Source organism: Alosa alosa, chromosome 14 (genome assembly GCF_017589495.1).
Source record: "Alosa alosa isolate M-15738 ecotype Scorff River chromosome 14, AALO_Geno_1.1, whole genome shotgun sequence".
Lineage (NCBI taxonomy): Eukaryota > Metazoa > Chordata > Actinopteri > Clupeiformes > Clupeidae > Alosa > Alosa alosa.
This window is the reverse complement of record NC_063202.1, coordinates 25,880,452-26,022,995: the sequence shown is the minus strand read 5'-3', so window position 1 is coordinate 26,022,995 and position 142,544 is coordinate 25,880,452. Positions and strand designations below refer to the sequence as shown.

The 142,544-nt window shown below is 41.9% G+C and overlaps 8 protein-coding genes across 22 annotated transcripts; 7 read left to right on the top strand and 1 right to left on the bottom strand.

Moving 5' to 3' along the window:
- The first annotated feature begins 3,925 nt into the window (after positions 1-3,925).
- Positions 3,926-48,793, top strand: nedd4a (NEDD4 E3 ubiquitin protein ligase a). 5 transcript variants are annotated; one of them, XM_048262784.1, is made up of 28 exons: positions 3,926-4,474; positions 5,396-5,469; positions 17,108-17,186; positions 17,306-17,344; positions 20,537-20,590; positions 32,842-32,892; positions 33,261-33,322; positions 33,531-33,633; positions 34,324-34,487; positions 35,814-36,165; positions 38,800-38,871; positions 39,556-39,675; positions 39,935-40,267; positions 40,808-40,885; positions 41,110-41,164; positions 41,257-41,315; positions 43,703-43,768; positions 44,235-44,464; positions 44,964-45,085; positions 45,251-45,321; positions 45,418-45,513; positions 45,625-45,698; positions 45,856-45,916; positions 46,063-46,122; positions 46,213-46,320; positions 46,539-46,635; positions 46,915-46,987; positions 47,121-48,793. In XM_048262784.1, the coding sequence occupies exons 1-28, from the start codon at positions 4,424-4,426 to the stop codon at positions 47,221-47,223; spliced, it is 2,907 nt and encodes a 968-aa protein (XP_048118741.1). In that variant the 5' UTR covers positions 3,926-4,423; the 3' UTR covers positions 47,224-48,793. The 5 variants fall into 5 exon arrangements, with proteins under 5 accessions (XP_048118741.1, XP_048118743.1, XP_048118740.1 ...); XM_048262786.1 differs by lacking the exons at positions 3,926-4,474; positions 5,396-5,469; positions 17,108-17,186; positions 17,306-17,344; positions 20,537-20,590 and adding an exon at positions 22,823-23,292; XM_048262783.1 differs by lacking the exons at positions 3,926-4,474; positions 5,396-5,469; positions 17,108-17,186; positions 17,306-17,344; positions 20,537-20,590 and adding an exon at positions 23,311-24,844 and having other exon boundaries at positions 39,938-40,267.
- A 2,734-nt stretch (positions 48,794-51,527) lies between these two features.
- prtga (protogenin homolog a (Gallus gallus)) lies at positions 51,528-86,758 on the top strand. The gene is made up of 19 exons (XM_048262152.1): positions 51,528-51,644; positions 53,141-53,443; positions 65,380-65,524; positions 65,631-65,764; positions 66,036-66,332; positions 66,496-66,655; positions 67,140-67,387; positions 69,203-69,367; positions 70,509-70,814; positions 72,321-72,509; positions 79,097-79,192; positions 79,374-79,560; positions 79,816-79,943; positions 80,564-80,734; positions 81,902-82,084; positions 82,399-82,522; positions 82,664-82,799; positions 82,887-82,994; positions 83,088-86,758. The coding sequence occupies exons 1-19, from the start codon at positions 51,578-51,580 to the stop codon at positions 83,472-83,474; spliced, it is 3,534 nt and encodes a 1,177-aa protein (XP_048118109.1). The 5' UTR covers positions 51,528-51,577; the 3' UTR covers positions 83,475-86,758.
- Positions 86,759-87,656: 898 nt separating this feature from the next.
- pygo1 (pygopus family PHD finger 1) lies at positions 87,657-91,448 on the top strand. Its single transcript, XM_048263025.1, has 3 exons — positions 87,657-87,810; positions 88,539-88,621; positions 88,739-91,448. The coding sequence occupies exons 1-3, from the start codon at positions 87,762-87,764 to the stop codon at positions 89,936-89,938; spliced, it is 1,332 nt and encodes a 443-aa protein (XP_048118982.1). The 5' UTR covers positions 87,657-87,761; the 3' UTR covers positions 89,939-91,448.
- Positions 91,449-92,028: 580 nt separating this feature from the next.
- dnaaf4 (dynein axonemal assembly factor 4) lies at positions 92,029-97,191 on the top strand. Its single transcript, XM_048263084.1, has 9 exons — positions 92,029-92,230; positions 92,461-92,608; positions 93,217-93,350; positions 93,463-93,688; positions 93,799-93,932; positions 94,668-94,777; positions 94,867-95,020; positions 95,413-95,518; positions 96,217-97,191. The coding sequence occupies exons 1-9, from the start codon at positions 92,108-92,110 to the stop codon at positions 96,318-96,320; spliced, it is 1,239 nt and encodes a 412-aa protein (XP_048119041.1). The 5' UTR covers positions 92,029-92,107; the 3' UTR covers positions 96,321-97,191.
- A 377-nt stretch (positions 97,192-97,568) lies between these two features.
- ccpg1 (cell cycle progression 1) lies at positions 97,569-106,641 on the top strand. 8 transcript variants are annotated; one of them, XM_048262462.1, is made up of 12 exons: positions 97,569-97,728; positions 98,561-98,631; positions 99,111-99,225; positions 99,447-99,532; positions 99,633-99,870; positions 100,236-100,331; positions 101,072-101,368; positions 101,669-101,680; positions 102,278-102,390; positions 103,571-103,696; positions 103,954-105,299; positions 105,417-105,654. In XM_048262462.1, the coding sequence occupies exons 2-12, from the start codon at positions 98,572-98,574 to the stop codon at positions 105,430-105,432; spliced, it is 2,505 nt and encodes an 834-aa protein (XP_048118419.1). In that variant the 5' UTR covers positions 97,569-97,728; positions 98,561-98,571; the 3' UTR covers positions 105,433-105,654. The 8 variants fall into 8 exon arrangements, with proteins under 8 accessions (XP_048118419.1, XP_048118417.1, XP_048118413.1 ...); XM_048262456.1 differs by having other exon boundaries at positions 97,573-97,728; positions 100,239-100,331; positions 105,513-106,641; XM_048262455.1 differs by having other exon boundaries at positions 97,573-97,728; positions 105,513-106,641.
- Positions 106,642-107,041: 400 nt separating this feature from the next.
- On the bottom strand, positions 107,042-111,623 carry pigb (phosphatidylinositol glycan anchor biosynthesis, class B). Of its 2 annotated transcripts, none has more exons than XM_048262453.1 (12): positions 111,390-111,623; positions 110,612-110,741; positions 110,411-110,513; positions 109,501-109,605; positions 108,968-109,098; positions 108,731-108,871; positions 108,596-108,647; positions 108,279-108,490; positions 108,109-108,173; positions 107,812-108,025; positions 107,531-107,711; positions 107,042-107,306 (listed from the first exon to the last, which is right to left on the bottom strand). In XM_048262453.1, the coding sequence occupies exons 1-12, from the start codon at positions 111,499-111,501 to the stop codon at positions 107,190-107,192; spliced, it is 1,563 nt and encodes a 520-aa protein (XP_048118410.1). In that variant the 5' UTR covers positions 111,502-111,623; the 3' UTR covers positions 107,042-107,189. The 2 variants fall into 2 exon arrangements, with proteins under 2 accessions (XP_048118410.1, XP_048118409.1); XM_048262452.1 differs by having other exon boundaries at positions 110,411-110,528; positions 111,390-111,621.
- Positions 111,624-111,740: 117 nt separating this feature from the next.
- On the top strand, positions 111,741-112,541 carry LOC125306878 (protein PIGBOS1). The gene is made up of 2 exons (XM_048262454.1): positions 111,741-111,846; positions 112,172-112,541. Exon 2 carries the CDS (start codon positions 112,260-112,262, stop codon positions 112,449-112,451), a length of 192 nt encoding a protein of 63 aa, XP_048118411.1. The 5' UTR covers positions 111,741-111,846; positions 112,172-112,259; the 3' UTR covers positions 112,452-112,541.
- A 298-nt stretch (positions 112,542-112,839) lies between these two features.
- Positions 112,840-122,321, top strand: rab27a (RAB27A, member RAS oncogene family). Of its 3 annotated transcripts, XM_048262449.1 has the most exons (7): positions 112,847-112,935; positions 113,020-113,294; positions 118,814-118,986; positions 119,800-119,885; positions 120,038-120,141; positions 120,297-120,420; positions 121,429-122,321. In XM_048262449.1, the coding sequence occupies exons 3-7, from the start codon at positions 118,834-118,836 to the stop codon at positions 121,628-121,630; spliced, it is 669 nt and encodes a 222-aa protein (XP_048118406.1). In that variant the 5' UTR covers positions 112,847-112,935; positions 113,020-113,294; positions 118,814-118,833; the 3' UTR covers positions 121,631-122,321. The 3 variants fall into 3 exon arrangements, with proteins under 3 accessions (XP_048118405.1, XP_048118406.1, XP_048118407.1); XM_048262448.1 differs by having other exon boundaries at positions 112,840-113,294; XM_048262450.1 differs by lacking the exons at positions 112,847-112,935; positions 113,020-113,294 and adding an exon at positions 115,108-115,255.
- Positions 122,322-142,544: the final 20,223 nt, after the last annotated feature.

The window sequence follows — 142,544 nt, the reverse complement described above, 5'->3', positions numbered from 1 at the left end:
GACTGGAATATCTACATCACACCTTTTGTTATGACACTTGCCATTGAGCTCTGGTGCATCCTACTTCTATCAATGGTCCTTGAGATGCTTCTACAGCTTAATTGGAGTCCACATGTGCCTAAATGAATTCACTGGACATTATTAGGAGAAGCACACATCTCTTTATATAAGGTCTTACAGCTGATGGTGTATGTCAGAGTGAAAACCAAGCCACAAGGTCGAGAAAATTGTCCGTAGACCTGCGAGACAGGGTTGTGTGAAGACACAGATCTGTGTATAAGTATAAAGTATATATACTCTTTTGATCCCGTGAGGGAAATTTGGTCTCTGCATTTATCCCAATCCGTGAATTAGTGAAACACACAGTGAGGTGAAGCACACACTAATCCCGGCGCAGCTGCCTGCATCAACAGCGGCGCTCGGGGAGCAGTGAGGGGTTAGGTGCCTTGCTCAAGGGCACTTCAGCCATGCCTACTGGTCGGGGTTCGAAACGGCAACCCTCCGGTTACAGGTCCAAAGTGCTAACCAGTAGGCCACGGCTGCCCGACTATGGAAGGGTGCAAGAAAATTTCTGCAGCATTGGAAGTTCCCAAGAGCACGGCCTCAATCATTCTCAAATGGTAAAGTTCCCAGATAGCAAACATACACTGGGACGGAACTGGGCCACACCTACCACAACGTCCGGCACGGATCTGCATAATGGACCTGATCCGGCGTCCAAACGCACATCGGTCCAAAATTGGTCTGGATACGTTTGACGGATCTGGTACCAACAAGGGCTAAGACTGGCCCAGTTCCGTATGGTAGTCTGTGTTACTGACGTGTTCCAGATCTGTTTATCATGCAATACGGGTCCGCTTATTGTGTGTGGTACGGACCCGTTTATCAGACATCAGCCGGCTTTATTTGACATGTGAAATGTGATTGGTAATTATTTTGGAACAACCAAGTCTTCCTAGATCTGGCCGCTCAGCCTAACTGAGTAATCCGGGACGAAAGGCCTTAGTCAGACAGGTAACCAAGAACCCAATGGTCACTATGAATGAGATCTAGAGTTCCTTTGAAGATGAGAGAAGCGTAAAGAAGGACAAACATCAGTGCAGCTCAGTGCCGGGTTGCATTGGGATTTGTGGCCAAATAGTTCAGTCTTTGTCTTTTTTTTGGGGGGGGGGATACCGGTAGGCCTATGTGTGTGTGCCACTGTGGGAGTGTGCCCTTCTGTGGGAGTGTGTGTGTGTGTTTGGTTTGCCTGTCCACATATCAAATTCTCACCATCCCTTACCTGCAACCCTTCACTCAACTCTACCATCTACAGGCCGATGGGTGTACGGTCACTAAATGTGCACATACAAATTATTTTATTGTTTGGCCTCCCATTAGTCCTTGAGCCAGAGGGGTTGGTTGGTACCTGAGGGGAATAAGTGTCATAGTGGCAAGGTATACCACCCTATTAGAAAATAAGTAATAGCATTGCATTGGTAGTAGCTTTTTGTATGTCATCACCCCGTTTATGTCTATTATATGCTTTTGAGGGGATAAATTACAGGTGAATAGGCTAAAAATCTTATAAATAGATAATATAGATATCTAATAGATATCCCCACAAAACTTCCAGAGCTGATTGTTCCACATAGTTGTGCATCTGATCTGAATACTGAATACAAAGAATAGGGTTGGCATTTATTCTGCTCTTCCAAGCAATTCAATTCATGAAAACATGGTTGTAGCTTTCCAGACCGGTTTTAAATACCGTATCACATCCAACCAGGCTGTTATATTGTTAATCCATAGCAATACAATGTTACAGTGGTGTAAAGAATTGTATCATCTGTGTATGTACTTTTGCTGGATCTAAACCCATACCAATATTATTTATATAAATAGTGAATAAAATAGGTCCTAAAATTGATCCTTGAGGGACACCCGTTTTGACGGAGAGTGAGGCAGAGTTGCAATTCTATACCAGCTAAATTATCAAAAAAAACATTCAACACATCTGTGCCGCTGAGTGAGACCTAGCCTATACTTTGCAGTCTGCAATAGAAAATGATGATGATCTAGGCTACTGTAGGCTATCAAATGCTTTAGGTAGGTCAATGAATAGTACAGCACAAGACTTTTTGTTGTTTAAGAATCAGCTTTATTGGCCAAGTTGTGTACAACAAGGAATTTGACTCTGGTTAACCTTTGCTCTCAGTGTACATACAAAAAGAATTTAAGAGTAAAGAAAATAGACTAAAAGAAAATATCAAATTTTAAAAATAAAAGGAATTAAACTTTTAAATATAAGGCAGGGTTTTTAGTTCAAATAAGAACATAAATAACAATGAATATGTAGTGGGTCTTGGTTTCCCCCATGCTCTGAAGTGTACTGTCATCACCACCGTCTTCTGTAGGTTTAGCTGGCTCTGACTGCACCATTTGACCAGTGGTTCCACCTCCCATCAGTAAGAAGACTCGTCATCGTCTTGGATCAAACCAATGACGGTGGTGTCGTCTGCAAACTTCAGGAGTTTCACAGAAGGGTCCCCCGAGATGCAGTCGTTGGTGTAGTAGAGGGAGAAGAGCAGCGGGGAGAGGACACCCTGTGGGGCGCCAGTACTGATGTGGGGGCAGCCGTGGCCTACTGGTTAGGGCTTCAGGCTTGTAACCGAAGGGTTGCCAGTGTTCGTTCCCTGACTAGTAGGAAAAATGTGGGTGGGGGAAGTGGTTGAGCACTGCTCTCCCATGCCCACATCCACGGCTGAAGTGCCCTTGAGCAAGGCACCTAACCCCTCACTGCTCCCCGAGCACCGCTGAAGCAGGCAGCTCACTGCTCCTGGTTAGTGTGTGCTTCAACTCACTGTGTGTTCACTGTGTGCTGTTTGTGTTTCACTAAATCACGGATTGGAATAAATGCAGAGAAAAAATGTTTCCCTCACAGGATCAAAAGAGTACGTATAGGCTACTGATAGACCTTGTTTAGGATATAACGCTATCCAGTCTGTTGGTCACATAGGGCATGCAGTGAGAGTTCGGACGGGCTGCTCAATGATTTTTGAGCAGACCTTTTCCCCATTCTTAATCTTTATCCAGCGAGTCAATCCCCAGCTCAGTAGAAATCTGCATTTTTCCTTCCACTATATTGAATGGTGGTGGACCCTCTGTTTAGGATAACCATCACCCCATTTCCAGATTGTCTTGGATATTTGAATATCTTGTTAACTAAGGATGGACTGCACTACAAGGATGGGACTACACTACATCCTGCACCACTTCTACTCCCCATGAACATACGCCAGGGGCCTGATTGTGGACTTCAGCTCGGCGTTCAACACAATCATCCCAGAACTCATCTATCAGAAGCTCACCCAGCACAGTGCCTGCCTCCACCTGTCAGTGGATCAGCTTCCTGATAGACAGGCAGCATTAAGGTAGCACGCAGGATTATTCAGGACCCTTCACATCCTGTTTCCTGCGTTTGAGTGGCTCCCCTCGGGACGCAGACTCCGCTGTCCGCTTCGCCGGACACAGAGAAGGAAGGCAACCTTCATCCCGAGGGCTGTCCAGCTTATGAATGAGAACTGACGGACATGATTGTAATAGCCTCTATATGCACTTTTTTTAATTGTAGCACTAAGGAAGCACTTGAAGAACTTTTAACATTTTTTACAACTACTACTTGTGATTAATGATGGCATGTGGTGTGTATTGACTGCCCAGTGTGCCGGTGAAATATGTGTGTTGCTTGATCGTACAAGCGTGCTGGTCACGTGGTTGATTGTGTCCCTTGTTCCTTGAATCACTGAATAAGCTACTGTAATGCGCCCTTTTAAATTGCCCCTTGGGAACAAATAAAGTGCTTTGAATTGAATTGAAATGAATATAGGCCTGCACCCATAAGTAAAACAAATAAAAGTGACGTGTTGACGATATAATTTATAGTAAATAAAGTTTTAAGTAATTTATTAGCAGTAGGCCTACAGTAGCCTACGTGATGTCTTTGCTGTCTTTAGCTGATAGCCTAAATCATGCAGTCTGCATCCGGTTCGTGTTATTCTCTGAATGCCATTCCGAATGCCAAAAAAGGTGCGAAGATATATCCTGGAAAATATAGTATGTTAGTCATCTCTTTCTCCTCTCTCTCTTAACCTCTCTCTCTCACACACACACACACACACACACGAATTTCGATTTCAATCAGCGCGGTACGCAACTAGGGCGTGGAGGCGTGGCAAGCGGAAGGAAACTGGAGCCAGGATGAAGCTTGTTTGCCTTAAAACCACGACACATTTGCCAATATATCTATTCTCAAGTTACATCTTGAGTACACTATCTTCACAAGGCTTGGGGGAGAGGCAGCACATCCATTAATACATTCATTACTTGTTACCTTCCTCGCCAAACTCGTTATCGTTACTGAAGACATCTGAATCCCAGGAATATGAATATGGCTGGAATTCCTCCCGAGGTTCGAGGTCTTCAAACAGATGAGGTACCGTAAGTAAACTAGCTAGCGATAGCTAGCTAGCTTGTTTACATTATTCGTTTTCAAGTGAGCTAATTACATTTATAACATTAAAGTTAAAGTCATCATGGAGACTTGATGCTGTCGTTATCTGTTCGTTGAATATGAGAGGCTAACTTGCCAGCTAACAATAAACGACGTTAGGTTGATAAGTTGAATTCTCTCAGCCTGACTAACTTCGATAATACTAGTCAGACCACGATTTTATGTGAGCAGCGAGCGTTGACTTTTTATTACACTCGGAAGCCAGCAGATCAGCATCCACAGTATTGTACAATTTTTTGAAACAACGCGAACCTACGTTTCCGTCAGGAATGTATTATGTTGAAAATGTTCAGCGTTGTTATCGGTTTTAGCTGACAACCTAACACGACCCATTTACGTCAATTAAGGCATAGTATGTCGGTGTAGGGTCACGGTTGCCAAAATTGTATGTCTAGGTTGATTCCTGAGTAATCTAGATAACGTTAGCTACCATTAACGTTAGGCCTAGCTGCTACCTTTTGTCATGTGGATGTGGACATGGTAGAGTTAAATTGTACTAGCTAAAAGGACGTTAAATTTGTGTGGTTCCTTAACCAAAAATGACAGTAGCATATAGTCTACTTTTCCCATCTGTAGCCTGTCAGTCATGTGATGATTACCCATGGCACGTACAGTAGTAGGCTATAAAGTGGTGAGTCAGTAGTGTTGCGCCACTACACTTCAAGCAAGGCTTTAGAATTTCAATAATAAACGTGCGTGTTGGCATGTTTATGGGATGTGGCTTGGTGAACTCTACCATCAATAGTGCTTGACATTACAGACCTTTTTGAATTATTTTTAATTATACTGTCCAAGTACTCATATGTTGTTTAAAGGCAAACCCCATTCCCTGTACTTTAACAGGATGAAGCAAGGATTATCAGAGTCAAAGTCATTGCTGGTATTGGACTGGCCAAGAAGGACATTCTAGGTGCAAGGTGAGTGTCAAGTCAAGTAGCCTAAACTGTGTGTTCCTCATTAGAAAGTCTCTGGCTAAATGGTGGTTTGCTGGACTTCCTTGAATTTCCTCTTGGGGATCAATAAAGTATATATATATATATATATATATATATATATATATATATATATATATATCTCTTCCAGGCTAGGGGAGCATGGTACAGTTCTAATCTGGGTGGAACAAAAACCTTAAATATCAGGTCACCCACATAATTACTGCTTCCATAATCGGTGTCACAATATTTTGGAAACATTTGATACTTCTCAAATATCTGTCAGGGCAAACTGTGGGAGTTTTTTGTTTTGTCAACATATGTTATTTAGGAAATAGTCTAAGTGTCAAGTTGTGGTGTATGTTAAGGTGTATTGAAGTTTGCTCTGTTGTGTGCTGGTCTTGAGAATGTTGAATTGACCTTCTTTTAATTGTAGCTATATCTGTAGCTGGAATGGCAGTAGCTAACAACCTGTCCCTTGGCCTTGGGTGGACAGTACAGGCCAGTGCACTACACCTCTCTTACTAGACTAGGTACTCTTGGCTAGACTATTAGCTAGGGTTGGGTACCTATCACATTTGAACCAACATCGGTGCCGGTGCCTGAGGTTCGGTGTCAGTATTCAACAATGCTTTTTTCGGTACCTTAGCCTTACCGAATCCTTAACACCTTGTTTGTAACAACTACAACATTTAATTAAAGTAGCAAAAAACTCAATTTATACATTGAAAACGTTTTTAACACAATACAAACCCCTCTCCATTCCTAAAGTATGATATGAACAGTGGATAGTAAACTTTTTTTTTAAACAGACTCAATCAAACTCAAACTTAGAACAAATAATTAGTCCATTAGGGTTATGTGATGATAAGGCTATTTTAGGCCATGTTCATGAAAAAGGCAATCCATCCACTTTTGTATGTATTTTATGCGATTTAATAGTAGGTTATTATCCCCTCCTTCCCAGTTCTATCTTTGTTTAAGTTACTTTGTTTCAGTCAGTCTCTAACAGGCGTGCGTAGTATGCTAGTTTAAGTGAGTTTGGTTTTTCGGTTATTCTTTGGCAAATAAAACATTCCATGCCAACGTGAATTTGAACTTAGCTCGTTTTAAAGCAAAACATTGTCCCACCTTGAAACGCTATGCATAGCCTATCAAGTTATCTGTATGTGTAGGCTAACCAGCAAACTATCCTACAAAATGAACGGATTCTGTTTTCAGGTCAACTTGTATTTAATAATGAAATTGTAGCATTACATCGGGGAAGCAAAGACGCGTGTCTCACACAGTCGATGCGTGAGACTTGAGAGCCATTAGTGCCATTGACTTTGATGCTGGCTGCAGGTGTTCTGCTAATTACTGCTCCGTTTCAACCATCTCAGGTGAAATGTCACCAATTTTAGACTCTGATACCATCTTAGCAACATCCTGGATACCAGCCTAGCCACATCCTGGATGTACTTGAACTCGTAGGCAACGACAAAACAGACCAAATGTTTTACATCCTTATTATTTACTTTCATTATTGACAAGGGGTTACAATCCCAAATATAGCCTGAAAACCCTTGGCAGTAAAATGATTGTGTAAGATAGGGACAAGACAAGTGCATCACACTTGGCGTAACGATGTGCCGGGTTAAGGTAGGGATCATAATGTTGATTCAGAATCTCATGTGCCTACAATACCAGTCCGTAACAGAACAAATTACCGATATCTCAATGAACCACCATGACATGATGATCTCAAATATCACCAGAGCTGTTTGTAGGATCTTCATTCAAAATTGTTACACATACTCACAATAAGAGCCTGATGAACTGATTAGTTACTCAAGGTTATGGAGTCAAAGGTCAAGGTTGCATGGGGTCATGCACAGAAATGGAAATGCAGAGTGTGCATATCTCTGAAGAAGTTTGAAGGATCTTCAAACTTAGCACAGTTAATCCCCAAAATAGGCCATGGGCCAGAAGGGACTACTAATTAATGGTCAAGGCCATATAGTTGGTTTACCTATATACAATAGAGAACTTTGTGCATGGTATGGAGGTAGATGGGGCATATTTTAACTCGCGTCTAGAAGATATAGTAGACTTTAAGAAAATGTTCAGTTGGTTTTCCCTTATTATTACAGGCCAAAATATATCAGCTGTATACTTGGCTCACCTATACAATATAGGACTATGTATTGTGAATGGTATGGAGGAAGGGATGTAGTCAACTATTGTTAATGCGCATACAGCGGGTCTATAGGCTGACGAGCGAGACCCACATCAAGAGGGCCGGGGGACTCACCGTTTGCAGTGCTCAGTCCGAGGGGCGGGATAATCGGCTGTCTTTCAAATTCCCTCTGCACGCAATAGGATAGCGCTACAACTCATGAGTCCCATGCGTTTTCCCACCAGCTGAGCTAGTTGGCTAGTCCAAACTTTTGCCAATTTAAAATTCAAGGATTAAAGTTCTCCGTCATAGGACGGATTTCCGTCAATTTTTGATTTTAGAAATGTCATATTTGAGATCGATGCAGATCCGATAAGAAAAAAAATAGGAGGGATTATCACCTTTGCTTTTCCAAAGAACACGTATGGAGGAATAGATAGATAGATAGATAGATAGATAGATAGATAGATAGATAGATACTTTATTGATCCCCGAGGGGAAATTCAGGACTATAACGGTCTAAAAGTTGGATTATAGTGACACATTAGATACAGCTGATGAGGTTGGCCAATCCGTTTAACTTTTTTGGATATGATATTGTGAGCTCTATGTGCGAATTCGGAGAAGCGTGCGGTGACCATACATTTTGGTAGGGCAGAAAGTCTGACTTTTTTTTAATAGCCTATCATTTTGAGCTACATTAAAATTACATATTTTACAGGACTTTGCTGTATGCTTAAATCATGTCAGTCAGAATTGTAGATCAGTAACACATCAGTTAAGTTTGCACCGTTCTCATCACGTTAAACCAGCGAAGCATAACAAAACTTTTTTTGTTTTGTTCTGTCTGGCCTGCTGCTAACTATCTAATATTTTTAAGTAGTTGGGTTTTATAACTGCAACTCAAGACAGTTGGGTGTTATGGATAATTGTCTGACCACTCGCTGTAGAAACTAGGCTATATTATAGGATATACCTCATTCTCTGCAGCAACCTATGCCATACCTTTGAACACCGTTGCCTTCTCGTTTTTGCGCTGTCAAAAGATGCTATTAAATCCACTAGAAGCTAAACTAAGGAAGACACCAGGGTTAGCTAACGTATCTTCTAATTTAAACCTAATTTAACAGAAACTCAACATGGTTAACAGGTGCAACACTACTCGCCATTTCTGCATCTTGAAATGAAACGATAGGCCTAATTTATAACTGGCGGAATAATTTGAGTAGTTCTAGAATATGACCATGGGGCAGACTACTTTACGACCATACAGGCGTCTTTTAGCGCGGATTGCAATCCTCTTTAAAGCCGCCAGGGTTATGCAATAAATTATTGAGGAATGTGATCGTCGAGGTGCCCTGCCCCAACATTGCATGACACATTACACTCAACGAGAATCGCCATCATCATCCAAAAGTTGATGTCAATAGACCAAAAATAGTTGGAAAGCCTACAGAAACTATAGATAATTCATGTGACAATCACATTATTAAAAGTAGACTTGGAGCAATGATTTGACAGACAGCCTTTTAGCCTATTTTGCTTAGGCCTCACTTTTAACGACAGTAGGTTGTGAGTGTATGTTGACAAAAAATAACCATACAATTAAAATAGTCAACTTAAAACTTTGCTATAAAATATTATTAATTTATAGCACAAAACCATAACCAATAGGCCTACCAGAACCTCGCATATTAGCGTCATGATTTGTGTGCGTCTATTTGGCAAGGCCACTAGCTGTCATGGATGCGTTGTCGCTAAAGGAAGGCAGGTGTCAAAAGTTAAAAAATAAATGGAGATGGGCAGCTGTTGGAAACGGGGGAGAACTAACAAGCCATGGTGTAAAGAAATTAAAGTGCCAGGGGTTTGCTTTTGCGCGGTTCGCTGCAAGAAAATTGTTTATGGATGCAATAGGAAAACGTTTTAGCACGCCACCAATCAGAAGACCGCCGTAAGGTTAACGTTTGTGCACTTCAGGACATCTTACCTACCTGGTGCAACTAGCCACCACGACAGAGGAAGGCTACGTTTATCTATGGCTGACCGTTTTTACGTTTAGAAAGTAGGCTACGCATGTTCTTTCATAGCGCAACACGACCTGTCCCTCACCATATCGCAACCTCTTGTCAACCTTATACAATCTGTTGCTGAAGATAAAAGCACCGTCTCCAGATTGTCGTTATCTTGGAAAACTGAGTTGTCAAAAACTGAGTTGTCAAAATTACCATGTTTTCATTAAATGCGGATGAGGCAACAAATGGAAATATGAACAATATCTAGAATGTTCTGGTTCGTTACTTTGATGAGGAAATGGGAAGTCTTGCAAACTTGATTTTATAGATTTTACTTGGTGTTGAATTGCATATTAACAAGAAAAAAATCTCCCCTTTAAACACTTTTGGCCTGAAGTAATTAAATAAGAGTGCGTTAAAGCCTTTCTACAATATTGCTGCAGTAGAAAAGAACAGCAATGGCTAATTAGCAATGGTCAGGGATGGTACTAAAATATATTTTTGTTCATCAGGAAAACTCTATCTCAATCAAGAACACTCTCAATTTGCCTTATTCACATGGCTGCCACACATGCTAAAACGAGGCTACAGGGTACACAAACCATAGGATTGTTATGTTCTATGCATTCACCTGTAGGTGGCATTAATTATATAGTAAGTGTACCCTGTAGCCTTGTTTTGGTTTAAACAATGGCCGCCGTGTGAATAAGGCGAATACTCCCTTTACTTTGCTGTTTGCATCTTTTTGTACATTAAAAACCAATAGGTCGCGATCGCAAAAGGGGTGCTATCTCTATAGGTAGATAAGAACAACGTATGACTTATGGCCTGAAAAAAGTTCAGTCAAACGATTTTTTTTCACTTTAATCCCTGCTTAAAAGCTTAACTCGTGTCACACTGTTCGGCAACAGCAACATCCATCATCTTTGTTTTCAAGTAGCAGGGAACTCACGCCAAACCGTTGCAACTATGCCATCAATCATTATGTTAAGCCCACCTGCTGATTGACCTTATTGAAGTTTAATTTTTCCAGCTCGCAAGCAAACAGAGAGTTGCTAGAGACTATCCTGGCATCAAATTACATTTGCCGCTAGGGTGCGTCTAGATTTCTAGGCTAGCGGGTTTAGGCTTTTAAAGGATATATAGTGTAGGTGGTTGAATGACCTTTCCCTTAAAGGAAAATTCCGTTATTTAGCACTTGGAGTCCCTTTTCTGGTTTGTTTTGGATGAACTAGAGTGGTGGACACAGAAAAGTCGAGACGGGACCAATCGCCTTTGACTACTCGGAGTAGCTGCCTAGTAGAGGACGCTGGCAACAACAGACTGGTAGAACATCCTGTGGAGCTTGCTGCACACATTGAAGGACCGCAGCCTCCTTCAATGTGTACAGTACATCCTGCTCTGCAGTTTCTTGTAGAGTGCGTCAGTGTTGGCTGACCAGTCCAGTTTATTGTCCAGGTGGAGACCCAGATACTTGTAGGTGCTTACCACCTCCACATTGACCCCATCAATGGGGACTGGTAGCAGAGTGGGCTTAGACCTGCGGAAATCTCCTTGGTCTTTGAAGATGATTGAGTTTGCACCATTGCACACCAGGCTCCTGTACTCCTCCTCCTGCCCGTTCTTGATACACCCCACAATTGCAGTATCGTCAGAAAACTTCTGCATGTGGCATGACTCGGTGTTGTAGCAGAAGTCAGATGTATACAGGGTGAACTGTATATAAGGGGAGGGGGAGGGGTGCATTTGGGATCTGTGTGTCTGATGGCTGTTGACTGAGGTCGTTGTCGCCATGTGGGGGAGTGGTGCAATATCCAGTGATGGTGGGGGTACGATAGCCTGTGATGATGGAGGTGAGTGTTGTACTGGTATTGAGGGGGTGGGGGCTGGGGGATGGTGGACAGACCACCGCCATTGGAGCTGGAGCAGGGCAGTCAAACCTGTTGTAGAAGTGGTTCAACTGGCAACTGCAGCACTTCAAAGACCACTGGACCAAATGCTTCAGACATGAAAGAAATAAGCATTATTTTATCAACAAGGCTATCATGATTTAAGAACTGTTACAGTCATGACGCTTATGCTAATGTTACAACGGGAGGCTACCGCACGTTTTAATGGCTGCGTCAGGTTGTAACAAAGGTAGGTCCGAGGCTAGCCTGTCGATGTCACTGTTAAGTGGGGGGGAGGGGTGCATCTGGGATCTGTGTGTCTGATGGCTGTTGACTGAGGTCGTTGTCACCTCATTGTTCGTGATCGCCATGGTGAGTGTTGCACTGGTATTGAGGGGGTGTGGGAGTGGGGGCTGGGGGTGGTGGACAGACCACCGCCATTGGAGCTGGAGCAGGGCAGTCAAACCTGTTGTAGAAGTGGTTCAACTGGTTCGCCCTGTCCAGGTCCCCCTCCACAGAGCTGCTGCTCTTCTTTAGGCAAGTGATAATCTTCATGCCGTCCCATGCCTCCTTCAAGTTGTTTTCCTGCAACTTCTGTTCCACCTTCCTTCTGTAGTCCTCCTTAGCCTCCTTCAGCTTGACTTTGAGTTCCCCTTGCACGCGCCTCAGCTCTGCCATGTCCCCCTCTCTGAACGCCATCTTTTTCCTGTTAAGAAGGGTCTTGACATTGCTGGTTATCCAAGGCTTGTTGTTGGGAAAGCAGCGTACAGTTCTGGTGGGAACAACAATGTCCATACAGAAGTTCAGGTAGTCAGTAGTGCACTGTGTGACCTCCTCTAAGTCCTCTCCATTCTGTAACACACTCCAGTCAGTGCACTCGAAGCAGTCTCGCAGAGCCCAATTTCTGAAGGTGCGTGTGGCAACTGGTAGCCTCTGTACTTTGGGCTTGTACTCTCGCATACTAAAACAAATGGAATGTTGGAACATCGCGCTCCCCAACACGAGAAAGGTCGGGTTTGCTTCATTTTTTGATGATACGTTTTGAAGTTTTGTGTGAAAACGGAGGGTAGCCTACTTAACATAACTGTGGTTCTCTGAGTATCAATGTCATAAGATGGTTCATCACATTACACATCATGACATTACATAGGCCTACGTGTACACATGTGCAGGCCAATTATAGTGGGATTCAACTTCATGTAGCCTAGGCTAGCCACTTGCAGACGTCTAAGCTGACTGCATAACTCCGTTTTCAAACCGGAATTGTGCATATGTCATGGTTGAAAACGTCGAAGTCCAATCACCCAAATGTTTAACAGATATTTTTTGACGGTGATGACTGTGACGAGCTCAGACCCGCGGTAGGGGTCACGTGACCGCGGTATTGCGGTAATGCGGTTAGAAGTAGAAGCATCGATGTAGCGGTGGTTATCAACTCTCTGCTAACCCCATAGAACTCCCATTCATTTTGGATTTTTCGGAACTCTCATAACTTCATATAACATATACGATGTGCCGATATTTTAGCTTCTGTGTTATCTACATAAACAATAAAAGGCAAAACAAGACTCGACTACCTCGTACGTAACGTTAGGTTCCCGTAAGAAGAATGTTTAGCATGTCCGGTTGAAGGGAAGCTAACGCACTGAAGGGAGAACCATATTGTTTGGATAAGAAGTGTAGTCCAGCCAGCATGGAAACTTGTGAACAAAGCTATGTAGCCTACAATAGCATTGTATGTTAAGGGGACACCAGGCAACGTTTTCGTGTTAATTAATCATCTTCGTAAGTCGGTATATGGTTAAATGACTCATTGCGGGGCGAATGAAGGCTCTCTCGCCCGCCCCAACTGCCTGTAGGAAGAATATCCCACTTGCAAGTTCGGTGTATCCTACCCGCCGACCGAAGCAGGATCAGTTTACAGCACAGAGGCAGGCTAACGAAACGCTAGAGATTGTTGCAAACGTGTGTATAATGGCAGAGCCGGCGAAGAAGCAGCGAAAACCCTGGACGGAAGACGCAAGGAAAAGAGCTTCAGACCAAACGAGGGGGAGATTCGTAGAGAAAACGCACCAGGCTTGCCTGGTGTCCCTTTAAAGTAAAGCATAGAGGCAAGTAAACCCAATGAAAAACAGTAGTTTTACCGTTAGGTAGTCTAACGATAATCATTTCAGAGGTTTTCGATGGATTGACCGTAGGTCAGAAAAGTGGAAAGAAGATTAGCTTCAAGGCTATAACTTTTTTTTTTTTTTTGTTTTGTTTTACCATGACTGTTTTTGAAGATGATCATCATACCTGTCAACACTCCCGTTTTTCCCGGGTTTCTCCCGTATTTCAAGGTCATCTCCCGTTTTGTTATTTCTCCCGGAAAACTCCCGTAATTTGCATGGCCATCAAACTTCATTAAAATCATTGATCCATTCAGGTTGCCAGATTGTGTATGAAATACACACTACACACGATCACTTAGTTTCAATTTCAACCGTTTTGTCATAGGCCAAAACCTGGCAACCCAAAACCCAAATAAGGAAGCGGGTGCCGACTGCGCAGCCTGAGTCTCGTCGTAAGCAAGCGGGCTAGTTGAATGGCCTACTCCAGAACTAGCTGTTAGTTGAAATTAGCTGAAATAGTTGGGAATTTAATTGATTAACACATCACATAAACTGTTATTGAGTGTTGTTGATACACTGAACTTGTGCCCTCGGAACCAAATCTGACAGCAAGCAGCTTTGGAGTTTTGGAAGTAGGCTGCAGGCAGGCAGCTGGTGGATACATAACTGGTATGCGTAAGGTAATGGTAGCCTAAGGTAAAAGCAACAACCGAAATGCAGTGTTGAAACACGTGTATGAAACGTATTAAATATGCAAACACAGATCCCGTTTTTGGAAAGCTAAATGTTGACAGGTATGATGATGATCATGTGTGGTAGTTTCAACATTAACACGACTTGATATCACTTGTGAGGATGATGATGATGATAATAATAATACGTAAATAAATGTTTAACTTTGATGACTTTGAAGGCGAAGGAAGTGTGAGAAGAATTTCTGTGTATCTATCATATGAGTTACAAGATTCAGGTCGATGGCTAACGTCACGAAGTTAAGTGCGAGTCTGCGCACAGGGCTTAAATTTCACTGCGGGATTGCGGGTATTGCGCATAATTTGTTCAAGTCCCGCAACTCTAGCCATCATAATGCGAGAAATTCCCGCATACACTTTTACAGCCTGTCTGATGACGTTAATATAGCCTAATCATTAAGTGGCGTGAATGCGGTGCTATTGACCGGACTGATCAACTACCGAAGTTGAATTGAACATAGCCTCATGCAGACGACACACACACACGGGAGAGAGAGAGAGAGAGAACCACTTTGCGCCACGCAAATAGGCTACGCTTACCATGGCAAACTTTTACATCTGGAAAGAGCTCCTTGGTAACTATCCTGCTAGCTCAGGTCACGCCAACACTTGATCCCAGAAAGATTGTCTTCCCACATGTTAGTTTTTTGAACATTTATTGTATCTAATGACATAGAAAACATAATGATTTGCATACACATACCGCACTATGCACAACTTTTTATTCACTAGCTTAATTACAGCCTAAAACCATCAGGTTGAAGGGGCTAATTAATCCATAGAATTACTCTCAGGTATTTTCTTAAAGTGACAGGCACTCAATTACACCTACTATCACCAATGTGCACTCAATTGGACCTACACACCACATTAAAGATATGCCTAAGTGTTATAGGTTAAACGTCAATATGAGGCATTCAAATTACTAAATATGTTTAGCTAGTAGTAATTACTAGTAAAATGCTATACTTTAAAAAAATGCATTATTAAATAAATACACTCTATGAATTCAAAAATATATGATAGAAACATATCACATAAGTTATCATTTTCAGTGTGTGTTTGTGTGTGTGTGGAGAGTCAAGCAGAATCTAGGATGTCCACTGTTGTGAATGATCCCACTACAGTATATATTACTGATGACGCCAGGGGTGGTGGGGCCCCTAAAATCAAACACTTTTTAAAAAAAAAAAAGTATCGGCATTGAAATCGCAATTTTGACTTGGTATCAGAATCGACCCCCCCCCTCCCCCAAATTGTGTAAATCCCCCTACATGAATAACCTAAGGGGGAATTTCCCCATTTTGAAAAAATGAATTTTCCCCTGAAAGTACTGGGGACCAACTGAAAAATGACTCCGTGCCCTCCCATTGAGAACGACTGAGTCTGTTCGTCCATTTCTTTTACTGTCTATGGCTGCGAGCGAGGAGGAATCTGACCGGCGCTCACTCGAAAATCACTCAGATCTCTCAAAGTTGATTTCTCCTCTCTGTCTATGGTCCCAGCCCTACTAATAACTCCACATCCTTACAGCATACAGTCTCCTTCACTGTAACATGTCCGGGGTTGCACCATCTATTGTTAATGTACTATTGTTATGGTAATGTAAATTACCATAACCTTTACCATTATAATGTGAACTTGAACCCCAACCTCTTTATTCACCCCAGTAATAGACTCAGCATCCCGGAAAACTTATGATTCGATATATACACCATAAAAATTGACCCATTAGGTGTGGAGATATGCTATTCTTATATTCCACTGTTTTGGTGACCATTTTGGAAATATGGCAAAAAAAAAATTGCCACAGCCTAAATTTAATGTTATCATCCAGAAATGTTCACAAGATCTCCTAAGGACACCAGAAATGCAAAACCTCAATAACTTATTTTTTTAAGAGGTCCAATCTAATTTTGCAAGTTTTCCCTCTGACTAAAATGGGTCCATTCACACTATTTTTGTTGACCACTTCAGGTGTTACTTTAGTTGCACAGTGCTTACTTCTACATCCTCACCTGAGCTACTCCACAAGAGTGCTGAACAGAAGGAAATTGAATTTCAACTGAAGGTCTCCAGGCTATGATCTGTGAAAACTAGCCTTGTGAGATGCAGGGTACATTGGTAGCACCAGGTCATTGTAGTTTAGCACAAAACACTGACATTGACCTCTGACAGAAAGTACATGCTAGGGTTCATTAACAGGCATGCATCCATTATTTTGGATATGCAGGACAGGTACTTTAGTGTGGTAGTGGGTAAAATACAGTGAATGTCAATGTAAATTTCAAGGTGTGTGTACAAAACATGTACATCTCTGTCGGAGTGCAATGTGCAAGGAGGGGTTTCTCTACTATCGTAACATTTTTTTTTTTTTTTTGTTTTTATATGAATGCGTTTATCTGAATAAGGTTAGAAGAATAAAGCCAGTATAGCATTTTCATCTAGTGACTGTCAGAAACAAACAAAAAAATGGTGCTGTTAAAAACCTTTTCCCTTGCAAATATTACAAGTGTGCATTCTATTTTGGCCCAATTAGCTCTGCTCTTCAGCCTAAGGGGAAGGTGAAAAATTGTTTGGTTTATCACTGTTTTGGAATAACATCTTCTAAAGTCATTATCCTGTGACACTTAATGATATGATGATGCAAGATGTGATTTAGATGTTATTAAAACCCTTTTTTCCATTGTATTTCATCCAGTGATCCATATACAAGGGTCTCACTCTATGATGCCATCAATGGTGAACTGACAAGTGTTCAGACCAAGACAATTAAAAAGGTCAGTTGGCTGTCATAACTTTGCAACTTGACATTAAGATGGCTGTTTACATAGCTGATAACTTTAGCAGAAAATAATAAATAAATGCAGCTATCTTTTTCTCTTTCCTCACCTATTAGACATTGGACCCAAAATGGAATGAAGAATTCTTTTTCAGGGTAAGTAAACTATTAGCCTAGGTTTGATGTGTATTGTGTTGTGATGTCATGGAAAAAGGCACTGAATGGAAACAATTTACCTTTCCTCAGTATCTCAGCATGCTATCTCTATTCTTAACCCCTAACTGGCCTCACTTAAGTCTTGTTTACCCTCTATACTCCCTTATGCTGTTCATTGTGTTTTCTTGTTTGTATTAAGCATTATCCATTTTAGAGCTTATAACAACACTTAAATGTATCCATCCACCATGCCTAGTAGTAGCAATAGTGTGCTTTTAAGACAACATCTTAAAGGCACATTATGCAGGTTTTTTAGCTTAATATGCAAGTTTTTTCGATTCATTTAACCTCTTCAGAGTCATTGGAATGGTTATATGACTTTTTTTCGGGTTGAATGGTGGCCGTCTCGCTTCCCCCTAGCGCCTGTGAGCGGAAAAACCACCCTTGCAACTGTGGGCCGGTGGGCCGACGGCCTCAGTGTCAGGAAGTATAACGAGTGTAACAAATTGCTTTACTGCATTTAAATACACATACACCATAGGTTCTCAAAGTGCGGCCCGGGGGCCAATGGCGGCCCGCGGAAACATTTTTGGCGGCCCGCGATAACATCTGATAACATCTGTAAAAATGTTAAAACTGTACTGTATGCTTTGAAAAGAATGAATCTCCGTTTAGTGGTGTTTAAATTGGTCATCAGGTTTTCCAGTGGTGCTTTGGTAGCTGGAATTGGCCCAGAATAAGGCCTATACTGATAGGAAACAAGGCACACTGAGACTGTTTGTTCTGAATAAGTTTGTACTTGAAATGGACTGCAACCAGAACTGTTATATCCCAAATTTGTCTGTTGAGGGTAGAGAACCCCAGGGATTGTGTGTGCATTGTTTTGCCAGGTTTAGCCTCAGTTATGAATGAAAATACGTTTAATGCAATAAATATAAACGGTAGAGATGCAACCTGCTCATTAAAATGATTACAAATGGGATTTTTTTCCAGTTTTTTTTTTTCTCTCCCCCCGCCCCTTTGGCGGCCCTCCGTTCAATGTTGGGTTCCTGAATTGGCCCTCACCAATCAAAACTTTGAGAATCCCTGACATAGACGCTAGGCACCGGCTAGAAAAAGGTAGTGATGGAGTTTCTCAGACATTCGTCATGACAAAGCCAGCAAAAAAGAAGCAAAAACCGAGAAAAACAGTAAGGAAATTGCCAATACTACATAGTTTACCTTTAATGCCTCTGTCTCTTATGAGCACCACTAGAGGGCTTCATCTGAACAGTGCTTAGTTTGTTGTTTTGACCTCTGCTTTTGATGCTTACCACTTGTGAGCATATGGCTGTGTAAACATACTAGCTGGTTAAATATTAAAGTATATGCCTTTGTGAAGTTGTGGGAAACACAGAATTCAGTGGTGCATAGGTGCCATTGGACATTATGCTGTTAGAGTACTCTGTTAACTTGTTTGGATTATTAAACTAATGGGGATTTCTTTCTTCTGTGGTTGACCCCATTACCAAACTCCGAGAGGTGTCAGCTGGCCACTGGTATAATCATAATGTAATGGTAGTGTATTTACACTAGTTTTACCAATATAAGCGAATTTAAGGAAAACATCCCTAAAGTCAGCGATTCTGATCTCTGTAGGCAATGCAAGTGTCCTATATCCCAGTAAAGGAATCCTTACAGGGATTTCCAAATGTTTTGGCAGTGTCATTCTTGTTATAAACACAAGTTAAACTGTTTTCTTTTTTCCTGACCTTCACCAGGAAGTATTTATGTAGTGTCACACACCCCATCAAATATTCAGAGTGGTTCCACCTCAACTCGCTACCATGTTTATTTTACTTTGTAACCAAAGTAGCATACCTCATGAGAGTTGTCTACTTCCAAAGCTATCAGCTATTTTTTTCTAATTAAAACAGGCAAAAGAAAGCTTCTACATATGCACATCTGGTCTAGGTCTGGTCTTTGCAATCTTAGCTTTTGCATGACACTACAGTAACCAAATGGAGGTTTCTGCTGCAAATGTGGATAATGTAGTGTCAGTGGCGGATCGGATTATTTGTTCGCTTTCATTTGCGCCAATCGGTTTTCTATCGCTCATTTGCACGAGGGATAAACATATTTGTTGAAGTTAAACATATTTGTACTACATAGGAATACAGCTGAAGCATCCAATTAGCTAGCATGCAATACAGGGTCAGAGGAATATGTCACTAGAGGGCAAGCGGATGCACACACACACACACAATGGTCTGTGTGTGTGTGTGGCTTGTGTAAGGTTTAAAATAATTATTTATTTATTGTTATTAGATTATTTTGTTTTATTATTTCTTTACTGGATTGAGCTAAATGATGAGAAGAATACAACCAACATTGTTTGGTTGGCTAGTGTCTCTCTCTCTATCATTAGCATATTTGTTGCATACTTATCAGGTGTTTCCAATTACCCTGACAACCTTACCCTTTGATCCCAGATCTTTTGATCAGGAGAGCGTAGTTTTTTTATTTCACACAACACAGCTGATGGAAATGTCCACATATTTTGTGTAGCCAAAAATTAATGAATGTGTATAAAAAAAAATGTCAATGACGTGGATGGAAACCCAACCATGGCCTACGTTGTCTCTGCACATGGTGTGTTAGCCTAGAATAAAATGACAGTAGCATCTACTGCAGGTCTATCTTTGTTCATGACTGTGCTTTGATTGCATGCTGCTGCACGCTGACATGAGTCACCAGCCATTTGTGGGTTATGAGAGCCCCCCAGAATGAAATCAGAAGCTGGGCATCAGCCTGAGTTTACGCATGAGGGGCACCTCTAGTGTTTAAAAGGTGCTCTGAATCAGTGGTGTTAGCACTCTTGCTAAAACCTGATTATGACTTAACTCACAAACTCTGACCTTATTTACTGGCCAGACTGCTTGGGATACCTTTGACTGGTGCTAATGTTATCCTTGCATATCAGTTGTTTATAGCAAGGCACCGTATAGTTATGTTTGGTCTGAATCATGCTGTGTCCTCACCAGATCACCTTATTTGGCACTTTGTGTAGGAATTGTATTAGAATGAATCCTTACTACACTGTTTCATGACAATGTCACAATCACATTTTTATACTGAATAATCAGTATAATAGCTTGCTACATTAAATCAGTCGATGCATGTTGAAGTTGATAGCCTTTTCATTCTGTTTAGGTTCATCCCAGAAAACATCGACTGCTTTTGGAAGTGTTTGATGAGAATCGTCTGGTGAGTGTTTTTTTATGATACAAGTAGCCTCTGTCTCACGCACATCACCCTCATAATCTTGAACATCCATCACACACGAAAACACGTTAAAACACACAAAATACAGAATAATTTCTGAATAAATTGCACAAATATTTGAACCATAACCCAACCCATACTCAATCAACCAACCCATTCATCGTTTCAGCGCACATGCAAAACTCCAAAGTGGTCCTTTACAGATTATAAGACTACATTAAGCTTGACATTGTCCTTTTTTATTTATTTTTGTATACTTGTAGAGCTCTATATTGGTTTAAGTGAAAATGTAATTTTTCCCTCTACAATTTCAGTATGCTACTTTTCACATATAATGACTCAAACTGAGTTCAAGCAAAATACCTATTTGAAGCTGTTGGTATTGGAACTATACACAAGCTATATGCCCACCCCACTCTATAGAAATGTTTACAACATGAATTAGTAAGTTCACCTCCATGCAAGTATTGGAACTATACACAAGCTATATGCCCACTCTTGTGAAATGTTTGTACAACATAAGTAAGCTTACCACCGTGCAGGTGTTAACTTAAAAATATTTAAGAAAAGGGTTTTTGCATACCTCGAATACCTTCACCTTGAGACTGCCGCTATGCCCAAGTGAATAAACTTGAGAATTATTCATCTGGCTTTATTTGGACATTTCTTTATGGATTTACAGTAGCCTGTAGTCACCTAACCATACTCCTTATCAGTTCTCATCTTTGCTGAAATGAGCCAACATAAAGATTACAAAAACTTGTGTTGCTACACTGTACAGCCGCCTCATCCACAAACTTTAGTTTAATTTTAGATTTTTACTAGATGGAATAAAATATTGCTATATAGAATATGCTGTTTTGTGATGGCGTGTATAGAAGATTGTGTCCCATTGAGTATTTGGAAAGACCAATTAACTTTTCATTTCATTAACTTCTATAAAATTGGATTTGGTAGTCAAAGTCAACAAACATTTTTGTTGTCTTTGGCCATGGAAGGGGAAAAAAAATCAAGACAGGAATCTAAGAGAAATAATAGCAGCTGCATTATAGAGGGAGTCTATGTAAAGAAAATGCTTAAAGAAAACACTGTCTGCATAGAGAAACATCTGCCTGCTACAACTGGCATTTTGTCTTTCTCAGGTTTCAAACATGTTGCATTCCATGTGCCACTTACGATAGCCTCACTGTATTTCACAGCATAGTAATACTCAGGGCTGCCGGCATCAATGTTGTAGCATAGGATTCAGTTGCACAGGGGTTATTCGGTTGCTTTTATACCCAGTAATCACATCACACTGTGCCACATAATCTGCCATGATTAATTTGATTAATTTAAAAAATTAAATGCTTTTTGGTGGACATGGCACACATGCCTTTCCAGTTAGGAACTGAACTGTATTGATTTGGTACTTGGTCATATAACATGCTTGGGTATCTTGGTAAGCCATTCAGATTATTTTAACTGTCTCTGAAAGGGGTCACTAAATACCCTACCCTTTTATTAAATATTAAATAAAATATTCTCTTTAAAATTATTTTTTTTATGGAGAAAAGTCCAGTCATGACTTGATATGTGCATGTTTGTCGGCCATTCTAAACAATTAGTTAAGTCTACCTTCCTTTGCACCTTGGTCCCCCAGAATAGCTTAGCTGAGACCAGTTTTTTCTGATTGATGGCATGGAATGTTAATGACAGAGAAGCTGGCACCATAACCAGCATTTGATGCAACATAAGGTGTCAAATAGCATGTGATGTAGCACTATCGTTGTGAGCATGGGATACCTGAAAGCTGGTCAAATGAAAAGTAGTTTGTTGGTGCGCACATCCAAGGCAGGTGCTGGACAAAAAGTGCCTTCATCAGACTGAGAGCGTATAAGCTCGAAACGTTACACACGGGTGAATTAGTCAATAAAAATTCCTGATGGGAGCAAGTGTGCGGACAATCCACCTTTTTTCCTTTTGATACCTGAAAGCTGGAAAATCACTTGTTGATTATAAATGAAATCTTTCTACTGCTACATATTCATTAGGACTGTTTTACTCTGTGTGACTGGGTGACTCATTCTTTATGGTTTACATCTGTGGCTAAATGTTGATGCTGATGTTAGCAGGTCCTACTGACTAATGATGGTGTCATACATTCTGCCAAAAAATCCTTGTTTTCCAGGTTTCAAAGTGTACATGTGATTTGAAAAATCAATCTGTTTGATATAGAATTATGCTGAAACTCTTTCTGTTTGATTTCCTGTAATTCTATCCCAGTGGATAAAAATATGAGCAGGGGTGTCGCGCAGGAGAAACCGTAGAAGCGTAGCCGCTGTTGGAAGTGCCACTGAAGTCTTCAAGTGAGCAAGTGCCAGACCGAGAGGCAGGAAAATAGTGTTCAGACGGGGAGGAATTTGCCACACTGGTAGAATTGCCACACTCTGTGGTTTTGGTGTTGGAGTAGATTTTGTGGTGGGCTAGAAGAGCGTGTGTGTGTGTGTGTGTGTGTGTGTGTGTGTTTGTGTGCTCTCTTTTCAGTGGCTGCCTCAGTGCCGTGCTAGGTTGCTGAATATACCCCCTGCTCCTTAAAGAGGCAGACCACAGGGGACTGTGCACTTCTGAGGAGTCTCAGCTTTTCCTTCAGAGTACATCTGACCTCCCCTGGCCATTAGCCACCCAGCAGACACGTCAGGAATGTAGGTTGTCACAGGAGCTATTTTGACTATGTGTTGCCGCTAATGATTCTAATCACCGTGCTGGACCCATAGCAGTTGCTTTGCTTCTGCTTCTGCTGCTGCTTTTTTTTTTACACAAGCAGATTTTGCAATGTCTTCCTATCTACTCGGTCTCTGGGATTAGAGAGTCAGACGCATGGCTCGCCGGCTCCGCTTGCATTTTGCGTCGAGAAGGAGCAACACTGACCCTTTGTCAGAGAGCTGTAGTGGTCATGACGAGGAGAGCGGTCTGGGAGCTTTTCCCCGCAGTCCTTCTGAGAGTCTGGCGCACAGCTCGGTCCACATGAAGGTGACTCCAGGGCAGCTGGCCCTGGCTTTGCCTCCACTGTCACCGGAGTACAGTAATTTACAGCGCTACTCGTCCGTATTTATACCCAAGGTTAACGGCTCGACGAACAAGAAGAGCATTCTACAGATCTCCCTGCAGCCCAGCCGGTTGGGTGGAGAGTTGGAGGGGAGTGCAGGCGATGATGGGGAGAAGGCTGACTGCGAGGGTGGCGTGGGGAGTAACTCAGACGGGGGGTCGTGTAGCAGTAGCACGATCAGCGACGCTGGCTACTGCAGTAGCAGCAGCATATTTGAACCTGATCTGCCTGAGAGGAAGGCGGTGACGGGCACTGGGGCACAAGCCAGTGAACGGAGTGCACCCCGGCGGAAGACCCGGGTGCCCCTGCGGCGTTGCTCCTCGCTGGTGATCTTCCCACGGAGCCCCTGTAACACGCCGCCAGCCTCCCCCGTCAGCCCGGTAGCCCTGCCCGTGGTGCCCCCAGCACGAGGCTCCTACCAAACCTCTCACCAACTCCAGCTGTCTTCCAGCGACATCGCACAAGATGACCCGCAAGCGACCTCCAAAGGATCTGTCGCCACGGCACTCAGCGGCCTGAGGCTGTCCAAGAGCAGCTGTGCGTCAGCTGAGCTCAGAGACGCTAGGCCCATTGTACATTTCAGCATCCCTCAGCTGGAGAGGCCAGAAGAACGGAATGACTGCGGCAAGACGGAGGATAAATCCACACACATGGAGCGGACAGAGAGGCACTCTAGTGTACTTCTGCACTTTGCCAACCAGTGGGCAGCACCTTTGACAAAAGAGAATCCAATCGAGGCAATGGTGAATGTTGATTCAGGCAACACCCATTATGAGGCTTTGAAGCCCATTGATAAACCTGAGTCCGGGACCGTGAAACTTTATCGAAGTACTTCTGCTTGCTTGTTGCCAACATCCAAACTAGCAGAGAAGACAAATAATGTGTGGGTAAATACTGGTGAAATAATTGAAGAAAAGGGAGGGCATCATGCGTTTCAGCGGAGCATTTCTCTGGAAGTGCCCTTGGTACACAGAGGGATTTCATGCCATTTTTCCAAACCAGCGTACAGTAGCCTCAAGAACGGCTCTCCCCAGGTTCACATACATGTGTCCCATGGAACAAGGGTAGGAAACACTGGATCCTCAATGGATATGAAATCTAATGAAAAAAGGGATCACTCTCAGACCAACGCTGGAGGAAACACATTAGTAAGCCTTTTTTCGTCTGTTATGTATTAAATTAGAACTCTGTGATTTGCACTGCCAGCATGTTGGTCATTATCCTTTGGAAGCAAATTTTATAAATAGACTTTAGAATATTGAATATTGTCTATTTCATGTTAAACTTTAAGGACTTCAATATCCATTTCGAAGAACGTGATGAGGGTCAGATTTCAAAATAGAGAAGCTACCAGCTGTTGACAGTGATCAGCATTGGGCCTGTCCATAGCACAGACAAAATACAATGCCAGATAAACTGAAATAAATGTGAAACTGGTCTTTAGGGTTTCCATACCTTGCTTTACAAGGGTTTCTAGACAAAACATATCAATGTCTAAATAGCCCAATTAGCCAATTGGTTTAGATTACATAAAGGAGAGTTCTTGAAGGCTATGGCTTCCATTTTAAGTTGTATTAAAGTTTTATTTGGTGTTGAAACATTACCAATTAATTTTCCCCTCGTTCTTTTAGAACAGAAAGTCTGTAGTTCAATCCCTGAAACGATTATTAATAAAGGTATGCTTAAAGACTATTCAGAAACGTGTTGTTGAGTAAAAGAAGGCCTTAGCTTGCAAGGCCTTAGCAACACTGTGAGCCATATGATAATGCCATCTCCCTCTGTCACAACCTCTGCTTTGCGGATGTAACTGTGTTTACCATAAGACTCAACTCTGCAAGCAAGAGCTAAATTCAGTAACTGAGAAGGTTGTAGCAGCCAAGTCATGTAATTAACAAGCCCAATGTGGACAAACATTCAGAGGTATTCAGTTGCATTACAGTAATGCATCAAGGTGCTGGCGTCGATGCAAAAAGTTGAAAGAGCAAAGAACACCAAATGAAGGTGATGTAGAGGGAATCTTTCTACATCACTGACATTTTTTAATTCGATTGTACTCATTTCAACTCGATTGGATTTATTTTTTTATAATTCTGTTAACACTTTCACTAATGGCTTTAAGTATTTACCAAACACTAATTATAACAGCTCAAGTTGGCAGGGGTGGGGGGGCTCCTCTGACTAAAAATAAAGCACCTCGAAAATATTCCCTCCGACTCCAGATAGTCTGGCCTGTCGCAGCACTGCTCAGAGCTGCGGATTGAAGTTCAACAACATGATACAAGCGCAGCGCTCAGCCATGCCAGTCATCTGCGTGCCCTGGCAGTCATGGGGGAGGGGGGAATGTTTGGGAGCCTTGGAGCCTTTTGCAGTAAAATGGTGGTGTGTTCCCCTTGCTGGTGGGTCCCCCAGCCTGGCCATGTTTGTAAAGCATCAGGTGTCAGGAACCATTCCCTTAGCCTCATGCTCCCCCTTTTGTTGTTTATCAGCTTGTCAAGAATGGCTTACAGCAGCAGTTAGCCCATGCTGTTTCCTTCGTTACCACTAAATTTTTGCCAGTGCGTCTCAGCTTCTACCACCTAATTGTACTATAGAAGATTGAACAACAACAAAAACACTTTACTTAAATCCAGCATCCATAAACCATTATAAACAATGCAAAAGGCCTAAATCTTTACAAATTGTTCATAATACATTACATGCTACTGACAAATCTATATAACAGCTGGACCCCGATATGGTCCTATAAAGAACAATTGGTGAATAAGCATGTTGAATACTGGGTTTTAAATAGTCATCAAGCAGACTGTTGCAATATCAATTGGTCTTCATTGTGTGCAATGCACTGTATAGAGATTTAGGAAAGCTCATTCACTTTGTCCCTCTGTGTCTGCCTGCTTTCCACAATAAGAGATGGTATTCAAAATTCTTTTTGTTAGTGTTACCTTGTAGTGAAATGACCTACCTCACTCTATTCGATCAAGTAACTGCCATGGTATATTCTTGAGATGGCATGATGCCACTTTTTCATGTACAATACCAAAGCCACAAACTTGAGGATCTATCAATACCAATCCAATGCCGTTTTTTCCTTCTCTTGCTTTCAGTAGTACTGCAACCAATTCAGTCCAGTATTCACAATAAATAATGGCTTGGCCACAATAGTTAATTCCTGCAAAAGTGCCTTATTATTTCCATGTGGTACAGTGCGACAACCAAGATGCAAAATGTCCACAAATAACCACAAATAATAGGACCGTGAAGAAGATTGACAGGAAGCAAGTGGGAGAGAGAGCGATGCTATCTGATGCGATCTGGTGAAAGTCTTGTAGGCAGAAGTGTTATCGCCCATTAATATATTTTTTTTTTATGAACTCTGAGTGTGTGGCACCTTCTTTCTCTTTCATTGGATTTACACACCGGCAGCCAGCACCTCATCTTGGTGTGCGTTACACCTATCCTCCATATGGATTTGGGAAATGACTTAGGTCCCCGTGGGCACTTGAACATGGTACTACTGTAGGTCCTAGTGAACAAAGCTTATTCAGCCTCCTTTCAACCCGGAAACCATGCCAGTGGGGATATTGGGCAATCCATGTATGTATGCAAAGCGTGGGCTAAGAACTCTGATATGATATTTATCTATGAACCATTTCTGCATCATTTTTTATCAAGATAATAGATCTTATGAGTTAAGAGGATTCCATGATTTTCTTGTTTATAAATTTAGAGCCAACATGCGGATAAATCATTCCATACTCTTGCGTAGTCTGTGTCCGGATGCAGGTTTTATGGACGTGGCCATAGAGTTAATCATGCCCATCTGCCAGCATATTTGACCCTTAGCTCCGATCATTTTTTTCCAATAGGTCATGTGATATTGGTATGTGTACATACCAAACACCAGAAATCTCCATCAAACCTTGTTGTGGATTTGAGTTTTAGGTCCATGTGTCTTGGTTGAATAGGCTGAACATGCTAAATATAGGCACACTGCTGCTTATCAAGGTTACACAAAAATACTTGGCCCAGGTTGTGGAGCACCCATATGCTCTCTTATGATGCCAACACAAGCATGGAGCGTAACTGCAGATTTTAGAGGAAAGGGTTTCAAATAGCATGATATCCGGAACTGCTTTTCGTTGCAGCACTCTAACGTGTTTACACATTAGAAGGTGCCAGTGCCTAGGCTGTTAACTAGTTAATTTTTAACTATATTTTCCATGATAACACAGAATATAGGCTGCCGGAGCTGCTGTTTATGTGCATCTGTTTTGTTCATCGCACAAAAGTCTGGCAACTTCTTGCTTATCACTTGAATTGTTTTGTATTTGAAAAGTTGGGCCTAAATCACTTCTAATTTCTAAACTTTCTGGTCACTTATCTGTTCTAAATAGGCCTACATTTTCTTATCGGTTAACGGTTAATTAAGTGTGCTTGCAAAGCAGCACACTTATTGTTCTTAAGTTTTATTATTATTCCCGTCTCCGTAATTTTTGGCCAGCTCCTGCGCCTAGGCCCTTTGAGACAGAGACACCGCAGTGGTCGTTCCATACGTATTAATATGAATAGGTGTTTCTGTAAACCTAGGGACAATAAACAGCTATCTCTGTTAAAAAAACGAGCTGGTAATCGCTCATTGAAGAGGGAACTATGATAAAAAGATTGTCAACTCCATGCTTTGAGGAAAACAAAGAACAAGCAGGAAATATCACGTTAATGTTAAATACATCTGAACGCTAGGTGGCAACATTGTACATTTCACTAAATACGGTGGAATTAGTGTGAGCTTCACAAGTAAGGAAGGTGCAAATAATTTCGTTTATTTGGTGTTGCCTAGCAACCCTGGGACCAGCCTTCAGAGCAAAGATTCTAGAACAGAGCTTCAGAGAGACACGTTTTGAGTTTGTGGCCAAGTGCCTAAAATATCGGTTTCTATGTGTATGTGCTGGATGGTGTGCGTCCTTTATGAAAGTAAGTGTTTTATAGAGTTACAGACATAATGAGTCATGTTGTAGTGATCAACATAAATGTGCCCCTTCTGTTATTAGAATGCTAAGCGGAGACTTAACATGCTAAGCAGAGATTTAACATCATTCATTTCTTGTGTTGCTAGAAGCTAGCTATGTCATAGGGAGGAGATATGGGATTTATGTTGCTTAGCGTAATGCCATGGTCATTTGATATGAGATGCTTGCACTCGTAACTTCGTCACTCGAAACTTTAGGACTCCTATTTTTTTTTACTAAGAGTAATTCAGGAAGCATTTTAGCCCTAAAAGTAGCGCCTGAGTCTGTGACCGCTTAAAAGAAGTCGCTAGGACTCCTAACTCACTAAGACCGATTCACAAACAATTTTTTGTGGTGGCATTTCACATCGCGATGTTTTGAAATGCGTCTACAGGAGCTTCCAATCGCGAGGGAACAATTTTGCATTGTATGCATAACTAAGGGATGCAGTAACACCACCAACAACAACCAAAACTAGCCTACTCATTGTCAACATGTACTTTAAATGTAACGTTTCATTGTGAATCAAATGTTCTCCTCTTTGCAAACGTAGGCCACTTCTTAATGGGACTCACTGTATGGAATTTAGTAAAATAGAGATGTTTCAAATAAGATAAGGTTAGGATATGCCCGCTTGACAATGGCAGAGATAGAACTGGCCTTTGGCCATAGCAACATCCATTTAGAACGACTGGCCTTCATAGCAACCAAAGATCTTAGCTCTGATTCATGTACAGTATGCATGCAATGTGATGCAAAGTATAGAAAGGTGATGAAATATACAGAGACGGGTCAAGAAATATAGTGCAATGTAGACAGTAGTATACAGTTGATTTACAGAATATGAATTAAATATAAATATGTGCAGTGTATTAGCAGTTATCTCATACAATACATACAAGTAGAATAATGTATGTAGATGTAGCAGTAACATTATAATAGTAGAAATAATAATATAGATATATATAGTTTATTAACAGAATTTAATAAAACCGAATAAATATGGATATTCAATATGACAAATATATAACGTATATATACATAACATGCAGCTATGTGCAGTGTGGAAACAGTGTCATTGTAGTGCAGAAACAACATTATAAGAGTAGTAAGAATAAGTCTATGTGCAGGATGAATAGTATGAAGATCATTAGAATAACTATGTATAAATGTCATTACAGTAGGCCTATGTACATTTGTAAATAAATAGAAAACTATGGGTGAGAGGGATAAATTAATTGTATTTAATTGTAAAAGTAAATTGCATTAAATTAAATTGCAATTAAAAATCTTTCCAGTAGGCTTTAATGTAATGCAAAAAGTGGCTATTAGAAAAATGCGTTCATGAGTATCCAGCTACATTTAATAAGTTAAGTAAAATACATTTACACACACAAAAAAAGACATCACTAATGTTGTGGACATTCCTTTATTCTGAGATACATCAATAGGCTCTCAAAACAATCCCAAACAGACATAAGGTCTTTATAGAGCAAATCCATATAGATTATTTGTCAAATAAACCAGTAAAACAGAATTAGGGCATGGAATATATAACATTCACACTCATAGCTCATGTTTTTAAAATAAATCAGTAAAAAAGTATCCTGACAAACAATTAGCATTTTAATGCCTTTGTCATATTTCATAATTTAAATTCTTCTGTAGGTTACCTGATAGCCCAGTTTGAGAGGCACAAGATGCGTGACATTATTTATTTTTGCAGCCAATCACTGCTGTCGATTTATTTTATTGATTTGATTTTAGTCATAGAAGCTAAATTCGAAGGCAGGCCACAGGTAAAATCCAACGAACCACATTCACCCCGCAAGCCAATAGTTGAATAGCCCTCTCCTAGAGCTTTTGAGATATTGCCACTGCTCCAACACTGAAAGGCACTGTTAGAAGGCTTGGATCAAGCCAAGTTCAGCAAAGCGTATGCCACTGTCTGCTCACGTTGCTGACCGGACCAGGGCAAGCACACTTTCGCACTTCCCGCCGGAAATGCAGTCTAGTTAAGGAGTGTCAACTATCCGTGAGGATGAATATCCGTAATGGTTTACATCTCTAATGGTTTAATTTTGGAGACCGCGAGTTTCCAGCATTTGCTTTTTCTTACAAAATGTTTCTCTTAACAATTCAGATTGTTGTCCTTACATTTTACTTGACGTCTATGGGTATTCAGAAGGAAGATACAGTATGATATTTCTGTGGTGGGTAAATATGGAGTTACATGGTTTTATACTCAAAATACTGAAATATTTCAGCATGCCAGGAAACATTTGTATTATATTTGAGCATCAGTCTGTGCTCATGGATTTTTATTGTGGTTTGACCTCAATTTCTCAGATGAATGACTGTCCTTCTGGGGAGTCTTGAGGACTAAGAACACTTGATTGCACTTTTGTTTGAAAATCTGTGGAATTTCCTTTCAATGTAGATTTTGAAAAAGGGAAAAACCCAACTTGGATTGTCACAAGAAGGGAGCAGTGGGGAAGTGGGCACATTCTCTGGCTGAGCTTATTTTGGGAGCACTATTTTTGCTGAATGAAGTTTTTGTTAAATAAGGGGGGGATAATGGCCGCTAATTGGAAGCTTTTGCTTACTGAGAGAGGGCAGTCAGGCGCTTTGGAGAGAAACCCGAATGGCAGCTACTGAAATGAATGGCACCAGCTGGAAACTGTTTAAAACCCATTTTCCTCCAAATGCCACTGACTTGGCCTGTTTTCCCCTCTAGCGTCTCTGCTGTTAGGGAAACTCCAGTCCTATAACATTGTTATGTGTAATGTGTTCATTTCTGTTTAAATTAATTGTGATGGTTTTCTGTTTTGATGTGATTCTCTTTTTTTTATATGCTTGTCATGTCTTATCTGCTTGTAAGAGGCATTATTTTGTTTGGGGAATTTGTAATTAGTGTTCATCTGGCAACATAACAGAGTTATATCAGAGAGGTGTAAGTGGGAGTTATGTAATTCCTGTAACTATGAAGTAAAAATAGTCACAATCATAGTGACCACTCTCAAAGCAGGTATTTCACAGACCCTCAATTTCATCTGTACAAAGCTGTCTATGTTTGATCTAGCCAGTTGGGTGAAATGAAACATGAAACCAGACTATCAATAATCTAACTGTGTCTCTCATAATGACTGTGTCTCCTCGAATGATACTGTTTTACCTCTATATATGTCATACCCACCAATTGACCAGCTGAGTTTGGCAGCTTGTGATGAATCCGCTCTTGCTTGGTCAGAAAGCCTCAGGTGCCCGCTTTGAATGTGTTTAGAGCATGAAGATATGTTGACTCACCCTGTATTTAGGGGTACAGTGTTGAGACTGTAAATGGGGGTAGCTGGTGCTGTGTGGAATATGAACAGGGTTTCGTCTGGCAGAGGAAAGGTTTCGTCAGGCAGGTTTGTGTTAGTTTAATGTGGTGTGTGTGGTTTTAATTATCCATTTAGTTCTCCCTCAGTGTTTTAAGACCTAGATGACACGACAACTTAACTTTATCTGTTTAAATATTTCTGTGGTCACAGAGAAAATGTTTTATGATATTTAGTATATGCCATTTGAAACAGTACATTGTGAATGGTCACTAGTGAGACTTCCTGTGATTGCTTCCTTTAAACCATTTGATATTGAGAATTTGAGAAATTGATATTGAGAACAGATTTCTGTTTTGATGTGGCCAGATTTTACTTTCTGAACTTGTCCTGCTTTTAAGTTTTATTATTGTCTCCACCAAAGGATTTATTTGTTTGTGTGTCTGTCTGTTTGTCTAGCTGTTTGCTGGCACAATTACACAAAAACTACTACATAGTGGAACAGATCCGAATAGCAGGTGGATCCGCCAGTCATTTTTCATTATCACTTGGCCTTGATTTAAGGTCTGACATCTTTCAGATTTGATTGATTTCTGTGCCTCTTTTGTTTCTTTCATAATCTGCTCCGGAGCCTTTTCCTCCTTGGAGGTCGCCATTGATTATACTCTTTCACCAAATTCCAATGATTTAAAACTGTTCAAGTACAGTATGTGTGATGTTTGTATACAATCAAGCAATCTGCTTTCTCTAGACTCTTTCTCTCTCACACACACCGAACTAAGGGTGTCGGTATGTGCCTTGTGTGTTCTTTTTTTTTAGACTCGAGATGACTTTCTGGGCCAGGTGGATGTGCCTCTGCACCAAATACCAGTGAGAACATTTATATTTTTTTGTCTGTGATATTGGCTTCAGTGTGTTTTATATATTGATATTATGGCATTTCTGCATAGTATCTCAATATGTTTTCCCTCTGGATTTGAACAATGTGTCTGTGTGTGTGTCATGACTTCAAACTGCCTTGTTTTCTGAAATGGTTGGTTCCACATCATTGTATCTACTTAGCTTCGGAGAAACACAGCTTTGGGAAAACATTCCTGGTGTGTGGTGTCATAATAAACACTCACACCTGCATTATTGTTATGTTGTCAGTCAGTGTTTCAACCATGCATGCACAGCCCTGATGTGTGTTTTGTGCCTAAAAATATCAATGAATTTTAACAGCATGTTTCTTATTTCAGACAGAAAATCCTAACACAGAGAGACCATACACATTCAAGGATTTTCTCCTTCATCCAAGAAGGTTTGTGTTTCATTGCTACATTATAACTGTGTAGTGTGTATGTGAGCGTGTTCCTTATATATAAATCTGTTTGTTTGTTTGTTAGTTATATGGGCCATATAATCAAGACTTTATGATAAAATACTGTGTATTCTGAGTAATGTATGACCTGTTATCTGTGTTTCTCCTGTCATGACCATAATTTATGCTTTTGTATCTTTGGGAGCAGCCACAAATCCAGAGTCAAGGGCCATCTACGTCTCAAGATGACATATCTGCCCAAGAACAGCGGCTCTGAGGAGGACACCAGCGAACAGAATGAAGACCTGGATGTGAGCTCCCATCCTCTGATCCGTTCCCCCACATAGGCACACTTAACCAGTCCTAATGAAGCAGCCCAACACATGTTACATGTGTCTTTTGGCTCCTGCTCAGCTATTTAACCGTGAAACATATCAGGCGTGTAGGTTTCCTGGGACATGCCAGACCTGTCCAACCAGAATTTACTGGAAAGCAACATGTCTCTGACGAATGGCTGCTATCTTTGGGAGGTGCTTATTGATGAAACCAGCCAGTCATCATTCTTCAGCCGGTTTAATGTAATTACTGGCCAGGAACACTGTGTCCCGGCAGGCCAAACTATATTTATCCCCTTCTACACCCCTCACACCCTTCAGAGACCTCCTTAGCAAGACCTGTGGCAGCAATATCGGTTTTTCCCTGATTAAACACACTCATATCATACATCTTCAGAGGCTGCAAAGTCATTGCACACACACACACACACACACACACGTGACAATTATGATACCTCCACCTGCTGCGTGTTTCTTTCCGAGCTGAGTCAGGTTGGGTGTTAACACAGCTACCACAAAGCCACTGGCCTGGGCTCAGTGTGGTGTGCTTATGGCTAATGGTTGAGATCAGGGCGTGTGGCAGTGGGGTGGGCGGTTTGACCCTGCGTCAGCTGTTAAATAGCATGCGGGGCTGGGACTAAGCAAGCGTCTGTTCTCCTCCCACAGCCAGGCTGGGAGTTTCTGGAGGGTCAAGATATGTCCGGGCCTCGGCACAACCACCAGCTGCCTGCTCTGCCCCCTGGCTGGGAGGAGCGGCAGGACAACCTGGGCAGGACCTACTATGTCAACCACGAGACCAGGACCACACAGTGGCAAAGACCCATCTTGCAGTACGTCCTCAGCCCTCCTCTTTCTCCAAGTGCATGCTCTTATGTCTGAATGTGAAGGCATCTTGGGCACTTCTTATTTCAGACCCAAAAGCACTAAAAAGCTATGTCTGACAACATTAACATTTTGCTCTGCTCTGAACTCTTATCAGACCGATCATTTTCAACATTACAGTCCATTTAAACTTCACAACAAGTTTGGCAAATTGATATAGAAGTGTACTAGGGCAGTGTTTCCCAAAGACTGGGTCGCGACCCACAGGTGGGTTGCAGGAGATTTTATTTGGGTCGTCAGCACAATTTATGTTGTCTAATAGGCCTAACTTTTACCATTTAGCCAGGAAAGCTATCAGTTTTCCATTAGGATATAGTTTGTTTACCATAGTCACGGCCCTCTGTGCAATTTTGCATTTAAAATAGCTCTGGGGGCGAACACGTCGCACAGGGGACAGCCTGGACATCTCACTCGCAAAATGAAACTGTTGTAGGCTGTAGATAGTTTCAATTGTAGATGCACTCTTTAAAGTTAATAGCAACCTCCTCACATTCCTTATTATTTCGGATTTAAAACGCTCAACAGTGCATTTTTATTAGGCTACAATTTAAATGGACATTTTAAACGCTATTATTTCCTCTCGTTTTCCACCCCGCAAACTCTATAGGCTACAGTAAAGGCGCATTATCTTTTGACTATTGCGCAAAAGCCTCTTGTTCTGATATTTATTCATTTCACATTCTTACAACATAGCTTGTCACAACATCAATACACGGCCTTGGTATACGGCCTACAAACAAACGTTTAACTCCAGAGGAAAATGCGGATTCAACTTTCCAAATAAAGAAACCTCCAAAAATAGGCTACAATATAATAACTTGAGTTACTTGCTATGTTTACATAGAAATTGACGGTGTTATGGATCCATTTGTCTGCAACGCAACGTAGCCTACAACATCACTCTTTAGAAATACAGGAACAGCTTACTATGCTGAAGAGTGATTACTGCGTAGCATGCAAGAATACCCCCAAGAAAAGTTTGAGAACCTGTGGCCTAAAACAATATGGTTGCATGCAGGTTGCATGTTAGATCTGAAGTGAAATGGGTCGCGATGGTCTGTCATTTTTAAAAAGTGGGTCCCCAGAAAAAAAGTTTGGGAAACACTGTACTAGGGCAATAAAAGTGGAACTACCTCATATTTGTGCAAACATCTGAAAGTTAATTGATGTTCTAAAGAGAGCTCACAACATTCATCTATTCATCAGTGGTGTAAATGTCATGGATGTAAAGGGACATGCTCTCAATGTTTCCCTTTTTTGTTTGTTTGGTGCAGGGATAGCCAGGTGGAGGCAGAGCAGCGTCAGCACAGTCACCTGGAAGCCCAGCGGGCCTTCATCACCCGCCGGCAGATTTCGGAGCACGAGGAGATGTCAGGCGAGCGGCGCGAGTCTCCCGAGAGCTGGGAGATCATCGCTGAGGACGAGAACGCCCTGTTTAGTGCCAGCCCCAGCGCCGGCCCCAGCGCAGGTCTCGGTTCCAGTGAACGCTCGCCTCCCTCGCCCCATTCCCCCCGCTCCCCCTGCTCCCCGCGCTGCCCCATGGAGTACCACTCCTTCTGTGACGAGCTGAGCCGCCTGAGCACCAGCGCTGCCGCCACACCCACCGACAGACGCACCTCCCTCACGGTAAGACCAACCAACCAACGCTGCACAACCATTACTCTCGTTTGAATTGCTCACGAACCTGTGATCGGATAGATATGCCGCGCATGTCAGATGAAAGAGGAGACACAGAGCTATCATTTGATGCATCCTTCTGGGTTATAAAACAGACGACAGTGACAGCAAAATAATAACTTCATATAGCTCGACTTGCCCCACGCTTTTGTGTGTTGTGGTGGCAAAGCATTTTCATAATCCGGTTTTGAGATCCTAGCAAATTCCTGCATGGCATGCAATTCAAGGCTCACGTTGCATCCCTATTTGTTTCATCCCAACACCTTTTTGCCTTTACTTTGTTCATGGTAATGCAGTAAAAAGTTGTTGTAGAGAATCATCATGAGTGCACACACTGGCTAACACGCAAACTCGGGTCAAGACAGGTCAGATTAGTTTGTGTCACAGATATGGAGCGCAGAAAGGTCATTTTCCATCACCAAATAAAAAAATGGCATTTATTTCTGTAAGGTGCACGCACACTAGCCCTGGCAGCAAATGTATTTTGCGGCCGCTAGGGGCGCGTCTAGATTTCTAGGCTACACGCACACCACATATGTCTGTAAATTGCTCAGCCCCAAGGTTCCCCTCCACCATGGTTCTTATATTGACAGATTCAGGACAGTCTGTCCTACACATATATGTAATTCATGTCCAGCTGGCAGCTTGCTGTGGTAAGATGCATTTCAAAATGTAAGATTTTTTATGAATTACAAGACAATGCAAGTATTAATATATGAAATGGTGGCAGATCTGGGTAGCCTAGACCAGGGGTCCCCAACCTTTTATGTGCCATGGACCGGTTTGATTCCCATTTTTTTTTTTCACGGACCGGTGGGGAGGTAGTGGGTTGGGGGTTCGATGTTCCATATGTGTTGTGCATGCATTACTTGAAAAGAACTAGCTCCAGTTATGTATGAATAGTGAAGGTAACGAACTCTTAAAAATGTGAAAAACGTGAACTTGAAGAAGTAAAAATGTAACAATAGGCCTATGAACTATGAAAATTGAACAACTTGAAGCTACATTTATCAAGTGTGAACAGGCTTAACAAAATATGGGAACAAAACATGGGAACTAAACGTGCATTACGAATATAATCAGTGGGAGCCCTGTGCTTGTTTCCCTGCAACAAGAAGGTTCCATCTGGAGGTGATGGAAGACAGTGACACCCTCAGTGTGTCATTTTGGTCTTAGTTGCAGTCATTGCAGAAAACCCGGCCTCGCATAGATACGTGGTGGAAAATGGTAGCAACGTTTTCAGCGCTTTTACGGCTATCTTGGGATATTCTGCTTTGGTTTTGATCCAAAAACCCGCCAGAGAGGTTTCCTCATACACACTCTTAAGACCACCGTCATTTGCAATTTCGATCAACTGCTCTTCCTCCTGCGCTGACAAGTTAGGACTATTCTGCATATTGAGAAATGGGTTGCGGACCCACTCATTGGTTTGCCGTGGATCTTTGGAGGATGGGAAGTAGCCTAACGCTCAAACTCATTTGAAAGCGCAACAAGGTGATCGCGCACCAGCTGCGAGAGAAAGGGCCCTGCCTCAGTCTCTCCCAAAACCCCCACTACTGTTTGGAACAAATCAAATACACCCCGTTCCCATTCGTCCCCACAAATCAAGCTTGGCTTTAAATACAGTGACTTTATCTGCCAGTTTAAAGACAGTCGTCATTCTCCCCTGGAGTGACAGGTTGAGGTCATTAAGCAACCCGAATATGCCACACAGGTAAGCAAGTTTTGACACCCAGTCCTCATCACTAAAATGTGCAGCTAACGGTGACTTTTTTTTTTTTTTTTTCTGTAAGAAATCTCTGCAGCAGCTCTCGCAACTCAAACACTCTGGCCAGTGCTAAAGATGTTTTGTTTTTTGTTGATCATTCTAGCAGTTTAGCTAACTTCGTGTGACACTACCGTTCGCCAAGAACTGATCAAGTTAAGTGAGCTGACCTGAGGCTGCGCAGCGCTGAAGGCAATATGTAAAGTGTTGAAGGCGGGACAGACAGACGTAAGAAAATAGACCTGGCAAAATGCAAACATGCGTGCAATCAAACAACATAGGCATATAGGCCTATGCCATGTAAAAACGTGACATTATTGCGAATTAAATTTAGTTTAGTTTGCATGCATTTTTTTTAAAACTCATGTCGTAGGCTACGGCCCGGTTAGGAATGTCCCACAGCCCGGTGGTTGGGGACCGCTGGCCTAGACTGTGCTGAAAAAATATAGCATGTGTAAATGGCAAGTTTACAATGACCAGGATAAATGCTTATAACTAAAGGTAGTGAAAATGCTGTTGCCAGATTCAGGACGGATGCATGAAAGGCAAGTCAAGCTGCCAGTTTGCAGTGGTGAGAAGATTTTTTATAATACACTTGTATTTTAAAAATCAAAAAAAGTATTAATACATGAAACTGTGGCAGATCTGGGTAGCATGGATAGCATGTGTGTATGGCACTTACAATGACCAGGATAAATGCTTATAACTAAAGGTAGTGAAAATGCCCTTAAAACAGTGTAGGGTTCTAAGGGTTAAGCTATTGTTTTTAAAGGGACCCAGTGTGAGGTTAACCCTGTTTTCTGTTTTGTTGTGCGCAGCCACAGGGCCGCTCAAGCCGCAGAGGAAGTGGGCAGACCCTGACGGCAGAAGAACATCCTGTTCACCCAGTGGTATGTATCCATTCAGGTTGGCAAACACAATGTGTCTTCATTTGTATGCACTGAAGGGTCCTATTTTCACTGTTTTCATTTGATTCCGAGCAAAGTAACCAATTTCACTGTTGAACATCTTGGTGTCGAGGACAAGTCTTGCTTGTCACATTGACACTATTGTGGTGGCCGGAGTTCAGACTGTAGGACTTGCGTGCGTGCGTGCTTGCGTGCTTGTTTGCGTGTGTGTGTGTGCACGCATGTGTGTGTGTTTGTTTGTTTGTTTGTGTGTGTGTGTGTGTGTGTGCGCGCGCATGTGCATGCTGAGTGTGTAGTTGTCTTGTTCGATTGAAGCCTGCGGCTGCCCCATATAGTCTTCCAGCCTCCAGATGCAACGTGTCTGGGCCATTTTTCATCTGAAACGGAAACGGCGTCCAAATCCAATCCAGCTCCTGGGAGAATCTGAGCTTTTGCCAGTGATTTAGGGGGATATTGTCCGCTGAAGGCTGCTAGTCTATTTTAAGACCACCCCAGCAGGCATTCTTGCATCGCTTGTCTTTTTTGCCCTCTCTTATTTCTCTCCTTTTCTCTTCCCTTCCCTCCTCCCTCCCTTCTCTTATCTATCTATCTATCTATCTATCTATCTATCTATCTCTCTTTCTGTCTCTATCTCACTGTCTCTCTCTCTCTCTTCACACACGCTAGTTGCTGCCCACATCTGTGGGCCTTCCCCCAGGGTGGGAGGAGAAGCGGGACTCTAAGGGTCGGGTTTACTACGTCAACCACAACAACAGAACCACTGCATGGACGCGACCACTCATTCAGGTAGACCTCTCTAACTGCTCATAGTCGTTCTTAATTTCACCTCAATGCTGAGCCTCACATCAACAGATGGCTCTCTCTTATGAGATCCTAAATTTGTTCATGTCAATGTAATGTGTTAAATGTGTGCCTGTTAGTTTAGTGTAGGAAGTGTGTATTGTGCAACATTTTTAATAATGCATAAGCTACACAGCTGTTCATATAGAAATGTTCGATCATTCCTTCTGACCTAAAGGTTTGTCTCTTCATCTTTGTCTCTCAGCAGACGACTTCAGAGGCGGCCCAGGCAGCTTTGGCTCAGGCTGGTGTGTCTCAGGCTGGTCTGTCCCCAGCAGCTTTGTCTCAAGCTGGTGTCCCCCCGGCAGCTTTGTCTCAGGCCAGTGCGTCCCCGGTGGCTATGTCCCCGGCTGCTGCGGCTATGTCCCTGCCGTCTGGGCACCAGGCGTCCGTGCGCTCTCCTGAGGCATCTCCGCTGAACTCCCCCGGCCCACAGCAGGCCTACGAGTCCGGCTTCTTGCCCAACGGCTGGGAGGTGCGCAGTGCCCCCAACGGAAGGCCCTTCTTCATCGACCACAACACAAAGACCACCACATGGGTGAGGCATCCACATGGTTACCTGAGGAGCAATGTGGCTGGACTGAACTGACCGTTGGGATGAGTTTATTCCTGACTATGACTGATTTCTGATAAAGCGTAATATGGCATGCAACTAACAAACAAGGCACAAGTTATCAGAATGTTCAACAACACAAATCAAACACAACTTTTAATGCATGCTGAATATATATATGAATATTGTCAAGAACAGAACAATTGCTGAGCTTGGCATTAGGCATTTCACTTTAAGCAAGGTCCTTTGTGCATACGGAAACTCACTGTAGGTTTCTTCCTGGCTTCTTGAATGTTTTGTTTGGCACCAGCCAAAATTCCTGGAATGTTTTTTGTTTTGAGCTGCTGCCCTGCTGCTTAACCATGCCCTTGCATATGGGTGTGTTTGTGTTACGTGTGTGTGTGTGTGTGTATATATGTGAGTCATACGGCATTATTGTCATATCTCTCTGCTGTACATTTCCATGGCATTCACTCTAGCTTCCTGTTTGTCTCACCCACTTCCTGTTTATATGACTCCATGCAGGAAGACCCTCGGCTGAAAATCCCTGTGCACATGAGGAAACAGCCCTCACTTGATCCTGGTGACCTGGGACCATTACCAGTAAGTCCCAGCTCCAGCAGTCACTTGCTGTTTGTATGCGCATGTACCACACAACATAAATCACATTAGTTCTTATGTAGAAGAATACCTTAGAACATATCTGGCTACAGGAACTCGGGGTGTGAGGATGGCATGCTCAGAGCTAGTGTGGTGTATAGAATGAATCTATATAAAATGAAATCTGTATGTCTATATGAAATCTGTTGATAATGTCCCTTCCTCAGCCTGGCTGGGAGGAGCGAGTCCACAGCGACGGGCGGATATTCTACATAGATCACAGTAAGCAAATGTTCAACATATATTTATATGTTTGAGCATGTCTCTGGAATCCCCACATGGACCATTAATCATTTGATATTTTGTTCCCACAGACACTAAGACCACCCAATGGGAAGATCCCAGACTACAGAACTCGGCCATTACAGGACCAGTAAGTCACATGACCTGCATTGTTTATTCATTCCGTGGATTTTCCTGGCAAAGACTCATCATGATCTCATGCACTAGACTAGGTCATAGTCTATTTCAAGCACACGTTATAGATGATACCCAGTACATTTTGGTGCTCTTGGCAAGAAGTGAAGATGCATGCACACACACACACACACACACACACACACACACACACACACACACACACACACACACACACACACACACACACACACACACACACACACACATACACATACATACATACTGTACCCTCCAGAATTATTGGCACCTCTGCTAAGGTTGACTAAACACCTGTATAAAAAATAATCTGTCGGTGACTGCCTTGTAATCTTACAATGAAAACAATTAGGAAAAATCCAACCTTGAAGGGAAACAAATTTATTTTGAGAAAAAGGAAAATCTCATAAATAAATAAATATGTTTAACAAAAACACGTCGCTCACTATTATTGGCACACCTACTTGTAATATTATCCTATGACACCCCATAAAGTTGGAGAATATGAAGCAAGGGATTTAAGACCGTTCATCTTTACAAAATCTCCCCAGGTCGTCCAGATTCCTAGGTCCACACTTGTGTATTCTCCTCTTTGACTCACCCCACTGTTGTAATGTCTATGTAGTTGAGATCAGGGGACTGAGATGGCAATGGCCAAAGCTTGATTTTGTCTTTAGCAAACCATATTTGTTTTTAACTGGACATTTGTTTTGGTTCATTGACCTGATGAATGATCCAATCATAACCAACTTTTAGTGTCTTGGCAGAGATTGACAGATTTCCTTTGAAAATGTTCAGGTGAGTTCAGATGAATTTCCTTTGAAAATGTTCTTGGTGTTCATGAAACCATGCACCTTAAGGAAGTTCCCAAGGCCTTTGGGAATAAAAACAGCCCCACAATAGCACAGCTCCTCCACCATAATTCTCATTAGGCATGGGGTTCTTTTTAGTATAGCCATTCTTCTATGTACGCCAAACACACCTAAAGTGTTTCTAGCCAAAAAGCAATTTTCATTTCATCTGACAATAGACCACACTTCCAGACAAAGTCACTGTACCATTCAGTAACTCCTGCTGTTTACATTGGTAATTAAATGACTGGACAGGCTTTTACCTGACATGCCCTCTAAATAATCTATTAGCAGTGAGGTCACTTTTGAAGATTTTGTTGGGGACTTGGTGACCCCAAGATGATGCCTTTGTCTGTACTCTCAAACAGTGGTTCTTATGGAATTTTTTGCCTTACCTCCTACCATCTTACCTCTTACCATCGTGGGGGCAAGATAACCATGGGTCTTTGTCGAAGCATGTTTGTCACATTTCCAGATGATTAGAACCCTTAAATCATTGTTTGAACTGTAAATATAGGCATTTTAACAAGGTACATAGTTGTCATAGACATTCTCTGACTTACAAATGTCAAAACACTTTCTTTTTATTTAAATGTAGTGTATTCTCTTGTCTTTCCGATGTTGAAAAAATGACTAGAGGATGTACAGTAGCCTCTGTGTGAATTTATTTCCATACCTTTCATGAAAAAGAAAGTCATGAACTACTTCTGCAAGTTCACAGACACTCTAATTAACTTAAATAAATTGAAATTAGATAGGAAAATGCTTCTGTTAGGTTTGTCTATAATATTATTCAGGGGTGCCAATAATAGTGAGCAATGTGTTTTAGTTAAAAAATATTTATTTCTTTGAGATTTTCCTTTTTCTCAAAATAAATCTTCCTTTCAAGGTTGGATTTTTCCTAATTGTTTTCATTGTGAGATTACAATAAATCACCAACAGATCATTTTTTATACCGGTTTTAGTCAACTTTAGCAGAGGTGTCAATAATTCTGGAGGGTACTGTACATGTATTAAGAGTTTAGAAGGCCTGTTAGGGAAGATTTTATTGAAACCTGTGAAAGAGGGTAGTTGCCACTTAATGCCGTAAGAGGTCTTTGAGGACCAGTATTTGCTTGAAAAGCTTGCCAGTACTCATGAAGATGTTACGATAGGTGTTTTTTCACAGTAAGCATCCCCAAATCATGAGCTCCTTAAGAACCTGTGCACTCAATCTGAGGAATATGCAGAAACATGTGTTCAACCTATTTATTGATAATGATCTCTGTAGGAAATTGCTAGGCATTTTTTTTCACACTAGTCATAAATCAAGCCCTTTGATGCTGATTTTAGAAGGCTGCAAACCTAAGGCTGTGGATGTGGAGTCTGGGATGGCCAGTGTCAGGTTTAGGCATTTAGCAGATTAGAAGTGGTTGTGGTGTCAAAGTACAGTTTGTGTGATGTTCTGAAAATGCACAATCCTAACTGAACATTTCCTAATTAATTTAAATTTTACTGCATTTGTCTTTTGCAGGCAGTGCCTTACTCCAGAGATTATAAGCAGAAGTATGACTATTTCCGGAAAAAGTTGAAGAAACCGGTAAGTACCACATACAAACATATGCAATTCATTCCACCCTAATTTTACTTTTTGTTAGTTCAGCCACAAGAGCTGAAGCAATCAAATGGCAATTAAGTACCTATGATTTAAGGCATAGATTACTCTAAGGCGGATCACATTAACCAGCGGCAAGCAGCAGATTTCTTATTGTTCTCTATAGTTCGGCAGCGGAACGGTGGCAACGCTGGCGTAACATTAGCGTTGAACAAGCTGAGCGTTGAACTTGGTTCAACTTTCAAAGCGCAACGCAAGAGTATTCAATTGACAAACCGTTTGTGTTGCTTAGGAACGAGATAAAACGTATGGTCTGAGCGTTGCATTACGTTTGCCGCTTACCGATGGATGTTTTTTTTCCATCCCTCTTCCTCTTTCTGTCTTTGTCTTTGTTTTCCTCCTCCTTTGTGTATCTGTCTTAATCCTGCCTGCCTGCTCCCTCCTCCCTCAGGTGGACGTCCCCAACCGCTTTGAGATGAAGCTGCGCAGGAACGCCGTGCTGGAGGACTCCTACCGGCGCATCCTGTCCGTCAAGCGGCCCGACGTGCTCAAGGCTCGCCTCTGGGTCGAGTTTGAGGGAGAGAAAGGCCTCGACTACGGCGGGGTGGCCAGGGAGTGGTTCTTCCTGATCTCCAAGGAAATGTTCAACCCCTATTATGGGCTGTTTGAGTACTCTGCCACGTGAGTCTGATTTCTGTGCTAATCTCACCTCAAGACCTAGACAGTGTATGTCTTTGATTTCCACAGTGTGTTACCCCCCCATTTGCTGAGTACTGTGGCCAAATAGGCTGATCTCTCAGCAGCGTTTTATTTGGTTTCATCTCCTAACGGTGGACAATGAGCCTCATTCATCTAGGACTGGGCATGTTTTCAGTCTTGTGTAATGCATCTTCTTGGAATTAGAAACAGAAACAATGCTATGAGAAGAGCCACATGCTCAGAGTGAAGCTTGTTTTCTTGCTTCATCCACTTATTAAGAGATAGATAGATCATTAATAGCGTGTGGGAGGAGGGTGATGACTATTTGAAGTCATCAAAAAGGGGATTTATTCACTTGTAATCACAGCCACTCATATGTGTGTTTACCAGGAAATAAACAATTATATTGAATTCTTGACATGCTTGTAAATCTTAAAATGGCAGCGTGAGAATAATCGGAATTCCTTGTGTGCCTATGCAGGGATAACTACACACTGCAGATTAACCCCAACTCTGGCTTGTGTAATGAGGACCACCTGTCCTACTTCAAGTTCATTGGCCGTGTGGCTGGCATGGCTGTCTACCATGGCAAGCTGTTGGATGGTAAGTCTGGGTAGCTGTGTTCTTTTGCCAAATATTAGGTTGCCCCTCTGCTCATTGTGGGCGGTGTTATTAGGCATTGAGGATGCCCGCTTATCCTTTTTTTTAAAAAAACATCTGTGTGTGATATGAAGGTGTTGATCTGTCTTACTTTCCTTTCACTCTCAGCCTTCTTCATCCGCCCTTTCTACAAGATGATGTTGCAGAAGTCCATCACACTGCAGGACATGGAGTCTGTGGTGAGTTCATCAGCACTCCGCTGTAGAACATCAGAATGTGATACCGGGTTACTGGTGTGAGTGTAAGTGTCAGTGTGTGTTCATGTCACCCCACAGGATAGTGAGTACTTTAACTCGTTGAAGTGGATTCTGGAAAACGACCCCACAGACCTGGACCTGAGGTTTACTATTGATGAGGAGCTCTTTGGCCAGGTGGGCATATGTCCGGTCTCCTAGAGGCTGATGTCTACACCGTGTGGTTTTAGGTGGTGCAGGTGAATACGTGTGTGGGGCCTCCATTAACATGGGCTTTCTTTTCCCCAGACTCACCAGCATGAGTTGACTCCGGGAGGTGCAGACATCATAGTCACTGACCGCAACAAGAAGGAATACATACAGTGAGTATTATCGCCACCTAGTGGATGACAAACACAATAGTCACCCCACCACTAAACTATGCTAGGGGGCGTTGTTACCCAAATGCTTCACAGTAACAATTTAGCAGTCTCCTCATTTGTCATGACAAACACTTCCCTTGTTTGATGTGTCTGACAGTCTGGTGATGCAGTGGAGGTTTGTCAACCGCATCCAGAAGCAGATGACTGCTTTCAAAGAGGTGAAAATTGCTGTCCAGTCTAAATATTTTGCTCGCATACACCATTCAACTAATCTTTATCTCAGCAAATATGCCCAGGAAATTGCCATGAAAAATGTTCTGTCTTATGTTTATGTCTGAGGTGCTTGTGCCCTCTCTCTCTACAGGGCTTTTATGAACTCATACCACAGGACCTGATCAAGATATTTGATGAAAATGAGTTGGAGGTACTGACACTATAATAACGCAATAATAATCAACAAAGCCGTTGTAATAGTAATAGTAATATTAAAAAATAGCAATATTATATCTTCCAGCTGCTAATGTGTGGTCTGGGAGATGTGGACGTGAACGACTGGAGAGAGAACACCAAGTACAAGAATGGTTACAACCCCAACCACCCCGTCATCCTTTGGTTCTGGAAGGTAAGCGCTCTCGTCTGTGAAGGCTTCATCCATCCAGGTTCTAGCAACTGAGAAAGACTGGAGGCTCCATTCTCAGCAGTAGTCTCATCGCACGCCAGCTTTAGATTCCTTAGTATGAAAGAGTGTAATGTGTCTAATGGCTCAGAGATCAGAGTGGTACTGGTCAGGCCTGCTGCATGTAGCGGGGCTTCTCTTTAACACCTGCCCTTCTTGCACAGGCGGTGCTCCTGATGGACGCAGAGAAGCGCATCCGTCTGCTGCAGTTTGTGACGGGCACGTCGAGAGTGCCCATGAATGGCTTTGCCGAGCTCTATGGTGAGTTCACTTCGCCACTATGTCTTATTTAATGAGAGTTCCTATGAAGACAAACCATTTATCAGGTGTTATTTTTTGCTACAATATTTGTGGACGTGAGAGAATAAAAGAATAAACACTGGTTTGTTGACCAGTCAGTGTGAAAGACAAAACAAAAAAGCAGTTTTTCTTAGTTTCGAATTTCGCAGATACTGCACTTTGGCTTTGTAGGGCGGAGTCGATGAATGTTATGTGATGTATCCTGATGAATGTCATATGTATCCTTTGCTGGACCCACAGGCTCCAATGGCCCACAGTTGTTCACCATTGAACAGTGGGGCACACGAGACAAACTCCCCAGAGCTCACACATGGTAAATATGATAGCATGTTATTATTCCTAATAGTCACCATTCATCTTAACCTGAGGCAATATCATACATCTCCCTTTAAATTGTTCCTCCTCTCCTTCTTGCTCTCCCTCCATCTCTCCCTATCTCTCTGAAGCTTCAACCGGTTGGACCTGCCTCCCTACGAGTCTTTTGAGGAACTGCGAGAGAAGCTGCTCATTGCGATTGAGAACGCCCAGGGCTTTGACGGCGTGGACTAAGTCTCCTGCTTCTGTGCCTGACTCCGTTTGGGAGATTGCAAACGTCTGTGTGGCGCGTATGGAGCAACACTGGGGGGAAGTGAAGGCCTCTGGAGTGGACTGAGAAACAGGGGAGCTGGTGGGGGGGCATCTGGAGTGGACTGAGAAACAGGGGAGCTGGGGGGGCATGTGTGGACAGATCCCCACCACAGTGAGACTCCTGATGCAGGGCCCTGAGCACTGCTCTACCCTTCCTGCTGTTCAGACATTTGGAGAGCGCAGAGAGGGGACTGTACCACTATCTTAACTCTATATATCACCACTCACCTTGGAGGTTTACAGGAATCAGTTTTGAATGCCATGTACATATATATCTGTATACAAATGTATGCTATTCTGAAACATCTGTAGATGCTTTTTAACTATGCCTTGCAGCAAACGGATACAGATGTAATCATTATCTCTGTATGTTTCAATGTAAACATAATCTCTGGAAAGCTGCACTTTGTGAAGTGGGTGCACTAGCTTAGATAAACAACTGCCTTTCTTAGAAGATCAGGTTTTCTGGTAATACAATAATATTATCCCTTCAGTAAGGTTTGATATAAGCATATTGTCAACATGTACAATCACAGTTAATATCAAAAGATCTGATAGTATCAAAGTTATTTTCCCTGATAATAGTATCAAAGCTCTCTTTTCTAGTACTTTATTCTGTGTGGGTTTGAAAGCTAGGACCAGACCTAAACTTGAAAACTACTTTCTGTTTGAAGCTGTCAGTGGATATTCCTCTTTAAAGTAAACAATCAGTTGCTGGTTGTGTCGGTTTCGTGATCTCAGCTGATGGGCTGCTTCTCGCTGCCGTAATGCTGGCGGCTGTGTTCTCTCTCTGCACAAAGTCTTGTGGTTTGTGCCATCATGGCTTTCTACTCCACAGCATCCTTTTTGAAATAGGTTGGTATGACCTGTTACAAAAAACACACGTTTACACTCTGCTGTCTGTTTACAGATGACTCAAAATGTGCTTGACTTATTTCACTTTTAGTCTACTTTTGTACTCTTTTAGTTTGTTTTCTTTTGGTTTTGCCGTTTTGGAATTTCAGGCACTTTTTTAAAAGAAAGGACAAAAGGACAAACTTTTTAAGTCTTACTTGATCTCTGCCAATCAGCTCTTTTAAATTGCTGTTAAGTATCTTGGCTTGACCTGTACATTTGACACGAGTTAATGTTTACATGTAAACATTGCTGATTTTAAGCACATTCTTTCCCTCACCTGTAATTTACCTTGACTGTTAAATTACAATGCCTTTAATTGTAAGATAAGCTTTTATCGAAGATGAATTGTAATAAAGAAAGTATTGTTAAATATCATTAAAATATTGTATAACTAAGAGTTATGTCAAGATAGATTGCATAATTTATACAGATCTGTCCATTTGGACTTGTCAAAAAGTGCATTTTGTATCAGTGTGTGGATAGGATGGAAGGAAGTACCTTATTTAGGTTGAAGAAATTGTTGATTTGTTTTTCCCTGGCATGCCAAAGTCATTGCCATATTTTTGAAAAAAGAATAAAAGAAAGTTTCTCTTCATCTGACTAACAATTTTTGCTTATTCTGCAATGTTTCAACTCCTGTGGGCCTTAGGAAGCTACCTTTTACAGTGCTTCATAGCTTACAGTGCTATGTGTAACTTGGTTCTAATCTAAGCTGAAGGGGTTTCTATTCTGACCTCGTACATTTTCTACTCTTACTTGACTCTTCGTTGTTCTCTGTGTTATAATCTTTGCCGTGGTAAATGTAATTAATTATGTTTGCTCAACGTAAGTATATCAGTTTTAATTCCAAGTTAGACCACTGGGTGGTGTTTTGTATCACAAAGTAAGTGGCAAATGCACTAAACTATTATGCCTGGAAAAGTTAAAGTTGTCAGTTGTGATTCAACATGCAATGGAACATCCCTATGTATGGTCATTCACTTACACTATTTGGCAGTTTCCAAATACTCTGACAACATCTCATAACATTAACATCCAATATCAAATTTACTCTATATGTATACCATGACCAATGAGGGAACCCCATACGAAATGGAAAGGATGGCATACAGCAACAATAATAACTTTAACACTTTTTTTAGTTAAATGGAGTTCTCTAGATTGGAGCTCACAACCAGGATTGCATGTGGCCTCTTCCTCTGTCTCTTTTCTCCTCCCCAGCCCCCAGGATGCAGGATTGGGGGGGAACTCTGGAGGGTGGCCTCCCCCCTTCCCTGAAGGGGTCAGGTGATCGGTCACACACAATTCTATTCAGCCACTTGGACACTGCAAGGGTCAGTGGGGATGGGCTTCTCTCAGGACAGGATGACTCCGGCCCTATCCAATGGCTGAGGATCCATAGGCTGCCGGATCTCCTTTCAGGCAGCAGCAGTAGCAGACTGAGCATTCATAACCTGATGATGACTTTTACTCTATTGATCTGACCTCTGGCCTTACAGAACCCAAACCCGCAAAACTGTTACCATATTGGCAGGTCCATGGAGCAAATTCAAGTCAAACTCCAACGTATACACACACACATACACATACACATACACACACACACAGTAACACAACCCCCAGTCATGGGCCTTAGGGTGAACATAAATGAGGCCTCATCTCACATATATTATGTAAGACCTGGTACAGCACTTGGCTTTCAATATTTTGTTGTTGATTCACTGCCATCAACGTATAAATAGTGAGCAGATTCATCTCAGCATCAACATCATTAGTGTTGCATTAAAACGGACAGCAAGACTTTGTTTTAGTTTATAGCATCACTAGTGAAGTTGCATATGTTCATACTCAAACTAGTCCACTCCCATTAGCCATCATAGTAGCCTTTTCCATGCATTTCTCACTTTTCAGTGTTGTATTCTGTTGTGTGGGGTTCGTGTCCACACTGCATGAGGCCAGGTGAGGTACTCCATGGCAGCAGTATATGTTGTCCACATGGCCGTGTTGCAGCTGGGCCTATTGTCCCTTTACTGAATGAGGGTCCGGAGAAAGGGGAAGAGGTCACTTTCACCCCACAAAAAGAGACAAACAGTGGATCGATACTAGCCCTTACACAGCAGCTGGCTGCCTAAGCCTAGTCCAGTCGTCGCTCTGATTACTTTTTGTAGACCAGGGAGCATATTAGCATAAAACTGTTCACTTCCCAGCTCTGGCCACAGTGGTGTGAAGTGCAGGCATCATTGCATAAAAATAATGCAGAATCAGTCAAAACACTGTATAATCTGAAAGTGTAAAATGACATGATGAATATCTGTGTGAAAATGTTATTTCTGTTTCTAATAGAAATGTGTGGTGCATGTAATGTGTCAACATGTAAACAGCTGTTTAACACCCTAAACTTGATTGCCATTTCTAGTGAAATTTGAATTTTATACATTTTGGTGAAAATCTTTGAGAGCCTTTCAGAAATGAATTGTTAGGCTATATGTAAACAACGTAATTACCCAACTTTTGGTCAGACTCAAAAATATGTCTCAACTGTGCTGTGAATAGGCCTATGTTCAAGAGGAAAAACATTCACTGTGAGCATTCATCTAGAAAGGACAAAATTAGAGTAGGCCTACATTTAAGCAACCAACTCTGCCACCAACTGTACTGAAGGCCCAAGAAACTGAAAGCTCTTTTGCACCAGGTAAATGCAGCACATGAATAATGCAGGATGTAACATATGCCCACATGGGCACAGAGATGGAAGAAGGCTTCCTGGTAAAGTGAGTAGAAGATTAGAATAGCAGTGTCAAACTGAGCACACCTTGACGAACCAGGGTTATATAATGGTTTTGTGTTGTCTTTCATGAAATATTAAGAGTTAAAATATAAACATCCCAAGGCCTACACCTCATTTTAGAAATAACTGGATAAGCCTATATATTTCATATAGTCTTGTATGGAGGATAACACAATTTTTGTATGAAGAAAAATAGGCCTACATTAAGTAAAATATTCAGTCATGCACATCTGTAAGCATGTTGACGGGATGTCTTATCAGTTGGTAAAACTAAAGCCTACCAGTAGGCTACAGTGACAGACAGTTTACAAAATATTACAATTATAATCAGCAAATTTTTATTCGTCATAGGTCAACAAACAGCATGACAGGGTTGTCCCCAAGTTGGCGGAATAACTCTCAGTGGCCTTCATCATGATTTACGTTTACTGAACCGTACAACGCAGGCAAGTGGGGTATTCCTCCACGTCGAGCTGAAAAAAGTAATCCCCTCTGCGATCAGAGGCGCGCTCAGTTGGGACTCGTAGTAGTCCTTAGTAGAGCTAGAGGCAGGAGCCCAAAGGTTCTAGCATGCGAGAACAATTATAATAAATGGCTTGTTTCAAACGGAAATTATATCAGCGTTTGCTGGTTTTTGCAGTAATTCTTCCAATCTCAGGTAAGTTGCTTATTTTGATTCTTCGTATGTGACTATTTTAGATGTTTTTGAGAAGCATCTACGTAGCGTTACGGACTTGGTTGTTGGAAGTGTCAGTAAACTAGGATGACAGCGTGTAGACTTCTAGGTGTGAGAACGTTGGTGTGTAGGTGTGTAGACTGCTGTGTGTGAGAACGTTGCATGTAGCTTATATTGTTGGCCTAATGTCCTGGAAAAAATGCATTTTAGATATGCACTCACTGGCAGATGTAGCCTCTTAGTAATCTAACGAACTTTCAGCACTGGACACAGAGGTGGTGCTCTGACTGTGCTGACCAATGCTGTTTACATGTATTATCCATAGTCAAAATGCCTCTATCGAGAAATAGAAGTAGATTGAGAGAGAGAGATAAGTGTAAAAACAGAAGTATGACAGGAATTTCAAGCTAGGGTAGGGTACCTCTATGGAATTCCTTTTGTAAACTAACGTAGCCTAATGATGCACGTGGAAGTTGCTTTGAAGATGATTTCGCAACCTCTGTTGCAGAGCCTTGTGACCCTTTGAAAGAATGGGACTGACTGTGAATAACACTGTAAGAGCATTCACAGAGAATGTTTTCATGTTTTCAGGCCCTGAGAGTTTTCGTTTGTCAGTAGCCTAAACCACAAGGTTGGATTTATAGATAGGCCTATGTGGTAGAAGTGGTAACTAAGCCAGTGGAAGAGGTGAGATGCAAGTTAGAAAGTTTTTCATTTTTTGCTAGGTTATTAGGTGTAATAAACATGAGGTTGTGTATGTCCACAGTAATACATTAATGTAACAGCACATGGGTCAACAATCTCAAAACCAAACCAGGTCAAATAAATAGGTTTAGTTATTAGTAAATGCAGGCTATGATCTTCATTAGGCTATCTAATATAACCTCTTTTTTGTGATGTGATATAGATGTGTATTGCAGGATGGGATGTAAAGTGATCATTGAAACTCTGAAGCACAACACAGTTTCATAATTTAAAATACAGTGTTCAGATAGAATTTCTACTAATTAATCTTAATTGAACAACTTCAGGTTTTAGACCATTCTTGCCATCTTGCATGTCTGTTTGTGATGTGTAAAACACCAGAGCCTTTTAAACACAAAGACGCTGTTCATTCTGTCACAAGGATCCTAGTGATGATGATCATGCTGTGACCTGGCTCTAATAAAAACTCTTGAGTGAATAGGGCTATAGAAGCAGGCTCTTCACAGCCTGTGACTTTATGAGCCTTAAGTAATTGGATTAAATTGTCACTAAAAGAAATCTGGAAACTCAAATATGATTACTGTAGCTCGACATAATAAGACCTGTTGTTGGAAGGGTTCCAGCCCCTGCTGAGAGCTTTATCCCATAAACATCACACTATTACTGGCAGGCCTGGGCTGTGTGGGTTGCTGGTAGGGTTAAATAAGACCAGTTAGACCCTCTCCTCTTTTGAATGGTTTTAGATTTATACTCCGCTCTGTCCTTCTCCACAGGTGTTCTGTGTTTTAGCGAGCTGTTTTTCATCAAAGAGCCACGTGATGTGACGGTGATGCGCAAGGATGCCGTTATTTTGGACTGTCAGGCCCACGGGGAGGCCCCCATCGCCGTCAAGTGGCTGAAGAATGGAGTACATATTGCAGAGAACGATCGCATTTACCGGCTGTCCAACGGCTCACTTTACATTGCCGAGGTTGAGAGTAGGCGAGGAGACAAATCAGATGAGGGCTTTTACCAGTGCCTCGCTCAGAACAAGTATGGAGCCATCCTGAGCCAGAAAGCCCGTCTTACAATCGCAAGTAAGTTTGGCTGCAGCAGTGCAGCACCTTCTCTCCCCTCTGAATGCGGATGTTACGGAAACTCACTGTGTCGTGAGGGAAATACTGTATGTGGATGGCCACATATAAAATCTACTTTAAACAAGGATGAGTTGGCCTTTCCTTGGGCATCAGATTTCATGACAGGCATCTTGAAACAGGATGGCACAATCTCAGATTCGACACCATATATCTCAATCCAGCAGTAGGGTGCTATCATGTTCTATTTAGTTTACAGCATCTAATCTCCAACCATGGACAATCCCTCTCAGAATCATAATAGCATGTATCGCCGTTTTTTTGGGATTCCCCAATTCATCTGAAAACATTGAGGAAGAGAGGGCATTAGGGAAGCTTTCTCCCCATTGTGCATGGGGGTAGGGGATAAAGCCTTCAAAGCTAGAGGCCTGAGTCCCAGAAAGATACTCTGTTGAAGAGAATATGCCCATTGGTGTGCAAATGAGAGAGCCACAGGTTTAAAAGGTTAGGAGCTGACCAGGATGCTGGTTACCCCAGTGCTAAAGAGCATATGACCCCTATTCACAGGCCTGGGCTTTCATGTTGTTGCCTCATGATCACTAGGAATTGTTCTTTTGGAATGCCTCTCTTTTCCCTCCCCTACCATGCATACGTTGTGAGCCTGGCCTTTCTTTAGAAGGGGCAGTGAGGCAGTCTCAGTGCTGGGTTTTTCGGGACCTTCCTCTTGGGTGTCACCACCCCCCAGGCCATCTTACTTGCTGTGCTGCTTTTTCACAAAAGAATGTGCCTCTCTTTTCTCCCTCTTTGTGTGCGGTTTCACTTAGGAAATCTTACCTGCTAAGGAAGTGGGCACTCTTATAGGGCAACATTTTCAACAACAGTGATGTTTCACTGGGATGTCAATAGGACGGGAAAAGTATGCAAAGACATCACATCAGACCTTTACTTTCAATTGTGTTGTGGGACGAAGTGGGAAGAAGTTGCAAGTTCAATTTGCAAGTGATGACATACTGTCATCCAACAACTGATCCCAGAGGGATCTGGTATAGTTCATAAGTACCTGTGACTTCAGGTTTGTATGCCACATCTAGCTGTGGAATTTTAATACTATCACTTGTTTCTTGTTTGGGAAAATAGTATAGGCCATACATATACCACTTACAGAAAACACTTGAGCAGACTCAACACTAGAGTTTTACCACAGGAGTTTAAAATTGGGATCATCCCATTTTGGGCCCACATTCCTTATCTGTTCTTATCCTGACAATCCACTGACAAGTAGATGTTGAGAGACAAGAATGTGTCTTTACTGGAAGAGATTTCAAGCTGCACTCTCCTGGGTCAACAGACTATTCTTATTTTCTTTACAATATCCTTAAAAAGATGAGATGTCATCTTCGGGGATAAAAACATGGCATGCCACGTTCTTTCGACTTATTTGCCCAGAACATACACCTGTAAATCCAACTGTAGTAAAAGACAGTTAATGAGCCTCAAGTTGTGTAACAGCTCTTTGAGGAATGGGGGTGGAAGCAGCAAATGTCTTAAAGCAACAAAATACGACTATTACCTCTCCCTCCCCCCTCTGGCTTAACAACAAGCATCAGAACCTGGTCCCTGGTCACTGTTTCACATTATGTGATTTTACAGGAGTGCCTGTTTGTGCAGTTTATTAATTGAGAGGGGTTTTTGAGGTTTATGTTATGAACTTAAAAGGTGGTAAAGACTGCGAGCAGAGTTTACAGGCATGTTTTAAAGGGACACTTAGACCTGCTCGACGGTCTGTCTGGAAGCTCATAAAATTTGCAGGTACCTGAGAAATGCTCAGTTGAAGAAAACAGAGGTGGCAACGGGGATCATCAAGATTACCACCTCTCCATGAAACTTGAACACACACTCACTCACACACATTCTCTCTGTCTCTCTCTCTCACACACACACACACACACACACACACACACACACACACACACACTTTCTTAAACAGAACAGAGTGCAGCTCCTTATATGAACGCATAGGAGTTAGAAAGGCGGCCAACAGAGGAAGAGAGCAGTGGTCTGCATGTGATTGTTTTCTGCTCTGCTGCTCTGTAGAATTAATGAAACCCTTTTCACTCCGGCCTCCTTTTGTCCCTCTTGCCCCCAACTGCCCCTGTAAAGAAAAGGATTTCTTTCGAGGGCATTTGTTTGTCCAGAGATCAGTGGACAGGACAGCTGGCCCTATTCACCACTGGAAGGGCAATTATGGTAATGGTAGAGGTCTATAGAGGGGCTGGCTTCAGTTTAGTCACATTTTACTCTAAAAAACTTTTTTTGTACTTAGAAATTTTTATATGTCAAAACTGGCCGACATATTTACCATTTAGTTACCACATCAGTCACCGAAGAACAGACAGCATAGATTAGATAATGGATCTGAATTCTATATGCATTGATGTAAACATACAACTCAAAGTTATTGTAAGTAATTATATCATTACTATTATTCAAAATGAATAAGCGTACACATACTTGCAAACTTTTGATGGAGAACCATTCTTAAGTTTTTATATCACTTGCTAATGCTCCTCGTATTACTTTTTACACATTACGAGACATTACATTGCAGGGTGGCATTTAAGCACCTTCGAGGAAAGGCTATGAAATGTGTGCTGGGAAGGTGTGAGTGTTGGCTCTCTGACCTCCCTTCTTGTGCCCTGTCCCTCACTGGGGAAGATTGATAGCCTGACATGTGTAGACCTTTTGTACCCTCTGCTCTGAGTCCTGCTCACCTCTGACCCCAAAAGATATCCTTCATTATCAGTCACAGAGTGCTATCTCCTGCATTTAAAAGTTGGGAAAGATTTGGTGATTGCCTAGCAGGTTCCTTTTTTCAGGTTTAACTTTTTCTATCCTGTCTACATACACTCACACATACAATTACATACACATATGTGAGTAAATGTACATATATACACAGATTATACATATGTTTTGAAGTATTGAGATTTCAGTAAGCTAATGTTTAGATGTGAATCATTGTAATTCGTGCAGTTGTGTGGATTGAAATGTTACTTTGACGTTGGACCCTCTTACTGTGTCATTGGATGTGTGTGAGCTTGTGTTTCCAGAGGTTGGGTCAGCATCATTTAAGAGGAGGTCGCAACTTTACTCACATTTGCACTCTGTGGCTTGGCCTTCACTTGCAAGGACAAAAAATTGTTTGTATCCACTGCCTGGAATTGGGACAATGAAATGATGGCATTTAAGAATACTGACAAGTCTGTTCTTTAAGATAAGTCTTAGAATAAATGATAATACAGCTGCTTTTCCTGTGTGAAGTCTCGGGGCCTATTGCAAGGCCTAAGCCTTGGAGCTTATTTTGGGTTGCCATGGGATGCATCTGACTTCCAGTGGTTTAGCAGTCTAATAACTTGGACGGATAGAGGGGCAAACTCGCACAGTTTGGGATTGTGAAAGATGTTTAGATAATTTAAAGTGGAGTAACTCAGACAACCTGAAAGTTCTTTATGCCTGACATGAAAGGTTGCCATGGTTTCCTTGGGTAGCGGCATTAGAGGTCAAAGGACGGAACTAGCTGCTTAAATCTTCCTCACAATGCACATTCTTCTGAGTTGATCAGCGACCTTAAGATGCACTCAAATGCATCTTGAAAATCACCCCACAGAATTATTCATTAGAGCAGAGCAGGATATTTTACACACATTATTGTCAGTTTTCTTTTAGTTTCACGACTTGTCTATGCAGGTGAGTTTTTATACTCATCCCATGGATCAACATTCTGCCTGCAGGATAATTGCTAGAACATTCCAGCATTAAAACAGATGATGTGATATTTATGAGCTGGACTGTACTCTTGGCTTGACTGTTTGACCTGGCTAGAGCAGGACGAGATTAGAAACAATGGTGTAGTTGTGAGGCTGGGGCAAAGATATCACGGCCCATGATTGAGGAGCTCAGGGGGTGAGATAAGAGCTTTGGTGGGGAAGCCTTCTGCCCCTTTGGCCACCCCACCCCCTGCCGCCTACAAGGCAGCGAGAGGCCAAAGTGCTCATGGGAGCCACTCTTTGTTTGGCCAGCTCGGTGACCACTGGGCTGTCCTGGAGGCTTTAAGCCTGGTGCCGGCTGGTCAGTGATTGATTTGTTGTGCTTGTCGGCATTGCATTCTGCTCTGCTGCTGTCAAGAAAGCGCATTCTTTTTCAGGAGCCCTCATTATTTATTAAAGGGGGGAAAAAGACAAACGTGTGAGGTCAGTGCTCTCTGAAGGCCTTATTCAGGGATTTGTTTGCCCCCATACCTACTTAGTTATGCAACTAGCAAAATATAAAATGTCTTCTGGCATGTTGCAAAGGCATTGAATAGATTGATCATCAAGAGCCATTTGTTACTACATGGAGAGATGAGTACAGCAGGACCATCGACTCGCTTGGTGATATTGCCATAGACACTATGCCACACTAGACAGTGAATGAAAGATTATGTCCTTTTCAAGCCCACTGTAAATTGTTATTTCCTTCGATTACATGATTTATTGGTCAGCTTTTACCAAACATTAATTTGTGGTAGTTTACCAATGGCTTTCACACTCAGCTCTGTGATATCAGCTTACTGATCGCTGGTATTTTGTTCTCAGTTAGATGGTGTTACCATTGAGGCCCTTCTCCATCACCTTAGGGTTCTGGAGATTGAGAAATGGGTGTCACCTCGATCACTGAGCGCACTCCAGTTTCACATGAGCTGTCATGTTAACTGTTTCCTGCCAGACCCAGTAAGAGAGAATTGATGTGAAATTACATGAACGTATGAAAGCAGCACTCATCAATGTTCCAGAAAGGTTCATTTTCCCATTGCTTATTGGGTTATGGATGAGACTCAACGACGGGACTTAAATGTATGTATAGCTTACAGTGACGGCCAGTGGTGCATCAATAATAGATGTGAAAGAGCATGCTTAACTGTCTGATGCTGGACAGAGAGTTTCAGTGCATGAAGAAAGTGTGTTCATGCCCAGGTGATTGATGTGCTACCTCACAGAGAGTCCCTACTAAACCAATGGAGAATACCTGGCTACCTCAGTGTTCTCATTACAGACTGGTCTTCTGAAAGGCAGCTGTCAGTTACTTCAACGTTATCCCATCACGGCTATACAAAAGGCTGCTTTTCACTCGAAGGCGTTTGGATACAGTTTGGTTTCAGTCCCTTTTTGATGAGAAATAAAGTTTATTCACTCCCTCACTTCACTCATTTCACAGGTCATGACTCTCAGGTGAAGGAATACAAAATAAGCCTGTAAAACATGCTACAACACCAATACAAGGCAATGAAGTACAGCATGAGTTTATGGTGATGAGTGTAAGGTGGTGGTGTGGTGGCAGGTGAGCCCATGTTTTCCTGCAGGCTTAAAGCAACACCAAATAACTTTTCCTCTGTCGCACGCACGCTATTTGTTTACTCAGCTCTGGGTTTGGAAATAATGATGTCCACAGACAAGGTAGAGAAAGTTGCATGATTTTATGAAAGTATAATGTATTGCAGATGCAAGTCAAATTTGTAGTTTCTTATGTCTCAATCCATCGAACTACAGATCCGCTACCCGATCTGGCAAACTTACATATAATGCGGTTATAGCCGATAGAGGGCCGCTGGGTTTAATGCAGAAGTGCCGTTCACCCTGTTACGAGTTGATGAACCACTGAAACGATTTTGGAAGCATTATTTTAAGGTACAAAAAACTCTTTGGTGTTGCTTTAAATTTCTACATGAGTACAGCTCTGCCCCTCACTGGTCTGGACACACTCCACTGGACAAGCCTCTCCTCTGCTGCCCATCCTCCAGCTTGTTTCAATCAGGGCTGTGTAGAAACAAACACAAGCAACGGTGACAGGAACAGGAACACATCCTCTCCGGCCACTTCCTGAGTTTTAGCACATCTTGGAAGGCCTTGGTGGTGGTGGCCTGGAGCGAATTAGCAGTGTAGGACGTACTCAGCCGTTTTACCTGTCAACAGACACTCTGGCTACTCTGGTCCTGAGAGGACTCATAACAAAAGAAGAACCAAAGAGTGCAATAGACAAATAAACAGGATGCTTGGCTTGACCCAAACAGGCTCACACAGCTAACCTGTGTTAGGAAGGGGATTGGGGGCTATAAGGAAGGTCACTTAGGCACATGTCACTTATGTTTCATGTACAGGAGTGCTAGTAAGTGTAGCGAACTTATACTTGCGCTCACACATACTTTTCCTGGGGACAGAAATGTGTGTGTGTGTGGTTGTGAGAGGGGATTCATTTGCTGCAGCCATCCACTGTGAGATTCATTACCATGACAATATCTCACCACACACATAAAAATGAATTAATTCCTAGAAGAGCCATTTGGCATTTCCCACCTAGTGCTGTGATGAAAGATGCAAAAATGGTCTCAAATTGAACAGAGGTATTAGGCCTGTAGTTGCCTCTGTTGTACTCTTGTCATGAGATAGTGTGTATTTCCTGAAAGTTATAAACTTCATCTCAGCTATGGTGCCTAGTCTCTTTCTTCATGGGCTGAGAAGGCCCCCTTAAGCTATGGAGAGCCATTGGAGTGACCAGGGAAAAGGGGGACTGAGAGCTGGCCCCTGACGTCTCCAAGGGAACCTTTGTCCATGTTTGACCTGTCCACTGACCCACTGTTAAGCGAGCTGCTGGCTGCAGAAAGGCCGTCTGTCATGGATACGCAGGGATGGCAGCGGGGTGTCTCACCATAAAACAGGGGTAGATTCAGAGAGGTATGGAGAGAGTAACAGACCCACTGAAGGAAACAGAAAACAGAACATGCCTGCCAAGCCATATCGGTTTTGCTTGTGTTACTTTTGCATTTTTTAGTCAATATGGTAAAATTCCAGGGCCATATTACTGATTGTTTGCTGTGTTAGTCATTGAGTATAGAGAAAAAAAGAGAGAAAGAGATGTACACAAGAGGGGGTGATAGAGGTCAAAACCACATCCACAGAAACAAACTAAAATAAAGCTAATCTACAGACTGGATGTACACGAGACCTGGACTAAGGCGACCTGTACAAGTTGTCCAGTGCTGTGCAGCCTTGGTAATGAGGAACGATTTAGAGAGAGGCTGTGGGATTTCTGAGCTGCAGGAGGGCACTTTCTGCGGGGCCTCAGGGTTATTGATGGGCCGACTGCACAGCAGAGGGCCAGCAGGCTCTGCTTTGCGTTGGGGTGGCCCTGCATAGCCTTGCCTGGATCAGCCCAGCCCTGGCTAGGATTTGTGGAGGTCAGAGGTGAGAGGTGAGGTCACCAGAGGGGGCAGATGGCCAGACCCTCTTTACGTTTTGGTCAGGAATCCATAGGCATCTGTAGTTTGAAAGCAGGGCTAGGATGTCAGCTCGCTAGTGTGATGTACAGTAGTAAACCAGAATGACTACGCACTTTAGTAGTATTTCAAATGGGCTGTTCTTAAAGCTTGTGTTAAGGACATCAGCAGAGAATCTTTGTAATGTGATCCCCAGGTCCCCCCAAGACACCAATGAAATAAATCTCATGCAATGCAGTGCATGTGTCTTATTTTGGAGGGGGGGCTTTAAAAACTAATCCTGTGGGTGATTTAATGCATGTTGAGGTGAAGTCCTCTAGAAACCATTTTAAGACACAGTTAGGTCCTGAGCCTACATGCCTTGCCTTTCCTGAGTATTTACCCCCCCCTTTAAAACGTGAAGCCCTCTGGTTTTTATCTCCCTGGCAGACAAAAGGTCAGCTGTATGTTTTTGCGTTGTTCAGGGCCAGAGCACTGACCATTATTGGGAGGGTTTTGTGGATATCACAGTAGTGCTTAGTTGTTGGTCAATAATCAATATATGTCCTGCAGTTTCCCAATCCAGCATATGCTAAGCAGCAGACTGCAAACAAGTAGCCAGAAAAGGAGAGAATTCCGGGAGCTCATCCTTGTTTTGCCCTAAGGCCTTCCCTGGCTGGGAAGCCTCCTCGTCACGGTAGTTATGCTTTGCAATGGATTGGAATGTGTTTGATGTTGACTTGAGTCTTGCTCCCGTGAGGAACGTTGAGAAGAAGGCCTCTTGACAGGACAGTATCCCCAGGTTCCGTCCTCTGAGCTGGAGAGAAACCGGTGGGACTACAGTTAGTCCCCTGCTGGTCAGAGGGTGCATTTCTGTCCCTCTGCCGTAGCCGGCATCCCCACATCAAAGTTCCGCCACAGTGGGGCACACTGTTCCAGAGCTACAAGAGACTCAACAGCTCAGAACCAATTCAATTAAAAATGCCCAAAAGTGGAGAGGCTGGGAGCCCAGTGAAAGGGAATTGGAGCGGTTTGTCTCCCAAAAGAGATGGACACAAAGGAAGTGACCTTTACAGCAATGGGTGTCAGTAGCACAGGCGAGGAGCCCATTAGTGAAGCCCTTCCCTCAAGCCCTCTGCCTCAACTCAAAGCAAATTCTCACAGGCATTTGAGGCCTGAGCAAAGGTAACAGGCGCTAAACGAATATCCATCTGAAGGTGCAACGTTCACACGGGTGAAAAGCAAAGAACCACCATCTCATTTCAAATGGCAAAGGTGAGCTGAAGGAGAATTCCCTCTGCATGCTTTCCGAGAAAGGATGTGGAGGCCCTCTATGTAGCTAATGATTCACTGGAAGACTAGCCGTGTGGCCACGGGGGATATCCTGCTGTTCAGCATGCCAACACCTGGCAACACAAGTTACATAGCAGCATTCATCACTTTCAGAGAGGCCAGTCCGACCTTCAGCATGCCTGCAAAGAGTTAGCGCGCCCTTTGGTTGTTGTCAGGATCAGCCTAAGTGTTTGTCAGTGATATAGTGGGAGTTTCGTTGAGCCTGGTTCTCTGGTGCTTTCTGCACTGAGTGTGTGTATGTGCACCAGTGTTGTGTTTGTGCTGAAGTGTCAGTGGAGCTGAAACAGGGCAGGTGGGTTATGGTTTGTGCTGAAGTGTCAGTGGAGCTGAAACAGGGCAGGTGGGTTATGGTTTGTGTGAAGGACGTGGAGTGGTCTCCTACGCGAGCCGCCTCTTCTGGCTGCGGCTGGACACTGTGTGGCGGACAGCAGAGGCCGGGAGGCTGCAGGAGCGCCGTGCTCAGTCTGACAGCGAGTGCCTCTCATCACTCTTTCTCAAACAGCACGGGGACATGTGTTTGTTTGTACTCGGCCAGGCTGTTGCGCTGCACAATCGGAGAAACCGCAGCTGTTGCCAAAGTTATGTACCCTCGAAAAGTAAGGCCAATCAGGTCTTGTGTGACTAAAATAATGTACAAATCCTGTGTGGTGTGGTGTTTTGAGATGCTCTTGTTTGTGCCTGAGTCTGCTCTGGCTGTCAACTGTGTTTATGTTCATGTGAATAGGCTACTTGGATTTGATTACTGTATGCCATAATTAAGTAGATGTTATCAAGCCTTGGGGCTTTTTGTAAAGACTGCCTAAGACCTTCCCTAAATGTGATTTATACACAGGCCTAAATAAGAGGCAGCACTGTCATTGATTTCTTTTAACAAATGATTGACCTGGGGCATCTTTAGGAAGGGAGGGGGAGGGTAGGAAGGGAAGAGGCTGACCTTAATGGCTTTTATGGGGGTTTTACAACTCTGCCCGAAAAGGCCAGAGAAAACCTCCATACCGCAGTTTGGGCGGTATCCTCTCAAACTGATATTGAGCTGTAGTAATGTATTGTATGTTTAGAGGGACTTGAAAGGCCTCCCTCTTCTGTTTTTAGCCAACAATATCACCTTGATGGAAGACTGGGTCCAGAGGAAACTCTTATCTGTAGAATGCTGTTTGGAGAAGTGTCTCTGTGCCACATTAAGGAGTAGCTGGAGGACAGCCTCTCTGTGTTGTAGACTATTTTGGGTTCTTGATTCTGTGGACTATTTTGGGTTTTTTTTCCATTAGGTAGGTCCAATCTGGTATCCCCTAGCACTACTGCTTGAAATAATATGATATTATAATTATCAGACATATGACATGATGACCTATTATGCACCAGACCTTTGCAGATAAGTTGATTTGACTGAACTGTAATTGTTATCATTACCATAATTGTTATCATTACCATTACTTAACAAACAACACAATCTGGCCTTTCTATCCTTTGCAAAAAAAGAAATACAACAGTAATAGAATTAGTAAAAGTGTCTCTCTCTACACCCCCCCTCTCTCTCTCTTTCTCCCACTCTGTCAGTGTCTGTGGGTTGGGGGGTGGGGGCAGTAAGGAATTAGTGCTGGTGAGGTTTGAAAAGGGGAACAAGAGGATTATTACCAAAAGGACAGTGTTCCCTCTGAGGCGTTCCACATGTGATGGGGCCTTTCATGCCCGTGTGTTTACACAGAGCAGCTTGGGCCCTTTTGGTTCCTGCTGGCCATTCGTCTCCTCGAGCTTCAGCCTTCACTCATAGTATCACCTTTCACTGCAGCCTGCCTCTGCCCACCCCTGCTGCAGGATGACCAGACCAGTCATCTCCATACAACTCTCTCTCTCTTTCTCTCTCTCTCTCTCTCCCCTTCTCTCTCTCTCTCTTTCTTTTATTGTCCTAAAAATAAAATAAGAGTGACAAATGAGAGTGACAGAGCCGTCAGGAGATTAGACAAACTTTGAGTGGATCCGAATGCATTTTAAAGGTGAAACGGCAAGATTCATTAGGAAAGCTGCTGTTAAACACACCCTGTGTGTCACTCAGTAGTGAGGGTGAATAAGGAAATCCTTTGGTGCTCTAGTGTTTTCGAGAGCCTGGCAGGTGTGTGCTGCCAGGTCCTGACAGCCGATCCCTCTGGCTCTGTGCTCGGCTGAGGTGAGGAGTTTATTAATGAGATTAGCAAGGCTGTGGCCTGCTGTCTGATCAGAGCCCACTGAGAGGGACTGCCAGAGGGGTAACAGCTAACTGTTCACTATCGGGTATCTGATTTGTGTTCTGCTTCTCATTTGGGTGCGAGCCAAGATATTCTTTTTTTTTTTTTGGTTAGTGAGAGATTTTGTACACTGGGAGAGAAGAATTGGCTTTGGGCTTGTGAACTAGTCTACATGAGAGAAAACACAGAGGGCTTACCTGTTGCTGCTGGCCTATTAAATATGTATCATCTAACAAACCACTTCCCTGACAGCAAGAGGCTGAGGTCAAAAGACACATTTGGCTCTAAGATACAGCACAAGTAGGGTCTTGCAGATTATGCCCTTGTAATGTATGCCAGATTGTGTACAGACTTTAGGTGGACGGTATTCAGAGTCAACCTAAAGTTGGAGACCCAAAATGGTAGTTTGCCTACATCTTATCTTATGACGTAAAAATCTTCAAGTTGCCAGATATGTCATAATGTTTTAAATTACACATAGTTCTGAACAGAAATTTATTCAGATTTTTTTTCACATAATTTGTATGATAGTTGGATAATTGGCTTTGACCCTTACACAGTTCGAATTTTCCTCATCCAAGATACCTTCCAGGGCGATGATGTATTCATTCATTTAAATAGAGTATTGATATGATATTTCTGGAGGCTCAGTAGTGTAACTGATTTCCATAAATGCCATTGACTGGAGATTTAACCGTAAGTCTTTTTGATGCGGAGGATTCTGTTGATGGATTGGAATACATTCAACCTTGGCGATCACATGATGCACTGAGGACACCCTGGACACAAGTCCAGAGCTAACATATGAATGATGACCCATAGACCCCTATAGATCCATGCGAGTACACTGAGAGGGTGTCCATATGAGTAATCACATAAGCAAGGTCCCACTGACATAAAATGGATGATGATCCATATTTAATCTGATGTGTATCCAGTGTGTGGGAGAGGTGCGGGAGATGTTTCAATGGATTGTGAGGTGGCCAAACAGCACTGTTTCTGTCATTCTGACATTTACATGGTGCCCAATTACCGGTATTGTTGACTGACAGTTTGTTCCATCTTTTCTTTTGTAGATATTTACCCTTTTACAATCCAGCCAACATCAATTGTGGTCACAGAGGGGTCTGTTGCTCGCTTCTCTTGCAAAATCACGGCGAGTCCTCCCCCTATCCTCACCTGGGAGTTTAACAGAGTCACCTTACCCTTGGCAACAGAAAGGTTTGTCCTCCTTTTGCACTGGTTCTGCTTTTGTCAAGTACACGTAATGGTGTTTCTTCCTTCCAGAGGTCTTTGCAGAAAGGTTAATGAGCTTGTCTCTGTGCAGGATAACTGTACTGCCCACTGGAGTGCTGCAGATCCAGGGAGTCGATCAGAGGGACGCTGGCAACTACCGCTGTGTGGCTACTAACATCGCCAACCGTCGCAAGAGCACAGAGGCTACTCTGACTATCACTCCAGGTGTGTGTGTGTGTGTTTATATGTGTTCGGGCCTTATTGAATATGATTAGGTCTAGAACTCCTCAAATGAACTTTTGGTGGTATTTTTTCTTAAAAAAACAACAACAAATGATGTAGCTTTCTGGAAAAGTATATAGATGTTATGACTATTTATATTACTAACAAGTTTTATAACCTTGACATAGAGGTTATTAACTTGGCATTACTGTGCCCATAGATCATTACCTAGCTTGGTTGAGGGTGTGACAGTGCTGGTTTTAATGTCCCACAGCTCCCAGTGCCCGGCTCCCCCAGAGACCTCGCATTGTCGCTGGACCCCAGAACCAGACGGTGTCTCTGCATCAGAGCGCCATACTGGAGTGCATGGCCACAGGTAACCCCAGGCCGCTCATCTCCTGGAGCCGAGCTGACCACAAGTCCATTGACGTCTTCAAAACCAAGGTGCTGGGCAGCGGCAACCTCATGATTTCCGACGTGAAGGCCCAGCACGCGGGCGTGTACATCTGCAGGGCCACCACCCCTGGCACCCGCAACTACACCATCGCTGTGGCCAACCTCACTGTGCAAGGTTACTGTGCTTTCCCATTCTACTCGCATTTCATAGATATATCACCACTCCTCTTTGTAACTGTGTGTAAATTGCCATTATGTTAGTCACATGGAAGAGATTGAAATTTTTGGACATTTTGCTGGCTTATCTCTAATGCTGAAGAGAATTGTTTGTGCCTCAGCTCCCCCTTCTCTGGTGGAGTGGCCTGAGAGTCTGACCCGTCCTCGTGCGGGCACGGCTCGCTTTGTGTGCCAGGCGGAGGGGGTGCCCACCCCCCACATCACGTGGCTGAAGAATGGCGAGCGGGTCCACTCAAATGGAAGGATCAAAATGTACCACAGGTAGAGCCCTTCCCTCCTCTCTCTTGCTCTCAGTGAAGGTCTGAAATGTCACATTTAGTGTTAAATGGTACAAATCACAGCCGCCGTAAGCCATGCTCCACTGCTTCTTTTTTGATTGAATGGTGTTCATTCCCACGTAATGGGGAGAACAGCGGGAGCTCTCTCCTTTGGAGGGACTATCTTGTGTTCTTAAACGAGCTAATTTGTCCTCGGGAAACTCTGGAACAATTAAATATTTATCAGCTTGTGCCTCCAGTTAGATGAGAGGAGCTTGAATAATTTACTTCTGACTAATGGCATTTTAGTTGATTTCCTCGCTAATTTACCCCTTTATGGTTGCGCATCTGTCCCACTTTGTTAGTAGATTGCATTCTGAAATAGGAAAAAAAGGAGCTGTAATTGCTCATTGTTCTGGACCATTGGTTTTGTACATGACCGTGTGTGTGTGTGTGTGTGTGTGTGTGTGTGTGCGTGTTCCATTCAGCAAACTGGTGATCAATCAGATCATCCCTGAGGATGATGCCATCTACCAGTGCCAGGCAGACAATGACCTGGGCTCGGTGCTGTCCATGGCCCGACTCATCGTGGTCATGTCCGAGGACCGGCCGAGTGCGCCCAGGAACATCCGTGCCGACACCGTCTCCAGCTCGGCCATTCTGCTGGCCTGGGAGAGACCTATGTACAACTCCGACAAAGTCATCGCCTACTCAGTGCACTACATGAAGGCAGAAGGTGAGTTAATGCAGCACAAAGTAAATAACCAACGAGCTAAACAAAACCCAATGGGAAACATTTCCTAATGGTCTCCTCCTCAGCTCTTTTGATGAAAGTGTATGTTGATATGGCAGTATTGATGTAAAATATATGTGGAGTGGGTGAGATTAATGGACTTTGTAGCCCCCGGGAGTTAACAGTTAACACTGCTGTGAGTACACAGAGCTCCCACTTCCTCCTTGCCCTGAAAATGGAATGTGGGAGATTGGCCATCTGTTGTTAATAGTTGGTTGCTGGGCAGAGGTCAAGGGAAAAGAATGACTACACCACCAAAGCTAGAGGAATAGCTTTCGCCACCTCTAGTGCTTACAGCTGCCCAAAAATGGTGCAGGATTCTACCCACTCCAGAATGTGAATTTGTAGTTTGATAGAAGGATTCCTTCCAGGAATATATTTAATCCTTATGGCGATTTTAGAGCCGTGACCTTTGCTGCTGTTAGAGTCTTTTGTGCTTCCCCTGTGCCAGTTGAATAGTTATTGTTGATGAGAGGCAGGAAGAGTAAAATGAACAGTTAGTGGTGTGTTTTGTAAAGTCATTCAGCTTCCTGTGCCCAGTCCCTCATATTGAAAGCTTTTGAATGCAGAAGAAACACCTGTCAAGCTATGCCATAGTAATGGAGGGAAAAAGTCAGAAAATCAGTCTCTTCCCCTGATGAATGGCTGCCTTCGTAAGTGATTTTGTTCACTTGATGAGAAGTTAGTAGCACATTTTGTTCCTGTGCCATAGAAAGCCTAGTCGTTTAGACTGACAAGAATGGGCAGGACACTACACTATGTCTCTGTTGTCATGGGCAGAAAACATCGGAAATAAATGGGCGCTCCATTGAAGGCAGGAACTAATTAGCCACTGTGTTGAAGTGTGCTAATCCTGCACTGGAGGATCTCGGAGGAGGCACAGGGAGCGAGCGCTCGACTCGGCCTGGAAGGCCGGCTTTGTCCTGCTCTCCCTTTTCACCTCAAGTCCAGCGTGGGGCTCACCAGGCACATTCAGGGCCCCTAACAAGGCACTCTTCTGTTTGCTCTCAAGGAGCCTGTTTACCAGGTCAGAAATTGGGCCAGGGGGATTCAGTGCATCCAGGCTTTAAGTGACTCCTTTGTGCGATCTTCCCCAAAGTAGGCTAATTAAAGTGTTATCAGGTGCAAGCTGTGGGAAAGTTTGAGTTATGGACATGTTGGTGACTTGGCGATACGTGGACGATCTGACTAGTTTGATTGAGTTGACACCTTTGCTCTATGGTGGCCCACAGTGAGTAGCACTTCTTCAATTTTTTGAAAGAATTCTTCAGAATTCTTAAGTGTGATCATTCAACAAACATAATGAGTGGCTTTCCAAAGTCAAAGAAATTATACATGAATTAGTCTATCCAGAAGGTAGGTAGTTACAGAGTGCAGATGTATCTTCAGTCTCAGTAATCCACACAAATCTCTGTTATTGTGGGGAGGCCTGCTCGGAGTCAGAGGTGAGTCCCTTTCAGGGGCTCTTAATTAACAACTCAAAAACAACGCTCTCATTAACATTTTCAAGAACATTTCTTTCATTGCTCATTTGACAATGGACCATTCATGATTCTTTAACAGATATTGGAAAGCATAAGTGTTTCCAGCAACACTTTTATCATTCACTGACTTTCAGATTTGCTCTGTTGATATGCATGAACAATAACTGTAGAGTCTACTTTCCACTGTATTTATAGGTCACAACATGTGGATGGTGTGGTGAGGGGTAACTGTATGCAGTGTGTTTTGACAACAAAGCCACTCTTCTCCACCCAGGTTTGAATAATGAAGAATACCAAGTTGTCATTGGCAATGACACCACTCGCTATATTATTGATGACCTGGAGCCTGCCAGGAACTACACCTTTTACATTGTGGCCTACATGCCCATGGGAGCCAGCCGCATGTCGGACCACATCGTCCAGCACACTCTTGAAGATGGTGAGTTGGCTCATACACATTATACACACACATGTGCTTATTTATATTCACACATTTCCAAAACATACATGGAGGTTCTTGTATTCAATTTCAGCTAGTTCTCTGTTGTAACTGCTTTACCCACAAAATGATTACTGTGATCCATTTGGAACTCCGGGGATGTAAACTGAGAGTAAATCAGCTGGTGTGGATGTTTCAGTGGAGAGGACTGATAGGCCTCACAGCCCATTCTTTGAAAGAACATATACCAGCTGCCCTCCCCAAGACGCACAACTAAAGGCATGGTGGCCTGTGCTAATGGAGGAGATGAAAGGACTTTTGACTGGTTAAACATTAGGCTGGATGATATGTAGAGACCTGTCCTAGAGTGTTGAAAATACAACCTGTTATTTAACTCCTGCTAAAGGGGTCTGACCTCGCATTTCAAATCATCCTGAGACTCCTGGCCTAACTTTAGACCTTTCACAAGCACATTCCTTCTAAAACAGGGAAGGACATTTATTTCCTTGGTGAATCAATGCCCTGGGTTTTGTTAACGTATGATAGGAAAAGCCCTCTATTTGAAACTTCACCTCAGGTGTAGATATATATTTCCTGGTGTTGACAAATAACTTTATTTATTGGTGGTGTTTAAAACAGCATGCCATGGAGATCAAGGGCACATGGCACAGAGTAAATCATAGAGATCTATATGTTTCTGTCTCATCTCAGCATGGTCCCCGAGTTTCTGACTAAGTGTTGTGTCTATTAGTAGGCTATAGGGAGTGACCTGCCCCTGTGAGGAACAGGCTCACACTTCATACGTGGAGATCTAGTGGCCGCGCTGCTTCTCATTCCACTCGGTTGTCTTAAAGCAGCAATAAGGAGTTTTGGTCAAAAACTAGTAATGTCATGCTGCAAAATCTTTTTTTTGACGCCTTTTGACCTGGACCACAGATCTGCATAGTACATAGCCCTAGGTGGCTAGTTGGAAGGACATGTGTGTTTATTTGTACTTCACAGAGAATGTAGTATGAATGAAAAATGATTTGAAGACACTACTAGTCACAAATAAAACAATTAGCGCTAGTAACTGCTGTATGGTTGTATGGGTCTATGGTGTGTGAGTTAAGACTGACCACCTCCCCTCTGTCCTCCCCAGTGCCCCTGCGTGCCCCTGAGCTCAGCCTCACCAGCCGCAGTCCCACCGACATCCATGTGTCCTGGCAGCCGCTGGCGCCCAAGCTGAGCCGCGGGCACGTCTCTGCCTACCGGCTGGCCTACCGCACCAGCGCCGACAGCACCATCACGCAGCTGGAGCTGGCGGGCCACTTCACACAGCACCTGCTGGAAGGCCTGCAGCCCGACACCATCTACCTCGTACGCATCTCGGCTGCCACCAAAGTGGGCTGGGGGGAGCAGTCTGCTTGGACATCCCACCGCACTCCCAAAGCCTCCAGCACCAAAGGTACACCTGAGCTCCTCTGTGCTGATGCACATACTATTAGTATCAAGTATGGCATACATTTCATTGCAATAGTAAAACACTTATGAAGTCATGCCAATAACATACTGTAGTTAGATTAGTCAATTTCATGCATCTTTTTATGAAGTGCGGTATGAAGTGGGTATTAGTGCTTAGACAATAACCTACAGACTGTACATGTTAAATAAATTGACATTCCTCCCTACTGTGTTTGGCATGTATAGATTAAGCAAACAAGAACGGGCCGCAACCCTGTAAGCTCTCAGCGAAGCGTCCGGTTGACCAAACCATATCGTGCACGTATATGCAAATGCCGGTGGCTTTGAAGTCCACTGAAAGCAAAGTTCATTGTGAGAGAGAGAGAGAGGGAAAAAAACAACACAAAAACAAAACAACGGCGAGTGCCCCCAAACCTCAGTGAGAATAGTGTGAGTCGCCTCTCTGTGTTTGCGTCCCTGGTGGTGCTGTGAGAAAGAGAGAGGCCCATGTGAAGAGCGCGCTCTAATAATCTTGTTAAGGCATTGCATTTGTTACTCGGTGACCTTTGCCCTGCACTGTCAGAAAACATGGGAATGGCCTCAGTCATGGGTCATAAAGAGAGAGACCCCAGCCTCCAGCAGCACAGAGAAGAATAGGGCTGTTTAGGGCCAGAGGGTCTTCTCAGATGGGGGAGGGGGATGCTTCTCTGAATCTCCCTCTAAAAAGAGAGATTTGCATTTTCTAAGGCCTCTCCTGAAAGCCAGGTAAGCGTGACAAGCTAACTGGGAGTCCAGACCACATAGCCTTTTTCTCGTGGTTGTGGGGTCTTTGCTGCCTGTATTTAGCTGACGGTAGATGTGCCTGTTGTAGCTATAAAGAGTCGATGAGTCTCTGGAGAGGTGGAGGGCAGCGGGAGCACGGCCTGTTATTTCCATCAGATAAAGCAGGAGAACAGCTGGGTGGAGACATTCCTAGTTGCGTCAACAAGACCAGGAGCAGGAGCAGGAGTTAAACCTACTCTCAGAGACCTCCACGGCCTCACATTCTTACAATACTTTGGGCTCCTGCATCCACCCTCCGGTGAGCCCCTGCTGATTTTGGTACTGTCCATCAGCTGTGGCTAGAATAGATGCCATGGGGCAAAGTCTCAGCTGGGACGCCAGTTGTGCATTAACAGTAATACCCAGAGGCCAGCTTCATGTTTTATGCGACTGAATTTCAGTTTTTTTTTTTTAATTCCTCGAAATGAATGCCTCAAAAAGAATCTGCCTAAAAAAGCATTTCTAGGCTCATGATCATCAAACATAGTAGTAGTAGTAGTAGTAGCTTCACCCAGTTATAATGGCACCTCTCAAATAAAGCCAGGCTGCTTTTCTCTCCACAAGGTTTAATCAGACACCTAACACACAAACTGTCGAGCTGTAACTGTGACCCAGTGGTGAGTGTGTGAGCTCCCTGATGCAGGAGACGCTGCTGTGAGTGTCTGACTTCTCTCCCTGTGTCCTGCAGTGCCCCTGGCCCCAGAGCTGCTGCTGGAGCCTCTCAACTGTACCACCATTGTGGTCCACTGGAGACTCACCTTGGGCAATGCTGCTGGCATCCAAGGCTACCGGCTCTTCTATCATGAGGAGACCCAGACAGAGAGACCACCGATACAGTTGCGTGCCCACGAGAACCACTACACCATCGGAGGCCTGGGTGAGTGACATGCGTCTCCCTCTACCACCAACTGATCGCTATGGATCTTTCTTTTTTCAGCTATAGTAAGAAGATTTAATCTATTGAATAAACTGTGTTGTGTATCCAGTTTTAGTGTCAAAGAGGAGTTACCCCATTACCCCACTCATGATTGTTTTAGTCAAAAGTACTGTATGTGTGTGAATGCATACTGTGCTTCAATCAGCATACTTGATTGAAATTGAAACTTTGCTAAACTTCAGTGACCCTTCGTCAACCTATTCCGTAGAGCAATTGACCATCTTCGTGCTGAAGAGAGAGGTCATTAGTTTTGCATAGAACAATGGAGGACCCTCCTATCAGGAGAAGCTATTGACAACAAAGAGTGCAGGCCTGATTGATTAAATCAGCCCTGTCATGGGAGATATGTGTCCCATCTCAGGAGGGCCTTTCCCTGTGAGAAGGGACCAGGACTTCCACCCCTCCACATCCCCACTCCCCACTGACCTTTTGACCTCCCAAAACCTGAATGTGTGTCCACCCAGCGGTCCTCCAATCAAACTGTCTGGTCAGAGCAAAAAGGAGGGTCCGGGCTGTCCAGAGCGTGGAGGTCAGCTCCTCTTTGCCCTGGCCATGTGTGCTCAAGGCAGCTCTCACGACTCCAGAACCAGTGGACATCTGACCATCTGTGGTAGGACAGGGTCAGCCATGTGGTCAGCAGCTGAAATGTAAATCAGGGGAGGCTTGGCTGAGCACGGCCCTGCTCTGGGAAAAGAGGAGGAGGAGGGGGAGGCACCCAGGAGCCGTAAATACAGTGTGAATCCTCCTTTTCTCTGTTTCTTCTCTGGTGGAGTGTTTTTGTTATGCCGTGCAGTGGCCATACTGTGAGGGGAGCAGTGAAGACAGGGCAAGGGGAGACAACACAATGCAGGAAGTGAAAAGTAGAGCTCTGATACTGGAGAGTGATTTATGCCATTTTTGTTTATTAATTGAACACTGAAAAGAAATGGTCTGACATCTGAATCAGTCTCTGTCATGGAAAGGGCACTTTGTACAAGTGCCTGAAGCAAATTTATGCTGTGGGAAAACCTGAGAGTTACCACCTGCTTGAACACAAACATACATCTTCTATTATTAACAAGCCATGACCTGGGAACCTAACAGAAATCTTCTCTCTGGTCCATAGTAGGCTTTCAGTGTTCATTAGTGTCGCATTGGGCAGCCTTTTTTGGTGGTCCCTCCGTTGGGCCTGTTGTGTGTGGAGGGTGGTGGTAGTGGTGGTGGTGGTGATGGTGCTATGGTTGCCTCTCCAGGAGAGCCAGGCTGTTATTTTGTGGGGGAGATTTATGATGTGTTTTATGACTGCTGTGAGCCCAGCCATTGGAGGGGCTCTCACATCAAAGCTGCCCATTGTGCTGCTCTCTCATGGCCGCAGAACAGTGTTTATTGGTCAACAGTCAACCAAATTCAGAGCTTTACTCACAGGAACAGTGCTAGGGATTGGCCTGAAGCCTGCAGCCTTTTTGGTGTGGATGGACAAAGTGTACGCACATGCTGAACACTCCTAATGCTGCACAGGATCTAAAGGGGTGGCTCTTGAGGTGTTCTTGTTTAACCATTCAGTGACAGAAATCCATTCTCACAAACAAGATAAGAAGCTCTTTTGAATGTGAAATAATTCCATCATCCTAGTTGAAGAAAATACAGTATTACTGATTTAATGTTTCCATAATGACCTAATTGATATAATTGGAAGAGATAGTAGGAAACGTGTTGTATAGAATCAGAAACCTCTGATTAGTACTCACTTAAATGCTACTTATACTGGGAAGTCTAACTAAAGTGGGTAATGAAAGACGTTAGACTAGACATTTTTATTATATAATTAAATTGTATATGAGATGTAGAATGGATGGTGTGTTAGTCTGTAAAGATCTGTTCCTGTGAAGTGCTGCTCTTTTGCCTTGCCTGTTTGCCTGGGGGTCTCTTTATAACATCTGAATATTTATAGCTCCATAAAGGTGACGGCCTCTCTACAGTAATTGCTTTATGTTAAGTCTCCTAATATAGGGCCTCTTTAATTAAACTTGGGTGTCCTCATACATTTGGGTCAGGTTTAATGTTCATGTTTACCTATAATTAAGTAGTAGTTCATGGCTGTATTTGACCTCTGAGAGGGCATTTTATCATTGATTTTATTTAGTTCAAGTGACGAAGCATGACTTAAGCCTCTTAATAAAGCATGTTGTGAATCCACTCTAATGAGGGAGTAGCGGGTGGAGAACACATTAATTGTTTGTAAAGGTTGATCTTCAGCTAAATCTTTAATGCAGCCAGAATCCAACTGTCGCTCTTGGCCCAGGCGCTAGCACAACTTGTGAGTCATAAATGAGCTCTTGATATTTGTTGTGTTGTGTACGACATTGTGTCCTTTTATAATAGCCTATGAGTTGAAAGATTCCATTAGATCCATTGCACAGTTCTCCTACCCATAATAACCCCATTGTATGCCATTAAAGTGAACCATGTTGAGTTTGCCATGGGCAGTGGGACCTGTGGCTAGTGGCGAGTAAACAGATCTGTCTTGTACAATCTTAGCTCACGGATGTGTCAGTAGCCCAGGCTCCCATACTGTGTCATGTTGAGAGAGAGTGACGTTGCACGTGCTCTGCTCACTCTTTCCATGATGAATGGCTCTTCCTGAGAGGAATATGAGCCTTTGAAGGAGAGCACTGCCTCGGTGGAGGCCTGTGACAGGGTGTCGTTTTCCCTGTTTTGCTTGTTCCTCTCCTGGAGCGATTGGGGTTAAAATACTGCCTGAGCCTGTGGCAACCGACGGACAGGCTGAGATTTATTTTGCCTGCTGCAGGCCATCATATGGAGTCAGTCGTGTTTGTTCCGTTTACAAATCCAGTATTTCATCTTGGTGTCAAAAGATAGATGAGTGATGCTGGGGACATCAATAGGCTTCCCGCTTTCATTTAAACAAATGTTGACTTCACTGGCTATCTGTGGGAAGAGGGGCCTCCTATGTGTATGGGCACAGAGGAACATATTGTTCAAGTAGCTGTGTGTGTGTGTGTGTGTGTGTGTGTGTGTGTGTGCGCGTGCATGTGTGTGTGTGTGTGTGTGTGTGTGTGTGTGTGTGTGTGTGTGTGTGTGTGTGTGTGTGTGTGTGTGATAGTGATATGGCACAGGGGGTTCAGTGTGTGAGAGCACAAGCTCTGCTTTCGAGGCCTCTCGGAGTAGAACAAAGCCCTGACCTCCCACAGGATCCACACATGCCCTGTTAAAATCAGGTGACCACAAACCGTTCAGGAATGTGTGCTTCATTATTTTATACAGTCTATAGTGCTTCATTATGAAATGGACACGGAATTCATCTGTAATGTATTGTAATGTAATGAGTAGTGTTGAATCCACATATGCTAGCTCATATAGGGCCATTAACATCCATTTGACATTATTGCATTAAGGCATATATAGCATCCCGTATCTGTGTGCGGGACTTGGTGTTGTTGAATAGACTCAAGGCTAATACAAACCTTCCTTTGAGAATCCAGTTTATTGTGAGAGGCAATCAGTGCAGGCATGAGTGACTGCAGGGTGGTGTGTGTGTGTGTGTGTGTGTGTGTGTGTGTGTGTGTGTGTGTGTGTGTGTGTGTGTGTGTGTGTGTGTGTGTGTGATGAGGCATTATCTCTCTCTCAGTGTGCATATTCAATACAAAAGAAAAACCTGCCTCTTTTCCTATTTTATTGGCAGTATAAGCAAATAACAATTACTATTTATTGTTGAATCCAAAAATGTTAAGCTATTTAACGCCCTGTGTATAAGTATTACCACAACAACTTCTAGATCTTTGTATCTCTATTTTGACATTTTCTCATAGGATGACCATTTTATACGTACACTTTATGATACGTAAGTCTCTTTGGATAAAAGTATTTTTCTAAATACACCCAAATCTACACCTAAAATTGTTTATAGTTGTCCATCACACATTTGATGTTTTTTATAGCATTTTTCTGCTTGGTTACCCAGCTAAACCCTCCCCCTCATGAGGCTCCACCCACAGCAGGATTTAGCTTGCCCAGATTCCATGTCAAAGGTCACGGCCCAGATGTCATCCCCTCTACTTCTCTCACTGCGTAATTGCCCCAGGCCTCAATGCAGAGGGGCAGGGCTCACTGCTGGGCTGAACTCCCTGACCACTACCCCTAAAAAGATGGAGCATGGAATCGGACATAGTCCCCAGGCATGGAGCTATGGAATGGTGACACTGGGATTTATTTCATTTTTCAAAGAGTCAACTACAGTATTTGCAACTATTCAATGATCCTCCCATATATATTTGCTAGTTTTGTAAGAGCATGATTTTTTTTGCTTTATTTATTTTCTCATTTAAAATGCTAATTTATTATTAATAAATATTTAGTCATAGACAAAGCTGTTTAAAATATTTACAGAAGTATATCTTAAATTAAATAAAATATACATTAGTATTAGTTTTTTAGTTAGTTTAAGTTAGTTTTCATCCATTCCACTCTGCACTAAACTTAAGAGTTTTCCCCCTCTTTCCCATCTGCCTGAAATAATTTCTTTATCTTCACCCAACTAAAGCTGGGGGGTATTCTGGGAGAAAAAAGGACTCAACTCGTATTCCGCACCCATGACCTGGAATTCCTAGGGAGTTTTTATCTGGGCCTGACCCCTGACCCCAGGCTGGCTCCACTGAAGCTTGTGGATCCCTGTCACTGCGTGCTCCCCCTCCAGCCACCCCCTCACCTCCCCCACCCCCTCAAACCCTCCCAGCGCCTCCCTGGCTCCCAGAACACCTAACACCTCACTCTGCCTGTGCTGCTGGGCTAGGAGGCTCAGTTTCCTGCTGCCCAAAAGGTGGCACCTGAGTTGGCGGAGGCGTCAAAGTGACGTGTTTATGAAGCCACAGAGGTGCCCCGCTGTCTATGACGGGGGTTGTGATGCTCATTGGGGCATTTCCAACCACTTTTCTGGGGACAAGCTTCAGAAAGGACATTTGAAATCACTTTTGAGAAATGAGATACATTATTTTTGAATGTGTGTGTGTGACTGAGAAATCAGAAATCATGTCTGTACTGTGGTCTGTATTGAGCACTGCTTTCACTGAGAGTGGGTGAGACTTCAGAGTGATATCCTTGCCACTGTTCCCAATACTCTCTTTCATCTCCTTCAGATCCAGTGTCATGTAGCACTCTCTAGTGGCTGTAATGAACACTACAGGGTAACTTGAGTGCACCGCTCACCATCTGGAAGGTCTCACAAGTTCCAAGTACCCATAGCTATATATCTTTCTCAGTGGGCTTATACTATTTGAAAAACACATATTTCAGGCTTTCAGGCTTACGCAAAGCCGACATTTGTTGAAGTAATTTTTAAGCAATCATGTATGTTTCACAGTGTAGATAAAGATTAATGAAGAAGTTATTGACATTTGTTGTCTCCATGTTGATAACATTTGATGCATTGTATATTCATGAGTTCATTAATATATTTATATTAAAATTGATGGTGGTGATATGTCTTGAGCACTGATGTGTATTTAAAGAATTCACCGAAGCCCTGCTTGAAGTGTCTAATTATCTGCAGCATACTTTGAAATATTGAGAAGGTGAGAGTTCCAGGTTGGCAGTAACTCATTACTTTGAGATATGTTGTGTTTTTTCTGGAAGGTCTCCAAGGTTGCTGTGAAAGCTTCCTGTAATTGCCTTGCTAATAGTACTCTAATGTCTCCCAGTGAAGCCGCTCTGTTTCCTCATATCAGTCACTCTGTGACATGAGTCATCAGGATCAGATTAAGCGTGTCACCCATGTTGTGCCTGTATATTCTTTAACTTCACCTATAAATAAATATGAGCAGGGTCCTTTGTGTTATGTTGTGACGTGAGTTATCTTTTTGAAAAATATACTCCCTGTAACTGCCATTCAGGATTTAAAACTGGATACTCCTATCATACCATGATCTTTTCACCGCAGTAGACAAGAACCAGCAGTGTTTTTCTTTGTTATTTGATGTGATGCTGATATATATATATGCCTTTGAAGATTTTTGTTACAACAAAGGTTTTGTAAGGGCCCTGGCTTTGGATGTGTGACTGGCCGCTCCTTCGTTCCCATGGGGCCATTGTCTCCTGCTGCAGCCCCTCCCCCCTGTCCTCGAGGCTGACTGGGCAGTGACCAGTGGTCAGCAGTGGCTGGGGTGGGGTGGGGTGCAGGGTGAAAGCCACCCATTCTTCTCCCCGCACGCTGACAGCGTGATGGATGGGGTGCTCATCTTTTGTGCTGCTCTGGGTAGGCTTGTGGGGTCTTGGGGTGGATGGCTGTGGTGGTCAAGCGCTGTGAGCCCTCAATGCCACACGGCCCCCTGACCTCCAGCACCCACTCCAATCACACACAGGCCTGAGTCAGCAAACGCCCTGCTGGCCACTCACACACCTCTCTGCCACCCTCACCGTCAATTATGGATCCACACGCTGGGGTCATTATCAATGCATGGAGGGGGATGCTGAAGGCCAAGTGACAGTGTCAGCAAAATGTCTTATGCACGTATGTTTTGTCTTTGAATATGCAGACCCCAGAAAGAAGTATCATGTCAAGCTCCTGGCTTACAATTTCATGGGAGAGGGATACCAAGCAGACCAGACTATTAGCACCCCTGGATGTGTCTGTAAGTTGCTTCTATTTTAGTAATACATTATATGTATCTTATTGTATTGTGTCATGCATTGAAAACATATAATGACACTGAGCTGTCAAGATCACTATGATGATTTTATTCAGTAATGTAGTCAGACAGTGCCATGAACTGTCAGCATGCTGTATCTAAAAAAATCCTCTTTCTTTCCTAGCCGTCCGTGATCGTCTGGTACCCCCACCACCACCCCCTCACCATTTGTATGCAAAGACCAACAGCTCATCCGCTGTGTACCTGCACTGGGGGCGGCCTGCTTTCACTACGGGCCAGATGGTGAACTACACTGTCCGCTGTAATCCTGTGGGTTTACAGAACGCCTCACTGGTGCTCTACCTCCAGACGTACGTGGCCCACACTTGTTTCTCATGACACAGGCAGCTTAACATATCTACATCTCCAGCATTTTAGTTCAAAATGTGTTAACAGGCCTAGAAAAACAATATATCTCATATGTTATATTGTCCATTTTATTACCAAGGCAAATTCTGAAACACCTTGGCAAAACACCATAATGCCATTTCTGTGTGCACCTGAAGTGTGCAGTGTACACCCATGTCATTGTAATCATCTTTGAAACACCTGTCGTGTTTTTGCAGAGCTGAACAGAGTCTGCTAGTACAGGACCTGGAACCCAACACCCGCTATGAGTTTGCAGTTCGTCTCCACATGGACCAGCTCTTCAGTCCATGGAGTCCTGTTGTGTACCAGAGCACACTTTCACAAGGTGAGCATGGAGACCCTCCACCACTCACACGGATTGACCTGTATTATAGGAAAGCCACTCTTTTGTTCAGGGGTCTTCCATTGTTCCCATAATTACTCATGTAGTAAGATCATTGAACCTCTTGTTAAAGTGGACAAAAGACAGGAGATCATCATTGATTGCGAGGTAATCCCATTGTAGGTTGCCACTGGTGTGTTGCTGAAATCAAGAAGCACTCAGATAGTGTATTTGACCTGATTTAGCTAGCTGTTAATGTGACTCTGTCCCCCCAGTATTCACTAAGCTGAGGCTGAAGTGTGGCTTAAGTACAGCCTCTCTGTACTTCCCAAAAGGCCAGAGCCATTTAGTGGATTTACAGAAAAAGCCTCAGCAGCACTAAATTGATTGAGCATGGGAGTGTGCCAAGCATGAATAGATCACAGCCCTCTGGAGGCCTCCTTTTGCACTCTCTGTCCTCCCATCAGGTTTCCCATATCACAGTCGGGTAAAAGCCCATGAGTGTTCTGGTCGTATCAGATTTGAGCTCGGGTTGTGCTCGGTTCACTGCCAGTCCTGCCTTCTCAGTCCAAAAATGCTGTTTTCTACAGTTCTCAAGTCTCCTCTCCTCTCCTCTCCCACAGCCCCCACACAGCCTCCATCCGGAGTGAAGGTGACGCTGATTGAGGACAACACAGCCCTGGTGTCCTGGAAGCTGCCAGATGATCCCAATGTAGCCTTGTCGCACTACACCATCCTCTATGCGTCCCGCAAGGCCTGGGTGGCTGGCGAATGGCAGGTGCTCCAAAGAGAAGGTGAGCCGAGAAAGAGAGAGGGAGAGAAAGAAAGAGAGAGGGAGAAAGCAGTTGCTGGGCAGAGAGGTCTGCAGGGAGCCCTTACAGACCCCTGGCATCAGCCCCCTCTCCACACCACAAAGCCGATTGGAAATCAATATCTCATTTCATCCTACAATCCATATCTGTATTTGTCATTCATCTCTTGTGATTCCTGTCTGCTTTTAGATAATGGTCTGTTGTCTTAGCAGTCAGACAATACATGTTTAAGAGTTCATGGATCCAGGGTTACATTAAAGTATATGATGTCCCAGTCTGGCTAAGTAACAGTGACCACTGTCAAACAACAAAAATAATATTCTACTGACAGTGCCTCCATTACATAAAGTGTGGTTAAAAGCTCTGCATAAAGTTCTACACCAAATGAAAAATATCAAAAAAATTTAACAAGGACATTTATGAACAATGAATTCCACCCAAGATTACACAAACATATAAATGGGGGAAAATGGTCTACTGTTAACAGTCAAGCTACTTGGGAAAGAAAAAACTAATTTTGCTGATTTGCTTAGACATGCTGACATTTGACTGGGCACATATCTGTGACACAGTCAGCTGCCAATTTTTTTAAGCTCCTGGAACTGCCGGTAGGTTTCTGAGCAGCAGAGATGTAATTGATAGCAGATGACTCCTTGAAATGCACGGCATCTCCGCTTCACTCCTGAGCTGTCGTTGTGGAGGGTCAAAACTGAGGTCATCCACAAAGCCCCCCTACCCAGCTTTGGGCCCTCTGTGGTGTAAATCACTTGCAGCTCTGTGACAGTTACTGTTGAAGGTTTGGCTGTGTTACAGCCAGGGGCTGGGTGGTACAGGAGGTTGGAATGGGCATGCCCCTCGATCTTTGACCCCCTCTTGTTCTCTGGGCACGCGGGTCGCAAATAGCTTCTCCTCTGCTGGGAAACTTTTATGTTTTTTTCCACTGTGCAGTAAACCTTGGGTTTTCATGGTTCAGTAGAACCATGGGAGAGAGGCACTTAAGTCACCTTTAGTTTTGGGACCACAGAGAATATATTGATGACCACATATTTCTCTGCTAGTCAGATGACACGGCAGGGTTTTTCTTTCCGTATCTGTAATCATTTTTCAGGCGCGTGCGACTAACTGTCCCTTTCATTTTTACATTCACAGGGAGCATCACTATGGCTTTGCTGGAGAAACTGGAGCCAGGGAACACCTACCTGGTGAAAGTATCGGCCTCCAACGAGATGGGTGACGGGCCGTTCTCCAGTGCAGTAGAGCTGGCTGTACAAACCCACAGCTCTTCCTCTGGCCATGTCCCCAGACACTCACATGGCTCCTCTCATGCCACAGGTCAGGAGCTTTCATGGAACAATGGTCTTTAAAGTAATATGACCAGAGCCCCCTAGTGGACCCCTTGGTGTAACTCCACTGTAAATATTCTGTTAGAAAGGCTGTAATAAATATTAACTTCACTGTAAACATTCTCTTGTAAAGGCTGACTATTTTAAAAGTTTCCAGTTTAAATTATATACATTGTAATGTGGCCCTGTGAATAACAGATGTGTTTCTGTCAGTCACCATGGTTCAGCTGCTTGGGAAAAATTAGGTATCTTTCTAGTGACACGTAAAGGGACTTTTGTCATGATTAATTATGTGTATTACAGCATTTTCTGATGGGTTCTACCACCTGGACCAGAAGTCAATGACTGGCATCATCTTAGGAGTCTGTGTAGCACTCACCTGCATCATCATCTGCGCCTTAATCCTTGTGTGTAGGGGCAAAGACAGGTAATCTAACAAGATGACCATTATCAGACCATTCTGGTGTCGATATGTTTCCTTTCAATTACCTTGCACTTACTGGATAATGTTGTAGGCCTATACTCATTCTCAATTCCAAAGTGTAATGAAATAATATTGGTTTTATAGGAAATCCTCCACAACAAAAACTGTGAGGCAAGGTGGTGGCCCGATTCCAGCTCTCTCTCATTTGGCTGGAGACATTCAGGTTGAGAATGCAGAGGTTATGGTGCCCATGATGAGTGACCATTTTGTTGACGCCAAGGTGAGAATCAAAATGTACAATTAATCTTGCTTTAACTTGCTTGTTAGAAAATGTAAGAAAATTAATTCTGAGACTTTGACATTTTAGGGTGGAACGAATTTGATCATAAATAGCTATGGCCCTGTCAACAGTCCCGAAAAGAAGAATAAGAAGAAATGGCTTTTCTTTGAGAAGGAGGAGAAACAGAAAGTCCAGGTAAAAAGAAACATAATCAAGTGGATGTAACACAATTTCCATGGTGGTTAACAGTCTGTTACATCATACATTTTTCCTTGTATTATTACACAGACTCAGTGGAGGACCCATAGCACATGTTCCTACCAGCCAGGAACCACTGTCCTATGCTATAAGGAGGAGACCCACCAACCCACCTCCCTACAGGTTCTGTTTAGCTCGTCAGGAGACACTGAGGGCTCCCAGAACAGTGAGGGGAGCCATGAGACTGGTGATTCGGGCCGCTACTCCCATGACGAAATGGAGATGACCAATCTGTCATCAGGACAAGGCAGTCGGCCGTCTTCTCTGCAGGGTGTGGAGAGTGATGGGTCTGAAGGTGAATGCGTTCCTGAGGCTCCGTCATCTGACCTCACTGTGGACATGGGAGAAGCCACAGGAAGGCCCTGCCAGGAGCAGCAAGAGGTCCCAGTAATTTCTCAGTCTGCACTTTCCCTGTAGCCATACCTCTATCCCTGCCCCCCATCCCTTATACCTGCCTTTCCACCTCCCTCCTGTTTCGATGGACAATGAGCAGGAAGCCAAAATCAAGAGGCTGCTTGGAAGACTTGGGCTCTGGCTTCATATTTATGCCAAAGACCTGCGTTTATTGAATGTCCCCATTTTTCCCTTTTTTCTTCCCTTTTTTGTGTATGTCTATTTGTGTAAATCTCACCCACCATGAATGTTTCAAAAAGATTGTCAAAAAATGGGAAATATGACTGTTACATTTTCTGACATTATTTAAGTTTGTCACTGGAGCAAAAGGGATAATGGACCTCCCTTAGCTGACGATCTACCTCAGTTTACCTTGGGTAAACATCAACTATGTATTTAATGTCTACTTACATATGCAGTGGGTAACCCCACTGTCATAACAATTGATACTTCCTGATAGCAATAATTTGCTTCAATTAGCTTATAGTTGTCTTCTGTTTTTCTGTGCTTTTTGTTTTGTTTTTTAAAGTATGGGATTGTAAGTGCACTGCATTACCTATTTTATTTCTCACATACATGCAGTACTAGTGTACTACCGATTTTTCAGATGAATGCTCTCAGGTATATGATATGTTTGTCCACATTCTTACGCATTATGAAGAAACCCAGGAGTGTGTGGTTTAACTTATTTGAAGCCCTCACATTTCAAGAAATTCCAAAGATGGGATAAATATTGAATTAGTTTTTCTATGTATCTGGAAGTGCATTTGCCCTTTCAATCCCTGTTTTATACTACCTCGTTTTAAGCATTTTTTTGTAGTGTATTTTTTCCTTAACTCAGGGAACAAGGTTTAGTACATTTGAACAAGCCATGTGTTTTTATGATGTTACATGGCTGATTGACAGGGTTTCATCTTTGAGCTGAACTGCTCATCATAGTTGGAGTAGTCGCCATAGGTCTGTTATGAATGTTTGTCTAGATTCTTGTGCCAGTTACAGTTCAGAGCCTTGTGATACCCTTCTCACAGGTGGAAAAGCCTTTTCATTAAGGAATATATGGCTGTACTATGGCAGGTGTTCATTGTTTTATTGCTATTTTCTTTTTTTTGTGCTTATGAGAAATTTTCCTAATATAGCAGTGTTGTTAAGCGCAACACAGCTACCCTTAAAAGCGTTTGAATAGCCTTAACATGGATCAAGTTCCTTGAATCTCAGAGCTAGGAAGCACAGTTTGCTTACCAAAGAATATTTTGAGGGAACTCTTTCATGGGGATGAAAGATGAGTGAAGAATGAATGTTGTCAAAAAAATGAGTGGAATCAGTGAAATGGAAGTGAAATTAACACCAAAAAACATTATAACATATATATTTTTTCTTGACTTATATGTACTACTGAGTACATTATCTAGTTACTTTTGTTCTTGAAATAGTCCGTACTATTTTAGAGTAGAAACATGAGTTTAGCACTTCTCTCAGAATAGTTTCAGTTTTTAGATCACTATGTCTATGTGCAACGGTGACTTATGCTATTGCCCAAAGAATTGTTTGCTTCTTTAATTTTTGTCCTACTGGTCTTTAGGAACATCTCAGGATAAGGGTTTCCTCAGACTAGACCAAAGATGGAATGCAGTGCCCTGTGGATCAGCAAAGATGCTGCTTCCTGTACAATAAAATGCCTTGCACATTTGTGCCCCCATTCTGTGACCAAATGAGTTGAGATGCGGGTAATCTCCCACAAAGTGCTCCTGGGGTGTAGGGTACTTGATGATGTAAAGTAATAATCGATTACAAGTGCAAAACAACCAACTAGTCCAGATTGGTTTCCTCCTATGAGATGTTGCAAGTGTGACAGGATGTGTTTATATTATAGGTGAAAATTATATGCAGAGATATGTATTATATTGTATTTCCTGTCGAACTTCCAACATTCTTTTCAATCAGAGGAGACCAGTGGTCAATGGAAGACCATGTTTAAATCAGAGCGACACAATCACATTTGTAAAGCAAACTATATAAACCAAAGATTTTAGAGTCACCGTTGCACATTGGCAAATAATCAGGTTAGTCTTTTATCTTTGCATGATATTTTATTGTTCTCCCAACATGTTCCACGGCTGTGATTCCGTACCCTCTGTATGCAGTAAATGGCTATAGACACACACTACTGAGACACCTCATAGATAGTCATACATCATTGTGATTTTATGTTATTGTGACTTGTAATTTCAGCTAACAGCAGTTTGAGTCTACTCCACTTTTTTTTTTTTACTGTTTTCTCACTGGAGGAGAAACGTTTTTATACTAGTAAGGGAGACTGATACCCTCCCTTTGCAGTACTGACTGAATTTCGCTTTTGCCTAGCTGAATGTTAGGCAATGCCCGAATGCCCGAAATGTTTATTATAATGTGAATACCTCTTCAAGTGTTGTAAGTGAATATTAATCGGGAAAGCTGTGCTACAATTTAAGTTCATATTGTATATGGAATTTTTGTTTGTTTTGCTCTTTTATTGGCAGGTGTGTACCATTGCATCATCTTAGTTTCTGTTGTCTGTGGTCCAACAGTACATTTTACTTATACACTGAAATGGATAATGAATACGTAAACTGTTTGGCGAATCAAGATAATCAGTTAGTTTAATACAGAGATTATTTCATTCTTCTATGTTGTGGTGATGTCTCTGTACTTTCCAAAACACTCAGGCATGTGTAGTAATGCAATTTTAATGTTGAACAAGACACTTAACTCAGGTACCTCCTCTGCACAGTAGAGATGTGACCCAGACCTTGTGAGATTGTTATGCCCAGTAGAATTACCAGTGTTACATGATGCTCAGAGAAATCAGTGACACCAATTACTCGAGCTATGTGATTCTGAATTGTGCTCATTTTTGTTTGTTTCATTTTATTCTTTTCTTAACATGTGTGACAGAAAGGATGAAGTTGAAGGCTCTTGTGTGAGTGTTGATTCTCCACTGCTCTGTTGCCTCTACTGTCACACTGCTAGTGTAAAGGCTGTGCTGGTGTACATGTGTAATGGCAAAGCAAAAATGGGCTATAGACAATTTCACTCAGGGGGGCCCATGAATGCCTTCTGCTGCCACATAAAACTTGCACTGGCCTTGAAAATGAATGTACTTCTTGTAATTGTTACTTGTTTTGTTGTTTTTGGTTATTCACTCTTAAGTTACCATTATTATCAACTGTTTGGAAGGTGTTCCAGTGTGTGTTTTCTGTACAATGACAGTGTTCATGCCAAAATATTAGCCTAAAATGTCTAATAAAAGCCAAAAATGATTTGAACCTTAATACTGACTACTGGTTTCCATTGAGACTAGGCTACACAAAAAAAAAACACACAATCTATTAATGTCATTGGGATAGCTATACCAAGCACAATCTAAGATAGGCTACTGAAGTTACTGCCCACCATTATGATGATATTCCTTAATATAAATAGGCTGATAGGTATCGATAATTTCGTAGCTGTAAAAAAAATGCAATAGCCTATTAATATGGTTGGTCTGTGTTAAAAGTAGGTCGAATGATTATCTATGTAAGCCTAGAGCTAAAGCATGTGATAACCTCACAGGCCACTGGCTTTGCTATTAGTGTTGTTGTTACAATGTAGACAAATCATTGCAAGACTAGGGGGAAAAAAAAGTTGCATCGCGGTCAGAAATGGCGGCGCATCCTTTGATGTTTTCTGGCGGCTTTGATGTGTAGGTACAGTAGGCTAGCTACTTGCCAAGGAAATACACGGCGCTGTCGGACAGTCTTAATAGCTACTTTCCAGCACAGTACCATTCGAATTTCAAAATGTATGTAGCAAATCAGCATTTAAAAAGGTAAAATATTCCCGCCAATTCACTGACTTGTTTGGTGGGATCATATCTTTTCCCAGTCGCAGTGTTACATCAGCGGTTCATCATACTGTCTGAGCGGCACCTCATCAAACGGAGCTGTGCAGACACACTCACATGCTAATGTAGAGGGGTATCTGTTCTTCCACATTACTGTTCGGCTTTTTCAAAACTGCAATTAAGTGTAGTTTTTGGAAATCGATTACCTTAATTGTTGCTAAGTTTGCCACAATCACACCGTGTTTACACAATTTTCCCCGCATACTACTATGTATCGCAAAGTTGAATTCGTCCGCTCCTCCCAAACTTTGCAAACGATTGCAGCTTTCCTGGTCACACACAGAGATAGCTGTGATTGCTGCGAGGAGGAAGACGAGTGCGGTACCTTTTCAACCACTTAAATAATATTGCTCGTTTTGGCTTTTGGGAGTCATGTAAGGAACTCTGTAATGTCCACAGAACAGGATAAAGATACCTTCTCTCTAAAAAGAAACAGAGGTAACGTAGCTTTTATGTATTTTCGGTCGAGCGTGGCATGGAGTGTCTGTGGGGGCAGACGCTGTACACAAGTCTCGACCGTAATTACGCCTGTGAAGGAGCTTGACGGCCTACCTCAAGGCCTTTGAAGAATTGAATGAAACTCAGAAGAGACAGCGCTATAAAGCTGATGTCGGTGAAAATAATGAGGCAAAGAAGTTGATTTAATTTATTTATGCCTAAACTTCTGTAAAGTATGAGGATGAAACTATATCGGAATGTGCCGTAGTCGCTGTAGTCTAAAGGTAACTTTCACAACTCGTTCACGAATACGATAGCCTTGATAGCCTACATAAATGCTCTGCTGAAGACTGCGTCTCTAGAAGTTTGTTGCATAGCTTGTCGGTGCATTTCCGTTTACATTCTTGCAGTTTATAAAGTTTCAGTGCTTATTTTCGACTATTTTGTACAAAGCTAGCTAAATAGTAGGCTAATCATGTTTATAAACTAACCACCTCAGTTATTTTTACGATGTAAAAGTTCAAGGAGAGATATGGCTAGATTAAAAGGAGGGAACGTTAAAGCAGAACTCCCACGTTTTGAACATGTAAAAAAAATCAAAGTCAAAACTGCCTATAATTAATGTGACAGTGTCCTAATTGTAACTATTATATTATTATTATTATAACAGGCCTCATTCTTAAGAGTAGACCTACAATATGATCAAGAGGACCCTTATGTCATTACAGGTGGTGATGGTGGGCTTGATGGTTTAGGAGGGCCCTTGCTTCTTGGGAGTCCAGATAAGAAAAAACGCAAGTCAAGCACACAGGTAGTGCATAAGTGAATCATAACAATTTTAAATAGGTCTATTATTTTTGTAATAAGAATCACAGAACAATATGACTTTTTACAATTCTGTGTCAGTAACTTTTCTCTACATTTTCAGGCACTCCCATTTGCCCCTCTCTCAGAGTATGCACCACCGCCAAACCCAAGTGCTGATCACTTAGTTGCATCTAACCCTTTTGATGATGGCTTTTGTGTGCCAACATATAAGCCACTGTTGGCTACAAACCCATATTTTGGCCCATCAAATTACCCAGGATTCTGTGGCTATAGCCCACACCGAATGGCCCCACATATCCAAAACAGAATGCCTGCACCCTACGGGGGAGCATATCCTGTGCGAAACCAGCTTCATCCATTTGCCCAGAATCAGATGGGTATGACTTTCAATAGACCCCCAGGGTTTAATTATGGGCACCCAGAGAATCCTAACTATGGAAACCAGTCCATGTTTAGTAACAACAGCAACATGCCACTTCCGTTCAGACCAGGCCCAGGAGAGAACTTTAATCAGATGCCGATTCATAATGTCAACCAAAGTGCACCTCCAGACACAGGCCACAGTTTTGTTTCTGAGGGTAATAACAGTGGAAATCCAACAGGGAAGGCCTGCACAGATATTAGCCCTAGTTTTACGCAGCAGCAGCAGCAGCAACAACAACAACAACACAGCAACTTTTTACAGTCCACCCCACCAATGTCCAGACAAGATGCAAGTGATTCCTCAGGCAAAAGCACGTCCCAGACAACTTCACCACACAAGCCAGGCCAGAACACTGAGGAGAATGTGTGTATGGACAAGACCTCTGACCTAAAGTCCAAAACCAGGGGTGCACCCATCAGTCAAGATGGGGTGCACCCTAACTCTTCAGAAAAGATCAATGGTATCATCCACCCTACTAATGATGCCCTGAAAAAGTCTCCACCTTCTTGTATTATCTTGGACACAAGCTCTTTGGAGGAGAGGCGTAAGAGGAACAGTGTTGGTGTTGGCATGACTGGTGCAAACAAACTTGGAGCGCATCCTAGTCGACAGAGCCTTTCATCTGTCGAGCCTGTGTACCCATGTGGCATCTGCTTAAATGAAGTGAACGATGACCAGGACGCCATCCTGTGTGATGCCTCATGTCAGAAATGGTTTCACAGGGTTTGTACGGGCATGACTGAGACAGCCTACAACCTGCTAGCTGCTGAGGCGGCAGCAGTCTGGGGCTGTGACACCTGTATGGAGGAGAAGGGAGCACAGCTTGTCAGATCGAGGGAGACCACAGGACCACCCACAGTCAGCAGTGAGGGTTAGCGCAACATATCTGTATTGCATAACTGTGTTCCCTGGATATTCATTCTATACCTTTAAAGCAGCGGGTGGTTTTGAACATGCAATGCTCAGAATTATGGACAGTTTCCCTTGTTTATAGTTGTTTGAAACTATTTCAGTCAAAACTCAATAGTAAACAATTTTCTGTAGTCTCGTGACTTTCATGACCCATGAATTTATCCGTGATTTATTTTGTTTGAGTGTCATTGCTGGGAAGATATATATTTCAGCAGACAAAGGGTAGACATTTCAAAGAGAGACAGTTTTTACTTTGTGAGGACATGTTACTAGATGCCTTGAGATATGATCGAACAAGCAATTACACCACAGCACTTTTCCTGTCAAAGGTGGCCTATGATGTATGTTACAGTAGATTCACTTTACTGTCCTGAGCCTCTCTCAAAAATGTCAAGTAATCTGTGTTCATATGGTGCTGTTATGGCTGATATTAGATGCAGCTGAAGTTCTCCAAAGCCTTATATGAAAATGACCAGTATCATTTGAACAAACTGAAATAAAGCATAGTCATATTTTCCCATCAGCTTTGGCACTGAATGTAGCAATGATTTTTTTCTGGAATGTAGCATTAGTGTCCAGAGAAATCATTTGTGTGAATGTACGAACATAAAGTTAATATATGTTAGCATGGAACATTCTTGTATAGGCTATATCTAGACATTTTCAGTTATATCTAATAGTGCATTACATGCACATGCTATGCTTTTCCATATTGTTTTTTTCTTTAAGATTTTCCTTTGGCAGTAAGCTCTTCATTCAATATTTTCTTTAGAGTTCATGGAGTATTTTAAATATCAATGGTGATCCGATAATATTTTTTGTGAGTACACCGATATTTTCCGTCTTTTTCAGTTTAAAGATAGAATGATATAATATATAGCCTACACTTTTCTATTTTTATTGCTTTTCTGTGCTTGTTCACCCTACTAATATACTATAGAGACCTTTTGTTTTATAATGATGCACACTATTCAATATTTTTTTGTCAAAGTGTAACAAATCATAGTTTGTGACCCTGAATATGGTTTCAGAACTTTCATAATGTTACCTTTATAGGTTCTTTGTGTATTATTTTAATATGTATTGTTAAACATAGAATTTGTGTCATATGTACTATTTTTTATGGTTCCAAAATAATTTTCAGATTTTTGCATTTGCTCAAAAATGTGCCATTTAATCTTCCTCAACAATGTGGCATTGTGAATGTAATGTTTTGTATCTGAGTGTGTGGTTCTCTGTTGAACAAAATGCTGCATTATAATGTAGTACTGGTCCTTCAGTTCATTAGAAGTACATTAAGTGGCAATATTATTCCCTAATACTCTGAATGTTGATATTCATCACAGCCAAATAGCAAGTTTGGTCCACATTATACAAACAATATTTATGTTGAATAATTCTGTTAATTTATTAGATTTAATTTCTGCTGTCATCAGATAATGTGTGGTGTTGATAAAAGATTTCTGAAATTCTACATGTTCCTGATACTTTTGTGTAACCAGCCCCACAAACAATTACACAAGTTACACAATACCTATGACAGGCAAGACTTGTTTAGTTAATACTTGAATCAATTAATCTTAGTTTTCCCAATTTGTGTTTTGAAATGCGATCTTGACATAAATGGCTGTACATGTTGTTGTAGTGCATTTAGAGTAACCATTTTCTTCTTTTTTTTTAATGTACACCTTCACTGATTTATCTAGGCTACACATTAACTAATATTAATTCAAAATGTTGTTGACCTGACATTTGCCCTTTAACACGCTAGCATTTTGCAAATGCTGATTGGTCAGTGAAGCTCCATAAGCTTGCTCGCGAGTGCCCTCTACTGTAACTTACTGCAGCCAGTCTTGGTGTTCTGAGAGAGAAAGTTCTCCTCATATAAGAAATTCTCTGGCAGGGTCTTCAACCTTTTTCACTAGAGATAGTTCGAGTGTGATCTTTTTGATCGCGTTGACTTGTGTTTCATACCTGGATGGAAACTTAAGTAAGAAGGATGATGATGACCACAGCCAGTCTTTGATGAAGTGACGTTTACCGGAAATGTAAGTCCCTCCCAGGCAACAACCACTGTTGTAGCAACAGAGTTGAAACTTGTGAGAAATTAACATCACTTTCATTTAGGTAAGAATGCCATTAATGGTCAAAGATTATTCATGGACTCAAACGGAGTCGAAAGTGTACATTAGTGTTCCTTTAAAGGGGATGAATGCTAAACATGTTGACATTTTTGCAACGGATGAATATTTAAAGGTTGGTGGACTGGACTTTCTCTCACTGAGCTAACATGTTAACGTTACCGGTAGAAATGCTAACATATCTGGCTAGCCTGCAGCCTGTCACATAATTGCATGCTAAATAATTTCATAATCTAGGCTACTGTCGATAGCTACCCTCCTAAATAGACTGTTCTGTTCTAGTAGCATAATCTATAAAGGTGTTCTGCTATGTAACAAGATTTATTCTTAACTTATGGGTTCTAGGTACATTTCCCTCCCTTTTTATTTGAGGCATTCCTATTTGCACCTGTGGATGATGATAAAAGTATTGCAAAGATTGGAAACGGAGTGGCTGTTTTTACATTACAAAAACAGAAAGAGGAACTCTGGAATCAACTTATCACCTACAATGGTATCGTAACACCCCCAATTATCACCACTTTTGTTCAGAAATTCTAAAACAACGATGTTTTTCAACACTTCAAAATAACATTTGCTAAATTAACCTGACATTTTTCAGTAGCCATAGGTGTGAAGATTTGAACAAAATCTGGTTTGTTTGTTAACGGGAGCATTTACTGCCTGAAATATCCGATTTTGTTTACCACGCTTGGAGTTATAGTGCTGGCCTGATGGGTCGCCTATTTACACCGTTTCAACGGCACATGAACGGTTAGACCGAGAATTCTCGTCGTGAAATTAAAATTCCACTGGAGCTCCAAGCGGTTGTGTACACGCAGCCTTAGAACACTGTCTCCAGCTCTTTGAGTCACGGTAAAATGTCATTTTTGGTACATAGCTAATTTAGATACACCTATGGTGTGGGTGGTTTCGTTTCTTTAGGAGTCTGCTATCTTGGTTTGTATAGAAATTGATATTAAGTGACACATACACGCAAGACGGTGGAAATACGGGACCGACGGTAATAGGGGGAGTTCCGATAAGCTACTTCGGCGAATTCTCCCTAGGACTAATGCAACGGCTGAGAACCATTGCCTGACTATAGTGTGTTCATTACAGAGGACAGAGAGAAACAGAAAGAAATCAGGCAAAAAGCAATTCTTAAAGCCCAGGAAAAAGCAGCTGCTGACTCAAAAGCTAAAGCAGCACAGAAGCAGGAGGAGAGCAAATTTGCTCTACAAACTATGATGAAGGTACAAAGTGTTGTTGTTGTTGATGATGATGATGTTGTGTTTGTGCACAAGATAGCCTATTAATGTCTATTTAATCATGTCATTATCTTTCATATCGGTGTGCTCTGTCTAGCTTGAGGAAGAGGAGAGAGCAAAAATTCAGAAAATAAAGAATGACGAGTGTAAGAAGGCTGTAAATGAGTTAGAAACCTGGAAACTGGAGCACAAATCAAAGGAAGAGAAGGCTATCCAGCCACAACGACAAAGTATCCAATCAGTGAGAAACACTGAAATTAGCAAAGTTGAAAAGTTATCTGTCCCCTTGTCCTCAGGAAGAGTTGGCGTTATACCTCAGCTAGGTTAGTAGATCAAGACAACTATGTTTCAATTGGTTGCACCGCTTGTATAGCTTGTGGGTCTTAAATATTGGATAAGCTATGTTTTATGTTTTATTTTGCCTGCTGTGTAGGTAATAAAAATGTCCCCAAAACTGAAAATGTTAATTTGCCGGGTCCAAGGTCTTGTGGCAATATTAAAGTAAATTTCACACCAAGAGTCTTTCCCACTGCATTGCGAGAATCCAGAGTTCCTGAAGAGGAGGAGGTGAGTACAGTTTTTTGGGTGTTCCTTTTCTCAGAATAATGATTGTATTTGTAATAAGGATATTTATTATTAGTAGTATTATTATAATAATAGTGTGTGTGTGTGTTCTAAATGAGTAAATAAATGCTTCTTGTCTACATGTCTACTTTCTACCCTGATCAAGAATACCAGTATTACAACTAGAATAAAAACTATATTTCTATGTGCATGCTTACATTGCAAAGATGACTTTTATAACAATATTATTTAACCTTTCACTGTTTTTTAAATTATCATTTGGTCAGCACTAGTTTCTGCAACATCTTTATGTGCATACTGATGATACATGGTCATACAAGGGATGTTTGACGTTTAAAACTGATCCCCAGCATAACAACTCCTGTGAGATTTTGACATTTGATTCTTTGTGGTTAGACCATGAAAAAATGTGTTAAAACCTGCACTGCACAGAATGATGTCCATAACAACCCCAACTCCTCCAATAAATTTGGGTTTGGGCATGTTTAGAAACCCGAAATGTAAATCTAAATCTATTGTAGGGTATTGGGTGTGGTGTATAATCAGCTGTATTTTGAACTAAGTAAACTTTTTTATACTGTAGAAAAACACAATGCCTTTGTCAGAACTGTACATGATGATATTGTAAGTGAAATCTGAGAATATAGGAAAATAAGAACAAGTGGCTCTTAAGAGCATGATGCATGTTCTTCTCGTTCTACACTTGTGTTTGATCAGTGGCTCAAAAAGCAAGCTGAAGCCAGGCGTGTAGTGGCTGCAGATTTGGCAGAGCTTGATGACCTCAAGCCAGAGGAGAGGAATCCTGACTGGTTGAAGGAGAAAGGGGAGTAAGTGCAAGTTCCTTACATGGCTAATTCAAACATTAGTATGGGTCCTGTGGAACTAATGTTCCCTCATGTATTTGTGTTTGTTCTAGCAAATTCTTTGTTGCTGGGAATTACCAGGCCGCCCTCAATGCGTACAACCTCGCTTTGAAGCTCAACAGAAAACTTCCTTCACTGTACTCTAACCGTGCTGCATGTCATCTCAAGCTAAGGAATCTTCACAAAGCTATTGAAGACTCCTCTCAAGTCAGTACATCTCAATATCAAAAATCAGTAACAAAATCTTTTCCCCCTAAAATTTCACAGTAATAATAACCTGTCGAGAGACTGTCTGATGGTCAAGGATTTTTTAGGTTTTGTTTTGATTAGCTGGTCTATAGCTACATTTAATAAGAATAAGAATAAGGTTAAGTTGTTGGCTGTCTTCCAGTAATGTGTTGTTTTGTACTCTCTTCTTTTTTAATTATTCAATGTTTTGTATTTTATTTCTTTTATTTTATGTATTTTTTATTTTTAAAACATTTAAACATTGCGCTTTTATGCACAATGAATTACCCCATATATGAAATGTGTTATAAATAAACTTGCCTTGCCTTGCCTTGCCTAAAATGAAGATCCCTATATGTATGTCTTGGTAGGCACTGGAGTTACTAACCCCACCAGTTGCTGACAATGCAGCTGCCAGGTTGAAGGCTCATGTAAGAAGAGGCACTGCATTTTGTGAGCTTGAGCTATATGTTGAAGGTTTGTATATCCTGCTTTGAAACCAGTGTGCCCAATTACTGTAGTCATGTTAGTTAAGCAATCTAGCATGAGTGAAAGTGGGGTTGGTACCCACAGCCGTGGGTATATCCTTTATCAGCCCCACACTAAATTCTGTTTTCTATCGTTTACTTTGATTTTTGTGTGTTCGCCCCAAAAAATAGTTCCAATCTTAATCTTGGGGTGTCCTGTTGCCAAGCAACGCAGCATATAATTCGAGAGCCACATTCAGTGAGAGGGGCTTTATGTGGTTGTGCACACAATAATTTGTATAGCCTACTTGCTTGTCTGTACATTACATGCTATATTGAGCATTCACACTACTCCATTTTCACACTCAATAACCGTCACATGCGGAATAATGAAATTGAGGCTCCCTCGTTTTGAATTAATGGAACGTTCATGTTGGAGTGATTACTAGCTGTGTGGAGACCAAGTAGGGATGTCCCATAGCGGGATGTCCTGGGATATCCCCACTCTGGAATGCCTCTCGTTCAATCAGAAATTACTAAATTGTTTAACCGAACCTAACTGTTGTATAAATAATGGAACTGTGATTTATTTAGTTGTTATTGGTGATAGATATTTAAAAACATCAGTAACTATGCAACCATTACAATTTGCATGTTTTATTGCCATCTACTGGTGAAATACTAAAGCTATCCTATCTTATCACAAAGGTCTGCAGGACTATCATGCTGCTCTGAAAATTGACCCTGACAATCAAAAACTACAAGAAGACACTCAAAAAATTAGAGACATCATTCAAGGGGCCTTAGGCTAAACCCTACTTGAATGAAGCAGTGGGTGACAGTGTTTGATTTGAAATGTATCAAGTAAATGCCTGTTGTTGAATGTTTGCTACGAAGAAAGGGACATGATGTACATGTGTAAATAAAACTAAATGTAGAATTTTTATAACATAAGGTTAAATATACTGGCAACATCCCTTTCTTATATACTTTATATATACCAATAGTTTAATCACATCATGATGTGACAAGTGTCAGATGAACATGTAATACATACTTAAATAATGAATGAATAATACACACGATTTTGCTCACGACTTTGCTTTCATCTTCCATCTTTATTGAGAAAGGATTATGCTCAAACATAACCTACATTGTCATCATGCTAGTTTACAATGTGTTGTAGGACATCCAGTGTAGTAACTGTTTTTTAACTAGAACTGTCCTAGAGTTCAACTGTCAAACTGCCAGCTACAGTTACACCTTGCTTCTGTCCAAGCTAGTATTGAAGGAATTGTCACGGTACATTCCACACGTTCCCAGGTGTTCTGAGAATTTCTGTGATAAAGGGTGGTAGGTGCAGGGTGAAGATTCGAATGTAGGAGGGTTGTGTCCATAATCAGAGGATGTTCTCTTGTAAAAAGGACTAGCGGTGGCTTTGTTTGTGTCTTGAGATGGCATCTGAGAAACTGGATTCATCATACAGGAAAACACAGGGTTCCCAGGGTTGACACAGTGTGCGCTATTTCTGTTTCCTTCAGACATTGTGGAGTGGATAGATGGATGTAATCTATAGATGAAGGACAGATTATTTGATTATACGCAACATCTATTATCAAGAGCTCATTTATTCTGTCAATGTTAAGGTGTGAATTAGCCTACAATAAACTCTGGCAAACCTGATCAGCTGTCTACAATATTCAATTCCATAACTGTTATTATGGTTGTTTGTTTTATCCAAAATGCAGAAAGTAAAAAAATACCAGAACAGGCGATATCACTAATTATCTGATCTACCTGGTCAATAGGATGAGTTATAAAGCCACTATCGAAGCACCTACCTTGTCATTACCAAGAAAATATATTTGTTCAATCATTGTACATTTATAACTAAATGTATCCAGCGTTGGATCTAATTTTAACTATTTATTCTAACATAGTCACGTTGTGTTCATCAAGTTTCCGAAACAATCTGATCCTGTTTGGGAGATGTAGTTTTGCAATCCCTTACAGTGCCTGGCTCTTTCGTCAGGGAATTAATGTAGAACTTCATTTCCCTATGAACCCCGCTTCTATAACTAGCGTCAGTGGCTTTAGATGTTTTTGTTGTTGATGTTGCATTAGGCTAACGTTGGCTAGAGAAGGAGAGAGGGCGCCCAGTTGGGTTGTAGTTTCATCAGCCGTTTTCTTACGTACACTGGATAAGGACAGTTTTAACAGGTAATGCATGCAAAACATTAGATTAACGTGCCTTTATAGCTTGAGATGGCTTCTGTATTGAAAGTATTTGTTCCTCGAACTGGTAGCTTGGCAGTAAAAGAGGTTTTGCTAGTTTGCTAGCTGACGTTAGCCAGTGGTTTCTGTTCTGTTCAAGAGCTTTGGTGGTGGGTGGGTGGTATAGCCGATGTTCCGCTCTGTGTACATTGTGGATATTATACTAAACAGGGGCGTTTTTCTTGCTTCACTGGGTGGCATGGTTGCCACACGTCTTATGGAACATTGTTGTAATGTTACTGTTTTAGCTGTAAATGTTACAGTATGTCCCTGGGCTATGGCCTCTTTAATTCGCCAACCAGTTTCAGATGCAGCATTGCACTGTCCCTCAGCGCAATGCAGTCCCCTGCATTCGTTTCAAGCGTTTCCCCCAACCCTGACAGTTAATATTTTTGGAGAATATAGAGAATATAGCTTGTCATGCGGTGAGTTCTGTTTCTTGTAGACGTATTAATAATGTTGGGTGGTGTTATCCCTTATTCATGGCATTACGATGATTGTGACTACATTACTACAATAACTATAATACCCTGCAACGCACAAGTTGAAGTATTTGAAAAATACCTCTATTGTCCAAGTCACTAATGTCAACTGACTGAAATGTCAGTTATCATTTAACAATTTCAGGTCAGCGTGACCAGCACAGCAAACAAACCACAACACACTTTTTTCTTCATCTCGATGCATTGAAGTTTACAGTTTGAAGGTCCCGGAAATTGACCTAAGCTGGTGACTAAACTACCTTTTTATTTGGTTATATTTGGTTATATTAATTCAGGCAGTGTTGAAATGTCAGAGAGCTCAAGTGACACTGAATCCTCCTGTGGATGGACCATCATTAGTAATGAGGTAAGTCAGTGCAAATCTAAACGAGGTCAGACATTTTGTAGTCATACACAGCCTTTCATCAGGTTCATATCCAAACACTATTCATTGTTGATATCAAGTAAGACATTTTGTAAAATGTACCTTAGGATTACAATTCTTACTGAATTTTACAATTCTGAAGATGTGAAGATGTAATTCTGTTATTCATTTTAACCTAGTCTAATGCCTGGTTATTAGACTAGGCCTGCATGTTGCTTTAGCAAAATCGACGTTGAATCCACAAAGTGGATTAGACATTGAAGTATTAGACATTGAGGCTAATGGAAGTTTTAATGTTATGAATATGACATGTTGTCAACAAATCAAGTATCCCCTACCCATGGGTCTGTTGTAGTGAAACTAGGCTAAATATACCCTGTTTTGTGTGTCAAATTGATTTGCCTCCTGTGTAATGTGAGTTTGACCGCTGAGTTTCAATGCCTGCCATTGTTACCTTTAAGGGCTCGGATATTGAGACTCTGGGGCCTGAGAATGCACTGGAACATGAGGTGGAGATCTCAGAGAGAGGACCCATACAGGAGACTGAGCTGCTAGACCAGTCAGCTTTTGCCTGTGGTATGCTACTCTGTGTTGTCTTATGGGTTCATGGATTTCGGAGTTTCTGGAAATTCTGGAATATCCAGTTGGTCTATTCATCCTTAATTAGTAACAGCGAGTCAATATAGCACTCATTTGTATATTAACACCTTCATTACTTCGGATTTGAGTTTTTGAAGTTGTCCACAAAGTTGTTGGTGGAGAACGGTTTTACTGAGTATTTTCCTTTATTTTTCAAGCTGAGAAAAAAGAGGAACGTGGTGACTCATCCTTGGATGTCACTCTAAAAGCAGAGTCATTCGGGGAATTGCACTCCACTTCTGAGGTGGGACTGATGGTGTCATATGCAAACATCATTGGGGGAAAGTGTCATTAAAAGAGCCGTGTTAAAGTGTTGGCATCCTAGTGACTTGTGTCCTCCCCAGGTGGGTGCTGAGGAGGTGACGGACGAGCATGTGACACTGTGCTCTTCCAGTGATCACTCAGACATTGTCACCTTGGGAGACTCGTCCAAGGAAGAGCAGGCGGAAGTCGAAGGGGATGGTGATGATGACGACGATGATGATGATGATGATGATGAAGAAGAGGTGGCAGCTGGAAGCGAAGACCTTTACATGGGCACCTCTTCAAGCAGCCAATACACCTTCAGTGCACCAGAGACAGGTGTGCTTCTCCTTGTCTTTGTTACACGCCAGAATTGAAGCATATAAATGTGAAGTGCATTAAGGAAATAATTGAGGGAAACTATCCTGTAACTGAATACATGCATTTTTTGTTATGTCATGTTAACAGAATTGTAATCTGGGTCCATCTGGTGAAATACTCTTCATCTTTGACTTCTTTTTAGCCACAGTGGGTTGAAGCAATATTAATGACAGTAATAAGGTGTTTGTGTTATACACTTTTGAGTGATTAGTTGTTTCTGGGCATGGTATCAGAATTGCTGATGTGTTTTGTGTGATTAGTATGGGTAAAAGAAAAAAAACATGGAGAAACTTCCTTCTTTCTGATTTGTCCACGTGTGAAAGCAGGTGGGATAATGAACCAGTGGACTTTTACTCAGACTCTGTGGAAGTTTGGCTGTCGTCTGAGAGAGCAGCTTTCTGCTGGACATTCTTTCTCAGGTGGCCCCCTGTGAACTGGGTGCTAGTCTGCTGTGTGCTTGTGGTGTTTTCTGACTATAGCCCTGACTCAGCCATGATAAGCCTAAGGCAGTGCTGCCTATAGGTATATAGGTGCAAATAAATTGTGCTCCGATGGAGGTTTTGTGTTTGTAAAGGCATGGCTAGACTTAGAAGCATGTTTATTGGTGCATGGTAGTATAATATAGTCATATACATAGTCATTGGTTTGCATTTGGACTAATTACACTTAGATTTGAAGCTGTTGTGAACTTAAGCAATGAACTAACATAATCTCTTACTGGCGCTTAACACCGAACACTGTGCCAAAGCTAATGCCAGTGACAGTTTGTTTACTCTAGCAACAGTTCCTTTGCAATCATCTGTCAAGTGACAGGATTGAAAAGATAGATTGTATGGAAAAGATAACTTTTGATATAGCTGTGAAGGTGATCTGTGTCAAAGAAAGCACTGTGATTTGAATTTAAGAAAGGGCATAGTTCATATTCTAATTCAACGGAATTAGTTCTTTGTTAAAAGGAAAACAACCTAAGATTGAACCTTCTTCGTGTGCAACTGTTCCATGTTCAACGGTTTTGTCAAAAATCCAAGAGTAAATAAGTTCCTGTGCCACCATCATCCAGATTTAATATTATTATTGTGGTCACGAGTGGATGAGCTCATCAAGTGTGTGTGTGTGTGTGTCTGTGTGTGTGTGTGTGTGGTGGTTCATGGTGCTGCAGTTTTCCCCCTGGAGCAACCTGTGGTCGGAGAGTCCAGCAGCAGCGATGAGGAGGTGGAGGCGGAGGCCAGCCCAGCCGTGCGCAGGCGCAGGGTGAGGAGGAGCACCGCCGGCTCGGAGCCAGAGGAGGCGCCACAGCAGCAGTCGCGGGACCAGGCAGAGGCTCAGGGGGAGCCCCTCGAGCACCAGGACCCTCGGGCTGAAACGCCACAGCAGGGCCACGTCAGTGGCACCCTGAACAAGTGCATCCTCCTGGCCCTGGTGGTGGCCATCAGCATGGGCTTTGGACACTTCTATGGTGAGTGCAACTCCAACTGCAACTAGATCACCCTTAGAAAGACCAGTGTGGTGTGTGTGTTCATGTTACAGAAGTACATGTCTTCATAGGAATCCCCACTTGTGATGGTGAACAGTATATTCATGGAACAAAGAATAAGCCACAGTTTCTCTCCTGTACCGATGATCACAAACTGGAAATTATGGTTTCATTGTCTACCTTGTCAGATTAGTTCTTGTTAGAATGCAAAGCAAAACCGCGTAAACCATGTCTGGAGTCAGCTTGCCATGTTTTTGAAACATCCCTGACTTTGCCTTCTAGGTTATTTTGAAGGTATGGACTAATCATATGGGATGACAGGCTGGCCTAGATGGATAAGTCAAGTACTGAAACTTCCATGTTTTCACATGATTCACACAGATTGGATCAAATCTGTGTCCTTTTTAATTTCACTCTGTGGCATGACAACTTGTGTTTTATTTTATTTTGAAGGGTCCTCTGAAAGCCATTTCATTGGAATGATGCAGTGATCCAAGTAAACAATTGCATACAACATTTCATTTTCTCCAATATTCTAGTAGTAGACAATAATCAATACGTTTCTGTCACCGTGTCAGATGGCAAATAGTGAAAATGAAATAATGGCATATGTCGTGCCTCTATGATCAGCAAACATTTTTTTTTCCTTTTTTTCTTTTAAAGTTTATATCCCCTGATTCACCTGTACTAGGTGGATTTTTATTTTATATGTTGGTTTGCAGTGCATGTGTATTTTCATCTCATGAATATTCATCTCATTTATTAGACTGTGTTTTCCTAGATGGAATGTCTTTTTCAGCACATCATCCTATTTGATCCTTCCATACCCAGTGATTTGAGAAACATGGAAGAAAATGACCATTGATCCATGGGGTATTTCTGCCCCCACAGGCACTGTGCAGATCCAGGAAAGGCAGCGGATTGTGGAGAGGAGCCGTGTACTTGAGCCCAGTGGCACCAGAGCGCTCCATCAGTGTCATCGGCCTCAAAAAGACATCAACAAGGTCAGTAAGTACACCAACACACCCCAGAGCAAGTAACTCGCTGTCCGGGTCGAGCGTCTCTCAGGATCATCAAAAGGAGTACAGTTATGGAGCGTTTCTTTCTGTTCTTTCCTTTCTTTCTGGTAAAATATTTTTTGGTGAACTTTGTTTCAGCTTTCAGAATTGAACTCTTTTCCTCTCCTGTGTTGTTTAAACACAATCATATTATTTTCTGAACACATTTTTATAACCTAAGCTTGAAATATTCCATTTAAGGGTATAGCAGAGCTATGCAAGGAGTCTTCTCCAGTGCTCCAGTTCTCTACACCATAGAAACCATTTGAGGAGCTTTGTGAGCTGAGGGGTATTTCACAAAAGCGGTTAAGAAATCCAAGATAAGAGATATTGCGAGGGTTGCGATGTCTGGTCATCCTTGCTCAAAACGTTTCTTGAACGCCAAGCCAGGATGAGTAGAAGCGACTAGGTCAAGCCAGGTGTAAGTAATTCAGGATACATTCACTAACATTCTCAGCTTTACTCAACATCTTTTGAAATAGACAAACAAGGAAGTGAAGTATTTCCTTTTTGAATGGGGAAATACGGACGTTTTTGTAAAATAGCAAGAGTAGGCGTGATACAGCAACTGAATGCGCATTTAGCCATGTGTGAGTGTTTCCATATCTTGACACGTAATATCATGAAGAAAAGAGTACTACCCAATCAACTAAATCAATTGGTGTTGCTGTGGTACATAGATGGAATAACGTTCTTTAAAAACATGCAGAGGTCTGATCGGAGTGACAGCTGACTGAACCATACAACATAATTAACATTTAAATTAAACTAAGCCTGGCTGCTGCACAGAATAAATCCCCATGGTAGGTTATGTGCCATTTCTTTTGTGAAACCAAGTCAAAGCTAAATTCAGCCAGGATAACCAAAACAATCCAGCTTAACCCGTTATCTAGGTTTTGTGAAATACCCCTCTGGTTGGCTGTCTTTGCTTAAAAAAAAGAAACATTTCCTTCCTTCTATTTATAAAACTGAACAGAGCAACATCTTAGATGCTGTGTTAGTGTGAGAGTATGTTACAATATATAGGCTAGAGTTTGACACCATGGCTCACACACACAGTCTACACTACAAGCCTTGTAATGGGCCAGGCTTTTGTTCACAGTGTTGATACTGTCTCCACATGTAGGGAGTGATTCAGAGTCTAAGAGAAGACCTAGAGGAAAAGCATAACATGGTGATGTCCATCACAGGACTTATGGATAAGATAACTAAGGAGAACCAGCAGCTCAGACTCAAACAGGATGAGTTACAGGTAACACGATCCACGTATCAGTTCATCTGACTCTGCTGACAGGAAATCCATTTGAAATGGAGAGCAGAGTGTACAGAGTGAAATGCACGCTGCAACAAAATTCACCACCGTTGAAATGTATTTATGTTAAAGAAAATAGATCTTGTCTAATAGTATTTCATATGTCTGCACAGCATTGATACAGATAGTTATACTGCTTGCCAAACTGTACCGCACAGGATAGCAGCACATTTCAAGCACATGACATTTCAAAACAGGCCCAGAAGGTTGAGCTGGTTGAGCAACTGAAGCAGACGGTGGAGGAGCGCAGTAGCATGGAGCTGGACCAGGAGCAGCTGGCCCGGGAGAATCGGCAGCTGAAGAGCTCCCTGGAGCACGAGGAGGCCTCCCTGTCCGCCCTGCAGGACGAGCTGCGGAGCCTCCGCGCCCAGATCCGCCAGCTTGAGGAGCGCGGCGCTGGGGCGGACTCGGTCGTCCAGGAGAACCAGCGTCTAAAGGAGCACCTGGAGGAGGAGCGCCAGCGGCTGCGGGGCATCTGGGACCAGCGGAACCGACTGGTGCTGGAGGCCCAGGCGCTGCGCGGCGAGCTGGACGTGGAGCGCAAGGCTACCGACAAGCTGAAGGAGGAGCTGAGCCGCCGCGGCCCCACCGACGCCGAGACCGAGGAACTGCAGTCCCGCCTCCTGGAGCTGGAAAAGAAGCTGAGCTTTGAGCAGCAGCGCTCGGACTTGTGGGAGAGGCTCTACGTTGAGACGAAGGAGGATCGAGTGAAGGCCAAGGGGGATCGGCAAGCCAAAGCCAAGAGGCCAAAGGAAGGCATAATTGGCAAGGTGAAGGAGACCTTTGATGCAGTGAAGAACTCCACCAAAGAATTTGTGCACCACCACAAAGAACAGATCAAGAAGGCCAAAGAGGCAGTGAAGGAGAATCTTCGGAAGTTTTCAGACTCTGTCAAGTCCACCTTTCGCACCTTTAAGGACTCTGCCTCGACCATGTTCGACAGAAATCGCCGACCCCATGAACGGAAGTACCAGGAACGGAAAGAGTCCAAAGCCCAACACCAAGAGCCTCTCAGAACGCACAGGGATGACTCAAGCTCAGAGGAAGCGTCGTGGCAGCATAGGCCCCACAAGTCCTTTCATCAGCACCCTCAAAAATCCACTCTGGATTCATCTTCTGAGGCTGAACGCAACACACGCAAAGCTGGAACCAAGAAGGATTCAGGCTTTGCAAGTCCAAAAGGTATCCCCAAAGGCTGCTCAGGTGTGTTTGACTGTGCTTACCAAGAATCTATGAGTCTCTTCAACAAAGCCATGGACCCTATCCGGGCAGATGAGTTTAAACAGCTACTTCACAGCTATCTGCAACAGGAGGTGGACCACTTTCACCACTGGAATGAGTTGGAGGGATTCATCAAGAACTTCTTTCATAATGGTGTATTTATCCATGACCAGATGCTTTTCACAGACTTTGTCAGTGGAGTGGAGGACTACCTTGAGGATATGCATGAGTACCATAGCCATGATGATGTGTTTGAAGATTTGGACGACTACATCTATAGGCACTTTTTTGGAGATACATATTCTAAACGTTATGGTCCAAGGTAAGGATGTGTGATTTACGGTACTAAACCTTACTAATTGCATGGACATTTCTGAGGTAATGACAGATGCATGATGCTAATAAGTAGTACCTTATTTTGCCTTTTGTTTGTCACTAGGTCTGAAACTCAATAAGTTCTGCATGTTGAATACGAATGCTGTGAACCCAGGAATGAAGCCCAGGGGTAAACTCCCTTTTGTTTGTAAATTTACAGTCGACCACTTGAAGGTCCTGATTCTAAGACAAAAGAGAACAGGGAGGCCAGAGATCAGCGAAAGCATCAGCGAGCACGTCCGCGGCCACAGAAAGACAGGAAATGGAGTAGACAAGGACGCCCGGATAGACACATGGCAGATGTTAAAATAGAGCTGGGGCCCATACCATTTGATCCCAAATATTAGGATTTTAATTTGATTTTAAGGATATTAGTGTCTATGTAATTCAGATGGTTAAAACTGAAACTGTATGGTTTGCTTGGTTTTATTTTATTTTGGATGTGTCCTTGAAACCTATGATTCTCTTAATTGTAATTTTGCACAATGTTGACTCCTTATGCTGGTGGAATGTTTCCTCGCTCCCTTCGTTTGTGCAATCATCGCTAACTAGGCCTCCATGGCAGTTGTAGTGTCGCCTTGTCTAATCTCATGCACAAAGAAGAAGAAAAAGAGCAGATGAAGTGACAGTTTGTCCATAAATTATCATTAGTAGAAATAATACATTCATCTTCATTTTGAGAATAATTGTCAATTACTGCCTTGGATTGTAAATGTTTCAGCTTTAGCCTTGGCAATTTACTGATTTCTAGAGTTTTATTTTTAAAAGCATAGACTGCTGGATAAAACCACATTTGCTCTAGTTTCTGGATGTTTCAAGAGCAACTTTATGACAGGAAAATGCACTTTTAAAAATAACCTATGTTTGTTCTAATTGGCTGAATGTCTAAGATTGGTCACTTAGCATATTTAAAAAGCTGAACAAATAATTCTAGTTTGGTGTAAAAAAAATATAGGACCAAAAAAATCTACTTATTTTAATTTCTGCACAGTGATTCAAACTCTAATGTAGCAACCTGAATCGTGTGGAAGAGGCACTTATTACCAAATTCTTATTATTTTTTTTAATTAATGTTTACAAAATTGTCAGATTAAATTGGTTCTCCAATTGATAGAACACAATGATAGAAAGTAATGGATGGGCCATTTGTGTTTGTTTCTGCTTTCCCAAATAATTGAGTAACATTCCAATTGTAGGTTGTTTTCATGATGCCTAATGCCATTTCTTGGTTTGTGGTTAAGCTGTTAACTTGAAAAATGAGCAATCTCCATTAAATTGTTTGATGGAAATGCACCTGCAATGTCTTTCTTTGACACATCTACACAACATTACTGTATCTAGGTCATTTATCAGTTGAGCTGTGTCAAGTGCCAAAGTATTAAATCTGGGATGAGACTAAGTACCATGAGGTGTGATCGTAATGATGGATTGTTCAGGTGACGTGTAACTGGTTTGTGCTGCTGCTAGTCAGCAGGTACAGCATGTCAGGGGTTGTCCCATGGATGAAATAAACACCTTAGCTGTCTGCCGAATGTACAGGGCTTATAAAACAATCAGTTACACAAAACATGTACAATATGCAATAACACATTATTATTTTTTTTTTTTATGTAACTTAAGGGTAAAGCCGTGTTTGATTCTTCTGCTCACCAAAACTGTAAATAATAGAAATGAAACAGGTCAGGGACATAATGGAAATTAGATTTTAATTTTGTTTACAAGTACTTACAAAGCACATTTCTATAACTTCATTTTTACAGGTATCATATTTTAGTTACAAAATGTAAATCTTGAGCAGCAATCAACACAGTGCTTTTGCATTCAGACCCTCCCCGATTCAGTGCTTTCTTGTATAGATGAAGATGGTTTGTCCCACTCGCCCTTCAGGAATATGAGTGTGGAAAATCTCAGTGTGTTTAATAAACACATTTGCCTCCAGGAATGCAGAGATCTCCTGTGAGAAGTGATAGTACTTAAGTTAGTTAAAGCCCTTCATTAATTACATGTCGTCTTCCTGAACTCCTATATTTTCAATTCAGTTTATGTTAATCTTCTCACACACATAAACCCTCATCATCTGTACTGCACAATTACAACAGCTAATACATGTACTAAATACCGGTACGCTAAGTCACAAACTTGTATAAGCCTAAAGTACAAGATGAAAACTAATCATACCTTTTCAAGGACATTAAAAAACACGAGGTGAGAAGGTAATGAGTCCTTGTAGGGAAATGTTCTCATAAGCCAAGCTGCAGGGTTGGAGTAGAAAACATCTGCCTCGTCTATACTGCTCCCATCCCCTCTCAGGTCAGGAGGACACTCCAAGAAGCGCATTCTCAATGGGCAGTGGATATGGCTACGCAGTGGGTATGAATACAAAGCAGTGAATGTAGATCAACATGAAATCTACTTTGCCTTTTGCCCACTTATATCATTACAAGAGCACATATAGATACCTGTAGAAAGGAGTGGAGTGGCATGGCATGAGGAAGAGAACTTGGGGCTGAGAGGAGTTTGATGTCGTGTCACATAGGGGTTGGAGGTGGCCCATAACATCCAGAGTCCCACGTTGGTGAACAAGGCCTGTGTACAAGGCTGGGATGAGGTTTGTAACGAGCAGGAACCACATAGCTGGTTTTCTCCAGGCTTTCAGGTTTGCCAAGGATATGCCTGAAATAAAAACACATTGTGAGATCTAAGCATTATAAAAAAGTATAGGAATTCTTCACTGAATCTGGTATCTGGACACTCACCACAAAATATCATACATATAGGCAGGATGGGATAGATGAACCGGAACTCCTTGTGAGCTAGTAAACTATAATATGACATATCAGAACTTGAGTTTTAACATAAAAGTGTATTACAATATATCTTCACAACCAAAATGGGAAAATTGGAAAGGTAATGCATAATGTTTAACCTGTAAATTACAAGGGTCCATGCAATTGTGAACAACAGTATTCTGTATCTTTTGGAAGCCAGAGAGCAGCCATGGAGAAAGAATGGAAGATGAGATCCCAACACAACCATGAATCCCTGAGTGAAATACCAGTGCCATGGATGTGACCCGTAAAATTCAGCAACATTATGGAAGACATTAAACTTAAGGAAATTCCACTGAACCAGGGTCCACTAGAACAAAGAAACATAAAATGAATACATGAGTAATTATTTAGTGCTTGGATTCATGTGTAATATCAATTTTTGACATGTTTTGGTATATATTACTTCATATACCTGCCCATGGATGAGACTGTCAATAAGGGTTGAAATTCCAAGACTCAGGGCCCTGGAAATTAATATCACAATCCAACAATTATTTCAAGATAGAATATGTGATTAAAAATGCAAAATTAGCATGCACCTACTTACACAATGGGAAGGCCATGATGAATTATGAGTCTTAGCTTGTCATTGTCTTTCCAGAAATGGAATGCTAACAAGGGAAGCCACACAATGAGGGCAGTTGGACGAACAATCACTGCCAGCGAAACCAAGGTCAAATACTTTGCACTAAAGAGCAAAAGTACACATCATATTTATTTTGTTTCTTTATATCAGGATGCAGGACACTTTATTTGGTGCAAGATATATTTATATATGGACAACCTGTTGTGGGTTTTGGATCCTGGTAGTGAGTAGTAGCAGAGAGCCAGAGTTGTGAGCATAGTCTCTGTGGTATTGGTCAGGGTCCGTGTACAACAATACCATGTGAACCAGGAACAGAGCTGACTGAAATACTGAAGACAAATATAGCTCATTTAGGAACTTATCAGTTGAGTTTTGTGTATTTTGCCCACAGTATTGCAAGTTAGCACAAAATAATTATATTCAAACAAAACTGTTCTAAATGTGACTTGTTTAAAGATACATTTCTGACTCTAAAGCAAATATATGGGCAGAGGTCACTACTTTGAATCCCAGTCTCAGCAGGGTGTGATGGACTTAACACTCACTTACTATAGCCACCATTTCTGTAGCAAATTGGATTGCGCTAGTCAGCTAACAGCTATGTGTGTGTGTGTGTGTGTGTGTACAAACAAGCCATGTAATAAAGGTACATGGTCCACTTAATGATATGGACAATAAACAGACAAATAAATATATGCATTTAATGATATGAAGAAAATACTGTAACCTACTGTTAATTGTGCAACATCTGGACTTTCCAGATTTTTAATGACTGCATACAGTTTAACATCAGTAAATGCAGCAAGAAGTGCTTGCAGGACACGAGGCAGCCACACCTGTTAATTGAAACGCAGTGTACATGACAACGCACATGACATGAAATGAAATTAACTCTTTTAAGTAAGAAGGATTCTATCTGGCATTCTATCCCCTAGAATGAGGTATGATGTGAAATATGTCTGCTGAAAATACTATGCTTCACTGTGTTAGGAAGGAATTTCAGGTAACAGTTAACTTGCAATGTATTAGCAGTGGAGAATGGCTATAAGAGTCAGGAATGCCATTTTTAAAACATTGCAAATGACTTAGCTTTATGTCTCAAAGGCACTCATGACTCACAAGTTGATTTGGAACATGATCAGGATCCACTGTTGAGTGATTGCAGTTAGTTTATGTGTGCTTGTTAGTTTGTCATCATCACCTCTGACAGGGTCGGAGGGTATTGTAATCAAGTCTGTTGGTCCATCCATCGATGTGTGTGTTCCCTCACTTAACTAAGTGCTGGTCCAATTTAATGTATGTTTCCTTACATGGTAGGTTAGAAGGTTACTCCTACATGATGACCTGAATCCGAAATAAGAATTTATTTTCACTTTTTTTACTGGCCAATTATAGGCATGAGGGTCTGCAGTTGCCTGACTGCTCTTCTTTATTTGGTTTGGGGTATAAACAATGAAGCACACATGAACACATGAATTCCACATCCCAAAAATAACTGGGATAGATTTTACTCAGATTATAATCCAGAGAGTAGTCGTCACATGATCATTAAATTTGACTAAATGCTTTATAACGGTTCTTTAGTAGGTTACAGTCACTAAAATATTATATATACAGTTGCAGTAAAATATTTACACTTACCAAGAGTATAACTGTATCACATTCAAATATATGCAGTATTTTGTAAAAAACTGCAAAGATGAGTGGATAAGAGTAGCCTCTGATTCCCTCAGTCCACTCCCAAGTTAAATATCCATAAGTAATATGTTAAGGATGAACATGTGTTTGTTCAAACAGTGTATAATGTTTAAGTACCCATGTATAAATACAAACAAAGGATATTTGAAGGCCATGTGATGGGAAACCTCCAGAGACTGCCAATACTCATCTGGAACAAAGTTGGTCTGAACCAGGAGGCAGTTGATGAGACGAAATGCCACAGAGAATAGATAGGCATTGATGCCAAAAAAATCTACAAATGATATCAGAAGATAATTTATTATTATTTGTAATTCGGCATAACACCCTGATATTTCCCTTTAAAATGCAACAAGAGGGGAGTAGAACCTGGTTATACCATCAATTAGGATTATATAGGCTAGTTATTGTACATGTAGCCTACTGACATCTTCAACATAGGTATGTTGCATCATAGCAAAACAAGGAAGTTTTCCAGGAAGAAAAACAAGGAAGAATTCAAACTTGCACCTGACAATGTTAAACCAAGTAGCAACTAGTAGAAATGTGAATACACGTGTGGAGTTTAATACGGTATATGCCACAATTAAGCAAAATAATAATAATAATAATAATAATAATAATAATAATAATAATCACAAGACAAACAAATAGGGAATCACTGGTTTGATACTATAGGCTAATGTAGCTTAGTCATACGACTTTTGAATTTCTGTCCTAGGCTGCAGATAAACCTGACCACTTTTATGACATTATACAAAATTAGAGAGATCTGAGAGCTAAGTAGAAAACCACTGGATGGATCCTTGGTAGTGCAGATAGAATAGCTGTAGCATCCCATTTCCTTATTATCCTACTCGTCAACAGTAGACTACCCTCTGAAGTGAACTCAAAATCAAGCTCCCAGTGTAGCCAGCCATACCTGTCTGGAGTGGACCAGCATTATTGTCGTAGAGTTTAGATTTCCTTTTCCTTAATTTAACCGGCTCTGCAAACGTCGGTTTGTTCTTCAATCGCTCACGAATTCGGTCCATACCGCAATAGTAAATGGAGTATTACATGGCACATTACACGACATGAACAGGCTGGCATGTCATATCTAATAGCTCGAAAAACTCATATCCTTTCCTCCACTTCCGTATTTTGGATGTGACGTCATACAATTACATTTATATTTTGCTAGGGGGAAATTAACGTTTATAATCGTATTATATATTTATATAAATAGTACACAAATAGTACCTACAATGAACGTATTGCATAGAATACGATATCCTTTATATATTAATATAAAAAATATGTACTTTCTTGCCCTCGTTTCTTTTGTCCCTCTGTCGCGCCGTACACACGTCGTTGACCTTCTGCTGGTGAGATTCATGGTAAGATTTGTGAATGCTTCTTGAATGAATAAAGGACTGTTTTAGAAGGATATCGTTACGTTTAAGGTGTTTGGCATCGCGAACATCGGCAACTATTCTTTGACTGAAAACTGAAGGTTTTAAGATAAGCACGGTCACGTCACGTGTCCCCCATATGTAACGCTCATGTTGATGATGAGTTGAGTTGAGGGCTTTCTTAGCTCGACACCAAATATGATGTCAAAAGTTGGCATCATATTGACCCGCGGGAGCTTGTATTGTTGCGCCTGTGTGTCATATGGGTAAAGTTGGGTAGATGTGCAACCAACTCTATGTTTCTTTACAGTTTTTATGGAAGTTGTTGGGACCGACCTTCAAATAACCTAATGGTCACATGAACTGAGAAACAACGAAAGAAGCTCCCTTTTCACGACATGTTCCGACGAAGGATCCCATTGAACGAAATAGCGTTGGCAACACTGCTTGGAGTTGCTGGAGGCATATATGTATACAAACCAATGTTTGGACTCCCGAAGAAACCTCAGACTGCGGAACTGCAGGAAGTCACGAAGCAAGAGAATGGAATACCTGACAAACCCTCCGGACATTCAATAGACACGTCCTAATAATGTTAGAGACAATATCAGCTGACATTATTTCTAAAATGTTCTGTGACGTTATGCCTTAAATAAAGATGAGTGCTGCATGGACGGTGACCATTTGGATGTTGGTGCTTCTTTCACTGTGTTAGCCTGTCATTGTAGTTCTAAGGTTCGTGTTTTGCATGCAAAATGATCTGACACAAATGGGATTCTTTCACATACAAAACTGCGAGGAGTCGTTATAATGACGGCTAATATTCGCGGCATATAGGGCTTATGGTTGTACCCATTTTTATACAGTCTGGTCAGCGAACCACAAGATGGAGCTATAGCTATACATGTCAAGTATCAATAAAGTTCAGCGCAGTGGAGTTCAATTCATCACAGTAGGCGTCTCAGATTTCACCTGGAAGGCCCAAATGATCAGAACCCAAAGTGGAACATAGCCAAAGACTACAATTTATTTTCTACCGCGTTCAACACACGTATATCCACAATTAGACTTAATGTAAGGTAGTTGAATTGTCAGAAAATGTTTTGACGCTTTTCCTTAGACCTTGAATAATTTCAATTATATACTACTTTCTAACAGAGCACTTTGGTTGACGGCCTAGCACACATGTCAGTGCTTCTCCGCAGCCTGGCTCGGTAGCAGAGGGAGGAGCGCGATTGAATAAAACGGGAAGTGATGTGAAGTTGGCTAAGTAAACGAGTTCTCAAACACGGAATAATCTCGCAAGACCTGCGAAGTTCATGAAACAAAGGGAAAAGTAAATCTATTTTTTCGTATCAAGTTGAAAATTGCTTGCATCTTAACGTTACTACGTCGAGGAATCCAACAACTTACAGCAGTGACGCACTAGAGTGGTAAGTATTTTGCCCAAATGTAACTTCTCAACATAGCTGTTGAAGTTGAAGGCATATAGCAAGTTTCTTGTCTACCTTTTTTTAACACGGCCTCTCATTTGAATGGGCAATTTTACTCTAATGCGTTTTCTTAGTAGCCTAAGCAAGTCAGTATTTTTAAGTAGACTACAGCTGCTACATTGAGACTGCATGGGCCGCACGAGTTCTTATAGTAAGCCAACGGACACGTGCATAACATTGTCCACTGCAAATTCATGAGTATAAGATTTACGCTATCCACCTGTGCGCGCTTTATTTGGAAACGAATTGCACATTGAAAATGTCAAAGTAGTCTTTTTTCCAAATGCGGTAAACTAGCCATATGGCCCACCTTCATTAACCAGTCAAACTGAAAACCCTACGCTTTCTTGTTTTACTGATGGAGCCGTCTCTTTAGGCCTATGTAAAACCATTCTACAAAACTTGACTTGGCATAATTTGCCCCATCCTGCCCCCTCAAAGCAGGAAGTTATCAACGTGGACGCAGTGGAAATATGTAGATCTAAACATCCAAGTCCCAGTAGCCTAATAGCCTAGACATGTCTAACCAATAGATATGCCTCGTACATTCTTTATAATGGCGTACGTCGCTCTTCCGTAATGATGAGCGATTTTATTTAGACTCTGACATTTAAATATTGTTAAATGTTTTAAAAGTGTTTTGGCATGTTCAAAACAAAAGTAAGAGTAAAACAGTGTTTCCCTTACCAGCTTCATCTTCATAATGGCAAGTTTATTTATAAAGAGCATATAATACACAGGGGTAATGCCTACGTGTTCCTTTACACAATAAATGTGAGTATTTGAAAATATGATTAGCAAGATTTTAGTTAAATTGTGTTTTGTATACTGTCTAGGCAGGGCAGAAAAGGAGGTGATGCACCATTAGAGAAGTAAATCTTGCCTTTGCTCACTCTCAATCTTAACAGTGGGTTGTAGAAAATGCAGCCTCATGGAAGTGTTGAATCTGTGTTCAGCAAGACATGGTTATTACAAGATTCTTGGCTTGGCTGAATATTTGGGGTCACCTGACCAGTCAAGGAGAGCACATGAGGACCAGCTGAGGATTATTAGATGGGGGAGATTTTATGTGGCATGCTTCTCTCCTCTTGTTGATCAATTTTCTTGTTTATTGAAAGGTTGGTGTTTATATGTGATTACTTCTAAAGTCACATACAAATCTGTAGCCTATTCATGCTGGGACCACTCTTGTTTCGCTCTGACTTTGTCTATCTCTATATGTGTTCATAGTAGTCATATTAGAATTTTTCCTCTGCCCTTATATTAACAGATTTCCACAAGGCTGAAAAGGAATAGTACAAATGGTGTATATGAGTGTCCCTAAACGTATGCAACTTGCTTTAGTGTAAGTTCATGTCCTCTATCCGTTAATGGTAATGATGAGTGACTGAGATGGAAAGGAAGACAGTGCACTCGCTTTACTATGTGAATTTGACCTCTTATGCAATTGGCTAACTTTGTTAATCTCACGTAATTCAAGTTTTCCATAATTAGGCTAAATGTCCATAATTAGCCTAAAAGTAATCCACAGTAGTTTTGTGTCTACACAGACTAGAACTGCTAGAATATCACATTACATTGGTCTGGATTCCCTTTAAATGGTAGTCTAAGCCCTGTTGGTGCAAAAACACCTGCTCAACGCAATAACACATCTCACTTGCTTAATTAGAAGTAAGAGGATCATGTGTTCCACAAACAGCCACAGCACTGTATGGACACAGCCATATAACAGACTAGTGTCAGACTGGTGCCCCACCCGTCCATACACAGCCTGTCTCTGGAATTGTCAACAAGTTCGGAGTTTAACTCGTAATTGTGTGAACTTTCTAGGAGGAGCAGTTCCACCATTGTTTTTTCAAAGTCTTGACATTTTACCGTCGTCTTTCTGCCATTGTGGAGGGGTAAGCTTACGCCTCTAAAGTTTTTGTCATCTTTTCAAGTATGGTTTTATGTTTGTTTGTTTGAGGGGATTGCTCAAGTTACTGTAATGTTTCACAGGCATTCTTTAGAATTTACATGTGCACTTATATGTTTAACTTAAGCTTTGAGTATGCTGCATTTCGTAATCTCTTCTCTCTGATTTGGCTGAGAGTTGTTTTTACACTGCAAGAAGTTTATTGCTTAACATTGGTACAGAGTGATCTGTGTCATCATTGCTGGGCCTTCCTGTCAGAACAGGTATTAGATCCATGTTGGGGCATGATTGCAAGAGCATACTGGTCTGTAGAGAATCCAGGGAGTGTTTTCTGTGAAAAGTTGGTCTGGCAAATGCATGTCCTATGATTTTGGCACTTGAGATTACAGCAGGCCTCTGGCAGCATTGCTGTTTTTCATTTTGTTTTTTAAAATGACATTTTTCCTCCTTGCTCACGCTTAGTAGAGGATGTGATGCAGTGATAAGGTTGCATAGTGGGTAGGCTGTATCTGCAGCATTTATTCACTCTGTGCAGAGCTGCTGTGCTTAATCTGATCAATCAGAGATGACTGGTGCAGCAGACCCAGCTCCTTCTACCTGGTGGGAGAGTGGAGTTAATTCTCCCCCAAGGAAGACCTTTCCCAGACCTCAGTGGGAAGACAACTACCGTATTTTCCGGACAATAAGTCGCTCCGGAGTATAAGTCGCATTTAGGCCTATTTAGAAATGTATTTCACAAAATCCAAGACCAAGAGCAGACAGAGACTATGTAACTGGACACATAGATGGCAAAAAGATTGAGAATTCTACCGGGAATGTTAATGAAGACGAAGGAGTGAATGGTGGCAAGCTGAGGCGAGCTGGGTGATAACGAAGGCGGCCAAGGAGGAGGGACCGACAGTAATTGTAAAGCAATTTACAAAAGATTCACTGAACAAAAATGCTGATGTGGTACATGAAAAAGTAGCTAAAAATGTGGACAATGCAATCAAGCGATGGGCGATGTGGAGGCACAAGCTGGCAGCAGAGAAAATGCTCGGGAGGCTATCTCCGAGAGTGAGAGTGGAAAAAAAGAACGTGCGAACTTTAAACAACGCTATACTAAGGAAGCTACCCTTATTTTAGAGGCTGTTCACATGCCAGTATGGACATTTAATCTGGAAAGGCAAGTTATTTAACTAGCACACAGAATAGGGTGACCAGACGTCCCGATTTTGAGTTGCGTGTTCTGAGTCCCGACAAAAGCCATGCATTTATATAACAATATTTAATACCCCCTCTAACTTTTGGGCTTAAGTACAAAGAAATGTCTGACCACCAAGCTCCCGATCTCATTCCACAAGCCTAGAGCGCCCTCTCGCGGCTGTAGACGGTAATATTTACTCCTTGGTTCATGTCAGTCAGTATGAATTAAAGGTGCTCTAAGCGATGCCATGCATTTTTTAGGCTAAAACATTTTATGTCACTTACTGCAAACACCACCTAACCAACCGCTAGCTGTCTGTGTCCTGAATACACTGTAAAAAGAAACGTGATCTCTGTGGACAGCGCAGGCTCCAAAAACGGTAACAGCAAATCACAGACGAGATGCGCATTTAGGATAGTTTCAATTGCACGGGAGCAGCACGGGAGGGAGGGGGAGGAAGTAACGAGCTAGCTCTCTGTTTTGTTTGAAAACTTGTTACCCAGCATCGCTTAGAGCACCTTTAACAGTTAAAAACATTAAATTATAAATATTTTGATATAGTCATGTACAACTTGTATAGGTCGCAGGACCAGCCAAACTATGAAAAAAGTGTGACTTATAGCAAAGTTCTTTTAGGCAAGTCCCTCCACTCGGTGGCCATATTGCAACGCTTTTTGGGCACTTATCGGACATCTATTTTGGGTAGAACTGCGCATGCACAGTGCTTCATGAATCACGACACACCAACCTCGCTCCAGCTGCGAGATCACAACACATCATGATTGGCACGATGTATTCACAACATACCACATGATTGGCACGATGTATTCACATGTCAACATTTGGCGGCGGAAGGGGTGGAATATGTGTAGACAACTGCCATGTTTACATTACAAACTAATCCCATACATTTCTTTGGGAGATTCTTTGAGAGCTGTGTTTCCTCATCAGAAAGTCTTTGCTTATAGTCCGGAAAACCAACTACCGTATTTTCATTTGACAGTGCTCATAGACTAATTTGGGTGTGCATTTGAAGGCACCAGAGATAAGAGGTGCTCAGACACTGTGGGTAAATGTGTGGAGACTGATTCTGTTTGTCATGCAAATGGCTATTGGCAGACATACTGTAGATTAGGCTGTCTGATAGTGTGCTCTGCTGTGCTGCCTCTTCCTATGAGGTTTGATTGCTTCACCAGTCACACTGTATTCACACCAGATTCAACAAGCCCCTCCTTCCCCCAAGATATTAAGCTGCTTATAGCGCAGGATGGGGCTTATTGCCGCCAGTTAAATAATGTGGGACTTGTTTGAATGGCTTTTCATGCAGTGGTCATATGATGGCGTCTTCATCCTTTGCAAGACCTACACCAAGTGTACCTCATGTCATAATATAGCTTATCAATGTATTCTTTGTTTTCCTTTTCAGTCAGCTAACATATTGTTTTTTACACAAATGACTGCAGCAAACTACAAAAGTGGTGTCTCATACTAGTTTTGATCTGTTAATTATTTCAGTCTAGGTTGGAGATCACTCGATAAACTCTTGTCACCCAGTGTTTTCTTTTGTCTTAACCAGTTAGTTGATAATTAGATTGATGCATTGAATAGTCAATTGTACATATTGTTTGTGAAAGATTTTGTATACTGTTTTCAGTAGAAATTTGGTTGTGGGTTGGTGAGTGAGGTGAGGCTGAAACCCATGCTTGTGTTCTAAGGAATTGAGTGATTAAATGTGCTGTGTTCATGTGTATCTAAACAAGAATCTTCACATTTTATCTGATAAAGTGAATTTAAAGAGAGTGCGAAAATAAGTGTATGATGATGTGAGACAAAGACAAAATAGGAACATGTTAGATGTTTGGCTCAAGGTTTCAATTTGGAATAGTGGCAACAGTCAAACATGTTGTGCTGACTTGGGATGGTTTTGTAAACGGCATACTTTTAAAAGATACTTTTTTTTAACTTCCTGTTACAATGTCAGCAAACATGAGAAGTCATGTCTGCACATGAACCAACATCTAGTAGGCTACAGTGTGTCAAACTTTGGTTGAAGTGGTTTGGTTGAAAGTTTGATTACCGGTAACCCTTTGCCTTGGTATGCAGGGGTTTCTCTGCTGAACTTAAATTCCAAGGTATAGATATGTCCAGTCACAAGCAATTTCTAGATGAAATTAAGCATCAGTGACCTCATCTCTGAAATGCTCTATGCACTGTTTTCTAGCTCTGCAACAATCTGCATTAATGTTAGGGTTGTGACCGGTCATCCCAAGACAATGGGTCTTTTGTTCTCTATTACCATTCAAATCTAGATGCCGAGAATTGAAGTGATTTGTAAATGCATGTCTGTTTTGCCCACAGGTCAGAAATCAGCGCTCACTATGTCTGATGGGGACTATGATTACCTCATCAAATTCCTAGCCCTTGGAGATTCAGGGGTGGGAAAAACCAGCTTCCTCTACCAGTACACGGATGGGAAGTTTAACTCTAAGTTCATTACCACCGTGGGGATTGACTTCCGAGAAAAACGAGTGGTAGGGTTCATTCATGGCATGAATTTAAGGCTTTCTCAAAAGTGTATGTGTATTTCTTTTAATTTTTTTGCTGGTTGATACATTTCATACTGGTTTATCTGGATCCAATCAAAATGTTGGTATACTCTTGATGTGGTGTTGAGTTTAGGTGTCTGATGTACCAGTCCAGCAAATCACAATCTGGATTTCCTAGTTCTACCTTTCTACTATTAGACCACCAAGGTTTCTGCAGGTTGAAAATCCATCTTTAAACAAAAGCATTAGAAAAAGTACAGGTTGCACAATTTCTTTGGCTCACCAAATGTCAGTTGGTGACCTAATTCAGTCTGAATGCACAGCTTCTACAACCTCATTTGTTTGCATTTCAAGACTGTCAAGGATGACCGTGACACTAACATGGCCGTGTTTATTGAATTCTTAGCATCGAACCACTAATGCATAAACCGGTAGTCATTTTAACTTAAAACAGGTCTCTTTGATTTCTGTCATTCGATGTTCATTGTTCTACACTGATCACTGTGAGACAGCAAAATGGAATTTCAGCAACTAATGGTACCTCAGACACACTCCTTCTTTGAGAGAAGGCACACTCCTTAAGTGCAAACAATGTGTACCCCTTAACCAAACATAGGCGTCATATTGTAACCTACCCTTGGTGATGCCAATAATCTTACTCTTACTTTGCTTACTCTTACAAATGCTGAATGAGACAGGCTATCTTTATCATTAATTACGTTACTTTTACAGTGCATGTTAATTGCAGTTGCTGTAATGTAATTGAAAAAATACTGTTTTTTTATTTCATTTCCAAAGGTGTACAAATCAAGTGGTCCTGATGGCACAGCAGGTAGAGGACAGAGAATTCACCTCCAGTTATGGGACACCGCTGGACAGGAGAGGTGTGGCAAAGTAGAAATCTCCCTTCCACTCACACATACTACTGTGCAAAAGCAGTTTTGTTCCAGTCTAGATTCACATAGTAAGCGGAGATCATGTTTTGAGAACAATCAGTCGAGGCATGTCTTTTTTTTCCTCTCCTCAATATTATCAGGTTTCGAAGTTTAACAACAGCATTCTTCAGAGACGCCATGGGCTTCCTGCTCTTGTTTGACCTTACTAATGAGCAGAGTTTCCTCAATGTCCGAAACTGGATGAGTGAGTTTACAAGAATGTATTTAATGCCATACATATCACCTAGCACATGTTACAGATGTAATGCTCAGATTTCCACTACACAGAGCAATTTAATGGGGGTTTTTTTTGCATGGACTTCTAGTTTGAGTCACTAATATAGCTGATATGCCCCACAGGTCAATTACAAATGCATGCTTATTGTGAAAACCCAGACATAGTCCTTTGTGGGAACAAGTCTGACCTGGAGGACCAGAGGGCAGTCAGTGAAGATGAGGCTCGAGAGCTGGCAGAAAAATATGGGTGAGCATCAGATCATGGCTTAAGGGTTTCACACGTTTGCTAAGAGGGCAGTGGCTGTATTTTGTTTGTCAAGGGACATGGAAGCACTCATAAGCAAGGTAAACAGGGCCCTCCTAAGAAAGTAAATGTTTGCATAATGCTCTATTTGAGTATGTCAATCAGTCATCAGATATACTGGGATGGACTACATGTTCTTGCATCCCAAAATGTTTAGGTTGACCATATGTCAAGCATGTGTTACATCGTGAGGGTGTAATTTGAATTCAGAAATATGCAGACATGTCTGCTTTTGACACAAACATGACAGATATTTTAAGTGACTCAAATGTGATTTTGTGGCGGTTAATTAAATTCAGTGTTATTCTGTAATTTTTAATCAAATTGAGTCAAGAATTTCATTGAATTCAATTTCATCACAGAAAATAGGATTCTTAAGATGAAACCATCTTTCTCACTCCTAAGCAATGTATTGTGAACAGGTTTGACATGCACCCGTTTGACTTCCTAACATTTTCCACCAAATCGCTCTAGAATGATGTATCAGATGATTCTGAAGATGGCTTTATTCATTTAAGCAGTGGGAGTGGAGTTGGTAAGGATGTACCTGCGGCTGTGGTTCAGCCGTAGGTACGAGGCCAACTAATCGGGTTTAAAGAAATCAAATTTATTTTTGCGCCTAAAGAAATAGTTCTTACTCTTGACATGTGCATATTATGTGCTTGTACACACAATAATGGTAGTCTACTTGCTTGTCTATATGTCACATGCTAAATTAAACATTTAGCCTACTCCATTTACCGGTACTCAATTTTCTCACTCAATAACTGTCAATGTGATGATATGAAGTCGCTGCTCTCTCGTTTTGAATGAATGACACATTCACATCTGAGTGATTTACTAAGGGTGTATAGTCCATGTGCACATCTTGAATGCCTCTCGTCCGTTCAGAAATTAATACATAATTCAACCAAGCCGGACCTAACTGTTGTATAATATATTTTTTAACAGAATTCCCTACTTTGAGACCAGTGCAGCAAGTGGCGATAACGTGGGCAAGGCTGTGGACGTTCTGCTTGACCTCATCATGAAGAGAATGGAACGCTGCGTGGACAAGTCCTGGATCCCGGATGGCACTGTGCGCTCTAATGGCCACAGCACCACAGATATCACAGAATCACAGGACCCTGAGAAGGGCAAATGTGCCTGTTAGGAGTCCAAGCAATAACCATCTTTACTGTCTCCCTTTTTATCATTGGATTGGACAGAAATATGGGAGAGGTTACCCTCATATTTTATTACATAAAATATACATGGATGATGAATGCATGGCAATTGCTACTATCATTCTACTCTCATTTACATACAGTATATTATACCACTGCATTATGATTTTTTTGTATATTTTTTTGATTGTTATATTGTAGCTCAGACACTGTTTATTCCTCACAGTCAAAAGTGTCTTTTTAGATCTTTTGCATTTGAAGTAACGTGCAATGAAAAAGAGGGTTGTCCTCGGAAATGTTATCAAGAAAATAGCTGTCCTTCCAAGCAGGTTTATGTGATGTAATTGATGTACCCTGCAGAGCACTCTTAGATCCTGAACTACTTGCTCTTCTGAAATGCTAAAATTTCAAGCACATTCAAGTAATCAATGTACAATTGTTGTGCCACATTTCACACCAATTAGTATATATTGACATCATGGATGTATGTTTGCCAAGTATGGTTCCACAGATATAATATTTTCAGATATAATGTTTTTTTCCCTCTGGGCTTCTCTGTGCCCTGAGTCTACTGTATTGTCTGCAACACTGTATCATTGCCAACACACTTTATGCCAAATATGGACACCAAATTCTTTATTCCAGGAAAAAAATAAATATATTTTATTATTTATTGAATATATTGGTTTCCATTTTGATTAATAACAGCAGTCTCTTGTGTGTTATCTGGACACTGCTGATTGATTTGTTTTATCTACAAAAGAAAATTAAGCTCTAATCTTCTCAACTATGTTTGCCTTTTGAATGTACCTGTATGTGTTGCTCACCGCTGAGCGTTGAGGGCTTTTTTCAAACCATGTGGCACCCTACTGTTGCAGTGAAGCACTGCCCATGTGCTTAGCACATTACTGGTATTCAAACAGTACAGCCAAAAGAATGACAACTGCCATGCTGATGAATATAGAAAGATGAGTGAAAATAAGTGGAAATGTAGAAAAATTCTAATTGATTTAAGTGCACTCCTGATTAATGGTAAGCAGTGAAGCAGGAAGAAATGAGGGATGAGGAAGTGATGCCTAATTCTCTTTCTAGTCAATGAATAGCATTATATAGCAAATAACTGCCAAACTGCTCAGATGTACTTTATTAGTAATACCTTTTCTGTGTTATTGTGCATTTTGGTCAGATGCTAGCCTTGGGATGAAGGGAGTAGCTCTTCATATAGATGGAATGGAGGTCATATGTGTTCTCTCCTTGTTTGCTATGCCTGTCATTCATTCCTAACATCTGATTTCTTTTAACTTCCTCCTTTCCCTTCTACCCCACCTCCGTTCAAAGGCTGGTGAGGGGCAAACAGACAGCTGGAGAGGGAGGAGGTGTCCACTGGAGTGAAGAAGAGCATTCACCTCATCAGAGCCAGTTAGGAGTCGCGCTGATTTCACTGATGTTACACACAGTCACATGGTCTCCCTGATGGCCCCCCTATCACATTCCCACTGTGTCTAAACCACACACACATACACACACACACAAAATAAGTTTTATCCGATGTTATAGTTGCCATGTTGGGACAGACTTCCCAGATGCAAAGACAGACAGAATGCTAATTTGATGCATATACTGTATGTATTATAATTAACCTGAGTGATAGTGCTGGAGTGTCACTGACACAATAGGTTCACAGGGAGAAACATATTTCCTGTCCTGAAGTGTCAGTTTGGGCTTTGACGTTTTTTTTTTTTTTTTTTAAAGCCAGAGACTTCTTGGAGACTTCATTTCAATCTTCAGTTACTCCCATTTGTTGTGTCTATCTCCCTTAAATAGATCTGCACCAGAGTTGTGCTTAATGTCCTGTGTTAAATAATGACTCCGAAGCCAATTAATGGATGCAGGAAAGGGGAAGGTGCAGCTTAATTTGTAGACAGCTGACATAATTTAAAGATGACATACCCTTTGTCGGTGGCAATCATATGCTTGACTGGCACTGTGCATACCCACTTACTTGAAGTTTTTTTTCTTTTTTGAGGTAGGTCACATAGTTTAGTCAGCAGATGGTGCTGTTTTGCTTTTGTCAAGTCAAGGGTGTGGCAAAAGAAAAATGGACACCCTTGAGGTAGATTTAAACAGTTCTAAGCAGTAGTTTCTCCTTATTACGGTATTTAGAAGCAGACTAGCGCAGAGAATATGAGGACATTGAAATCTGTGATAACTCATGCTGATTTTGTTCACTTATCTGTTATCTGGTTCTATAATAGGCTGCATTGTTGGTGCATTTAAAAAACTAGGTATTTAGTGGAGAATGGCCTGCTGTAGTGGTACAGAGGGGTGCGGCCACTGGAGGGAGTTTTAGATTTCAACAGCAGTGAGTAATCCGCCAGGGTCTCCAGTGGCCAGAGCTCTGCAGCAGATTGCAGTGAATGACTGCAGGCACAGACAAGGCCATACTTACCTGTCCCTTCCCCCAAATGTGCTGTGTTGTTAATATACCTGGATGAGTCTCTTTAAAGGAATGTATAATATAGAAATGTTCTCCCTGTGCTGAGATCACTTTTTGAACACCTGCTGAGCTATCTCAACTTGTGACCGATTTGGCTTAGTTAGTGGTATGGCATTCACCCCTCCAAAGGCTTTCTTGTGATAAAGAAAATATACACTCAATCCCAATATTGTGTATGGGTACAGTACAGGCCAAAAGTTTGGACACACATTCTCATTGCAATGCGTTTTCTTTATTTTCATGACTATTTACACTGTAGATTCTCACTGAAAGTATCAAAACTATGAATGAATGCAAAGTTATTTGGCCCACATGAATATTTGTCAAGTTATGGCTTTCTGAATATGGTATTAAATTAAAAAAAAATAGCAACTTTGAAGAAACTATAATATAAGACATGTTTTCAGTTATTTCATGTGTTGATATTACACTTTATTTGTTAAGTACATAATTCCACATGTGTTCATTAATAGTTTTGATGAATCTACAATGTAAACAGTCATGGAAATAAAGGAAACACATTGAATGAGAAGGTGTGTCTGTACTGTATATATAATGGGTACACTAGACATTTATGTTTCTGTTGCCAAAATATTAAAGAATCGAACCGTGTTCTTTGCTACATTAAGAACTGCATAGACACTGCCACAGTGGACAAATGCATTCGGGTCTACCAGAAGCCCTGGATGACACGGGAGGGTCCAGCAGCTGCTAAAAGAGAGGAACAGCGCCTGGAGGTCCGGCAACAAAGACTCATAGACTGATGCATGTGCGTATGGTACACCAGCTGCACATCGGCTCAGAGGAAAGTGCTCCAGAGGGTCATCAACAACACCCAAAAGATTGTCGACTGCCCTCTCCCCACACTGGAAGAATGGAGTTCCCGTTGTCTCAAAAAAGCCCTGAACTTTATATAGGACACCCACCATGGTCACTCCCTGTTTGAACTGTTGCCTTCAGGCAGACGGTACAGATAAATTAACGCAAGGACAAATAGATTCAAACACAGTTTTTATCCAACTGCAATAACCACCCTCAATGATGCAAAAAAATAATGTGCAATATGGAATCTAATATGAAATGGATCAATGCGATGACAGAAAGTATGCATGTCTGTAGATGTTGTATGTTCATACTGTTTTTATGCAATGACTGAGTGTGTATGGTGGTGTGTGTTTATGTATGCTGCTAATGCTGTTGTATGTTTCTATTTATTTTTTTAAGCACTTAAAACTATATTTTTATAGACTTAATGAATGATGCACTGACTGGAGAGCACTGTACATTTTGTTGTACCTGTGACAATGACAATAAAGACCTATTCTATTTGAATCACAGATGTTTCTAATGTGTTCTCTAACATTTGTTTGTTGTAACTGTTCTTAAGGCTTTGTCCTCTTTTATATGCCTCTACCCGTCCTTAAGTATTTTGACGTTTACTACTACTAAGTATCATTTCAAGAGCACATCATACTGTAAAGCTTATATTCCATCTGCTACTCATGTGCTGTAATATCCCACTAAAACACTCAGAAGCTTTCTGTAAGGCTATATGAAAAAGGAGATAGGAATGAACTCCTTGTGACTTGCTGTTTTCTTGATCTGTTTCACTGCTGAGTTGTGTTGCATCATGGAAAGCATAACAGGATTAGAATTGCAGGTGCATCTCTTCTGCTGTACAGTTAAAGGCTCCATCTTGAGATAGTGATGACTGCAGTCTCACCCCACTGTTTTGAACTCTCACCCTTCTGTTTTGAAGCAGTGTGTTTTACTTGGAAAATTGCGTCCTGTAAAAAATTCAATACCAGCATTCCCTAGACTCGCTCTGGACATATTTTCACCTTCAAAGTTGTTCTAATGTGATCTGCAGTGTGCATGATGTCAAAGAGGCCAGCCTGGCTTATCAGTGGGGCTTTTGTTGGCTGAACTCTTTATTGACAGCATAGGCTACTGATTGGAACCTCCATCTGGAGATGATTGTCAAGTGACTGCACTGATGATAAAAACAGGCATTAGTACAGCGGGGAAACATGGGTATGGGTGTCCAACTATTTTTAGTGATTTATCTTTTGACCAACTGAAACTTAACCAGCAGAATAAAATGAGCTATCTGAAGCTAGCACGGCTGGTGACTCATAAAATAGTGTTATATATCAAGGGGAATTATGGGTCCAATTAGAAATGTAATTTGCCCCCGCTGCTTCCAATCAGGTTTATTAATCTTCGATTTATCAGATAACGCAGGGCATATGTACACAATATATATGGTGGCATAAAAACACATTACAAAATTTAGGGCACACAATTGTCTTGACATTGAGAATGTAGAATTTAATCTTCTAGAGAACAGCATAGTAGCATTTTCCTAACTTACTCCAAGGCAACTGTTTGCAGTCTTTCTAGGTAGAAACTAATCTGATACTTAATGAACTCTAACTGAACTGGGACTGAGATACTCATATTCACTCGAGGTGGCATCACTAACTAAATGTGCCTTATTGTATGTTTATATGTTGGCCTGACATTTCTAAAGGACCTGACAACATACTGTAATTGTACAACATACACTGTCCTGCGCATGCACAGCATGGTAGAGTTTTAAAAATTACAGAATAATTAAAAGAAAATACTGTAAGAAGTAAGGGTCAATGAGTTTTTGACACAATGGGCACTACGGCACAGACAAACCTTTTCGTACAACCACAAAGAGACAATATTCTTAATGTTAATGCTATGGTTTTTAGTTAAAGGAACCGTATGTAAGAAATGTAATTCAATTAATCATAAAATGGCACTGATTTGTCACTGGACATTAGGCAATCATGCTAATTTCAAATACTTATATCACTGACAACAGTAGTCCGGCCAGGATATCATCATTTAAAAAAGTGAAGTTGCAGCCCTCAACTGATGTTGATGTTTACATATTTGTGTTTTAGCCTGATCCGCCACCCTCCACCTATCTAGTAATCACAAAGTCAGTAGTGTTTCGTCAAAAAAAACTGTTTTCAGGCACCTAATGTCAAATGGATGCAGGGTTTGATAAAACAAATATATATACAAAAACTTTACCGATTTCACAAAAACATTGTTTTCGTTGCTCTGGTGTGGACTGGGCCTACGCTATTTTCCTGTGTGTTGAGACGAGGTGAAGAGAATGTGGAAAATAGTGAGGAGGGGGAGGAGGTGATAAATGATGAGATGTTTGTTAATGCTTCCATTAGCCAGACATTAGCCAAAAATAGCAGAAAACTGGTATAGAACAACTTAAAGGACAATTCCAGACTAAGAACAACATAGGGTCTATTTTTGAATGATAATGAATAAACTTTCATTGGGAATCAAAACCACTGTAATCAGAGTATTTTTGAGTAAGACTGGAATATACAATTACAACTAAATTGTATATAGCTATAACTTTGGGGGGCAAGCTTGCTGCATCAAAGTAAATACTTTAACCCACCGAAGGCTCAATATATCATGATACCCTGAAGAGGATCCCTATTACCACAGTCATTTGAACTTTTAAAGTGTACAGAAAGGGTAGGAAAGGACTGTTAGTGCAGTGAATGCATTACTTAAATACTTCTTCCAGTTGTCACCATATTGCTAGGAGAAGTCCAAACAAGTCGATTACTAAATGCCGCACATACTAGGCCTACCGTCAATGTATGTGATAGGAGGATAGTTTGGTAATCCACTTTCTTCTCACAAGATGGTGGCGACTAGAATAATAGTAAAGTAATGCTCTCTGTCGTTTTGGTCCCCAAAGAATGTTTACACTTGTCCTTTAATGATTAGCAGCTCTCCTGCAGGCTCCTCTCATGCCCCACTGTAAAAAGGGGCCCCTTGTCTCTGGCACCTGGATCAGGTGTTGGAGAAGAGAGACGGGTGGCTGTGTACACCTCCGTCCACCTCACAGTCTATCTAGGACTTCCACAGAACAGGCAGCAATAAGTTGTTTTATATTTACCAAACACATCCAGAAATGCATTTAATTTAATTACTTTTGTACAGACACACAATAAAAACACAACATTCAGTCATTATGGCAGAGATAATTCAGACCCCTATGAGGCCCATATTGTAGCCATTTTTACTGTCTGCATTTTGCATGCATTGCCTCCTCTACACCGAGTTGTATTTGAAACCGAAATATCTCATGTAATTTGATAAGAGGAGGGAGATGAGAGGAGAGAGAAATCCACTACAAGATGCACTAAGCAAGATTTACTACAGTGTCATATTGCATTAGGCATACAGGAAACTTGGACTGTACAGGATCAATTTGACTAGTTTGTTGTTGACTGGTGTTTTCTGCTATTTATTTTAGCCTTCTGGTTTTCCAGCTCCACTACTAACATAACATATGATAAACACCAGTGGTGGAGGAAGTACTGAAACTCAGTACTTAAGTAAAAGTACAAATAAGCAAAGAAATATTTACTTTAGTAAAAGTAAAAGTACCATAATGACAACCATACTTAAGTAAAAGTAAAAAGTACCTGCTTTTAAATGTACTTTAAGTATTAAAAGTAAAAGTATTTGCATAATGATTTATTCTCTTAATATCTATATTCTAATCATTCTAAAATTCTAAAATTATAATTATGGGTTGTGACATTTGAATTAAGCTAGTTTTAGGTTATACTTGGCTAGATAGTTTTAAGCTAATGTAATTGTGCTTACCATCTGTGGCCCAGTTTACATTCTGACTTAGGCCTACAATTCTGGAGAATGTAATTCTGGTTATCTACTAGGGTGATCTGCTGAGAATATCATTCAGCAAAACAAGATAGCCTTAAGTTTAACGGGGTAGACAAGGGAAACGTCCGATGGATCCTACTCAGTGTGGTGGAGGAAGTACTGAATCTCAGTACTTAAGTAAAAGTACAAATACACAGAGAAATATTTACTTTAGTAAAAGTAAAAGTACCACAATGACAACCCTACTTAAGTAAAAGTAAAAAGTACCTGCTTTTAAATGTACTTTAAGTATTAAAAGTAAAAGTATTTGCATAATGATTTATTCTCTTAATATCTATATTCTAAAAGAAAAAATAGTATGTGCTGTGGCATTTTATTAATTAAGCTAGTTTTATGTTAGGCTATTCGACTAGATAGTTTTAAGCTAATGCAATTGTGCTTACCATCTGTGGCCCAGTTTACATTCTGACCTACAATTCTAGAGACTGTAATTCTGGTTATCTACTAGGGTGATCTGCTGAGTATATCATTCAGCAAAACACGAGAGCCTGAAGTTTAACGGGGTAGACCAGGGAAACGTCGGGTGGATTGTAATGCCAATTCTGCTGATTGAACAGAAAAGTTGCTGAGAAAGGTGTCTTTATGATTAGGTTCAGTTTCACTTGCGTAGACGCACATAGACATTGAATGAGCGCTCACATTTCTACCCCCCCGGCCAGCGGTCCTATAATAGTCTACCATTCATTTGTGCCGCAAACGATCAGACGTGTGACAGAAGCATGGGCATAGCCTGTAACTTCGCTGATCCGCGGATAGCAATCTCATCGGAGAGGAGGCCCTAACGCTGCAGATAACAGACAGAGAAAGGCACAGAACACAGTTGCATGTCCAGTGTAGCCATGGGTCTGGTGAATATAGCCTACCGAATGCAGATGTCTACAAGCTCACGCTTTGCCTGGTCTAGACTAGAAGCTTATGTTTCAACGATTTAGAAGCTGGGCACGTAGCGCTCCAGAATCTGTGGTAGCAACCCCGCCCCCTGGTAAAACAAACGTGTTTGTCAGAGAGAAAAAAAATCTGATCATAAAATGTATCGTAAAAAGGAATGATGGTGCTGTAAAAATGTAGCGGAGTAAAAGTACAGATAATTGCTGTAAAATGTAACGAAGTAAAAGTCAAAAGTATGCACTATAAATTGTACTTAAGTAAAGTACAAATACGTGGAATATTTACTTAAGTACAGTAACGAAGTATTTGTACTTCGTTACATTCCACCACTGATCCTAATGACAATTCTGCTGGTCCCGATTGAACAGAAAAGTTGTTGAGAAAGGTGTCTTTAGGTTCAGTTTCACTTGCTCAGACGCGCATAGACATTGAACGAGCGCGTTTTTGTACTTCGTTACATTCCACCATTGATAAACACACATAACACCTTGCATGATGTATCATGGTGTAAAGAACAGAGCACAAGAACAAGGTAAAGCTCAGTTTGCAGACATCAGGGTTAGCTCTAGCTTTCTGGTTATTTCATTTTAAGAACCTAGACACACTGATCTTTGACTGTAATTAGAATTTGTTCATGAGTGGTCTATGTTTGTGAAGGAAGCTGAACTGCATGGAAAACATGGAATAGTACATTACATGTATGAGCACAGGGGGGGGGGGGGCTTTAAGCCTTTTGGATAACTGAAACAATACTGAAACAATTTTATTAGGCCTACTGATTCAATATTATGCTGTTTTTGGTGTTGATATGGGTTAGGAAGCAGCACTAGCTTAAGGTTCCTTTGAGAAGCTTCTCATCCATGTAGTCCAATTGTATACTGATGTCTGTGAACTCCAGTCATTTCAGAAGGTTTTATTTAGGCTCTTCAATAGATTCCATCAAAGCATCAGAGCATGACTTGAAAAACAACCAACCAATTGTCTTGAATACAACATTTAGTGAAAGATATACAGTATAGGCCTATTAGGAAAATATTTGTTTATCTCCAGCAAGACTTTGTATTGCCTCATTTCCATTTTCCATTGTTAAAATGAGTGCGTCCTTTATTCAGTGTTTTGAACAATTGAGTCTGCCTTTGACTGCCACAGGTGTTTGACACAGTAAAAATACACCACCATAGGTCTGTTATTGCAGCCTGCTCTCTATTGCATGCTATGTCTATGTGGATAATCCTTTGAAGGAGGGCTGAAGTAGGATGTCAGCATGGATCTTGGTATGTACTTCAGGAGATGTACTGCAATGCACTGGATATGCTTTATAAATGTCCTACCCGTGACCACATCACTATATGAGCATTTGCCTCAGTCTTATTTGCCTCTCTCCTGCTGGAGATGAGCATGTGTGGAACAAAGACATGGCTCTCACTCCCTCACCCCTGCTGTTGAGTGGTTCTTCTGAGCTGGGGTGATAAATGCCTCTTTTCCCTTACAATATGTAATCTGGGTCTCTGGGCCTCCCTGGGCTGCTCACTTGTGATTACCATTAGTCAAGGTTGCCATGAGGTGTTACTGCCTGAATAACAAGCAATTTCATGTTTGAGTGTTTGTTTATGCGTGTGCGTATAGCCTATGTGAGAATGTGTGTGTATATGTCTGTTTGTGTGTGTGTGTGTGTGCAAGCTTTGCCACATTTCTTTTTTTTTAAAGGACACTGGAAACTCAAAAGAAAACCAACTTGGAATTAGATTTTCAGAAGTTAGGGAACTTGGTTTTCAGCCATCCATTTCTCTTCAATATCTGTGGTTATATAATTAAAAAAAACACTGGCAGGAGCTGGTGAACATCTGTCAATATAATTCAACTTTCCCCCAACAATTCTTTTATGTTCTTCATATCCACCTCAGCATCACTCTTGGCTCTGACGAATGATGAGGTTGGCATCGGGCATATGGAGTATTTCTGATGTAATATTGCACTTTGGCTTGTTGCCATGCACTGAATGACTTAAATAGTCAATAATTAATTTCACTCAGAACACTGGTCACCTTACGTTGCCTTAAAACAGCTTCTTCAATTTAGAAATGCTCCTACTTGCTATGGAATGCACGTCTCAATCTAATGCTTTCAGTCTGTGGGAACAAAAGTAGCCTTTGTGCTCTGCCTAACGGCTGCTCACTGCAGTTAAGCATTTTCTCTTGTGTCACTCTTGTGTGTAGCTGTGTTTCCCAGAGCGTGACTACATGTTTGCTGATAAAGCCTTTGGAAGGTGTGCTGTCTGCATGTATATGAGCCTCCTCTCCACTACCATTTTCTGGTCTCTGAGGCTTTTTGCCTCTATCTCCCTTCTTTCAGATGCTCTCAGCTCTTTCCCACCATCCATTTCATGTCACTTTCAGAGATTCTAAGCTCTGCCTTCTGCGGTACGGTTCTTGCTAAGTGTGTCATTTTTTGTATTAACCTACAGTGTGCTGCTGCCTCTCAATTTTCAGCTTTTCGTGTCTCCATGGTGTGGAACACTATCAGATCCATGGAAGAGGTATAGTACTAGCATTAGTGTCATCATCTCCCTGCAGAACATCTGAAGCAGCTTTATAAACCTCGGAAGAGGGGAGATGCATGGCTGTTCCCACAAAGGAGAATAAATTTTGATGAGCACAAAGCAAATGGGGGACATGAACCGGTGGCTTGCTTAGTAAATTCCACTTATCCTCAGGAGGTAAGCGTATCCCATGCCTGTGTCGGAGTGGCCCATAAGTGGTGATGGTGGCAGAAAGGTGAGCGTGACCTGCCTCTGACTCTGATGTAGTTAAGTGCTAATGTTCCTGCAGGTTGATGTGGGTCCCCTTTCAGCACCACCCCCCACGTTAAGAGAAGTGAAAGGAAATAGTCTCCTGAGAGCGGGCCTGGCAGGCTGGCCAGTGTTACTCCGGCACCAGGGTGACTGCACGGGCCTCCACTGCCACACACAGTAAGTAGAGCACAGAGGCATTTGTCACCAAGAGCACCGTTTGGGATGAGAGCTGGAGTACAGCCTCTTATCAGTGATGTGGGCTTGGACCTCGTTAGGCCTGTGATTAAGCGCTCTGCTGAGGTTTGTCTCCTCCTGGGAGCATCCATCACACACTGCCTGTTGGGATATGGACCTCTCACTTTTCAGCATTTGTGTGTGGCCTGTTGCCCTCATAGACTTGCATGGTAGAGGAATTAGGTGACACTGTTAACGTTGGTTAACTGGATTAAGATTCTGTTGGCACAGTTCGTAGCCGCTTTGTTTGCATTATTGTTGCCATCTGTGGCAGATGTCTAAATGCCAGTGGAGCAGACTTGCTTTGTGTCGTAAATAGTACATGTGCCACCAATAAACATTCAGTTGATTTCACTTCATGGAAAACTAAATAGCAGTCACAACATTGGTGCCTCAAATGTTTTTCCCATTTTTTTTAAAGGAACACCTGTCTGTATGTATACCTGCATACATTCCTTGTATAGCCATTACATACATTGTATATTTGTATACATTTGTAAACATGTTGTATACATCTCATATTGTAATGTTATATAACTAAATGGTCTTCATTCTTGGTAGCCATATCATTATCATGTGGAGTAGTTGAAAGCATTTCCACATGAAAAGTAGACTGTGGAGAGGATAAAACGGCCCACATGAAACTAACAGGCTAATGGTGTCAGTTGCTGACTGTTTACGCCTGCCAAGAATAGAAAGGCAATGATGGGCAAAGGCTTCATGTGGCGCACTGAAGCCCGGCATGTGTGGCTAAGAGCAGCTGAGGTGCCGAGGCGACAACTGGATCCTGCCTTTAAACTGTGCTTCATTAGTTTGAGCAGTGAGGCCGGCGAGCACAGCCCACCACCCCCGCACACGTTTGTTACCCCCAATTACAGGGGAAAGTCACCATCACGCCGGCATCGCCGCGGGCATATGTACGGCTAATCTTTGACAGGGAAAATTAAACGGGCTGCCCACGCCGCCCACTAACACACTGACAGCTCCTGCTCCTGCTGGAAACGGTGGTCACCGCATCAGCACGCGTTATGTTGCCGTGTAATGCTCTGCACTAAACAGCCTGAAAGTCTGACTTGCCAGTTCTTTTGTTTACACACATGAGCGCTATTCCTCCTCTTAGGCTACTTCCTCCCTGGGTTGCACACGTCACATGGCTCTGTGAAGTTTAGATAGATAGATAGATAGATAGATAGATAGATAGATAGATAGATAGATAGATCGATAGATAGATAGATAGATAGATCGATAGATAGATAGATAGATCGATAGATCGATAGATCGATAGATACTTTATTGATCCCCAGGGGAAATTCAAGGTCTCAGCAGCATACAGACAACACAAACACATTCTTTAACAGCAGAAAGAGTCATTAAAATATATAATATAAAAACACAACTAAGCAATAAGGACAGTAGAAGATAAAGAATATGCTAAATATACTAAAATACAAATTATACTAACTAACACTTAATCTAAATCAATTCTAAAAACAGTATCCACATAGTGGTGATTAATGAATCAGAGGCGCTTGCAATGACTGAGGCAGGGACTGAGCCTGTGATTCTCTGTGCATAGTAAGGTAAGGTAGAATGAGTGTCATGGTGATAGTGCAATGGTGATAGTGGTCATGGTGATAGTGCAAATGAGTAAGTCCAACAGTGCAACAATGCTGAAATAAAGTAAAGTAAAGTCTATATATCTATATATTTAACTATTTTAAGAAAAGGTATACGTTTGTAGAATGATTGAAAAAAAAGGTTCTTTTAATAATGTAATTTCAGTTTATTAGATAGGCTATGTTTCCCCCCCAAAAAAGCTATTCATTCCCCCAAAGGTATTATTATTGTTATTGATTATGATTATTGATCGTACAGCAAAAGCACCTCCAGCAGAATCTCTTTTAGTGGCAGTGATCCAAACCACATCATCAATACACCCATAATACACAATGGGGTTAACAATCCCGCAATTGCTGAAACATTTTGTTGTGCATCTACAAGCTAGGTGGATGAGATAAGCTTGTATATCCATGTGAGATAACAGTTGGTTCCTGGCGCGCAACGTCTATCATCAAGGTCCAGGGAAAAGATTTAGCAATCTCCCGGCCTCCTCTCACGTAAGCCTGCCAGCCAGACACATGTCTTGCAGCAGGAACAGCAGTGTGAATCACCCCATCTTCCTTATGATTCCTCTTAAGGAGTGCTATGACTTACAGGCCTATCTATGATAAACATGAGATGTCAACAGAGAGTTATGGATTGTGCCCCCTCTGTGCTAGCAGTGTTGTAGGTAGTGCAGCTCAGTGTAGCTCTTGGCTTTTTTTATGCACCAGAGATGTCTTGCAGACATATTGCTCTGTGAAAGATTAACACTATGCTTGTTTAGCAAATGGAAGTAGGGCGAATACTAGAAGCTGTAGGTTACTGCATAATTTATTTGATGCTCTGTCTATTTATAATGGACATCATATTACTGAGTCTGTTTGTGCTTAGCTTTGTCTTTGGGGTCGCTGGGTTGTATTTGAGGCAAATTGGTGGAAACTCACACTCCTAAGAGTATCTGCTGGTTTGAAGACATGGATACTGACCAGAGATGTCAATAATCAATGACACTGACCTACAAAACGAACTACATTCTGTAGATGCTCCATTTGTCAATATGAGCACTTCTCAGAGTCCCCATTTGAGGGCAGTATAGTCCCTGGCTTTTGAAGTACTGGCCATGTCTGTGGAAGGTCCACTGGATTCCACCAAAGCTGCTGGAGAACCACTCCCTCCCACAATAATCATACTGTGTCATGTAGACTTTGGTTATATTATGCACACTCATTGGTATGAAAATATCCATGTCTTTGCTATAACCTTGATTGGATTATGTGTCAGAATGATTCAATAATTTGAGAATCTGTGAAGGCACTTGCATTGGTTGAACCCATATATCAAATTGTGATGGTATACAACATAGAGTGCTAAATGTAGAAGAAATGTGTTTTACTACCTCCACTCTATCAACTGACATGAATTTACAAGGGCAAGATTAGAAAGCACGTCCTCCCTCGACCAATGCTGAAGGGATGGGGGTGGCGTGGTAGAGAGAGAGAAATGGAGCAAAAGAGAGGGATGAGCTAACATTTGAAACCAACAGCCGCCAACACTGAATACAAGGCGTGTTTGTGTATGTGTCTTGTCTGACAGGCGGAGAGTTTGGCCACCGCACCAATCGCACATAGATCTCCCATGAAGGGGAACAAAAGGGCGCGCGTAATTAAAGAAGCTGCAGTGATGACGAGGAGAGCCGGCGAGTGCTGATAGCAGCGAGGTCGCAGCGCACAGCAGCATCCCCAGCGATGGATCCGATAACACTCACATCAATCCACACACTCATCGGCACACACACAGGCTGCCCCCAGGCTGTGATGTCACTCTCTCTCTCAGTTCATTCCTGTTTGGTGAGCATGGTGTACAACTAGGCAGTGCATACTGTGTGTGTGTGTGTGTGTGTGTGTGTGTGTGTGTGTGTGTGTATGTGGGGTTTGTGGCTGTGCAGAAGGAGGTCCCTCCCTGCTCCGTCTCTTGTGGCCCCATCTGCTCCTCCTCCCACTGGAGCAGTATTACAGCTCAGAGAGAGTGCATTAAGAGGGTCAGTGGACGCCTCCTGCTGAGATGAATCTGCCTCACAGTCAAGGGGTGCAGTGACAGTCTGTGTGTGTGTGTGTGTGTGTGTGTATGTGTGTGTGTGTGTGTGTATGTGTGTGTGTGTGTGTGTGTGCGCGTGCCTGTGCTACTGTAATTTGACCCCCAGTCTTTTCAGGAAATGGCCCTTGTGGTAATTTCTCTCCTGCTTCATGGACTCCCTAGTGTGTTTGGTATTCGCCTGTTCTCTGTCGGTATCTGATGCCACTTGCCATGCTGGCACGTTAGAAAGTGCACAGTGACCGCAGATGTCTGTAGTCTATAATAATCTCAGCTGTCTTTGGGGTGACGGATGATTCTTAGCCAGTTTTGTTAGTGTCTGTCCTTTTCTAGCAGCACACTCTGTGTTGAAAGCAGTGTTTGGTGGTGTGTGGTAGTGTGGACTGATGTCACATCTTTTTTCACATGACAAATGGCCATGAGGCAGAACGGCTAGAGAGGCCAGGATAGGAAAGATGCCACAAATACAAATCAAAGCCTTCTTAGCTCCAGGACGTTATGGCTACCTATTTAAAATGACCTATTATTGGGTTTGGAAGACGGCAAGGCATGAAGTAACATCAGAATTGGGGCAGCCTGCTTGAGTGTACTTTCTAAAGGATACTGTTTCACTTGATTATGTCAGATTCATATTATCGGGAATAGAACATCAGACAAAGACATACATTTATCACTGAGTGAAAACTGGTTGAAAGGGCTGTTTATTAATGGGGGAGGTGATTCCTGCAATTTCTTTCTGTTCATGAGCAATGCGCAGAAGCAGCTTCTCAGGCAAAGCATGGGCAATGGATGAAGTGGTGCATAATGAGGAGAAAATGAAGATCAGCTGAAGAGATTTGTGGCCTATGGATATTAACCACATGACCACTTATGATGTCCTCCCATCTCTGCTGAACCTCAGTCTGAGGGTGGGTGAAGGTAGAGGCTACAAGATGTGTTTGGCTGTCGGCTCATTAAAATATATTCTGTCTGGTTAAAATTAGCTTGACTCAGGGTTGCTATGTGAAGAAATAATCAGGTTTTTAAATAAGTGGCGTGTTAGAATAAATGTGTTGAGGGTAGGTTTTGCTAGCTAAGACAGGGACAGTAGGGTTTCTTTCATGCAAGAGGTTTAATGTGCAGGCAAATAAGGCAATGCGCGGGATTGGATATTTCTGTCTGATGTCGGAAGGCCACGTGAAGTTCCTCAGTGTGTTCTTGTGGCTGCTATGAAAGCAGAAATGGTGTTGTATTCTCAGTGTGGGCATATTGTTTAATTTATTGAGTTATTGATTTCCTTTGAAGATGTGGTTGAGTAAGCCTTTGAAAAGAAAAAGCTAAACTATGCATGACCAGTAGCAAAAATGAGTGACTAAGGTTGGCAAGCACACACCAGACCAGTGGAGGTAGGCAAGGAAGGCCAGGCGAGTTTATTTCTATAGGGCATTTCATACACATGTCCGATAGGTGATTGGCCAATTTAGTGATAGATAGCTCTGCATTGCTCTTGGGTTTTGTTTTTTGAGGATGGCCACTCCAAGGACTGAGGTCTGAGGCTGAGGTCTGAGGCTGCTGAAAAAGTGAGTCAGTACATGGCTGGGGCACTCACAGACTGTTTGGGGATGTAACCTCTATTAGGTGAAGAAGGCCATTGTCACAAGATGTTTGGTAAGGTTACCAGGGTTTGTATCCCAACAACTTCACTTACCCATTTCCAGTTTTGTAATCTCAGGGGGCTAAAATGAATCCAGTTCTCACAAATGCCAGAGAGCTGACTACTGACGGTATACTAACAATATCAGGCATATCACGTGTTATCACATATAACACTTACATGGCTTTAGGTGTCTCAGGTGATCTTTTCTGAGCAGGTGATAATTTAACTGTATGTTAATGTCACATACCATACAAATCACAGTAATGTAGCTAAATTCTCAATGTTGCACAAAGACTGCTGGCTGCCAAATATGTTTTAATCCAGGAACTGATGCATTGTGAATCAATTTGCTGTATATTTCATAATTATTTTGTATAAACAAGAGTGCCATTGCAAGGGCTCATACGAGATGAAATATTATTAGGCCAAACAATGTTTTCCAAACAGTGGAATGTTTTAACATTAAAAGGCCCATCTGCCTTAAGACACAAGGAAAAGGGAGGAAAGGAGAGAAGGAAGAAGGCAGAGAGGGAGAGGATGGGAGATTAGGGGGAGAGAGTAGAGTGTTCTAGCTGCAGGCAGTCAGCCACTCTCTCACTAAGCCCTCCCTCACTCCCTCTCAGACTAAAACACACACACACACACACACACACACACACACACACACACACACACACACACACGCACACACACACACACACCACAGTAGAGGCTCTCACTCTTAGTCTCCTCCTACTCCTTCTCTCTCTCCCTCTCCCTCAGTTTCCTCATGTTTCCTCCTCTCTGTTTCCGCCCCACAGAAGCCACTGGCTGACATGTCTGGTTGTATGGACTCTAGATAGTTGTGCCATTAGTTTGGCACAGCAGACCTCTGATGAGTTACAGCGAACAGATGAGCTCTCCTGACTGCCGTTGCTGTTCCCCTGACATCTGTGTACAGATTTCCAACATGATATCCACCTATATGATTGGAGCTGAGCGCTTGCTTGGCAGGTGCACAACAGCTTACACTGTTGTAAATAATGTGAACAATGTGCCATTTATTTGGCAGAGAAGGATTCTCAGAGCAACCACACATGGATCACCCACTTACTGTGCACCCTACATACATCATGTAGTCTTTGCGCCACAAAGGACCAGGGCTGAGATTAATATTCCACTATGTTCTGTGGCTGTCATCTATTCATCTGGAGCAATCTGGAAATGCCAATTGAGAAACTGGTTTTCATGGCCAATATGCGGTAGACACAAAATACATCCAATATGCGTAGACACAAAATCGTACAACATTAATTCCAGCTTTATTAGTTTTATTTAAATCATTATGTTTCAGACCTGATATTAGACCTGATATAAGCAAACTCTGTAGACTTGCACTGCAATCACTAATATAGTTTGACCTGCATATTACAGTAATTGATGCAATTATACAGTAGTTTTAATCAATTTAAGATATTTCTTAAATAAGTATTTTTTCAATGTGAATTAAATTATTATTTACCACTTGGATATTGTGTTATATCTTCTGAAATATATAATGTAGTGTTTCAGGTTTTGAGACAAGTCTGCAGTAGTTGGCCTAATGTAAGCCTACTGGCTCAGTTATGAGATTTCATGGTACATTACTGGTGAGTTTTGGCTCAGATCACTCCAGTGTCACTGATGAAGAGAGAACGTTTGAATATTCAGAGAGAAGCTTTGAATATTCATCTCAGATGCCATGGAGATGAGTGACTGCATAAGTGAGTATTCAAGCAGCATTGGTATGTGAAGACATGAGCATATGGACAAAAAAGTAGGTGAGTTAAACCTTGGACTGGAGCGCAGTGGAAAAGGAAAGTAGGAGACGACGAGAGGACAGGCAGGCTTTGTGGAGAGTAGATTTAAGCAGCTGGATGTGTCAGGTTGGCGGGGAGGCGAGGCGGGCGGTGCTGCCTGTCAGCCTTTGAAAAGTGAACGAGAGGCATTGGAGCTGCAGCGTCTCTCTCTCCCGCCACTGTGTGTGTAATGAGCGCAGGGCGTGGAGCTTCAGAGACCGGGGCGCCAGGTCAGCACTTCTCCAGGCTCCTCTTGATGAGTGAAAGAGAACAACTGATGGACCTTGCCCAAACGGTCCAATACATCTGACTTTCAAACATTCATTTTGACACAGAATCTTTGGTAGGGCATCATCTTTCATTCCTGTCAGTGTTACAGAGAGATTTCATTTAGTCTTAATTGTATGCAGTTAATCAAATGTCCATATTCAAAACGCATGGGATGATAACCTTTTATACCTCAACATGTCATATTAGCATGTAAAAATGTTGTAGAGGACAACCAGTATCATTCCGCCAAAGGGAAATCTTGCCCCCTATATTCCTGTTTGGCCATTTTTTTGATTGCATTTCTGAAAGCATCACTGCAGTGTAGGGTAAAATAAGGACCCACAAATGTCACCTGAGTTTGAGACGGACCACTGTAAAGACCTCTGGATTCAGGTGGCAGTCAGAGAGGAAGTCAGGGGTGTCGGCCAGGAAAGAGGTGTCACTTTTAAATAAGGCATGTGCACAGGAAGAGACCCGCTGCCCTCTTGCCTGTCTCCTGCGCTGTGGACTTAAAACAGCAGGCAGCTGTTCAGGGGCAGTGAAGAAGAAATTGGTTCTGAAGAACTTCTGTGGAGTTTCTTTTTGTGCCCGTGTGGAGGACGCCAGGCCCTTGTGCCAGCCTGCTGCGGTGGGCTTAGAAGCGTAGCATTTTCAAGTGGGGACCTAATGAAAGGAATCATAGTTTTTTTTCATTGTTTGTGCATGCTGAGGGAACATCCTTTCTTCCCCTCATGCACTTTAAAGTAAAAAAGTGAAAATGTCAAGCGAGAGGCAAACTAATCAACCAATACACACCGCTTGCACTCAAGAGTCTGTTTGATCTATTCACTCGGTGTGTGTAGGAGGCTCTTCATCCTCACTAGCTCACCTCTGTTTGTGTGAAGGGCACTTCAGTGGGTTTTTTGTTTCCCATTATTTCACTTTCTGGCAACCAAATAGGAGCCAGTGGTTAACAGACAACAGATCTGATCATCCAATGTTTTTGTTAGGATACAAAACTTTAGCGAAATGATCTGTTCTCACATCATTTTGTAAGCCTTCCAAGGGGCGCGCACACACACACACACACACACACACACACACACACACACACACACACACACACACACACATCTTGACAGGCTCTATGCAGCCTATAATTCAAAGGATTATAGCCATTCCTGTGACACGGTAATAGACCATCATGACAGTCATGACCACATGTGTTTGTATGTTTATCTTTGTGTATCTGTGTGTATGTGTGATGTGGTACGTAAGCTGAGTGCAGCCATGTTTTTGTGTGATGCATCGCTGAGAAACCACTTACATCTTCATCTAATAGCTCATTTCAAAGTACTCATCCTTCAAGCTGCAACCCCCCTGGGAGTTAACCCATATGGACTATGTGCTCTGCTGCAAGCCGCACCCTCCTTCATCTAAAGCATGACACACAGTCTTGAGGGGCCTTTATCACCATAGTGATCGGAAAAGGACATGCTATGTTGTAGGCAATGTCACATCAGCTATTTGTCTGACACTACATTTGTAATCTTTCTCAACATCAGCACCTTACTCTATACCTCTCTCACTTTCTCTCTATCTGTCTCTCACTTTCTCTCTGCCTTTCACATCTCTCTTTCTCCTTGGTCCATGCCCATGTGTTTCACCTGAGTTTTGCTGTTTTGATATTTCCAACTTGTAATACTTATGTCAGTTGTATGTTATTAACATGGTAATAACCATATTATAAGTCCGATAATAAAATACTTGCATACATGTTGACAAAAAATGATGCAGAATGACAAAGTCTACATAAAGTTTTGCAGATTGCTGTGGCGATTTGGTGGGTGGACGGTGAGTCCAAGAAGTGGCAGCAGATGGCAGGATGGCTGAGAGGGAGCATAATGGGCACCTAAGCTGGCACACTGAGGGGGTTTCTGGGGCAGGGCTCTGCTCTGTGGCAGATGGAATGGTGTGGAAGACCCATTGCTGGTCACAATGGTATTCAAAACGCTGATTGAAAATATCAATGCCAGAACCTTTACAGTGGTGGTGAGCTGTGTCTCTGATGAACAGTGGACCTTACACTGAACAGCAAGGTGACTTCAGTGGAATGCTGTCGATGCTGTTTCTCTCTCTCTTTCTCTCTCTCTCTCTCTCTCTCTCCCCTCTCTTGCACCTTCTCTCTTTTTTCAAAGGAGCATGAAATATTTCAGTCAACAAAGACTCTTGTGGACAAGGACACGCTTTGTATTTTCCCCTTCTAGAATTTACTTGTCAGTCACAGCAAATAAGTCGAAAAAAGTACTATTGCTGCCCCCCCCCCAGC

Excerpts from the sequence above, each read along its gene's own strand:
- nedd4a (XM_048262782.1), top strand. The coding sequence starts at position 23,468 with ATGGCTCGCCGGCTCCGCTTGCATTTTGCGTCGAGAAGGAGCAACACT. Across the intron at positions 33,323-33,530 it reads TTTCTCCTTCATCCAAGAAG|CCACAAATCCAGAGTCAAGG; the intron begins GTTTGTGTTTCA and ends CTTTGGGAGCAG. Across the intron at positions 36,166-38,799 it reads ACAGACGCACCTCCCTCACG|CCACAGGGCCGCTCAAGCCG; the intron begins GTAAGACCAACC and ends TGTTGTGCGCAG.
- prtga (XM_048262152.1), top strand. The coding sequence starts at position 51,578 with ATGGCTTGTTTCAAACGGAAATTATATCAGCGTTTGCTGGTTTTTGCA. Across the intron at positions 79,561-79,815 it reads CTGGTGCTCTACCTCCAGAC|AGCTGAACAGAGTCTGCTAG; the intron begins GTACGTGGCCCA and ends GTGTTTTTGCAG. Across the intron at positions 82,995-83,087 it reads AGGAGAAACAGAAAGTCCAG|ACTCAGTGGAGGACCCATAG; the intron begins GTAAAAAGAAAC and ends ATTATTACACAG.
- pygo1 (XM_048263025.1), top strand. The coding sequence starts at position 87,762 with ATGTCCACAGAACAGGATAAAGATACCTTCTCTCTAAAAAGAAACAGA. Across the intron at positions 87,811-88,538 it reads CTCTCTAAAAAGAAACAGAG|GTGGTGATGGTGGGCTTGAT; the intron begins GTAACGTAGCTT and ends ATGTCATTACAG. Across the intron at positions 88,622-88,738 it reads AACGCAAGTCAAGCACACAG|GCACTCCCATTTGCCCCTCT; the intron begins GTAGTGCATAAG and ends CTACATTTTCAG.
- dnaaf4 (XM_048263084.1), top strand. The coding sequence starts at position 92,108 with ATGCCATTAATGGTCAAAGATTATTCATGGACTCAAACGGAGTCGAAA. Across the intron at positions 93,933-94,667 it reads GAGTTCCTGAAGAGGAGGAG|TGGCTCAAAAAGCAAGCTGA; the intron begins GTGAGTACAGTT and ends GTGTTTGATCAG. Across the intron at positions 94,778-94,866 it reads TGGTTGAAGGAGAAAGGGGA|CAAATTCTTTGTTGCTGGGA; the intron begins GTAAGTGCAAGT and ends TGTTTGTTCTAG.
- ccpg1 (XM_048262455.1), top strand. The coding sequence starts at position 98,572 with ATGTCAGAGAGCTCAAGTGACACTGAATCCTCCTGTGGATGGACCATC. Across the intron at positions 99,226-99,446 it reads CCAGTCAGCTTTTGCCTGTG|CTGAGAAAAAAGAGGAACGT; the intron begins GTATGCTACTCT and ends TTATTTTTCAAG. Across the intron at positions 99,533-99,632 it reads AATTGCACTCCACTTCTGAG|GTGGGTGCTGAGGAGGTGAC; the intron begins GTGGGACTGATG and ends TGTCCTCCCCAG.
- pigb (XM_048262452.1), bottom strand. The coding sequence starts at position 111,501 with ATGGACCGAATTCGTGAGCGATTGAAGAACAAACCGACGTTTGCAGAG. Across the intron at positions 109,606-110,410 it reads GTGATACAGTTATACTCTTG|GTGTGGCTGCCTCGTGTCCT; the intron begins GTAAGTGTAAAT and ends TTCAATTAACAG. Across the intron at positions 109,099-109,500 it reads CAGATGTTGCACAATTAACA|TATTTCAGTCAGCTCTGTTC; the intron begins GTAGGTTACAGT and ends ATTTGTCTTCAG.
- LOC125306878 (XM_048262454.1), top strand. The coding sequence starts at position 112,260 with ATGTTCCGACGAAGGATCCCATTGAACGAAATAGCGTTGGCAACACTG.
- rab27a (XM_048262448.1), top strand. The coding sequence starts at position 118,834 with ATGTCTGATGGGGACTATGATTACCTCATCAAATTCCTAGCCCTTGGA. Across the intron at positions 119,886-120,037 it reads GACACCGCTGGACAGGAGAG|GTTTCGAAGTTTAACAACAG; the intron begins GTGTGGCAAAGT and ends CAATATTATCAG. Across the intron at positions 120,421-121,428 it reads GAGCTGGCAGAAAAATATGG|AATTCCCTACTTTGAGACCA; the intron begins GTGAGCATCAGA and ends ATTTTTTAACAG.